The sequence below is a fragment of the Hemicordylus capensis genome, chromosome 3 (assembly GCF_027244095.1).
Source record: "Hemicordylus capensis ecotype Gifberg chromosome 3, rHemCap1.1.pri, whole genome shotgun sequence".
NCBI classification, from domain to species: Eukaryota; Metazoa; Chordata; class Lepidosauria; order Squamata; family Cordylidae; genus Hemicordylus; species Hemicordylus capensis.
In genome coordinates, this window is record NC_069659.1 from 327,174,609 (window position 1) to 327,318,787 (window position 144,179).

Here is a 144,179-nt window from a genome sequence, read left to right on the forward strand (position 1 = left end):
TTGTTGTCAATGTCTGTTGAAGTCTTTTTGTGCATATGTTCACAGTCGTAGCCTGCATTCATGCCATTAGTGTGTCCTGTTTGCTTCCTAAAAGCCTTTTGCATGCTTCTACTAACATTCCCTATGTGCCTTGTGGTGATAATCCATTGGTTGGAATGCATGTGACAAATGGTGTCTATGTAAACGGAAGCCTTGGTAACTGAGAAGTCATAATAGACACTGGTGCCAAGTCAACAGTCTGTCATACAAGCCTGCTTGTTGTGCTCTCCCATCAGACTACATCCTCCTCCACAGCAAGTGAAATATTATTCCTAAATTGCAAATAATAAATCACACAAGGAACTTTGAATCATAGATGCTTTCAACAGCTTAGGAAACACTGACTTAGGCATAACTGGTTGAGACCTAAAAGAAGCTGCTTTTAAGAACATTTAACTAACTGAAACTAGTGTTTTGGAAGAGAAGACTTAACATTGTTTTTATCTCAAAAATAATGCATACAAGTTATATACAAGAAATGAGGCTGTATCAATTTATTGTAACTTTCTCAAAGCTATGTGAGAGGGCAAATTTGTTTGTTCTTTAATATGTCTACATAAACTGGTGTTTGCCTATTTGACTGCTTTATTTAGATTTGTGATTTCAACCTATAGTTGTTACTGTGCAGTAGGGCATAAAAACTTGCCAGTAGCAGGGAAATCTATCCTAACAATCCCTAAATGAAATCATTCTATAATTTGGTTGAGTTCACTTGAGGTTAATAGGAGAAGCCTTTCCAATCCCTCTATAGGCCTCTCCAGCCTATCACATTCTCCTCTCCAGCATACTGAGAACCAAATTAGACATGATGCTTAGCAGCCCTGTGGGGCTGGTTTGAAGAGCAAGGAAGTGGCAGTCTAGGAGAGGGTGTTCAGCCCTTTCCTCCCGTGTCCTTTCTCCACCCTAACCTTCCACTCAAAGCTGCTTTTAGCTGGGAGACTAGGGAGGATATGGATCTTGCACAGCATGTCTCCTTTCGTCTCTTGTTCAGCGCAATGAAAGCAAAAAGATCATAGATAACAAACATGTCAACACCCTAGGTCAACATAGATCAACCCCCTGTATATATCAGGCCTTTTTGATGCTGTACCTTGTAATCATATTTTTACCTTGGTGCTCATGCTTGCTTCTACTGCTTTTTTGAAAATGGACTATTTAAGCTGCTTTCCCGCCCCTTCAATCTTTGGGTGTACCTTGCAAAACTGGAAACACTCATCTATGTGCATGTGAATGAACTGTGATAAGTTTTAGTTGAACGTATATAGTTTCTATCTGATTGATGTCTTCTCCTCTCTTGCAGAACATGGACTTTAGGGATCCTTTCTCTGCAATGGATAGAATGATGTCAAACATGAGGAACAGTATGGTGGATCTGCAAAGAAACTTTGTAAGTCAGCATTTGTGCTCCTGTTAAACTCAAGCTACGCTTGAATTCTTCACTGAAGTAAAAGGGGACAGAAAGGATAGAAGGATAGGAAATATGAAGAATTAACTAACATAACTTGGTTCAGAAATCTTCTATCCACACATTTTGGACATTGAATATATTCTAGCATGAACCTTCTGTGGATACTGCATTTTTTGCAGTATTTTTAATACATTGCAGTCATCTCCACATTGTGTGTGTGTGTGATATTTTTGCCAAATAAACTTTTAAAGAATGATTGATTTCCAGCATAGTTCCTGCTTTAACAAATTAAGGATGTGGCTTCATATTTTTTCTTCTCCCCCATCCCTTTTATTTGGTTGTACCTAACCTGCTTCATAGACAGTACGCAGACCCCTGTTAGCCATGCAAATAATTCTACAAATGTTAATCAACTCTAGCTTGCCTGACTAAATATTCCTGTATTGCAAGAAAGAGGGTATCAGTTTCTGTAAAGCTTTCCTTCCTGGTCGTCCTAAGGTTTGTTGTTACTTCCTTCAGTTGGCCAAGCAAATGGCCAAAAGTAAACCACAAACTGGAACCTCAATCAAAAACTATGATCAAAAGCAAATATATGAAAATAATTCTGTATCAAAGTTACAAATGACTATAAATACCTTTCAGCTTTTATTGAATTGTGGCTGGAATTTGGAGATAAGTTTGGAGGTATGTTTCTAAAGATTTAATCTGTTTTACTTTTAGATTCAATTGTATCCTTAACCTGAGGAATCCAGCTGCACATCCATGTGGGCCACTTTTCACTTGAGCAATCCTATACATATATGTGTTTTTTCCTTGGAGTATTTGTATTTACATCAACATTTTCACAAGTTTGATAAAGTATCAAAATGAGTTATCTAGAAAACTCATATGTTTTATTTGTATACATTGATTATTGTTTGTAGTTATAGTCGTTTGTAGCTTTAATACAGATATATTTTCATATATTTGCTTTTGCTCATGGTTTTTTATTGAGGTTCAAGTTTGCTCTTTATCTTTGGGTATTTTGTGGTGGTTCCTCTTTTGTGGTTGGTAAATTTCTGTTTAGAAGTTTGCCCTGTCCTGCAACTAATACCATCCTAAACTTGTCTTTTTAATTGAAGAGAACTGCAGTGCTTGATCATCTAAAGTACTTTGCAGGTTTGGAGTTTGAGAAAGCTTTGAAGCACTGAGAAAGAGTAGAGAGAGTTGCATTCTCATGAGATTTTTATCTTGTCTTGTCTCAGTGAGCTATGCGCACCATTCAGTCTAGACTTCCACTGTATATTCTTGTCTTGAATTTTGCCCTGCTTTTAATAATTGCTTATGTTTATGTTTAAACTTAGGATAAAATGGCACTTGATCCAAATGCACACTCATTCAGTTCTTCCTCAGTGATGACCTATTCGAAGAAGGGTGATGAACCTCCAAAGGTTTTCCAGGCTTCCGCTCAGACACGCATGGCACCAGGAGGGGTATGCTTGTTTTTGCGGGGGTTGAGGGTTTTGTGTTGGTTTTGTAATGTAGAAAACATAGGCACTTCAGACTCTGATTTACAATCCTTGTTTGCAGAACCAAGTGCAAACCAGTTTGCCAATTCAGATATAATGGTAAACTCTGGTTTGATACAAGCCAGAAAGTAAACACCTTAGTGGGGTGTATGAGAGGAGGTAACAGGAGGACGCAAAGGATTTGTTCTGTAGTATCTAACTGTGATTTGGTAAATCAAATTATTTTAAGCTGACAAGTTATTAACATCTGAATGCAATAGTATTCATAATTCTACCCTAAAATTCTACAAAGAACTGGTAGTAATACAAAACTGTTGTCTTGAATCATCTGTTCAGAACAAGTTCTTGACTTTTAAGAGCTTACATAATACTTAAGATGCCCTTTCATTGGCTTCTTCACAGCTGTTGCATCTAATTTTGCAAAGAAATTTGAATTTGAATTTGAACCCTGAAGCCAGGTTCATGAAAGACTATATGCAAGCAGGAGAAGGCTGTTGAAAATAACCCACCCCAGATCACTTCAGAGCTCAAGCCAGCACTTGCTTATCAAAAAGTTTCTAATAATATGCCTATGAGCATGACGATAAGTGGTAGCCAAGATTTTCAAGTTGGTTAGCATGACATACTAATAGTTGGTGTCCCTTTCATGTAGCTAATACCAGTGCCACACTTATCTCTGTAGATGAGAGGTGCATTCACGAGCTATATTTAGATTATCCTTTGGGTTTTTGGAAATCATTCTAACACATTATTATAAAGCTTTGAGGTGGTAAAATAAATTCTTATCTCCTTTGAATACAAATATACATATATGTTGTGGCCTCCGTTCAAAGAATTGCTAATGCATGCAGGGGAAAGAGTTGTGCACCCCACTAGATTTTTGCCTGCTGTGTTTTTGCTGCAGCAGTTCTTGCTACGGAAGAATCAAACCGCTTCTCAAAGAGTCAAGCAACTGTTCAGGAACTGCCACAATGGAAAGTAGGGATGTGCACGGAACCGGCAGGGGATGGTTCGAAGGTGGCGGGGGGGAGATACCCTTAAGGACAGCGGAGGGTGCCCTAACCTCTCTCGTCAAATTCCCTCTCTGGCACTCAATTTTAAAAGTCCCCATTGGGGCGGCAGCGTACCTCCCTGCTGCCCCGGTGTCCTCTGAAGTTAATGGAAGTACCTGGTGTGCGTGCACAACATGCATGTGCACCAGGTACTTCTGTTAATTCAAGCTGAGGAGGACACTGGGGCAGCAGGGAGGTACGCTGCCGCCCCAATGGGGACTCTTAAAATTGAGTGCCAGTGGAGGAAATGCGACGGGAGGGATAAGGGCACCCTCCCTCGCCCTTAAAAGTATCCCCCCGCCTTCAAATCAGCTGAACTGCTGGCCAATTGAACTGGTTCAGAGGCCCATAAAGGGCCTCCCAACCATTTCTGTGCACATCTCTAACGGAAAGAAGTGGTGCACCAGCTGCGTGTGGTTCTTGGCGGGATACAATAAACTTATATGCTGTTCCTATAACCTTGCGAAACGTTGATTCAACAGGATGACTAGAAATAGCACTGAAAGAGAGTAACGTCTATTCTTTATGCAGATTAAAGAAACCAGAAAAGCACTTAAAGATACCGAAAGTGGGTTGGAGAAAATGGCTATTGGTCATCACATTCAGGATCGTGCTCATGTCATTCGAAAGGCAAAAAATAACAAGACTGGTGACGAAGAACTGAATCAAGAATTTGTCAATTTAGATGAAGGTAAGAAACAGTGGCCAACATATGTGTGTATTTGCTTAATCAGTGAACAAGACATGCAACACTTGACAAATGTTTGTATCTGTACCATAAAAAAGTATGATTGTGTATCCATGGTTGCTACATCCCAATAGAAAATACTTCTTGTGATCATAGCAACAAGACACACAAACTTTTTAACATTTTAACTTGTTGCACAGCTGAAGCTCATACATTTGATGAAGAATGGCAGAAGGAGATTCTCAGGTTCAAACCCTCTGGAGTGAGAAACAACATAGATGCTCCACGACACAGAAGCATCCATCATGTAAGCAAGGAAGATGCACCAAGGAGGTATAAACCATGTTCATAATTGGTCTGTTGCTTTCCTGTCTTTTTCCTGATGAAAAATGTCAATTCTCAAATGCAGTTGTAGGTTTTTAGCGTGCTTGAGTGTACTCATGAACAATTACATTTCATGAAGAAGCAAGCTATCATCCTACTTGTGGTGTTGGCACCCCATCCCCTATCTGTGCATGTCATGAGCACACATATATGTTATGGCTGGAGTGGAGGTTTGTGAAATCCAGTCTTGACTCTGCTCTGTTCATTGTGCAACTTAACGATCTGCATGAGAAGGCCCTGCAGGACCATAGCTGGCCATTCCATACAGACCTTCTCTGCCACCAAAGGGTCTCTTCACTTGACCCATGGATGCAAATTGATTTCTGGTTCACCTGAATTTGAAGCCAGGTTATATCATCTTTTGTGGAAACAAATGATGTGGATTGAGGCTCCTGCTGCTTTGGGGACCTCTACCTATGAGTAGTCAACCCCTTTATTTTTCCAAGCTGCTTGAGAAAAGGCTGCTTTTGCTCTAAAATATATATTATTGTGCAAGATGGTCTTGCATAAAAAGCGTAAACTTCTTTTTTTCTGAAAATTATTTCAGGGAGAAAACGCACCCAAGAACAGCCATTGAGGGACGCAGGAGGCCTACATCTTCTGTGGAGAAGCTCAATATCAAGGGATCACATGTTCCTCTCAAAACCAGCAAAAAATAAATGGCTGTGCTGCTTTCAATATTAATCTGGCTGTGTCTGGGGAGGACGCAGTGATTCTGGATCAATGAATAAGACCAAGCTCTCTGTCTAGCAGTAGTAAATTTTGCCCTTTGACTACTGAATGTTTGTGAAAGCTCCAACTCGTTGGTAACATTTGGTTTTGAGCAGTACAAGAAAAGCATTGATACTGAAAAGCACTTTATAGATTTCTTTTTTTTTTAGTATGGAGTAGAATGTTAAAGTACATAGCTTCTATTCATACCAAATGCTTTAGCAAACATGGAGATGAAACTGTATCATTGCAACTACATGTGCACTTATTCAGACTACAGTTAATAAACTGCTGTTTGTTAGCTCAAGCAATATTGGTGTGGTTTTGGTGAAGAGTCTAGAGCATTGTAAAGAAGTATCTGTAGCTTTAAAGCGATAGTTTACTGAGAAGCATTTGTACCACACTTTTATTATACAGTCAGTATTGATAACTTAGTCTGGCAGGGGAGGCATCAAATTGCATAAATACAAATGAATTTTGTCACCACGTCCTCCATTTTGCATATATTTTAAAACAGCCACCTCTCCTAAATTGTTAATCATTCTCTTTCCTTGGAAGATATCCCCCTCTTTCATCTGTGCCATACAACTTGCTACGATTAAACAGCATGTTGCTACCCACTTTCCAATAGCAATAAACACTATCTTATCATTATCTTAATGTTGTTCTAGCAGATTGGCATAGGGAACCATACCAGTGAGGAACCCAGAAATACAATTTGTAATCTTTGTAAAGGAAAGATTTTCTATTTCCCTTATTTGAAACTGAAAACTCATTCACTAGAACAAACTTCATCCAGATTTCATGTTGCATCTGAAGGCTATTCAGAGTAAGTTGCAAACACAAAAATCTAACATGTCAAGAATCTCGACTGCACGTAAGAGCTCCAAAAGTGAGTTTTAATTGTAATAGGAGTTTTAATTGTAATAGTATAACTCCTTTTTGTTTCTGTGAACCATAATTACTTTAATATTTATTAACGTGTCCCTCTTAGATTTTTCTAAGATCTGTAATAGTCTTCCATGGAATATAAATTTTGGTTTTGCTCTGTTTATAATAAAATAGGCTTCCTTTTGCTACTTAAAGGTTATAGTTCCATATGCTCTAGTGTTAAAATGACTTTAACATGTACACAAAGTTGCAACTTTCATGAATAAAAATAGCAATTATTACTTGGAAAACATGCTTCCTTTATTTAAGAGCGCTGGGTTAAATCAGTGACAGCTACTAGTCATTCAAGTAGGAATTCAGTGAGGAATGTGACCACTGAAGCCTGTTTCTCTTCCTTCAAAAGAAGATGGGAGCAAATATGCACACTGGTGATGGGCTGCTTATGGCATTATTAAAAGGCATCAAGATAGTATTTAGTGCCCCAAACTCTTCCTTTTTCCTTCTCCTTTCTGTTTAATTTGCTTTTGTTTGCTCTTTCATCATTACTTGGTTCTTTCACTGGTTGGTTGTTTCTCATCATATGTGAATTTATAATACTTTGTAATAATGAGAATATTGGTGTCATCATAAGAATCTTAGGAAGGTTGGAGGGCTTTCTGTTACTGCAGATCTAACATTTCTACATGAAAGCCAACAGAAGTTTGGCGTGGTGGAGGGGAACTAAAATGGGAAGGATTTTGCACATGCCTTTCTTAATGAGGTGCAGATTTTCTGCATGTGGGTTCCCTGAAATATTCATGAATACTCCCCATACTTATTCTAGTTCATATTATTCACATTCATTCAAGAGATGGTCCTTGTAAAGCACTTTTTTAGCCTACTTTCCAGTAGCCTTATGAGATAATCCTGCATTCTGTGTATGTGGCTTTGTGTCCATGTGTCCTGTCCCCCCAAAAAACTTCACAACGCCTGGACCACTATGAACCACATCAGGTACAGTTGTAGGGACACATCAGGACACCTCAACAGCATTGTTTGTGATGTCATCCACCCCGATCCAAGATGGCAGATGCACAAACTTTTGAGGTACAAGTGGGCTAACTTGTTAACCGCCGAACTAAATTTGCTACAGCTTTAGGGACACACAGGGATGCCCTAATGGCATGGTGTATGATGATATCCACTCCAAGACAGCGGCCACATGAACATCTGAGGTGCAAGCGGGCTAATTTGTGGACTGTCTAACTGATTTGAACCAAATTAGGTACAGTTGTAGTGAGGGACACCTAAGTGGCATATTTTTTGATGATGTCATCCACCCTGATTCAAGATGGTGGACGCATATACCTTTGAGGCACAAGTGGCTCAACCACTTAACCGATTTGCACCAAATTTGCAACACTTGTAGGGGCACATGGGGAAATCTCAATGCTGTAGTTTGTGATGATGTCAGTAGATCTAGGTGCAATAGATCTAGCTTGACCTCAGTTTGAACCAAATTTAGTCCAGTTGTAGAGACAGTGAAAGGAAAGTAGGCTGATTAGTTCTTACTGAACAATGGCTTCCTTCGGACTCTTACTAGATTTTGAGTATGAGCAGCATTTAACCCTCCTTCCCCCTTTGCACACAACAGTTTAGAAACTTATGCTTCTAGTTTACCATTTGTTGTAATGTGGCAGATTATGGTTTATACTCAAATCAGGATCCTGGCTTCATGACAAATCATGGCTTATTGCATGAGGATGAAATGGCAAACGATGGTTTTCCACGTATGGAAGCTTCCAATCCTCTCCCCGGTACATGAGGGAAAGAGGGAGTATGCCAGCTCAGGACTTACTCCTTTGCTTTCAAACTATGACTGACAAATCACACAGTGAAACAGCAGTTCTGAACCTCCCATACCTCTGAGCATCTAAAGCAAAAAAAGCCAGCAGTCTTGCAGCAAGAGTGCTCTTGTGCAAGTATTTAAATTGGTGCAATTGCTCTGATGCAACTCTACTTACATTGGGAATAATGTAAATGAGGAAATCGATTTGCAGAAGTGTGATCATTCCAGTTCAAGCATTTGCACAAGAGTGCTTTTGTGCAGGTTACTGAAGGTGCTCATGGTGGTGTAGGCAGTTCAGAACCACCTGATTTTCACTATACAACATGTTGGCCCTTAAAATAAAGCAGCTTGTCTAGGGAGCAAGAGGTTGTTAGTTTGAATCCCTGCAGGTGTGCTTCCCAGACTGTGCCTAGTAAATATCTATTTGTAGCCACCTAATGGTGCAGCGGGGAAATGATTTGCTTAGCAAGCATGAGGTTGCTGGTTCGAATCCCCGCTGGTATGTTTCCCAGACTATGGGAAACATCTATATCAGCCAGCAGTGATCTAGGAAGATGCTGATGGCAATGGTAACCCCCTTGTGTATTTTACCAAGGAAAAAACATGGCTCACAATCTTTATTGGCCACTATATCCACTAGCAAGCCCCTCTTCTGAAAGTATTGGGCAGCAGCGATAGAGGAAGGTGCTGGAGTTGGATGCTCACTTCAGTAACAACGGTAAAGGCATCATCTCCTACTGTGTAGGAGGAAGGCAGTGGTAACCCACTCCTGTCTTCTACCAAGAAAACCACATGGCTCTGTGGTCTTCAGGAATCGACACCAACTCGATGACACAATCTTTATTGGCCACTATATCCACTAGCAAGCCCCTTTTTCTGAAAAGAGGCTGAGTTCTAGGAGCAGGGGTGAGTGCAAAGGGAGACACTTGGCTGGGAGTCCAAGGAGATACTTTTTGGCAAGCAAGTCTGATACTGAAAGCACCTGACGCTTTGGGAGCAAGGATCTCTTATATGAACTTGGACCAAAAAAAGGAGACAGGGTCTTGAAAATAAGGGCTTCCTGAGTAATAAGAGAGCCAGCGTGGTGTAGTGGTTAGAGTGCTGGACTAGGACTGGGGAGTCCCGAATTCAAATCCCCATTCAGCCATGATACTTGCTGGGTGACTCTGGGCCAGTCACTTCTCTCTCTCAGCCTGACCTACTTCACAGGGTTGTTGTGAGGAGAAACTTAAGTATGTAGTACTCCATTCTGGGCTCCTTGGAGGAAGAGTGGGATATAAAATGTAAAAATAAAACATAAAATAAATAAAAGCCAGAAGAGTTGTGGGAGCTGAGTGCAATATCGAGTATGGACAAAAAGAGCTGGGGTGGGTTCTGGTGTGCCAGTTCAGTCAGTGGCCGGAAGCTGCTTTCTTTGTAAAAGGGTGGGGTCTGGTTGGTCAATGGACCATACCCAAATTCTCCTTTGTCTTGGAATGCTTACGTGCCACAGGGCTAGTAATCCTTCCTTAAGAATGCAAGAGCACTGGGTGTCTTTTCCAGCTCCTGCCTACATGACCACCTCATGAGCCCATAGTGGAGACCAGCAAGTCACAAGCCCTGGTCCACATCACAGTTTGGCTTGGCTGAAACAGAGACCAAAATCCAAGGCAATTAGCGGGGTTGTGCCACCACCACTTCCCAAAGTAGCAATGCTTTGTCTTATGTAGGCTTATATGGGTGGGTCTGCAGAGAGGCAAATTGTTCATAATTGATGCTTACGAGTGTTACAACACAGCTTTCTTTTTGCGGAGACTGCAGTACATAAACCACCAACTTCAGAGTAGAAACATTAGAGCTGGCTAAAATAGAGGCCTTACGCTCAACTCAAAAAAGCTCGTGAAGACCCTTTAAGGCTAATGGCTGCTGCCAGCAACATGTTTGGATGGCTCAGTGATCTGCCACAAATCCCTTGATTTATTTACTTCTGCTGTCAAGATTGTGGCTGGCATGCAATCAGTGATTAAGCCAAGGACTGCAATAGATACATAGTCTGAAACTGCCACCTGTTCAGTGTGCTTTCCTGTACTTTATGCGGGTCCTTCTAATAGAGTTTTAAGCACGTTTGTTGGACAACTGGTGTTCTGCATATGTAGCCTGCCCTCTGGTTCTAGCCAGGCCACCTGAATGGCAGAGAAATCTGAAGCAGTTCCCCAATTGCTACTTGCTGCTGGTTTTGTGGTAGCAAGCTAAGCAGGGTCTGCCCCAGTTGCATATGAATGGGAGACTAGAAGTGTGAGCACTGTAAGGTATTCCCCTCAGGGGATGGAGCCACTCTGGAAAGAGCATCTAGGTTCCAAGTTCCCTCCCTGGGTTCTCCAAGATAGGGCTGAGAGAGATTCCTGCCTGCAACCTTGGAGAAGCCGCTGCCAGTCTGTGAAGACAATACTGAGCTAGATAGACCAATGGCCTGACTCAGTATATGGCAGCTACCTATGTTCCTAATGGTGCAATTTTAACTTCCATCAGCCTCCCCTGTTGCTGTGGAGTCCAAATGTTAGCACAAACAGTGAGGCATGACTGAGCTGCTCGAGTTTTGGCTAAATGTATGTGCTGGGAAGTCCCCTAGTTCAATTTACTTAGTATAAATGCTTAATTCCAAAGTAGGTTTCCAAACTAGGCACTGCTTCATGAGTCATTCGTCTTATATTATACCTACTTCTAAAAGAGCTAGAAATGTTATAATCCTTATGGATGCATAATCTGAGCATCTGTGGGCAAGCGGGAGATACTGGTAGACTCCCAAGTCATCTACAGATAGTTGCACAAAAAACTGAAGAAAAAGACACCTAAAGGGGCAATCCCACCCACTGCCCTGACTGCCCCAATGTAACTCAATGGAGCAGATTGTTTGTGGACTCAGATGGCAGTTGACAGTCTAGGTGGGCGGAGCTAATGAAACTCTGTGGTGAGGAGTTAGGGAAGGAAGGCTTGAACAAAAAGAGTGGGACATTTCTCAAACTGAAGAATGCTCTCTCAGGTGTAGCATCACTTTACCCTGCCCCTTGAGGAGCCCTGCCCAGCAGGGTTTCCAGCAGGGTTTAATGACACGCTAGTGTGTTCTTTTCCCCTGCTGCTCAGATTTTGCTACTACTTCCGTGTCATTGCTCATGCTCAGTCCCCATTTGTAGCTACTCAGTTGCCCATACCTTGAAGAGACTTTTGCAGCAATGTAATGTTTAATGTTTATGATGCTACACATGACAATCACAACTCCTGCTTCTGATGGGGAAAGGTGCCTAAAACTTACACCATGCTCAGGCACAGGCTCAGGTAATACATGCACACCAGGAATATATTGCAAAATGTTGTTGGAAGTCCGTCCATATTTGTCTTTACAATATATTAAGTTTTCATCTTACAATATTATTTGATTTATTTGTTCTTGAAACACAGTACTGTGTTTCAAGTGTGCATATGTGTTTGCAAAAAACATTTTAAATAATTGAGGAGGTAAACAAATATTTGTTTACAGCAGTGCCTTCAGTCCCGAACTCTAGTTTTCGCCTGGGCAAAAGCTGGAAGTATCTTCACACACACACCCCGCTCCCACCTCCCGCCCCAAGACGTGGAAGATGCTCAAAAGTTTGACCCATGCTGCACATGCTTGCAGCATTCCACATTCTGTACACCCTTTAAATTCTCAATTTAGAAGTGCCAAACAGAGAGTGGAGTGGCTGATGAGTCTCTGGCTGGATACATTTTTTGGCTCAGTGCCAGAGTTGTGTAGTGATATTTTAATCAGACCTCCAAATATATGCAAGAATTAAAACTTGGAGAACACCGACTAAAATATATATCCAAGTTCCAGCTCAAAGGACTAGATGGATTTTCTACATTCCAGAGGTATTTCAAACTTAACAGTAAATTATCCTCTGGAATACATAGCAGGACAGAAGTGCACAACTTGTCTGGGGAGTGTGCAGCCTGCCACTGTAACCTTTCTATATGAACAATGAATTGGGGGGTGGGGGTAGGGGAATCCAGTTTCGTTAAAGAAAAAAGAGGAAGAACAGTATATCAAAATGTCATCAAAATGAATATCAAAATATTAGTTCACTAATTGGGTGCATAAATTTTCCTGCACCAATTCAAATGAAGATATTTTCTTCATACTTTTTCAAAATGGAGTCCTAAAATACATACTTCTAAATACACCCCATTGATTTATGTCATTTATTTATTTATTTATTTATTTTTACATTTATATCCCGCTCTTCCTCCAAGGAGCCCAAAGTGGTGTACTACATAGCCCCCCACCGCCATCCTACACTTCCTCCAGGGTCATCATGACAATCATGTGGGGGGTTGATTAGGCTGAAAGACAGTGACCCACTGATCTGGCCCCAGGACACCCAGTGAGTTTCCTGATCAAGTGGGGATTTGAACCTGCTGGCTCTCCACAGTACTAATCTAACACTCAAAACCACAAGACCACACTGACTCTCATTGCTTTATTCGGAATATGCACACGATGAATATTTATACACCACTTTTCAACAGAAGTTCCCAAAACACAGATATAAATAAATAAATAAAATGGCTCCATGGCTCCCTGTCCTCAAAGGGCTCACAATCTAAAAAGAAACATAAAGTAAACACCGGCAACAGCCACCAGAGGGGATGCTGTGCTGGGGGTGGATAGGATCAGTTGCTCTCCCCCTGATAAATAAAGAGAATCGCCATTTTTAAAAAGTGCCTCTTTGCTCAGTCAGCAGGGGTGAATAGCAAAATAGACACAAATTATTTGGGCAGCTGCATGCCAGCTCACATGCAAATACATTAACAACCACCACCACCACCACCATCATAGGGGCCACAGAAATCACCATCAGCCAATTACAAAAAGCAGCTTTACTGGGAACAGCCTATATTCTGCGACAATCTCTATAACAACAACAACAACAACAACAACACTGACAATAAACATTGACAATAAAATTGACAATAAAATTCAGCCATCCTAGGTCCTTGGGAAGGACTCGATGTCTGGATAAAACAAACCAGTCAATAACACCTGTCTGACTGTGTAAACAAGAAATAATAATAATAAAGTACCCTCATATTCTAAATTCATATTAATTACAGCACTTTCACATCCTAAATAATAATCAATTAATTATGTGAATTAATCTAGTCCATTGGTGGGATTCATCACCATCTTAAATAAACACATATGGAATTATTCTTGCAGCCTTGACACTGGAAACAAGCGCAGGGACCGCCGCAAAGGCAACTTTCTCAACCATCTCTTTGGCGGTGCCGCAGCGCGGCCAGAAAGTATTGCTTCCCTCCGCTCTACGGATGGCGCTGCAGGGAGGTCTGTCTGGTCACCTCTATGATCAACCTCCGCGCCCCGGAAGCGCTCGCCGGCTCGGGCAGGAAGCAGAGTGAGAGGCTGTAGCCGGCGTGACTTTGAGCCCTCAGGAGCGTTGTTGAAGCATCCAGTTGGCAGCAGCATGTTGAGGTGCCAGCGGCTCTTGGGCCTGACGCTGCTCGGGCGGCAGGTATGGGGGCGGCTCGGCTGAGGTGGCTTCCGTGAGAATGGGGGGGACTTCTGCAGTACCTCTGCTCTGGGAGGATGAGGAAGCCCGGGGAGGTGGAGGGATCCCGAAAGCTTCTTGTGCTTGTGATAGTCTGGCAAAGGCTTGTGCTTATCTTTCCTTTCCTTTCTGGCAGAGGCTCCGGATCTTTACAGTTGCTTCACAGGCGATAGAGCAGCCCTAGGTGAAGCTTTTGTTCAGCGTGGAGATGCAGTGATGGGGGAAAGTTTTCGCTATTGGCTTTCTGCCCAGGGAACCATTGCGAAATGCAGAACTTCCGTCGACAGTAATCATGCTTGCAACCCTAATCTATGCACGCACTGAGATGAGAGAGGCTTTGCTGGAAAAGAGAGAGCTGGTGGAATGGGGGCCGAGCATTTATCTCAAAACCCCGCTGTGAATGGGGGACAGTCCCCCTGCATCCAGTAATGCAGGGACCAGTATTCCTTGGGATTCCTAGATGTTGTTGACTACAACTCCCATAATTCCCAAGCAAAAGCCATTGTAGCTGGGGATTCTGGCAGTTGTAGTCATCATCTGGGAACTCCTGTTAGAGGGGACTCTGGCAGGGACACTGCGTAAAGGAAAATGAAAACATGGTGACTGCTGGTGGAGCTGCTGAAGAATTATCTGAGCCGCCGCTGTAAGTGTATACTTGGTGGGAGTACCTCTGAGCACTCTTTAGCAGCTGCCATCTGCCTTTACCTGTATTGCAATGCCCTGCTGTTGCATGCAGTGATGCAGAGGCATTGTATTACAGGTTAAAAGATGTCTGCCATTTCAGCATAGCTGCACTGTCTCCTTCCCATCACTGCGAATGGCATCTACAAAAGCATTTGGCTGAGGCTCCTCCACAAACCTGGTACTGGTGCTGAGCAGTATCTGTTTTGTCATTACTTATACAGGTGGTCCTTATTATCCATGGTCTTGTGGATCCATGGCTGGGTCTTAGAGACCCAGTTTCTTTATTCATGGTTTTAAAAATAAGCACACTTTGCCTATCCATGGTTCCTGGGTGACTGGAAATGACTTTCAATTCCTTTCCACCATCATTCTTCAGCATAGAGCCATTTTGTGGCACTTCTTTAAAAAAAAAAAGTCATCGTCCCCCCAAGAATTTTTCAAAAAATTCACAAAAATGTGGAAGATTTGTGGATTTTGGGGGGTCCTTGCTGGGGAGCTGGAGGCCTGGAGAGCAAGATACTGTCCTTTATTGTCTTTATTTTTGCCTTTTTGGTCCTTTTTGTAGCTTAAGGAACCTAATATCTGGATTCCCATAAGGGTACAGTCTCATTATTTGTGGTTTCCATATTTGTGCCTATAGATGAGAACAGAACCCCCTGTGAATAATGAAGGCCACCTGTACTGGTTGATATAGGCACAAAGAGGAATTATTGTTTATTAGGCATGAACTAACTGTTGCATGTCCAAATGCACATTAAAAATTACCTAGCTCAGAGGTTCTCAGACATGGGTCTCTAGATGCTGTTGGACTACAACTTCCAGTGGCCAAAGGCCATTGTGATTGGGGGTGACAGGAGCTGTAGTCTAGCAACATCTGGGGACTGAAGTTTGAGAACCCCTGCTGAGCTAGATAATAGTAGCCCAGAACTGAAGTTAGCTTGTGACATTTTCACTTAACCTGTCACTCTGAAATAGCTATACTTTAAAATTATTACTAGCAACATATCTATTTCAAAAGTGGTTTTACCACTTCAGAAATTGATCTATAATCATGTGCTGTAGCAGTTCAATTCTCATATAAGAGAGTAGACAGTATTTCAGTTTCTATAGCAAATACCGTTCCAAACTCTAGAGGGGTAGCAGATCTTGATTGTTTAGAAAAAATTATCTTCATTACCAAAGATTTTCTAATTTGAAATCCCAAGCCCTTTGTAGCATCCCACTAATTGTAGTGTCGGAGCATGTGGTGGTTTGGCCTTGGTGTTAGCTGAGTACCATTGTTTGCACATATTTGTTCCCCTGCATATTCTGTGCTACCATACTCACTTGTTGCAATACACAGTACTCTTTGTACAGATGAATGTTTGGGAGTGTGTTGTCACATGCAACGCAAACCAATTTCCTTTAACTTTGAAGTAAGTTTGCACTATGTTTAGGACTGCGGCCTTACATATTCAAAAATGAATGTAAATCTACTAACTTTTCTTTGCCACGGTTCCATTTCTTTCACAGCAGATGATACTCAGCTGAGAAAATTTGCATTGCCTTGTCTTGTACCATGTTTCAATGTAGGCCGGGCTATTGTCTGTTTTATCAGTTGTACAGTACCTTGCTCTTATTGAAGTGAACTCTAGTTCACAAAAGCTTATGCTGCAGTAAATCTATTTCTCTTAAGATTCCAAATTAAAAAATAGCTATAACAGCTACCCATCTAGCTTTTATTAGCTATTTATTAATCACTAGTATATTATTTCTTATTAAAAGAGTGAGTGGTTGTAAAGAAAAATTACTGCCTTCCTTAGCAGCCTCCTCTCCATGCTTTGTGGTGGATGGACTAGTAGATAATTTTCAAATTACCTTTTAACGTGGTGATTCTCTTTATTTAGCAGGGGGAGAGTAACTGGCCCTATCCACCCACAGCACAGTACCTCCAGTGACTGTTGCTGGTGTTTATCTTATGTTTCTTTTTAGATTGTGAGCCCTTTGGGGGACAGGGATCCATCTTCGGAAGGGCCATATAGAAATTTAATTAATTTAAATAAATAAAAATCTTGCATAAGATGAAGAACATTAAATCTCATCGCACACATGAGAAGAACTTTCTTTGGTTCACACCTTCCTTACCTTATTCAGTGTGAAAACCAGTGGGGCTTATCTCTGATCATAAAGTTGTTTGGACACTTGTTTGCCATTTGGACAAAAGCTGAGTTAACAGCAAAATTCAGTACCCAGTACAGGCAAGCAAGTTATTATCTCTATCAACCACTGAGGGTGTGCTAAATTAACAGTGCGAATATTCTTGCTCTGATTTTTTTTTTAAACAGTTAGGGCACTCACAATGTGCCTGACTTGTAAGATTTTCTAAATTTTGGTAGAGGGTGATGGGAGTTGTAGTTCAATAATCACTGAACAGGAGCCAAGATTGACTACCCTTGTTCTAGAGAGAGTTTCCTATACATCCTACCACCATTGAGGATTGGTTGGCGGTGATGTATAGGCTAGTCTTCTCTGTGCACCTCCCCCTGAACTTCTTCTGCTCCCCTCTTTGCCTGCTTGCAAGCACCAGTTGAAGACTTTCCTGTGCATCTGTTGTGTATCTGTTTTATGGCTTGCTAGCTTTCTTTCCTGCTGCTTTTACAACATACTGGTACCACACAACCTTTCATATTAAATATTGTACATTATACAGAAGATTTTTCTTTATTGTATTTCATTCTAGTCTCAGTACTGCATGCACTGCAATATTGTTACTTCCTATTTTTGTATTTCAGCTGCAGCTGAACAATTGCAGGTGGTGTTCTTCAGGAGTCATTCCCAATGAAAAGATCCGCAACATAGGAATTTCTGCACATATTGACTCTGGAAAGACTACGTTAACTGAACGTATTCTTTTCTACACAGGCAGGATAGCACAAATGCATGAGGTATGTGTAAACACAATGGTATCTGAAAGGAGTAAGTCTTGAACATGATCTAATATAATTATTAAAAGTACTTGCAAAGATCTTTTGAAAGAATAAAAGGCCTTAAGAACATAAGAACAGCCCTGCTGGATCAGGCCCAAGGCCCATCTAGTTCAGTATCCTGTTTCACACAGTGGCCCACCAGATGCTGCTGGAAGCCTACAGGCAGGAGTCCTCTTTCCTGCTGTTACTCTCCTGCAACTGGTACTCAGAAGCATCCTGCCCTTGAGGCTGGAGGTGGCCCACAGCCCTCCGACTAGTAGCCGTTGATAGACCTCTCCTCAGTGAAGTTATCCAAACCCCTTTTAAAGCCATCCAGGTTGTTGGCTATCACCACATCTTGTGGCAGAGAATTCCACAAGTTTATTATGCGTTGTGTGCAAAAGTACCTCCATTTGCTGGCCCTAAATTACCTGGCAATCAATTTCATGGGATGACTCCTGGTTCTAGTGTTATGGGAGAGGGAGAAGAATTTCTCTCTATCCACTTTCTCCACACCATGCATGATTGTATAGACCTCTATCATGTCTCCCTGCAGTCGTCTTTTTCTAAACTGAATAGCCCCAGGTGTTGTAGCCTTGCCTCATAAGAAAGGTGCTTTAGGCCCCTGATCATCTTGGTTGCCCTCTTGCCTATTATTCAAGACCTTGCCTCTTCATACAAGAGGCAACTTGTTTGTAGCTCCACATATTTATTTAAAATGCTGGAGAGGATGTGTAAAGTGGGCATCATCATTTTCTTCTCTTGTGTTTGTATAGGGAATTGTGGTGCTGTCTGATAAAGCTGGGAAAGGAATGCACTGGTTATTCTCTGGATATGCTGGGCTAATTTAAAACAGGGCTGCACAACTTCAGCCCTCCTGCAGATGTTGGGCTACAAGTCCCATCATCCCTGACTACTGGCCACTGTGCCTGGAGATAATGGGAGTTGTAGTCCAACATCTGCAGGAGGGCCAAAGTGGTGCAGTCCTGATTTAAACCCATAATGTACCATCAAATTCCATGCATGAAGAATGAGCTGCAAAGACTTTTGTGTTTGTGTAGGAAAAAACAAATTGGCTTCGACCTTCTACTAGTGGAAAGACTCCATGCCACTCATGGGAGGGTTGTTTGACTTAGCAAAAGTTGTAGACAGTGAGCCCTTTTGGGAAAAGGAACTGTCTTAATTAATTTTTTTTAATCTGTGTGAACTGCTTTGAGAACTTTGTTGAAAAGCTGTATATAAATATTCTTAGAAGAGTGTTGCCTGAGAAAAGTGACCACAAATCCAGAGTTATTTTGTTTGTGCAAGCTGGTGTGCAAGTTCTTTCAAAGACATTTTAATGGCCCACTAGAGTTGAGCTGCTACCTGCTATATCTTCCTTATTCAACGTATTTCTTGTATTGTAACTCTGAAAGTGTGAGAAGTCTTTTGCTAGCGTTTGCACCGCAGTCAAGGGACAGCACAAAGTCACTTTCTCCTTCTGCTCAAGCCATTCTGTTGGAGTCATGAGTACATCTCCTTTTTTATTATTGTATTTTTTGCAATTATATCCCATTCTTTTTTCAAGGAGCCCAGAGCAGTGTTTATGTTTTTTTGTCTTTACAATAACCCTGAGAGGTAGGTTAGGCTGAGAGATGAGTGACTGTCCCAGAGTCACTCAGCTGAATGGGAATTTGAACTTGGGTCTCCCCTGTCCTAGTCCAGCATCTTCGTTATATTTATTTCTCTAAGACGTACCCGTGGCTAATCTCATGTGTGGCAGCTCTCACAAGAGTTCGGAGAGCTGCCAGATAGCCACGGGATGGGCTAGAGGAAAAAATATGGCGGCAGTAATGACGGCCGGCCGAAGAAGACAGTGGCAGGCGACTAGCAGGTGGGCCTGGCAGGCGGGCGGCTGGAGGAAGCAGGCCGGCTGCTGGTATCAAGTACGGCGGTGGGCCGGAGGGGGCGGGTGGGTTGGCTGGCCACCAGGAGGAAGCGCAGCGGTGGGCCAGAGGAAGCAGCAGGCCTCCCCTCCACCGGGAGGAACTGCAGCGGCAGGCCGGGGGGAGTGGACAGCTGGCGAGAAAAGGCGGGTGCCGGGCTGGAGGAGGTGGCGGGCTGAGGCGAATGGTGGGAGGGTGGGCAGCCAGCTGGAAATAAGCCCCGGTGGGCAGGTGTGAGAGGTAATGGCTGAGGCAAACTAGAGGCGCAGATGCTCTGTGCCTGGCCCAGCTAGTTCTAACTACTATACCAGCATTTGGGGGATGAGAGCATGTCCAGCCCATCTTGAAGCTACTGCTTGTTTCTTTCAATTCAAGGTACTGACTATCACCTAGAAAGCCTTCTGTGGCCTTGGTCCTGCTTCTCTAAGGAACAGCTCTTACTTACTGTTCAGCAGCCCACTGCGCTGCAATTCCTTTTGTTTAAGACTGTCACAATGGGCGCACCCATGTCCCCAGGTCACTTTCTGACTATAAACCCCTTCTGCTTGTGAGGTACAGGTACGGATTGGGATCCGCGTGAGTGTTGTGTAGTTTTTTGCTGTTGGCATCGTCCCATATGCATCTTTCTGATTCTTGAGGATTTACAGACCAGAGTTCAAATTCACTAAGTATCTAAGCTCAGACTTTAGATTTTGAGCTGACACTTCTGGAGGGGGTATAGATAAGACATTTTAGAGAATGAACTAGCCTTGTGCTAGAATGCATAGGTGTGCATGGAGAAATGCATTGTAGTGAAGAAATTCGAATATGCTTTCTTTTCACACTTAGGTAAAAGGGAAAGATGGAGTTGGTGCAGTCATGGATTCAATGGAATTGGAACGACAGAGGGGTATCACTATTCAATCTGCAGCAACTTATACCATGTGGAAAGACACAAACATTAACATCATTGATACACCAGGTAGTGTGAGCTCCTAGCCATTTATATCTGATGTGAGCAAGATACCCCACATTAAGAGTGCCAGAGTGAGGGCTGCTTTATAAACTACTTCCTTAGCATGTTTTCATCTGTTCAGCAACTGGTGTCTTTGAGTCTCTATTGACAGACTCATTGTGTGAAGTTCTGCAAAGTGAGTAGGTGAAGTAAAACTCAGACTAGCCATATTGTAATTAACTTGAGGTCCCGGCATTGAGACAACTATTCACATATAATAGCAAAGTTGTGATAGGCATTGCCCATGGCCCTCATGCCACAGAGCTTACAGTTAGAAGCATGTTTTTAGATGGTTCAGATGCACATGCTAATACATGAGCATTAAATATTTTGTGGAACAATTTAAGCCATTGCATTAGTATCCTGCCATTCCCCAGGGAGCTCAGGGAAGCCATACATGAAGCCATTTTATCCTCAAAAACAGTCCTGTGAGGCATGTTTGAGAGAGAACGATCTCTCAAATGTCACCCAGTGGGCTTTATATTGGGAATTTTGGACTTATGTTTCCACATTCAAGCTCTGTCTTGACTGACCACAGTGACTCTCACAGTGTTGCTCACAGAACCTTACTTTCTTGGTGGATTTGAAAAGCCTGCATTCACATGTTTTGCCAGATATACAGCTTGCTTACATTGGCTGTTTCTCTCACCGTTCAGGTCAGACTGGCAAGTCAGACCTGCTTTGGTTGCTATGATTGCCTGAAATTAGGGATGAGCCCAAAGCGTTTCTACGCATTGGCCCCCTGGCACCGAAATGCTTTGGTGCGGGGCAAGGGACTCGCTTAAGAGGCGGCGGGCAGGTCCTACCTGCCCCTCCTCCAAGCCCCCGCCGCCCTCACCGCAGCGCAGTTCAACCAGCAATACCTCCGTGCAATCAGCAGCTTGTGCTGTTTTCCCTTTAAGATGCAGTGCCACGGCGACGGGATGCTTCCCCAGCATCCCTTGTGCAGTGTTGGCATGTAAATGGTGCTGGTGCCGGCATGATTTGCAGGACCAGCATACTGTTGCTGGCCCTGCAAATGGCACCGACGCCATTTACATGCCGATGCCGCACGAAGGATGCCAGGGAAGCATCCCGTCGCCGCAGCGTGACGTTTTAAAGGGGAAAGCAGCACAAGCTGCCGCTTGCACAGAGGTATTTCCAGTTGAACAGCACCACAGTGGGGTGGCAGGGGCTTGGAGGACCGGCAGGTAGGACCAGCCCGCCGCCTCTAAAGGGAACCCCTCGCCACCCTTGGGATGGCACCGAAGCGTTTTGGTGCACATCGCTACCTGAAATGTTTTTTTCTGGGTCTCTTGCACTGAGAATGTATTAAGCTGCCTTTTACTGAATCGGACCATATTGAATATACTGATTGGCAGTGGCTCTCCAGGTTTTTGGAAGAGATTTTTTCCTTCTCCACCTGCTGGTCTTATGGTAGCAAGCATGAATTGTTGTCCTTGCTAAGGACGACGTCCACTCAGGTTTGCCTTTGATACATGTGAGCACTGTAAGATATTCCCCTTAGGGGATTGGGTCGCTCTGGGAAGAGCTCCTGCAGGCTTGCATGCAGAAGGTTCTAAGTTCCCTCCCTGGCATCTCCAGATAGGGCTGGGAGAAACTCCTGCCTGCAACCTTGGAGAGGCAACTGCCAGTCTGGATAGACAATACTGAACTAGATGGACCAATGGTCTGACTCTGTATGAGGCAGCTTCCCATGTTCCTATGCCAGGGAGTGACGCTGGGATCTTCTGCGTGCTGGGCATGTGCCCTTCTGCTGAGCTCAACCCCTCCCAAACTGGTGCAGTACAAGGGAGTTATCTCAAAGATAAATTAAAAGCCATTTCTCATGTAGCATGTTTTAAAGACAGTTTTCAGTGAATTTGTTTATTGACCTGAAACTTCATGAAATGTTGGTTTTGGCCTGAATTTATTCATCAGCATTTCTGAAACCTTTTATATAGAGAGCACCAGGAAAGAGAACCCAAGTCTAACTTAGAATTCCTGCTGCTGTTGAAGTTTTTAAGCATTCCTTGAAAATTTTGCTTCACTTTCAGGACATGTTGATTTCACTATAGAAGTAGAAAGGGCATTGAGAGTTCTTGATGGAGCCATTCTGGTTCTGTGTGCCGTCGGAGGTGTTCAGTGCCAGACAATGACTGTCAATAGGCAGATGAAGCGGTACAATGTCCCGTTCTTGACATTCATCAACAAACTGGATCGTATGGGCTCAAATCCAAACAGAGCCGTGCAACAACTCCGGTATGAACTTCTTAATTAGTAATTCCCTCAAGATTCCAGAGAAATGTGGGCAAAGGGGTGGTAGGTTGGGAGGATAACATATTCAGCAGTGAGTGAAAGGAGTTGATAGATCCCTAGGAGCAGGATATAAATCAAATAAATTCTATTTGGGTTATAGCACAAAACTTGAGCCCCCGCCCCCTTTATTGATAAAACAAAGATGAATACAAAAATCTCAGTATTTCATATCCTCTCAGAAATGCCTTCTAAGACTCTTAAATTCTGTGAAGTGCCTGACTTCTCCTGCAAGACTTGCATAACACCGATAGGGTAGGAATTAGATTCATCTTGGTCATTAGCTCTAGACTCTAGAGGGTAGGAGTCCCTAGTAAGAAGGTCTTATCTGGATCTCTGCCTTTCTTTCTTTTTGATCTAGAACTTAGCAAGACCTCCCCTTTGGATCTCAGGCTGGCTTATACAGGAAGAAGTGGTCCCTCAGGTTTGGAAATGCTGTCTCTGCTTGTGATTATCTAAGAGAACCTTATTCTTTTTTCACTCTGCAGATCCAAGTTAAATCACAATGCTGCCTTTATTCAGATTCCTATGGGCCTGGAGGGAAATTTCAAAGGGATAATTGATCTAATTGAAGAAAAAGCAATATACTTTGAAGGTGACTTTGGGTAAGGGTGCTAAGCAATTTCAGATATGAAGATCTCTCTGGTGCATGCTATTGGAACAAACTTCCTAAAAGCTTAATTCAGTCTTTTTTGTACCTTGGCAAGAACTAATTAGGGTTCCTGCATGATTATTATTCCTAACGTCTTAACCATCGCACCCTTCCTCCTAGCCCCTAGGTGTGAATTACCCCTGCTGGCCTTAATTATTATTAAGGATTACATTGACATCAGCCTTAATTTTGACTGATACAAACAAGGTTTTTATCGTAACCAGGGTTTGAGGCTGTTTGGCAGGCCCTACTTAAGCGGGAGCTCTGGTGATTATAAACCATGGCTAAGGCTGGTGTCGATGTAATATCTGTCTGTCTAATTCTCTAAGGCGTACCCGTGGCTAATCTTGTGCATGGCAGCTCTCATGAGAGTTTGTGAGCAGAAGCACCTGATTTGGCAGTGGGGATTCCATATGCAGATACGGAGGAGGAGCCTGTGATAGCAGAAGCATCATGGAGATTGGGCAGTGGGGATTTCATATTCAGATAGAGAGGAGGAGCCTGTGGTGATTGGGCAGTGGAGATTCCATATGCGTGAGGAGGAGCCTGTGATCGTTAAGGTCAGTTGGAATGCAACCGTTATTAGTTGGAAGATGTTCTTGATTGTAGAGGAGAGAGAAATCTCTCTATAGAAAAAGATAGTGGTCGGGTCTGCGAAGAGCGGGTCATGAGGGAGGAAAGAGCCCCTTCAGGAGAAGGAGGCTGCTGCTGTGTGAATTAGATGAGGAAACAAGATGGAAAGATCTGTTAACTCAGGAAGGGAGAGAGAGAAACAAAGAAAAAAAGAAGAGAGGGGAAGAAAGATGGAGGGAAAGAATGAGTGGAGGAGAGAGAAAGGAGGGAGGGGAAGAGAGAAAAAAGGAAGGGCGAGGGACGGGCCCAAGTCTGTCAGCGGCCTGAGGGGAATGAGTGGCCATAGTGGCAGTGAGGAAGGGCCTGGTCAACTACTGCTGCTGCGCCTGTGGGGAGGGTGAGGGTGGATAGGTTCCTGGGGATAGGGAGCCAATAGGTGCCAGCAATGCTGCAGCCACGACCAAAAGGGGTGAGGGGGGTGGAGAGATCTCTGAGGTGAGGGGGGCTGTGGCAGGGGGTGAGGGAAGCAATCAAGTACTAGCACGCAGATGCTCTGCGCGGATTAAGCTAGTAACCTTTAATTTGGTGGTGGAGGATTTCATGTGAAATATAAGAAACTGGGGGAGACACCATTTAATTCCATTAAGGGGCTGGGATATTACACTAGCCTTTCTGCACTACACTATAAGACTGGATTATTTTGCTAGGAAAACAATTCAATTGGATGCTCAGTTAGGGAAGTCTAGTTCTTACTGAATGGTGTTGTTGATTGGAGAAGTGACAGACTGACGGAAGCAGAGGTGAAAGGGGATTACTTTGCTCCCTAGTCTCTGGGGCTACAGATGCAGAATTGTGTGGATTTGCTTTCGGCTCTTGTGGTCTTACTCTTGATGTGGGAATTTTGTAAAAGTGGAGGAAGGTGACAGTTGAATGGTACACAGGTGAATCAGTTTGCTTTGATTTTATTGTGGAAAAAGCTTAAATCAATCAACGTCTTGTCCTGTACAAGAATGTACAAATGTACAAAATTTGTATAATATAGTTAACGCTGGACTGTGTTCTGTACCTGTGATTTGTGAAAATAACCAGAGATCTTGTGTCTTTTCAGGACACAGAGCAAGAGATCTAGTTTTGGTTTTAAGAGGCTAAAGAGTTAATTGTCCAGTTCACATTTGGGTGTTTATAAGCCAGAGAGCCTCATTATTATGGAGGAATGACACATGTGAATTGTAGTTCCAAACTGATCATATTTATGCCCAGAACTGGCACAAAATTGATGCTCAACAGGTGCTACAACTTTCTTCTCACCAGCATGTGGCAAAGGAGTGTGGCTTCATAGTTTTTTTTCCTTCTGCTTAGATAGAAGATGAGCCAGTATTTGAGATAACTCTCAAGAGGACAGTGCTTTTTATAGGGATCAGTCCATCCAAAAGAGCTCGTTATACACAGCTAGGCATACAACTTATGATTGACCGAAAACTTTTCATGTTCATCATGATGGATTATAACTTGAAAGGCTTCTATCTCTGAGAAACAATCAGAGCTGTCTTCCTATGCAGCGAAATTGGCTGTATTGGGACACATTTTGCTGAAGCCCATAGACTTGACTTATATCATCTTGGTATTTTATATAACCATATATATTAATTCTGGCCCACACTTCAGTTCTAATGATGTCTTTAGTTTAGAATGCATCCCTTGTAACTGTTAATGTGAAACAGAAAGTTGAAGAGCCCCAGTTTCAATCAAATGTGCATTCTAGCTGATGTAACTTCTTCACTCAATCCACAGATGGTAAAATAACAATTAAAATTAGTCATTTGTGAGAACAACCTAGTGTTTGCGGCTGGGTTTATGGTGAGGAGCACAGGATTATGTTGGGTTTCTAAACATTTCCACTCACATGGGTGAATACTAACTAGCTTTTTTCTTTCTTTTTGGTTCTGTAGACAAACGGTTAAATATGATGAAATTCCTCCTGAGTTTAGAGCAGAATCTACAGACCGCCGTCAAGAACTAATTGAATCTGTTGCGAATGCTGATGAACAGCTTGGGGAGCTCTTTCTTGAAGAGAAGATGCCGACAGTGGCTGACTTGAAGGTAAAACAATTTAGCAGAACTTGGTTCTCCAATGATCTTTTAATATGTTTGGGGAGACAGTTTCCACCACACTTTGTGTTAGGCTGTGTTTCCATAGGCAAAACCAAAGGCAGTTTTGTAGGAGTCACTGAAGAATTAGAACTTTAAATCAATACTGATTGTGTACCCTGCTAACTCCCCTGCTAACCTGGCAAAGAGGCACCTTTTTAACATGGCAATTCTCTCTATTTAGCAGGGGGGGGAAATAACTGGCCCTATCCACCCCCAGCACAATACCTCCAGTGACTGTTGCTGGTGTCTGTCTTATGTTTCTTTTTAGATTGTGAGCCCTTTAGGGACAGGGATCCATCTTATTTATTTATCATTTCTCTGTGTAAACCGCTTTGGAAGCTTTTGTTGAAAAGTGGTATATAAATATTGTTGTTGTTGCCACCCTGTGGTCACACAACTCTTGTTTTGTTAAAAAACACTTGATATTTTTATCTTTCCTTGGACTATTCAAAGTGCTTTACATATGCACTCTCAGTAATCTTTAAAACAGCCCAGTAGTTCAGTACAGGAGACCCTCGTTGTTCGCGGATTGCTGTATCTGCAAATGGGTCTTGGAGACCTAGTTTTTTAGCTGAGGGCATGAAATGTAGGCAATTTTCACCTATCTGTGGCTCCTGGGTTCATCAGAATGACTTCTGATGCCATTTCCAGCTGCCATTTTGAAGTGCTAAGCCATTTTGTGGCACTTTTTTGTTAACCACCACCTGAAAAATTGGGGGATTTGGAGGGCATTTCTGGAGACCTGGAAAACAAGGTACTATGCTTTTCCTACCCTTATATCTGCCACCTCCCTGCTTTTTTGAGCTCAAGGAACCTAACCCCCCACTCCCCATAGGGTTGAGGTATCTTTATTTGTGGTTTTGTTATCTGCGGAAATTGGTGGGAATGGAACTCCCACTAATAATGAGGGCCACCTGTATTATCTCCATTTTGCAGGAGGGTGGGGCTGAGATTGAGAGAGGAAATGGCTTTCCTAATACCAAATAGTGTATGACTCAGTGGAGACTTTCAGATCCATGATTTGCGTCTTAGCCATTTCTCAGAGGGTCACACACATTTTGGCTGGCCATGTTAGCCAATCGGATATTTGTGGTCAACAGGACCCCTTGGAGAACAGGCAGGGTCTGGTCTTTGACCTTGTACTGTGCAAGGTCAGGGACAATCCTCTGCTGCTTCTCTCCCCACCCTTCAAGTTTGGAGTGGGAGGTGAGGATTTGTTCTTACAAGCAGCTCTTTAGCCCCAGCCTTTCTCGCTGGTTGGGAATGGGGTGTGCTGGTCTTTAGAGGGCCTGGGAAATGTAGTGCACTTGCAGGGATAATCTCTGCCCCAGCTTCAAGCTGGAGAAGAGGGCTGAGGCTTGTCATTCCAGTGCTGGGCCTTCTAGGCACTGTGAACACCTTGCAACACCAGCACTAAAATGACCAGCCTCAGCCACCTTCTCCAGGTGGAGCTAGGCAGGGATCATCCTTGTCGTTGCACTTTGCTTCCAAGTGCTCTAAGCACCTCAAGCATAACACAACTGCAGAGACAATCCCCACCCCTTCTCCAGCTCCCAAGGTTGGGCGAAAGACTGGGACTCATCTCATCATCCTTACTAGAGGGGGAAGGAACTCTTGCCATGGCAAGTTGTATTGTAGACCCCTGCCTCTGTGTTATACGACCTTCCTTTTTGGCAGTGATCTGCTTGCAAGGCTCTCATTGCCAACTATTGCCAGCATTCGGCTGTACCACAGAGAGGCTTTTCTGCGATGGTGAGGAGCTGCTTTCAGAACTTGCTTTGCATGTACACTCCTTGGCTTCTAGCAGGCCTGGGAAAGACCTTTGCCTAAGACTCTGGAGAGCTGCTGCTCATCACAGTGGTGGACCAAATGGGAAGCCATTCCAGTGGGAGTAGACATACTGGGCATTGTTGTCCAATGGTCAGATTCCATATAGAACATCTTCATATGCTTCGGTGGAGCACAGCATTTTTTTCTGTGTTGGAGAGGAGAACTCTAGGGAGGTGTGCAGAGGGTCCTTGTGTATCATTTTTATGAACAAACCTTTGAGAAGTGGGCATTAAAAAAAAAGTTATAAGCAGCCTTTGAAATTGTGTGCAGTTATCCAAATCTCAGTTATGGTGTTACACCCAGTCCTAAAGGCGTGTGGCTGACATCTACACTAATGTTGCATTGGCAGAATGAGAGAAGTTGTGTGTACTTAAGAAATTTGTGAAACTGCACAATGTAGCACAATCGCTAGTGGAAGACTTTCTTGGAGTAGTGTTCAAGGCGCTATGTGTAGACTACTCCTCTTGTATTCTACCAAAGAAAACCACAGGGCTCTGTGGGCGCCAGGAGTTGAATTCGACTTGATGGCACACTTTACTTTTACCTAGAGCAGTGTGCATAGTTGTAATGGAATTCAAGCAGACCAGTATTGCTACACTGTCTATCCATTATGATCCCATTCTGCTATCAGACTCTTAGTGTATATTGCTGCACCAATGTAGTTGACTCCTCATGGCCAAAATGCCGTAAGGATGGCAAGGAGTCATTGGCACCCTGTTTCCTCCCATATGAGCCCCTAGCTTTACAAAGGGAGGCCTCCAGGTGTTGGACCTTATTCTTTTAAGATGCTTCACTTTTGGGTTCAAATCTCAGATCAGACATGTTCTCATCAGCTTGGATTGAGCAAATTATCATTGCTTTAGCCTCAACTGTAAAATAGGCTTGCAGTACCTGCCCTACAACACAACTTTGCCATTGCACTGTAGTAATAATAATAATAGATTCATGAGGAGGAAAACTTCAATAAGGCCATAACAGCTTTGCTAAATTATTTAAATAAAAGAATGACATATGTGCAAGCTCTCATTCAGAGATAGATTTGTGTGTTGGGCATCACATTTCGTTGCCTTTAGAAGCAGAACTCGCTTTGCAGTACAAGTTGGACTGGATATCTTTGCAATATCTTTGTCATGACAGTTTACTGCTATCCAGGGAAGCAGCAGGCTTTCAATAGCAGGCATTAATAGCCTGGTAGGGGGAGAGCTGGCTGAAGGAGACCAGCTGTTAAGTGTGATAGACAAAGTTGTGACAGATCTTAGTATTATATATTTCTGATAGAGATAAATGTGAGATCAAAAACTGCACATCTTCATTGTTTCTAGGTGATGTAGAAACATTGTGCAATTGTTGGTTGGTTAGTTTGTTTTGACACAAGGCTTTTCTTGCAGGTAGAATTCTTGATATATTTTCACCCCCCACCCCTCTAAATTCAGGTGCAGTTGGTGAAAGCAGACACTCATTCACCGCAGCTGAACTCAAGGGCTGAATTGGGCTTGAGGACTTGATGAGCATGGAAAATACAGCTTTGACTCTGGAAATAAATCTCCTGTTAGCCTCTGATGACTTTGCAGTCTGGAGAATTCTGCACAGTTGCTGTTATGCAATAGTTTTCCGCTTTATTCCACCGCTTACACAACGCTTAAGAGAAGAAACTGCTAACTGATCTGTTGCTCCCAAGGGTCAGAAAGCACCAGCAGCTCTGCTGGGAATATTTATTTCGAGCCTCCATCCTGATTGCTAGCATTTCTTATTCATTATCCAAGCAGTTCAGGGAATATACAATTTGGATAACTGGGGATTTGCATACCTGCCAGTGGTGGAAAATCCACCACAGCAAAGCGATCCACAGCCTGTTGTGCATTTTAACGTAGAATGACACACTACTGAGTTCAATAGGATTTGCTTTCAAGTGAATACTCATAGGATAGCAGCCTTGGATTATTCCCCACCCCCCACCCCAGCTTCCTTTTTTTAAAGCTGTACTTCTCTCCCACCTAGTCAAAAATTCCCATCTTCTGATTTGTGTTTACAACAAATCCAATAAAAATATAACGGTTATCTAGAGCTCATTCCTAGATCCCAAGAGTGTCATTCTCAAGACAATTCCTGTTGCCATGTTTTGAAGCTGGTGAAATAAGATGTCTGCCATTTTTGTTGTGCTCCGTTTGCAAGTTCTGTTTCGGTTCTGTTGCAAAATTTACTGCTGGTCTTATATTATGCAGAAGAAAGCAATTAAGAAATGAACACATTGTTAGTACTTCAGAAGAAATGGATCAGAACAATGGAAACTAAGAGGGCAGATAAGATTCAAAAGCCAGTAAGAAAGCTACTCAGTGCTAATACTGGTAGAGCTGGTAATGTTAGGATTCTGTCAGTATATTAACTGAGTGCAGATGCCCACGTTTGCTGCAAAATGGTTGGTTGCAGACAGGCATCCCTGTCCATGCATTTGTGATGGAAGGGAATCCTCTGAGGAGGAAGCAGCCGTAGGCTTCCTGGTGGCCTGCCCAACTCATTATAGGTCTTTGTGTTGGTGGAAAGAGGCTATGGAAAGCTAAAGAGATTCAACTGTGAATCTTTGGACAGATAGAAATGAAATTTCTGGAAAATGTCAGCCTTGGCTCCTGTAGAGGTGAGGATGAAAATTTAGTTTGCAATCGGCTTTTGATCAGGCCCTTGGGCACATGCATCTAGGTGGTAATTGGTTGCAAAAATATGTTTGGTAACTGGTTGTGAAAGCAAAGAGGCACCTGATAATCTCCATATTTGCAGGAAGAGAGCAACTGGCCCTATTAAATGCCCATCACACCATCCCTTCAGTGGCTGTTGCTGGTTTCTACCTTGAGTTTCTTTTTAGACTGTGAGCCCTTTAGGGACAGGGAACGATCTTCTTATTCTTTTTCGATGTAAACTGCTTTTAGAACTTTTCTAATGAAAATTGATATCTCAATTGTCGTATTAGTTTGGAGTGGATTTGTCTCCTCCTCCTGCCTCCAAAAGCTAATCATTATGCGATCTCTGGGGCAAGGCCAAAAGGCAGGTCTGTGTGTGCTAATTTGTCACCAGTGATGGATTTCAGTCCTGCGGCAGGCAGCCAATTTCTAGTTAAAATTTATTTCTATGGAAAATATCATAGATTTTGCTTGTAAACATCATGGTTTTAGTGGCCAGTGTTCATTAAGCACCCATTAAATGCCTTGTTTGTGACACCAAAACACTATTGCCGTGGTGAAAGTGTGACTGATGGGCCACAGCCGCCCAAGGTGGGGAACAAAAGCAGTCTGCAGAAATAAGAGAAAGCAATTGCTGAATGGAACACAGGTTTTTGCAGCAAAACATAAAAATATGCATCTGTCCTACCTGCAACATACTGTGCCATATATGCATAGGAAGAAGAGAATGCAGGTTTAGAGGGGTTACTTTGGCCAAATCTGTCCTGGGCTACTCCTGTCACATTCACCACACCCACTCTCAGCAGCAACTTTTGACAACCTTGTTTTAGTGCCAATAATGTGATGGAGCTTTAACTGTAGTTGCCACGGTGCAACCTTGGCAATAGTTTGCACACCCACAAACCCAAGTTGCTTCTTGCTGCAGGTCAGTATTCATGAGCAGTGAGGTTCTTTTTCTTTTTACAGTTTCTACTGCCTCTAGTTAAACAGTCCTTGATGTCTTTGAGTTGCATGTTGCTTTGTTGCACGTCCATGTATTTGCACTGATTAGATGTGAAGATTAAAATAGGTTATTTTCTGTATGAATTTAAAGAAAAAACATTTCAGACAGACTCTTTTGTTCACTTGAAAAGATGAGCAAGTGTCTTAGTTGAAAAATGTTAGACTGTTTTTTCTTCTGTGGAAAAAGAAGCAAGAACATCTTTGTGTAATGTATTTATGAATTATGGACAACATTCAAACTTAGTAATGACTAATGTAGATCTCATTAATTTCAATGGGATGTAGTCATGTCTAATTTATCTGGATGTTGCCTACTGTCTCATACTACATGTGTCATGGTTTGGTCTACGCTATACTCTATACTCAGACTAGCAGGATACTCTGTGGTGGAGCAGGTGAGAGGATATGGGTGAGGAGGTGGTGTGGCTGGACCCTACAATAACATAATCTCCCTTACCAGGCTCCCTGTTGGGGAATTGGCTCATATCGAGTGTGCCTAAGCCTATGGACCATGGATAGATTGAACCACTGTTGGTGTACAGATCACCCATTTGTTCAATAGTGTCCCTAGCCGAGCTGATGACCCTGGCTGCAGGTTTAGTGGTGGAGGACTTCACTGCTCACTATGGGATTGGGTTGTCAGGAGTGGCTCAGGAGTTCATAGTGACCATGACAACAATGGGCCTATCCCAAGTGGTTTCTGATCCGATGCATGTTGCTGGTCACACGCTCAATTTGGTATTTTACTCTGATCAAGGTGGTGGTCCATGAGTGGGGACTCCTATTTCCCCATTATCATGGATGGACCACCATCTGTTTAAGGTAGGACTTGCAACCACAACCTACCTCTGCAGGGACGAAGGACCCATTAACTTGGTCCGCTCAAATGTTATTGGATCCAGTAGGATTCCAAGAATCTTTGGAATGGTTTTGGGTTGGCTCTGCTGATGATTTTGTTAATGCTCTAGTACAAACATGGAATAACATAAGACCAACCCTGCTGGATCAGGCCCAAAGCCTATCTAGTCCAGCAACCTATTCCACACAGTGGTCCACCAGATACCTCTGAGAAGCCCACTGGCAAAAAGTGAGGGCATGCCTTCTTTCTTGCTGTTACTCCCCTGAAAATGGTATTTAGAGGCATATTGCATCTGAGGCTTGAGATGGCCTATAGCCACCAACTAGTAGCCTATAGCCACCTGTCCTCCATGAATTTGTCCAAGCCACTTTTAAAGCCATCCAGGCTAGTGGCCATCATTACATCTTGGGGTAGGGAATTCCATAGATGGATTATGCACTGTGTGAAAAAATACTTCCTTTTGTCGGTCCTAAATTTCCTGGCCTGGCCCTCAGTTTCATGGGATGATGCCTGGTTCTAGTGTAGTGAGAGAGGGAGAGAAATTTCTCTGTCCACCCCTCTCCACTCCATGCATAATTTTATATACTTCGATCATGTCTCCTTGTGGTCGCCTCTTTTCCAAACTTATGTAGCCTTGCCTCATAAGGAAGGTGCTCCAATCTCTTGATCCTTTTGGATCTCTTGGCGGCTTTGGATTACCATCAACCATGGTATCCTTCTGAGTCACCTGAAGGAGGTGGGATTAGGTAGCACTGTTTTACAGTGGTTCTGTCACTACCTTTCGGGTAGATTTCAGATGGTGTCACTTGGAGACTGTTGCTCTACAAAGTGAGAGTTACTGTGTGAAGTTCCACAAGGCTCCATACTGTCTCCAGTGCTCTTCAACATCTACATCAGGGTTTCTTAACCTTGGGTCCCCAGATGTTGTTGGACTACAACTTGCATTATCCTCAGCCACAAAGGCCATGTCTGGGGATGATGGGAATTGTAGTCCAACAACATCTGGGTGCCCAAGGTTAAACCTTGATCTACATGAAACCGCTGGGAGAGATCATCAGGATATTTGGTGTAGGGTGTTACCAGTAGGCTGATGACACCTCCATCTGTTTCTCCCTAAATTTTATCAGGAAATGGCATCACTTTGGTTTAGATCTGCATGTTCTTGATGGGGTTACACTCCCACTGAAAGATCAGGTACATATCTTGGGAGAGATCCTGGATCCAAAACTCTCTCTGGTTTCTCAGGCTGAGGTAGTGGCCAGGATTGCTTTTTATCTGCTTTGGCTGGTACATCAGCTACGCCCATTTCTGGAGGTAAATGACCTTAAAACAGTAGTACATATGCTTGTGACCTCCAGGTTTGCCTTCTGTAATGCACACTATGCCTTTGTACATAGTCTGGAAACTACAATGGGTACAAAATACGCATCCAGGCTGATCTCTGGGACAACCCGAAGGGACCATATAACACAGATTTTTAATGAATTGCACTGGCTGCCAATATGCCTCTGAGTGAAATAAAAAGTGCTGGTTATTGCCTATAAAGCCCTGAACAGCTTAGGTCCAGGGTACTTAAGAGAGCATCTCCTTTGTCATGAATCCTGATGCTTATTAAGATCATCTGGGGAGGTCCAGTTATGTCTGCTGTCAGCTTGTCTAGTGGAGACTCAGGGCCAGGCCTTCTTGGTGGCTGCCCCAGGGCTTTGGAATGCACTCCCTGTCAAAATAAGAGCTTCTCCATCTCTGATTGCTTTTTAAAAGACCCTCAAGACACACCTGTTTTCTCAGGATTTTAATTAAAACTTTAAAACTGTTTAATTGTTTTACTCTGTGGAAGTGTTTTATGTGAAAGTGTTCTGTTTTATAGTATATTTTAACTTGGATTGTTTACACCGTGTACGCGTGTGTGCGTATTTATATATCAGGCAGTATATAAATATAAGAAATAAATGTGCGAAAGTATAGGAAGCATGGCATTGTGCATGTTTGTGTTTAAAGTGTGTTTAATAAGTTGCCTTCAACCATAACCACTTTCTGTTTCTCCCTAGCTTGCTATCAGACGGGCAACACTGAGTAAATCTTTCACCCCTGTGTTGGTAGGAAGTGCTCTGAAGAACAAAGGTGTGCAACCTCTGCTGGATGCTGTTCTAGAATACCTGCCAAATCCTTCAGAAGTCCAAAACTATGCTCTTCTCAACCAAGAGTGAGTACTCTGAGTGAAAGGGGAGGGAGGGAGGATGAATCTCATGTATACAGACATTTTTTCCCTAAATGGAAAAAATATGGTCCACTTGTTGTCCTGTACTACTCTTCCTTGGAGTTGCAAGGCCAGAACATTATTTCTTCAAGACCTGGGCTGCTTTCCAAAATGCTTGGGTGCAGACCTTCTTGAACTCAAAGGGACTTACTTCCGCATAACATAAGAATCCCATTTGCTGTGCAGTCCAGTTGTATTATCATCATGTAAAGCAGGCAGTTTTTAAATAAGCAAAAGTGGCAAATGGAACCTGATTTTAACCATAGTGCATAAAGAAGTTCTTGCAATTTTCATGAACAAAAGCTATCATTCATCTTCAGTACTTTTTTCCAATGAACTGTAGGAGCGTATAATAAATGAGCCTCAGGGTGTTCAAAATTAAATATTATGGAAGATCCTTGTTTAAGATATGTTGTTGACATTACTTTCAGCAGAATGCTGTCAGTTTCAATTATTTGTGGATCTTGTTAATTTCACCTGGAAAGGCCAGTCCAGGCCTGCTCAATTTAGGCCCTCCAGCTGTTTTTGGACTATAACTCCCATAATTCCCAACCACAGTGGCCAATAGCCAGCGATTATGAGAGTTGTAGGCCAACATCTGCAGGAGGGCCAAAGTTGAACAGCCTTGGACAGTACTGAGCTAGATGGACTAATGCTCTGACTCAGTGTATAGTAGCTTCCTATGTCCCTATCTGTGGATAGAAACTGGAGAGAGAGTCCACTCTTCATCTGACATGGTGCGGTTGTGAGAGAGAACCTGGTGCATCCGTGACAAATTCCAGAGGTGAAGTTATATGGGTTAAAGCTTATACCGTCATAAAAACGTTGTGTTCTTTTAAAGTTGCTAATTGGAATCAGTGTGGTTCTCACTACAATACATTTTTATTATGATATAAGCTTTCATAACGTCCACCTAAAGTGGTACAGTGGGGAAATGCTTGACTAACAAGCAGAAGGCTGCCGGTTCGAATCCCTGCTGGTACTATATCGGGCAGCAGCGATATAGGAAGATGCTGAAAGGCATCATCCCACACTGCGCAGGAGGAGGCAATGGTAAACACCTGCTGTATTCTACCAAAGAAAACCACAGGGCTCTGTGGGCATCAGGAGTCGAAATCGACTTGACGGCACACTTTACCTTTAAGCTTTCATAGCAAAGAGCCCATTTTGTCAGATGGGAAATAGTTGCCTAAGCTGGTAGCTACATCAGTGTTGTGGCCTGTCGATGGCAGACAATTCAGCACTGGCTGTTTGCTTGACGGCATCCCCAACAATTACTTGGACAGCAAACATTTCCTTTGGGGTTAAAGCTTCAGTTAGTTAATTGTAACAGTTCTTTGCTGGACGCTAGAGCTTATTGTTTCCCATAAAGATTTATTGGGCCAGTGAGAAAGGTCATATTAAATCTACTTCCAGCATGATTTTTCAGAAAATGAAAGTTTGGCTGGAGATGAATTCTGGCAGCAAATCATCTGTCTTCCATATTCTACTGCTTAAAAAAATGTTGGTTCTCCTTAAAAAGTGTGTCTGCAGGATCCAGTACTATGGGATGTATAGGGCCTGACTAAGGATTCTGCATCTCCCATAGGCCTCCAGCACCTGTTGAGGGTGCTCAGTAGTTGCTTGCAGAACAGAACCCCACAGCAAGAATAGATTGCTGAACACTGTTTAAAATATTGTAAATTAAACTTTTTCTTGTGTTCAAGAAATTCTACAGAAAAAACCAAGATACTGCTAGATTCTGTCAGAGATGATTCCCTGCCTTTTCTGAGTCTGGCATTTAAACTTGAGGTAGGTTGGTGGTGGTTTTCTTTCTGAGGAGGGTTTCTAATTTAATTAAGAACAAATAAGGCATAGTCTACATAGCAATTTGGAATTGTTTGGATGGGGCCACTAATGGTCATTCTGGGAACATTTTTCTGCTGATTATCTCTTTGCATCACTCTTGCAAACCTCCTAGCTTTTTTTATCTCCCTTGAATCATGGCCTGCTTTTTCTGTCACTTGCAGGCCGGACGTTTTGGACAGCTTACCTACATGCGTGTTTATCAGGGAATGTTAAAGAAAGGAGAATACATTTACAACACAAGGACTGGGAAAAAGGTCCGAGTGCAGAGACTTGTCCGCATGCACTCGGACATGATGGAGGTGAGTGTGGTGAAAAGAGCTAGAACACTCTCCACTCAGTCTGTGAAGCATTTTTACTGTAGGTGAATTCCCTCCAAGTCAAAAGATAAGGAGTGGGTAGGGGAGAGGGAACTAGGGCAGACTATACAATCTATATCTACAAGAAAGCTCTCATTCAAATGACATCTTGTGAGTATAATTGAGCTTCTTGAAGCACAATGGGATTTATTTTCAAGATAAACATTTCATTTTCTAGTGAGATCTCTTCTGATTTCAGCTTATATCCTGCACTCACTTATATGCTAGGGATAAAGCAAATGTAGCCTGAGGGCCTAACCTAGCCCTCAGGAGTCCCCATATAGCCCCTGATTCTGAGGTCACCTCCCTTTTAGCTGCTTTCTCTCATGTGACTCACGGCACAGTCAAAGAGCCCTTTACACCACCCCCACAGTGAGCAATAGCAGAAGCTCTGTCAGTGGTTCACTCCTTATGAAACACAGGTAAACAGAATTCAGAAGGAGATTGCGATTCACACAGGGTGGGGACTTGTAGCCCTTTGCCTCAGAGTGACTGGCTGAACTGCTTTGCCAGCAATAATTGCCAGATTATTGTTCATATGGTAGAGGCTGGTGTTAAAGAGTGCTTTGCATTGTTGATGGCCCTTCAGTCCTTGCTCCATTCAAAATAAGGCCTTTTAAAAGATGTTATTAAAGAAATTACTTCTAACCAATGCTACAAGCTCAGAGAGGCTTCCAATACTTTAATATCCCCCCTTGGTTTATCCTTTCCTGCCCCAACCCTCCACTTCTTAATTTAAACTCTTCTTGTTCAGTAGAAACTCGCCCCCTGTCTCCCTACTAGCCCATATTGTCGACTTGCTTAGAGAAATGATTAAGGCACACAAGATGCTACTAATGTCCAGCTCTGCGATTCTTGATTTCCTTCTACACAGTTACCTTTTGAACACCATGGCCTGAAAAGAAATGTCAGCTCTCCTTCAGTCGGTAGTAGCCAATGACGCTCAAATCGAATTGCAAAAATTGATTTGTGCACACCCCTAGGTAGTACCGTATCCCAATTTTTTAGTAGGATTTCAAGAGTTACATTCACTTCAGGAGTGAGGGATGCTACAAGTTCTTTTCTTGAAAGTTAAGTCTCTCCTTGTTCCCAGCAGGAAGCTGCCCACCTATTTGGAAGCCACCCATCTCTTGTTGGGCTGTGAATTATCTAACTGGCTGCTACCAGCTGACCAGCATGGTAGTGAACATGAGCCTCTAACTCTGAAGGGTAGCTCTGGCTGGTCAGTTGGTATCTCTTTTAGGCTAGTGTACCCTGCCTTTTTCTGTAGCAAACTCAAAACTTAAACAAGTTAATGGGAGGGCTGTCATGAAAGGCCCGTAGTTCTACTTGGTTTCACTGATGGCTGAATTTGAGAAATCCTGGACCAGCTTTTGTTTATGCAACCATTTTGGAAGCTCTAAAAATGGTTTACATTTGTCACTTCTATAGTACATACTTTTACCTTTCGAGGAGTGAGGCAAGGCTGTATACTTGCCCCAGCTCTTTTCAATTATTATATTAACCCCATTGTGGATATTATTACTAATCCATCTTTCCATCCACCTAAATTGGCCAATAGACAGGTTAATATTTTGCTTTATGCAGATGATGCAGTAATTTTATCTCGGACTCCTGTCGGCCTCCGTAGAGCGCTTTGCTCTCTGGCTAATTTTTGCCATGAATACGCTCTGGAAATCAATTATAGCAAGACCAAAATTATGGCCTTTGCTAAACATCCAAAGACCTTGAAATGGTCTTTGGCTGGACATAAACTAGAACAGGTTAAGATCTTTAAATATCTAGGGGTTGTTTTCCAGGCCTCTACGAAACGCCAAGCACATCTGCAATACGTTACCCAAAATGCACGTAAATCGGCATTGGCCATTCAATCATATTTCCACCAAGATGGGGCTCAATTTGTACCAGCTGCCCTTAAGTTATTTACAGCTAAAGCCTGCTCTCAGTTGCTTTATGGGTCACAGTTGGGCCCGTATACTAACTGCACTCCACTAGAGATAGTTCAGACAAAATTTCTGAGATCTATTCTACAGATCCCTAGATGTGTTCCCAATGTAATATTGAGGATGGAAACTGGCATGCCTAAGATGGAAGCCCGGATGTGGTTTTCCATTCTCAGCTTCTGGTTGAGATTGTCTTTCTTTTCTACAGGCCTTGCTCACTTAATTTTTATTGATAAATTTAATTCTAGCTGGAAGCAGTCAATATCTCGCCAAATAAGTTTATATGGCTTTAGCCTGGATGGTCTATTAGAAATGGGTTTTTGTCACGCGAGACTGATATTAAAGCAGCGGATCTATGATATGGAAATGCAGACTGATCGATCTTTAATCTCTAAAGAAGTTTTCCTAGGTTTACAAATGTATAATACTAAACCTGCGAATTACCTGGGTAAGATTACTATCACTAAATATCGCAGGATGTTTACATTGGCCAGATTTAATGTGCTACCTTCAGCTGAATTAGAAGGTAAATTTAGAGGGATCCCAAAAGAACAGAGACTATGTCCTTGTGGCTCTGGAGAACAGGAGTCTATCTTTCATATCTTACTCCGCTGTCTTTTTATAGGGACTTACGAACTTGTTATATTTCCTCCTTACTGACTGATTTCCCAGGGCATACAGATGCATTTTACGTCAACTATCTGCTCTCAGATCAGAAGGAGGAAGTAACATTTAAAGTTGCTAAGTTCTGTGAGGCAGCTAAGAAGGCTAGACAACAGATGGTAAATCAGATTATGCTAATGGGAAATTGCTGATTAGGATGAGTCCATGTTCCTGATTATATTATGTATATATTATTACTATATTACGTGTATTATTATGTATGTAAATTTTGGTCTATGACCGTAAATAAACATGACTGACTGACTGACTAGTACATACTTTAAAACACGTTATAGGAAGCTGCCTAATACCAAGTCAGGCCATTGGTCCATTTAGCTCAGTACTGTCTACACAGACTGGTAGTGACTTCTCGGAGGTTTCAGGCAGGAGTCTTTCTCAGCTCCTCTCTTGGAGATACCAGGGAGGGAACTTGGGGCCTTCTAGGGTCCATTCCCTAAGGGAAATATCTTGCAGTGCTTGCACACATACTCTCATTCAGATGCAAACCAGGGCAGACCCTGCCTAGCAAAGGGGACAGTTCATGCTTGCGACCACAAGACCAGCCCTCCTCTGTAAAATTAGCACCCCTTGCCTTGCAGCTGCATTAGGAAAGCTGTCATATACTGAGTACCACTGGTCAATCTAGCTCACTCTTTTCTGTACAGACTGGCAGCGGCTTCTCCAAGGTTACATACAAGCAGGAGTCTCTCTTGGCCTTATCTGGAAATATCAGAGAGGGAGCTTGGAGCCTTCTGCATGTAGATGTTCTTCCCAGAGTGGCCCCATCCCCTATATTGGGATGAACGCCTTTTGTCTGGCAGTAAAGAACAGATTCTATAAGCAGCAGGCCTTATCACTGTTTTGAATGATAACCCCTGTATGGTGTGTGTATCCATCCATCCATCCATCCATATTCTTTAAGGCGTACCCATCGCTAATCCCATGTGTGGCAGCTCTCACGAGAGTTTGTGAGCAGCTGCAGCAACCAGCAAGGGTGGGGGAGAGAGGACCAGCCGGCTGGCAAGTTTTCAGAGTTGTTTTAAATGGGGAAGAGAGGCATCATCGATAAAATCAGAGGGAATCTATGAACTATTGGCCAAGAGCTAAGTAAACACAGAACTCAGAGTGCAAATACCACCCTCTTCAATGGTGAAATTCAAAGGGTCCTCTCTTCTTTATCAGTAGCCAGAGCTTATGCTATTAAAGGCTTTAAAAACAATAACAAACAAAAACAAAACAACCCAAGCAAGGCCAACTCTCATTTCTAAAGTCAGTCTACTCATTACAGCAGACAATTGAGAGACACTGGGGGCAGCATGATAAATGCCTGAATCAAAAGGGGAAGAGAGGAATGGATGGACAGTGGGGGGAGGAGAGAGGGAGGAATGGGTGGACAGTGCGAGGGCATGAAGGCAAGGAAGAATGAAGTCTCTGGAGGAGAGGCCAAGAGAGGGGGCCTTCTGTCACCCCGCCAAAGGCTGAGTGCACTTGCACTATCACACAGGTGCTCTGAGCGGATTCAGCCTGTATACTATATAATCTCACTGTAGAATCCAAGTGGGTTGCAATTTAAGCCACATTAGATATTTCTTGCCAATTTCTTCTAAAGTTACTCCCACTCTTGCCTAATAACTTACCTAAAATATTGTTTGTTTTTCATTAGGATGTGGAAGAAGTTTATTCAGGAGATATATGTGCATTGTTTGGCATTGACTGTGCTAGTGGCGATACCTTCACAGATAGATCTAGTACTGACCTTTCTATGGTAAGTTATTCCTTAGTTGAATCCAGATTCCCCCACCTCCCCCAGCCTCAATCTAAATTTTGGCTTTACGTGTACAAAAGAAACATGACTTCTCTGATGCCTGGAGCCGAGGATATCTCTCATTGGGTTATCCTTTCCACGTTCTCCCAGGCAGGACTAATGAAATTTAGTTAGCAGCCTTAAGAACCCGGGACGGATAACCCCGCCCAGTTCTTTTAGTCCGGCTGTGCTCCAAGGCAGTGATCGTTCATATTGCTCTTTATCCACTAAATCTTTTTAAAACCTTTATCCTTCTGAAACTTGAACTGCTTTTACAGATATTACAAACTTGTAAAAACCTAAATCACAAAAGCATATAAGCCTGTACTAACAAAGGTTCGCAATTCAGTTTGCATGAAAAGAACACGATCATAAATATACAATGCAATGAACATCATATCTTTTTTTAAAGGTACAATCACCTTAAGTGGCACAGTGGGGAAATGACTTGACTAACAAGCAGAAGGTTCGAATCCCTGCTGGTATGTTTCCCAGACTATGGGAAACACCTATATTGGGCATCAGTGATATAGGAAGATGCTGAAAGGCATCATCTCCTACTGTTTGGGAGGAGGCAATGGTAAATCCCTCCTGTATTCTACTAAAGAAAACCCCAGGGCAATGTGGGCACCAGGAGTCGAAATCGACTTGACAGCACACTTTACTTTTACAAGGGTTTAAGTATGCATAACACATTTTTCAGAATTCTAACATTCTCCAAAGAGAGCCTATTTCAAAATATAATTCACCTCCAGGCTTCTACCAAGGTGTCAGGGAATGGAAAGTGTAACTGGAAGCAGGCCTTGAGGCTTGAAATCCAGCACTCCACCTGTCCTTGCTATGCAGCAAACTAAATAATCAAACCAAGGAGATGGCACATTTATCTGAACACAGGATTTTACTGGGGCTCTGCACTTTCCCCTTTAGTGAAGGAAACTAGAAAGACATTGCATAAGCCTGCATGTTGTTCCTCAACTCTCCCCAGACCGCAGTAGAATGCTGGGAGCAAAGTGTCACCTGAACATAAAGGTAAATTGTGCCGTCAAGTCAATTTCAACTCCTGGCGCCCAGAGAGCCCTGTGGTTTTCTTGGATAGAATATGGCAGGGTGGGTTACCATTGCCTCCTCCCGTGCAGTATGAGATTATGCCTTTCAGCATCTTCCTATATCGTTGCTGCCTGATATAGTACCAGCAGGGATTTGAACCGGCAACCTTTTGCTTGTTAGTCAAGCATTTCCCCGCTGCGCCACTTAAGGTTACGCCCACCTGAACATACTCTAAGTAAAATAAGTTCATCCCTACTTAACAGCAGTGGGAATATTTTGTCTGCAGTTTGTTTTAATATAGACAGGGAAGTACATGATGGCCACCACATAAAGCAAGCTTATAACTGAATGTAAACTCCTCCAGATGCCATAAATAATCCCAGTTCCCAGCCAAATGTAGTTGTGTGATAAAAGTGGATTTGTGTGCTTATTTTTAGGTATATGCCTAAAAACACAATGTGTAAAACACATACATATATCATCCAGTCTCTTTGAAGGGATATTTTGCAGGGAAACAAATAATTACTGCTATATTCAGATTGTGAGCCCTTTGGGAACAGGGGTCCATCTTATTTATTTATTATTTTTCTGTGTAAACCGCCCTGAGCCATTTTTGGAAGGGCGGTATAGAAAGTGAATTAATAATAATAAACAGACAAACATCTGCCACACAATACACCAGATATAACTGTAGTCGAGAAGAAAGAAAAACAAGTTAAAATAATCGACATAGCAATACCAGGGGATAGCAGAATAGAAGAAAAAGAAATAGAAAAAATCACCAAATACAAAGATCTACAAATTGAAATTGAAAGGCTGTGGCAGAAGAACACCAAAATAATCCCAGTGGTAATTGGAGCCCTAAGTGCAATTCAAAACAACTTGAAGAGCACCTCAATACCATAGGGGCCACAGAAATCACCATCAGCCAATTACAAAAAGCAACTTTACTGGGAACAGCCTATATTCTGCAACGATATCTATAATAACAGAAACAACATTGATAATAAAATTCAGCCATCCCAGGTCCTTGGGAAGGACTCGATGTCTGGATAAAACAAACCAGTCAATAACACCTGTCTGACTGTGTTGTCAACAACAACTAACATTTCCTGGTTTGGTGGGCTTGTTCAAACCATAGTTTGCTGGCTTGGACATAACTGCAAACTAGAGTTTGGTTAAAGTGTCTAGTTCTCTGTTGGGGCAAATACATAAGGGGGAGGTGGGAGCACATGGGCACGGTGCTTGTTCCCAATCCTCTAAGCCACGGAGGATAAAACATGTTATTTCTGAATGTAGCCTATGTGTTCATCAAGGAAATCTGAAGAAAATCCACAAGCAATGGAACTTGTGTAGCATTGGAACATGCATTGCCCGAGTATAAATGGTCAGGTTTCTGTGAAGTTCACTTCAATAGCTTTATACTGACAAATTGTTCTTTGGTCCTGTATCTCATCTTAATTTTTTTCTAGGAATCTATTCATGTCCCTGATGCTGTCATTTCAGTAGCAATGAAACCATCCAACAAGGTAAGAGTCTTGAGTTCCAAAAAATGGTTAATGATTTCTATAGTTTGGAAGAAAAGCTGAGGTCTGATTTGCACTTTAGGGTGGATAATGTAAGGGTTAGGCTACATTTCTCTGAGGGAGCAGAGGAGGCTCGCTGCTTAGTAATGATGAGGTAATATTGATGAGTGACGAAGGGAAGGTGGGACTGCTATTTTGCCCCCATCATATCTCAAAAGCCAACCTCACAAAAGCCCTGTGAATGGTGAAGGGTCAGTACTGCAGTTCAAAACTAATAAAGAATCTGTCTACCTTAGAGTAGTTCAAGTCTTCAGGGCTGGATAATTGCATCCTCGGGTACTAAAAGTACTTAGAGATGTACTCTCAGAACCTCTGTGTATCATCTTTGAGAGATCCTGAAAAACAGGTAAGGTGCCACAAAACAGGAGATGAGCTAATGTCCTGATCTTCGTAAAGGAGTACGTGACAAACTACTAGAACAGCATATAAAGCAGTTAGATTGTACGTGTGTTGATAACAATGCAATGATTGGTAGAAGACAACATGGATTTGTCAAGGATGAATCGTGCCAGACTAATCATCTCTCTCTCTTTTAAATTGGGTTATTAGCTTAGTCAGTTGTGGGAATGCTATGGACCTAATTTATCTTGATTTCAGCAAAGCATCTGACAAATTTCCCTATGATATCTTTGTTGTTAAATTGGCCAATGATAACAGCGTCAGGTGGATTCACAATTGGTTGGAAAACCATACTGAGTGTTCATCAGTGGCTCTAGAGGAAGCTTTTGAGTGAGGTCCTGGGCCTGGAATGCTTCAGAAACTTTATTAGTGATTTAGCTGAAGGTGTAAGCTACCTAGTGGCGCAGCGGGGAAATAACTTGATTAGAAAGCCAGAGGTTGCCGGTTCTAATCCCTGCTGGTATGTTTCCCAAACTATGGGAAACATCTATATTGGGCAGCAGTGATATAGGAAGATGCTGAAAGGCATCATCTCATACTCCATGGGAGGAGGCTATGGTAAACCCCTCCTGTATTCTACCGAAGACATCCACAGGACTCTGTGGTCACCAGGAGTTGACACCGACTCGACGGGTGGAGGGACTCTTCACCAAATTTGCAGAAGACACAGTTTTCTATAGCAACAAAATAAATATCAACTGAGACCAATGCCAAGTTCTACATTTTGTGCCCCGCTTCCCAATTCAAATGCAAAGGTATAGGATGGGGGGTACTTGGCTTGGCAGTAATACACGTGAAAAGGGTCTCAGAATTGCAGCTGATCACAAGCTGAACTTGAGTCAGCAGTGTCATGCAGCTGTGAAAAAAGGTGAATGTGATTTTAGGCTGAATCAGTAAAATTTTAGTTTCCAAGTCTACGAAGACATCGATTCTGCACTAGTCAGACTTCATCTGCTGTATTTTGTCTAGTACTTTAAGAAGTATCTAGGCAAATTGAAATGAGTTTAGAGGAAGGCAACAAAGATGGTCAGGTGTCTAGAAAGCAAGCTCTGTGAGGAAAGGCTGAAGGATTTGCACATCTTTCATTTGGAGAAGACTGAGGGGGACTTGAAGGACTGGCACAGTAGCGGGGGACTAGATTTAAGGAGAAGTTATAGGAGGTTAGAGTTTAATTGGACATTAGGAGGAACGCCTTAACACAGTAAGAGTGATTTAACTGTGGAACTCATTACCTGGAAGTAGGGGCTCTCCCTTGCTGGATGTCCTCATGCAGAGGCTGAGCAGGTATTCATTGTCAATGCTGTAGCTTTGGATTTTCTGCATCAAGTAGTGGGTTGGACTAGATGACCTGCAAGATGTTCTCCAATTCTATAATTTACTGCTTACGTCACATTATCTGGTGTGAAGGGTCCCATTCTGCTACAGAGTTTCAATGAACTCGATGCCTTAGCCAAGGTTGTATGGGTATGTACAGTCTTCTACAGCTCTGGGTGAGAGGCTCTCAGTTTGTAATGCTCTGAAGGTAGATATTTCATGAATAGCTGTACCCAACAGTTGATGGAGACTGCCCAGCTCCATGTTATTAAACTTTGCTGGAAGCTCAATTGTTTGGGCTGTCGTCTAGTCAGTGTATGATTAGGAAGACCTTACTTTACCCTTGTGGATATTTTCTCCCTCTAGAATGAACTTGATAAGTTTTCAAAAGCCATTAACCGTTTCACAAGAGAAGATCCCACCTTCAAAGTTCATTTTGACAACGAGAGCAAAGAGACCATTGTGTCAGGAATGGGAGAACTACATCTGGAAATCTATGCTCAGGTGATTGTTAAAGGCTTCCTTGGTGAAGGCAGCTTGCCTGTTCGGCAAAAGCATTCTTCTAATTCAGTGTTATGTAGTCTAGCTGTGCTCACTGAAACTTGCTTCCATCTGCTGAGAATGATGTAAATTATACAGTGCAGGCTTGAATCTTGCAATTGGATTCATGCTGGCAATTTCTTGTCACTGTAACACAAATACTTGTAGAGGCACAGGATTCTTCCTTCACAATTGCAGAATTTGGACTGTAGTTTTTACAGCATCACTCAAAATATATCTGCTTATGAAGGCAAGAGTGCAGGGTTTTGGGTTGTATCTGGTACAGATATAAGAAGATCTATTTAAAGAGAGAACATCGACTGGAAAATCAGATTTTGGTTTGCAGATTCCCCCCCCCCCCCATGACTGTAAAAAAGCCCTCAAGATTAATTTGGTGAGTTTCTCGACTAGGTTTTATATATTTGGCAATATATTCTGATCTGTACACTTTTTTCTGCTCTTTTTATCTAGCGAATGGAAAGAGAATATGGTTGTTCTTGTGTTATGGGAAAACCTAAAGTAGCCTTTAGAGAGAGCATTACGGCTACTGTACCGTAAGTATTCATTCTAGTAATCACGAAGTCAGGAGATGCTTGTTCTGGTCCTTTAGACATGGAATGGGAGAGTTTCAAGGCTAGAGTAGTACCTGATTGTGTAGCTCTTATTCTAGCAGTATATAGATGTTTATCATCATCTAATAGTACTGTTGAAGGTGTGCCACTAATCCTGTTCTGCATGTTTTGGCTGGCGGCTGTTCCATGTTACTTTTCCACCATGCTATGGATGCCAGAACACTTGTATATGCCAAGGATTAATCTCCTTGGCATATGCAAAAAGACTAAATATTTAGGAAAATCAAGGTGTTAAAATAGTTGAGGAACTATGTATCATTTCTGAGCATTGGACAAGAATCATGTTCAGTTACTGTATAGTAAGCCCTTGTCCTTCCTCCTTTTCTCTCCCTATTCATACATTGTTAAAAAAATGTAGTAAAAGCAACAAAAGGGGGAAATTATTTACACATACCTTACTCACTCACTCTGCTTTCAATAAGTACAACTGTCCAAGTGCAGTGAACTACTATAAGATGTCTTAAACAAGTATGAAACTTTGAAGAGCTGGATTAAAAAGAGGAGATTTTATTTTTCTTCCTTCCTTCCTTTCATGTAACCACACAAACATCTGGGAAGTGAAGGGCCAAAGTTTAAACAATCTCTGGTTGCTTAAACAACAATGTGCCATTTCCTTAAAAAAATAATGATTAAATTCTCTTTTGAATTGCTTTTGTTTCCATAAACAATTTGATTGGTTCAGAACTGACTCATTACTTGTTTCTGTTTAATCTTGAAATTGCTATGGAGATGCCTTGTCTGGTTTGAACTTTCAGATCCTTAAGGGCTTGATCAAAAGTACAGAGGAGAAATAATTTCTCTTAAATAAGACAGCATGCCATAGGAAATGTGAACAGTAAATGTTATGCTTTTAGAGGAAAACTGAGAATATCTGGTGGTGAGGTCCCGTATTTGTCACTTGCTGGCACTGCTGTGTTTAATTCTGTGGGGTTTCCCCATCCTGCACCAATAATTAACCAGAATGTATGCCATTGCCAACAAGAACAATTTTGAAAAATAATGGACACTACTAGATGCAATTTTTAAAAAGGAACTGTGGACTAATGGTATGTTTGCTCGACAGTATGCTGCTTTAGGGGTGTGTGTGTGTGTGTGTGCGCCCGTTGAGTTTCTCTTTGCACTCCAGTATGCTAGAGTTTGACTATAAAATCTCTCCATAGGAACAACTTGTGCAAATGTATTCATTGATAACTTACCACTTGCTTAAAACTCTGAACTTGTACCATTTTGTACCAGCTGTCTCCTGTTGAATTCTGCCAGATTACATAACCACAGGCATCCCAGGCTAAGTCCCAAATGGGCTCCATTTCTTCAGATACATTCCCATGGCTGTCTGGCAACAGAAAGGAAGAAGGGTTGAACAAAGGGGAGTCCTGGACTATAGAACTATTTAAATTCTATAGTCCTGCTTTCTGTCCTGCTTTCTGTTAAGTAGATGCACTGTGATCTCTATCATGATTCCCCAGTACAGTCCATACACTTTCATTCTCTGCCACAATTCCCCCCCCCCCACCGCACTCCTGCCTCCAAACTCTATGCTCAAAATAAGCTGTGCAACTCAACAAATAGGGCTGTTGACGCCTATTGGCTAAGAGACTGAGCTATGAATTGGGAAACAGCTTCTTAAAATCTCTCCTCTGCCATGAATTCACTAGGGAGCCTCAGGCAAGTCACCTGCTCTCTCAGTAACGCCCCCTCCATTTTCAATATAGAGTTAAGAATATAGCATCGTTGGGATTAAATAAATAAGCTACATGAACACTCAAACATAGCATAGATGCCACTTGTTACAAATGTATGCCAATGTCCAAATGCTGTTAACTGGTTTCCTAACATATTTTGACCATAAGGACTATAAACTTGCTCTGTTAGGAAAATGAAAGCAGAAGTTCTTCAGATTCTACACTGGATGCCAGATTTTCACATGTAGCAGAACTGAATAACACTAACTAAATATAATATAAAGCTATGACACAGCTCGTGTAGTTCACAACTTACCCAGTGCACATAACCTATTCTGTATGAGGAGTTTGCCAGATCATCTGCTCAAGCCACCCAGTGACACACTTAACATATTTGGGAAGGTGTTTTTTTTGTAACTTATCTGTAGATCTGATACAGTGACCAACAATTGTGTCACCAATATAATAGCTGCATATTATACATTTAAGACAGAGGCAGTCCCCATATAAGCCACATTAAATTTTCTTTCCAGCTCTTCACTTCTGCCCTAGGCTCAGTGCTCCAGGTAGATCTGCATACCTTGCAGAGCCAAAGGGTACGTGAGGTCCAGGAGGCTTATGGATTGCGCAGTACAAAGTTGGCCTTGGAAGATCAGACTAAATGACACCTGGACTCATCTTCAGCCTAAGCTTAGGTGACTTGAGCTTGCCTCTTTCCTGGTGATAAAGACAATTACCAACTAGTGGTCTGGTAATGACCACTGTTTTAAAACTCTAGTAAGCATAATTGAATTCGCACTAGAGCCCCATTCATAAATTGAAAATTTATACTGCAGAAATCTTGTTTTTAATCTGGAATATTTTGAGCCTCCAGTGGTTCTGAGAGGTTCTTGATTCTATTATAACATTTGTTATCCTCCTACTCTGTATATAAGAACAGCCCTGCTGGATCAGTCCCATGGCCCATCTAGTCCAGTATCCTGTTTCACACAGTGGCCTACCAGATGCCGCAGGCAGGAGGGCCTACCAGTGGCCTACCAGATGCCACAGGCAGGAGTTGAGGGCATGCCTGCAACTAGTACTCGGAGGCATCCTGCCTTTGAGGCTGCAGGTGGCCTATAGCCCTCCGACTAGTAACCGTTGATAGACCTCTCCTCAGTGAAGTTATCCAAACCCTTCTTAAAGCCATCCAGGCTGTCACCACATTTTGTGGCAGAGAATTCCACAAGTTTGTTATGCGTTGTGTGCAAAAGTACTTCTGTTTGTTGGTCCTAGATTTCCTGGCAATCAATTTCATGGGATGACCCCTGGTTCTAGTGTTATGGGAGAGGGAGAAGAATTTCTCTCTATCCACTTTCTCCACACCATGCATGATTGTATAGACCAGGGATTCTCAACGTGTGGGTCCCCAGATGTAATTGGACTTCAACTCCCATAATTCCCAACCAAAAGGCCACTGGGGCTGGGGATTATGGGAATTGAAGTCCAATATCATCTGGGGACCCACATGTTGAGAAACCCTGGTATAGACCTCTATCATGTCTCCCCGCAGTCGTCTTTTTTCTAAACTAAAAAGCCCCAGGTGTTGTAGTCTTGCCTCGTAAGAAAGGTGCTCTAGGCCCCTGATCATCTTGGTTGCCCTCTTCTGCACCTTTTCCAGTTCTACAATGTCCTTTTTTAGACGTGGTGACCAGAATTGTACGCAGTACTCCAGGTGGGGCCGCACCATAGTTTTGTATAAGGGCATTCTAATATTAGCTGTTTTATTTTCAGTCTTCCTAATGATCCCTTCCTAATGATCCCTAGCATGGAATTGTCCTTTTTCACAGTTGCCGCACATTGAGTTGACACTTTCAACGAGCTTTCTTCCACAACGCCAAGATCCCTTTCCTGGTCAGTCACCAATTGTATCTTTGCCAAATTCTCCTTCCACTGTATAATGCACTTCTGGAGCAACATGTTGGTCACCACAATGATAAAGAATCTCAGCTGTGCAGTCCACAGGACTGTCCTGTTGCAAAAAAAAATCCCACATATTTAAAATCTGTAACTAGTAGAAGCAAGATACTAGAATTTTTTTTTAAATGAGGAGCAAATTTTGCTTTGATTTTTGTTTGCTCTGAACCTGGTAATTGAATAATATCAGTCACTGCTCTTGGACCCTTGGAATATCATGTGTTTTCAAATCCCTGTTTAAAACCCTTATGCTTTGTATAATTAGACAACTCTCTCTTCAAGGAAAACATTGCATGTATTCACCACCACCCCCGCTTCCCCCAATTAGGGATGAGTCCAGACCTTTCCGGAGGCCATTCTAAAGGCCTCTGGACCGGTCCGGACATGGGCTTACTTACTCCTCCTGCTGCTTTTCCCCTCCATTGCCCGTAGTTCTTTTAATAATTGCTGCTGCAGCCTGCCACTGCCGTTGGATACGCTCCCAAAGACTTCATTAAGCCTGTAGCGCATGTGCACATCACGCGCACTTCACGTCTCCGCAACGTGTGCGCGCGCTACAGGCTTATTGAAGCCTTTGGGAGCGTAGCCAACGGCAGCGGCAGGTTGCAGCAGCAAAATGTAAGAAGGGGCGGCAGGGAGGTATCCTGCCACCCCAATTATTAAAAGAACTACTGGCGCCGGAGGGGGAAAGCGGCGGGAGGGGTAAGTAAGCCCTCCCCCCGCTCTTAAAGGAACCCCCCACCCCAGTGCCTGACCGCAGTTCCGCGGTTCCGTGCACACCCCTACCCCCAATTGCTCTTTCAATGGATGCAGATTGTACAGCATATGATGATGTAGTTGGCCAATACAACAGACTGCTTGTATGGAGGAGTCCTGTGAGAGATGTTTTGAGGTACAGTGTTATCCTCCCACCAATGGCATGCACACCAAGGTCATTTCTGTGGAAAAGGCTGGAGTATTTCATGATGCCATAGCCTCCCTTCACAAGAACTGCTTATGTGTGAAGAGAGTAATACCTCTAGCTTATATGTAAAAACAAAACAAAAAACCACATTATGTCAAAAATATGTTGAATTGGTTGTATGAGCAGGGTAACTATCAATTTTGCAGGCACGGTAATGTGTCTTGCATATTTAAAGAAATAAGTTTAATGTACTCTGAATCTGAAATATTACACTGACAGCAAGAGGTGTTTTTGAAAATAAGGGACATGCATGTATATCGTAAACATATAGGAAGTAAATAATTATGCCATTTTGACTTAATATGGAAAACTTGTGAACTGGAAAAGCATTGCCTTTCAGTTGACGATTATGAAAGTTCTATCTGTGATGTCTTATTCGTGCATGCTGCTACTTGCTGAGTGGTCAAATGACGAATAAGCATGTGTGAACCAGTCCAAAGTCCCACTAATTGTCATCACAGCTTAACTTCCATATAAGTATCCAAAAGTTCTGTCTCTCCACTTCTCGTCGCCAACTCCTCCTCCCACTGCCCCACACCCCTGTATGCTGACACCACTGCTTCCTTGGAGCAGATCTTTGTTTTGGAGTGGTTTTATACCTAAAAAGACTTTAATTGAGAGACTTGTGCAATGTAACTTGTTTACCTTGGGGAGAAAAAGTGCTATTGACATAAAACAGAGACACAGAACTTACTTTCTAAAGGATTTCTTCCATTGTAAAATTCAGGCGATATTTATGACCAACACCTGGTATATCCTGAAGTGAAAGGATACGTTATTTATCTTGAATCCTGAAGATCTCTATCTATCTATCAAATTTGTACACCGCCTCAAACTTTCGTCTTTGGGCAGTTAACAATAGCATAAGACAAGTTAAAAACATATACAAAAACTTAAAACAATTTAACAATTTAAAAATAAACCAGAGACTTACCAGACACATTCTTCCTAAGAATGTGGTGCTGGTATTCTCTGTCGATACAGTATTGGTCTTGAAACATAACTCTTTTAGGGCACAGAGAAGGCAACAGAAAAATCAGCATCTGTGAGCTAGTCAAAGTCAAGCATAATTAAAGTCCTCTTTATTTCAGCAGGAGAGCTGGGCAGGTGCTTAATAATCTCCTTGAAATCAATGGGATTTTAAATTCTTAACCTTCAGCCAGACACATGCAATATTTGCAAGCAGTGACCAGCTGCTTCAGGTACCCCATTATTTATATAATTTGCAGATGTAATTATATAATTGAGGCAATTGTAGTTTATTTTCCTAGAGTTTAGAACTGACTAGTCATGGGGTGGGGGAAGGCACAGCTTGCTTAGAAGGGAATGAGAAGACTGCTGTACTGAACAGAAATGTTGAAGCCTGTCTTTTAGACACTCTCTGTGTTGGCTGGAATTTTTTTCTGGCATGGGGGTGGGCAAGAGAAACCAGATTTGTGCTGTTTTAAACAGATTAACTTAAACAGAGCAAAAGGAAAACTGCAACAATTGATCTTTTAGTGTTTTTCCAAGTTTGCTTAAAAAAAAAAAGACTTATTCCTGCAGTTTCAGGTATTTTTGTTTCCATATGTAATGACAAAAAGCCATAGAGCAGCAACGGTTAGTATTGGTTTAGTTTCCCAGTAACTGTGTTGGCTGAGGTCCAGGGCACTGTCTGTGCACCCAGGATTATCGCTGCTCTTCTGGTTGCCAGGCTGAGCTACGGACATGGATGCGCACGCTAGTTCTTGAGTATTTAGTCTAGACATTTTTAGGAAGAAGCTTATGTGGGGGCTGTGATGCCCTTGCAAAGGGAGTGAGAAGCAGAGGAGCCGGCCCCTGCTAAAGGTGCAGTGTTGGTTGTCTCCTTCCCTGTCCGCCAAGCTCGGCTACTTTGCTTTGCACTTTTAAGGTGGCGTCCACTCTGCACAGCCTTGCCTTCCTCTCCCCACCCCCAGCACCGCAGGTGGTGCTCTCACCTCTTGGCTGGCTTGGCTCACCACCCACACCATGAAGATTTTACTGGGGCTGCCATAATGTAGTTCACCACCACACCAGCGGCTCTGGTCGCCAGGTAATGGGACGTGGAGATCTCCATGGTGTCAGCTCTTGGGCACGCTGAGGCTTGCTTGGGGAGGCCACCTCAGTGGTGATTGCTCCTCCCTAGCGGAGTAATTGGCCTGGCTGGGCAGGGTAGCAGCCGTGCCTGATAGGGTTGCTTGTGCCACTGGTGGGAGAAAAGCAGGAAGCAGCTGCAACAGGAGAGCTAGCAGAGCGGAGGCTGCTGAGGCACACAGGTGCCACAACATCAGCCTGAGGAGCTGCATCTGGGCTACAGGGTGGGGATCCCTGCTTGTGGCACAGGTATGGCTCATGTGAAAGTTGGATGAAGAAACCAGCGTTGTGAGGGGGACAGGACATGGCCCATTAAGTCAAAACTACCAAAACACAGGTGCGCACGCACGCACACAGACACACACACACACTACATTGTGTATACATGGCGGTCCTGCACATGTTTACTTGGGAGTTCATGAGAGCTTTCAAGTATGTCCATAGGATTGCAGCCAAAATGGTTTGGCACTCCAAAGAGCAATAAACCAGTATGTTTACTTGGAAGTAACCCATTTAAATCGGTGGCCATTGTGCTTAAGACCTGGACATGTGTATTTCCCAGGAAGCAAGTCCTATTCAGTTAAGGGAGCCAGCGTGGTGTAGTGGTTAGAGTGGTTAGACTAGGACCGTGGAGACTTGAGTTCAAATCCCCATTCAGCCATGATACTTGCTGGGTGACTCTGGGGCAGTCACTTCTCTCTCAGCCTGACCTACCTCACAGGGCTGTTGTGAGGAGAAACTTAAGTATATAGTACACCGCTCTGGGCTCCTTGGAGGAAGAGCAGGATATAAATGTAAATAAATAAGCAAACAGAATTTTCTTCTAAGTAAATGTGTTGAGGATTTGAACAGCTAGGGAGGGTTTTTGGCAAGGGCTATTGTGAATAGCACCCTGCTTAATGAGTTGCCTGAATTCTGCCATTGTCATGTTCTGAGGTGAGAAGGATCGATTGTGTTCTCTGCAGCTGTATTGCAGAGTTTATCATAAGGGGACTCTATTTAATAATTGAGAGTTATTAATCACAAGGGCAAAGAATGGGGGCAACCTCAACCCCCTTCTTGTCTTTCTAAATAATTTCACTTTCAGAGTTTCTCTCTAGCTCTTGTATGGCTGTGGCCTTTTTCTTTTTATAAAACTGATATCTTTATTAATACAACTTAAAGTGAACAATGACTTTTACTGAAGACTAATTGGTATTAAGCCTAAATTTAGGTGTCGCTCAAAGCTAATATGTTTTCCAGCCTAGTTACACACCTTCCTGAACACATGTGCATACAATAGAAGTTCTTATGTTATATTTAGATTTCCACAATTGACTGTAGTATCATTAAAAAAGAAAAGAACCCTCCGACTTTATACTTTTTGTTTTTGCACCTCCATAACAAATTATTTTCCCGCATAAGGAAAATGTTCATTATTGGGGTAGGAATGGGGCTACAGGCCCCTCGCCATTGCTATCCACTTTGAGGGCGTTGTTCAGTGTGGCTAATTCATGTGTAATATTCCATTATTCAAAGAGAACTAGTACAAAAAGCAGCAGGAAGAAATAGAAGATAAACTTTCTACACAGCTTCTCTCTTTAGACAGATCTTATCTCTGTTGCCCCAGCAACACTTTGACTTCTCATGTGTGACATTAGCCCAGTTTTGACATTATACTGTCCAAGCATACAGCTGTCTGTACAGTACACATGTCTTTGTGTGAGTGACTGTACAGGTATTCATTTTAAAACTGAACCTGGGTACAGGCCTATTCATATTCATGGTACAGATTGGAAGTGTACTACCGTGTGTGCATTGAACCTGATGTTTGAATAACTATGTGTGTACAGATTGTACATGCATTGACCATCATGTGTGAATAGGGCTACTGTTCTCTTGGACTGCCTGATGCTTTTTGTTGGATACCCCAGGATTTTCTCTGCTGGCCTTGAATGAAGGCAGGGAATGGGGGAAATGGCATCTCATTCTTCAGGGTTTTCTGTTTTTCTGTTCTCTTAAAACAGTCAATCATACATACATATAAAGATAAACATTATCTTTAAACAATAAAGATAATTTTATTATCTTTAACATTAAACATTAACAATTATATATAGTTACATTAAAAATCTATTCTTTTAAATTTCGCATACTGGTGGTGACATAACAAAATATAACTACTACATATGGTACTGATACATTCTTATCTGCTAATAGGTATGTTACAACAAAGTTGTCTGTCTGTATTGGACAGTTTATTTCTCTACTAGTGCTGGAAAGATTTGCCAGTTCAATCTCCTTAATTAAAAAAAACAAACCCTAAAAAGAGAGCAAAACATTTTTCCTGCATGAGGCCAGAGTTTGAAAGAGCATGGACTTTGTCTTTGCTTCTGCTCTTTTTATGGGAGGCAGTGCACTGCTACCAAGTGGTGGTGTCAAAAATAACCAGGAAATCTAGCCTGCTGACAAAGAAACAATCAGGTTTGTTCTTTTATATCTGCAGCAGTCATTTGAATTGATAGAATATCCTGGGCTAGCCTTCATGCTCAATAGAACTGAAAAGGCCTATTAACATGTGATGCCCAACATAAATGCAATCTCTGTATAGTGTGTGCGCAGATCTGTACCAACAGTTATTCACACATGTTCAACACATGTGCAATAGAACACTTCCTATCTGTACTCTGCATTTGAGGAGGCCTTCACTTCTAAAATGAGCCCATGTACAGTCATTTACACAAAAGCACCTTTATGTGTACAGACACCTGAATGCATGGTACAGCATAATATCTGAATTTGACTTTTGAAACGGAGCATTTAATGGGTTGAGGGAGTTACTTATATGGATGCAGCTGCGTGAAGTGAATCAGAAAGATAATGGGAAAACTTCAGTGTGAACCACTGTACATGGACTGCACCCTGCAGCTTTTTTCCATAATTGGAAGCCAGAAAAAGTGGCTTCCACTTTTCCACTTCCACAAAAGTGCTGCTGTGGTAATGGGATTAGCTGTTTGCAGTCTCCTTGTGGAGCCTGGTTCAGGTTGGCATTCCTCTGCATGTTCCCTTACCAGAGTACTTATCGGGGGCATGGGGCAGGCAAGCCCAGACCATCAACATAAACAAACTTCATACATATTTGAGAACTGCAGTGTTGGCCTCTGTTCTACCTATATGTGCTCCGCAAAGTGATTTTAGAATACGTTCCATACTGAATAATTTTTATATCTTTTCCAGCTTTGATTTTACTCATAAAAAGCAGTCGGGTGGAGCTGGCCAGTATGGTAAAGTGATAGGATATCTAGAGCCTCTGGACTCTGAGAACTACACCAAAGTGGAATTTGAAGACAAAACGGTCGGAACAAATATCCCAAGGCAGTTTGTGCCAGCTATTGAAAAGGTGATTTATATTTTTCTTGGATTCTGCATTATATCAAAATGGATTAAGGCAGTACAGTTGTATACAGATTTTAGCCCATACTTGGAGATGATCATTTTCTCAAAGAACAACGTCGATTATGACACCAAGTTAAAATCTAGGCAGAGAAGTAATGGAAATAAATGGGTCAACATTGAACAAAAATGCTTCACAACTACTCCCCCAACCATACTGAGAAATATAGCAACTGTGAAAACCTTTTTTAAATGTTTCCACAGCTGAAGATTTCCAGTACCTACTTTGGTCCTTCATTGGAGCCTGAAGTAGAGCTCCTTCATTCATGCCTTCTCTGTTCTTCTATGTATTGCTGGAAAACATAGTCATGATGTCTTCAGGGTCTCTAAGTTTCTTTCCAAAGATAATTTTCTAAAGAATATGTTCCATATACTTGAAGTAGACAGAGTTGGACTCCTGCTAGCTTTTATAGTCAGGATGATGAATCCCTGTTCTTCTGTGTGTTGACTTGTTCTCATGGAAGTGCCCTCATGTGGTGAAAGTAAGGTATAATGATTGCTTCAGTTTTTTAGTATTAAAGGTGAAGTGTGCCGTCAAGTCGGTGTCAACTCTTGGCGACCACAGAGCCCTGTGGTTGTCTTAGACAGTGCTTTTCCCAATGGTACCTCTCTTTCAACATGTATCTGTTCATTGGTAAGAACAGTTAAATCTTGTTTTAGGTAAGATTATTGGTTCTTAACCTTTTGGATAGGATTTCTCTGTTTAAAAAGAAAGATGATTATGTTTGTTTGCATCTGTAACATTGGTTTGTTTATTTATTTATACATTTATTTATTCGATTTCTATACCACCCTTCCAAAAATGGCTCAGAGAAATAATAAACAAATAAGATGTCTCACTGTCTCCAAAGGGCTCACATTCTAAAAAGAAACATAAGATAGCATAGATAGTTTAGCATTACATATGCACAGATGCTAACTATGGTTTCTTTGAAGGGTTTGAAGTGGATTTACAACCATGGTTATGAGATGACATGGTTAGCATTAACATACTTATTTATTTTATTTTATTTTTATTTATCTAACATATTTATAGACTGCTCCAAACCCATGTTTCTGGGCGGTTCACAACAAAACAGCACAAACCAAAAATTAAAACATTAAAATTTAGAATTTAACACAATGCCAAAAACTGTAAGTCTAATTAAAAGCCTGGGTGAATAAATGTGTCTTAACTGCCTTTTAAAAAGTTGTTGGAGATGGGGAGGCTCTTATTTCAGCAGGGAGCGCATTTCAAAGCCTCGGCGCAGCAACAGAGAAGGCCCGTCCCTGAGTAGTTCACCAGAGGAGTGGGTGGCAACTGCAGAGAACCTCTCCAGATGATCTCAATAGGTAGTGGGGCTCATGGCAAATTAGATGTTCTCTTAAATACCCAGGGCTGAAGCTGTTTAGGGCTTTCTAGGTGATTACCAGCACCTTGTATTTTGTAGTTAGTGTTGGGTGCAAGTCTAATGCTAAACCATGGTCCGTTCTGGCAAGAGAAATAGTGAGAAGAGAATTTTCAGAGAGGGAATATACATGTGTGCCTTCAGGGCTGGAACAACTATTCTGTCTACACTGGACCTGTGTTGAGCTGTGGCCTCAGTATGCAACTCTTTTCCCCTTCAAGAAGCATTCAGGCCAAGCTAATTAGTTTGCTGTAATCTAGGCAATTCATTGCAAAACTCTCAAGTTGTGCCTGCGTATTGAAGAACTCTATTGTTGGTTTTTGTATCAGTAGCACCTTAGGATACTTCACATGCAGTATCACAGCTGAGATCCAAAGAGCAGTGTGGAGTCGCCTGTGAGCAATTGTGGTTGTGGGCTTTGCTGATTTGTTCTTCCTGCTGCAGCCTTCTGTCCCATCTCTCCTTATTCCTAGCATTGGTAAGCTCTATTCATTGAGGTGTAAGGGGTAGCCATCAGAAGAGAGAATCGATAGTTCTTCTTGCTCAGAAGACCACATGCAACCCTTGGGTTTCCAGCTGTGTATGCTGCATGTATAGGTGTTTTAAGCTGCTGCTGGCCTAATATAGAGTCCGCAGATGGACATGCAGAAGAACTACGGAGATTTGCAACCAACTGCCAAGTTGCAGCAAAGTAACTAGCTTGGCTTGAATGCTTCGTGAAGGGAATGAGGAACTACTAATAGTTGTTGTCGTTGCCGTAACTTACCGCTGAGGCTACAATCCAGCACAGGTCCAGTAACAGACATAACACTGGCTCCCTCTTGGATTCTAGCCTGTATGTTTTAAATTAAAATGATTTGATATAAAGGAGCCATCTAAGCTTTTGACTGAAATGAGAAATAATGCTAAGACGACAATCCAGAAATCTCCTACAAAGGAGTATGTTCCTGAAATCCCATGGAATCTCATGATCACCTGTTACCTTGGTTTTAGCTTTTTGTTTTTAAATACCAAGAGAACAAAAGGCTACAATACTTGCAGTTTGACAGCGATTATCAAAAGAGCAGACTCTTCTCTGCTTTGCCTATGGTATTGTTTTAAGCCTGCTTTCCAAAGTGAAGAATGCTTAGGAGATTACTGTCTATGCCCTTCTGTTGAGAGGGAAGGATTTGAGGGAGGACTAGGCCTCAGAGCAACTTCTGGGAGGATGGGCCCTTCCTAACAAGGAAAAAAACCCAGGGAAAATCAAAACAGAAGGACCAATCCAGAGGACTGGGCCTATATTCACAGCCACCAGCAGGAGAAGAGAAAGCTTCTTTAGTCCGTTCTGTCCCAAGAGTGCCCTGAGGAAGCAGCTGGTTGAGAAGCCGTTGGGGAAATGGGAGACCAAGATCCCTGCTTGTGAGTAATAAGATAGGGAACAGTTGAGTTCTATGTGTGAGGGAAGTTATTTTTCTTTATTGTATTGCTTGAATCTGAGTTGCTCGGTTAATGAAAACTCTCTCCCTCTTACAATCTGCTTTATGAAAAGACTGTTCTTTTTGCATACCCTTTTCCTTTATTATTTATTTATTTATTTATTATTAAAACTTTTATACTGCCTTTCCAAAAGGCTCAGGGTGGTTTATATTAAAACACCATTAAAATCAGTTAATAATGAAAACAAAAATTATAAAAGCATAAAACAATGATTAACAATTTAAAACATCATAAAACAACAATTAAATAGTCAGAACAATTTAAAAACAAGTTTTAAAAAGCTGAGAAAGCCTGGTTGAAGAGATGTGTGTTCAGAAGTTTTTTAAAAATTGCCAGAGATGGGGAAGCTCGTATCCCAGCAGAGAGTGCATTCCACAATCTCGGGGCAGCAGCCGAGAAGGCCCGTCTCTGTGTAGCCACCAAACGAGTTGGCGGCAACTGGAGACGGACCTCCTCAAGTGACCTCAATGGGCGGTGGGGCTCATAGCAAAGAAGACGCTCTCTTAATAAGAAATCCTTGTTGCTGTAGTGTGCTTCTTTGGCAGGAGCTATGACATCAACCTTTGCATTTGCAGTCCAATACAAACCAATTTACAGCACATGGGAAGGGTTCTCAGGAGACTCCAATGGCTCCCCCCACCCCGCAATCTGCCATGTTGTTTCAGATTGGTAGCCACTCAAAATATGAACAGTATCAGTTTGTAATTTATGTACTGACAGGTTTCAAATTGTCAGACCAAATTGACAGCACATGGGAAGACGTCTTGGCTAAAAGTAACCATGTTAAAAGAAGCAGAAAATTGGCTCCATTAGTTCTACTTAAAAGAACTACTTCTTTAAACATCTCTCCTCCAGAATGTTCCTGCTTTTGACTATTAAAGTTGCTAACAGAGAACATGTTTCTTTGGAAATCCAATGACTATTTCTTTCAAGCCAGAGTATCCAGGAGTTAAGTGCCAATTTTTTAACTAAGTCACAGCAATTTTTGAAAGCTGTATTTGTTTTGGAGATAGTTGTAGATTACATTTCCCCCTAACATTAGGCATTTGCTTTATAGTAGCATAACACCTGTTTCTCTCTCAAAGATTTCTTTTTTTATCAAATCAGATATGACTTTTATTCCAGTTTTACTTTGGCTACAAATAACTCTTTTGCTTTGTTTATTTAAAGTTCTTTACTAGTTTTTCTACTATACTAAAGTTCTATATAGAACAACTTAAGAAAAATCATACAGATTTGCAAAACTTGCTTTATAGAAGGCCTTTAATCTGTTTGGCAGTATACGTTTTTGTTGCTTATGCTTCCAGTTGTAATTTTTTAAAAAAAATTATTTAGATGCTGTGGTTGTTAGTTGCTTTGGATAATCCTGTATGGGGATAGGAGAATGGGACAGAAAATGTATAACAAAAGACTTTTCTGCACATGTCCAGTATAATTCTGTATGATGAAGAGATCTGAAAATGAGCTGGTAACACTACAACCGTTCCTTATAGGGATTCCGTGATGCATGTGAGAAAGGCCCCTTGACGGCTCACAAGATTTCAGGAATACGGTTTGTCTTAGAAGATGGTGCCCATCACATGGTAGACTCTAATGAGATCGCCTTCCTAAGAGCTGCTGAAGGAGCTTTAAAACAAGGTATCACTTCAGAGAGAGGTTACTTTCCAACCTCATCCTCACCACACTTTTTGTCATTTTTTCACTTAAATTTATTCCACCGTAAAAAGCCTCATTTTCTGCAGGTTCCTAGATAACCCATCACCCTCAGTCCCTGATCACCCATCATGTTCAGTCTCTCTCTCTTTGCATCAATTTCAGACTCCTGGTCTTTACCCTTCAAAACTGCCCGCCTCTTTTCTCCCTATCTACATCTGCAATGATTCACTCCTCTCATTCTCTCTGCATGCTCATTGACCATCTACGCCCACACCTGCCTTCGTGTTCGCCCACACCTGCCTTCGTGTTCGCCCACACCTGCCTTCGTGTTCGCTCCCATGCTGCTTTTTGTTCCTGGAACAGCTTTCCCTTTTAAACTCCCTTCTCGTTGCTGTGTCTGTCAAGCACGACTGCCATTGCCTCCCCTTTTATGCCCTGCCATAGTTAACCCTTTGCAGCTGCTGTTTGCTGCTGCTTCTCTTTCACCCTCTTCAGTATACTTCTGTGATAACCTTTTGGGTGGGAAGCACTTCACTTCTGTGTCCTGGACAATATCTTACTTATGAACACTTTGCTTTTAATACATGGAGGTGTGGTATTTATGTGTACCACTGTAAAATGTTTTTTCTTAAGTATATAGGAATTTTTTTGCTGGATCATTTAGCACTTTGTTTCCAGTTGTGGCTAGCCAGATGCCCCTGATGGAGCTAGCTGTTTTCTGTTGTTTGTTCCCTGCATCTGTTGCTCAGAGATATACTTCCTCTGAATATGGAGGTTCCATATACATATATATATATATATATATATATATATATATATATATATATATATCCTCCCTGCCGCCCCTGCCCTCATCTTTGGCCGGAAAAAGGGGAAGTTGTCTCCACACATGCGCCCGTTCCGCAAATGTCACACATTGCGTGTGACTTGTGTGCTGTATGCGCCTCAGTGGGCACATGCATGGAGACAACTTCCCCTTTTTCTGGCCAACAATAGGGGCAGGGGTGGCAGGGAGGAGCACTGCCGCCCCAAAAACTTTGCGAAAAAATGAGTGTCTGGGGGGGAAAAGCGGCGGGAGGTGTAAGTACTACCCCCCTGCCCTTTAAAGCTAGACACTCCCAGTGCTGGACCACACCTCCATGGTTGTGTGTGTGTGTGTGTGTGTGTGTGTGTGTGTGTGTGTGTGTGTGTGTGTGTGAATAATAGGCCTATCCCCCATGAATTTATGTGACCTTTACACTAGAACCCAAATCCTTAATCATAATTTGATGATTGGTCAATTGCTGTCAGATTTACCACCTGAAACGTTTAAGATGGGTGTCACACCTACTTGCAACAGAAAAAGATTAATTAGTAGTGTGATTTCCCATTTGAAAGGGGTGTGTGTGTGTGTGTGTGTGTGTGTGTGTGTGTGTGTGTGTGTGAATGATGAGATCATATGTATATTTCTACTTGTGAGATAGGATTTTTTTAAAAGAATGATATCAAAGAGTGGTTAAATAGATAATACCTAAGTTAATGTTGCATGTGGCCATTTTGAAGTGACTGCTACTTCTGTGTAGAAATCTTACTAATTTCTTACGTTTTGTGAGCCCAGGGTGTTTGGATCTGCATATGTACTGAACTTCTCATTCTAATATTATTAGTATGATGTGATGTGCCATAGCAGTTCTACCATTTTTATATGTTTTTTATTTTTAATTTAACAATAACAGTAAATAAGAATGTATTATGACAGCCATGTTCCAACTTGCATCTTTCCACCCCAGCTTTGGCAAATGCCTCACTGTGTATCCTGGAGCCCATTATGTCTGTGGAAATTGTAGCACCCAATGAATTCCAAGGAGTGGTAATTGCAGGAGTCAGTCGACGTCATGGCATTATCACAGGACAAGATGGAGCTGAAGGCTATTTCACTCTCTCTGCTGATGTATGTGCTGCTGAGCATATCTTTACATACTTATTTACAAAATTTATACTCTGTCTTTTGATTGAATGGTCCTCAGAATGGCTTGCAATAACCATTATGCATACCTCTCAAATATCCAACCAATTCAAAGGTTCTTTTACATTCCATAGAACTTAATATAATCATGATTTTAAAGCACTGTTTTCATAATTGTATTTTTAAAAGTACTTAAAGAGCCTTCTTGGTCATGAACCCTGTCTCCTATTAAGATCATCTGGAGAGGTCTGGTTATGGTTGCCACTGGCTTGTTTGGTGGCGACTCAGGATCGTGCCTTCTCTCTGACTGACCCGGGGTTTTGAAATATGCTGCCTGTTAAAATAAGAGCATCTCCTTCTCTTTCTGCTTTTAGGAAGACCCTCTGCACAGCTATTTTCTCAGGCTTTTAACTAAATTAATTTTAAACTGTTTAATTTTGTTTATCCCATGAGATTGTTTTAACTTATTATTTTGTGAAACTGTTTTTATTCTGTTTTATATTTGTTGTGTGTTAAATTGTGTACACTGCCTTAAGATACTCACCAGGCAGTATATAAATATGATATATAAATATGATAAATAAAGTAGATAACCCCCTGTCTTTGCAAACAGCTTTTTGGATGGATCCAAGCTGTGATCTATAAATGGATTTAAACTGGTTCAATGTACTCTGTGTGCTTTCATTCGAATATTGTCACTCAGCTGGGTTGTGTATCAGAATGCAAGTACAAACCCACTTCTCTTTACTTGCTAACTTTTTGGACAATACTCAGAGCAGAGCTGATAACGTTGTGACAGACTCTTCCGGATTCTGCCTCAAGAATTTAGGCTTGTTAATAGAATTTAATTAGCATAAATTCTTCTTAATGAAAAATCTGGAGGAGTCCAGCACAGAATGTTCTTACTACTATTTATTTTTATTTATATACTGCTTTTCAACAACAACAAAACTTCTCAAAGCAGTTTACATAGAAAAAGAGTAAGAAGTTAGTTTACCTGTAGCAGTGTGCACAAAACTGATTTGCCTGGTTCGGTTGGAATCCAGACTGGTCTCGGACCAGACCTGGCATATTTGGTTTTGGACATCCCCAACTTACCCACCCGTTTGGTTTGGGGGGTTCGTGTAAAATGTGTGTGTGTGTGTGTGTGTGTGTGTGTGTGTGTGTGTGTGGAGATGAGGCCTGGAATGGGTCGAAGACCACTCAAACTGGGCTATTTGTGAATAAATGGAGGCTGGCCATGGGGTGGGGGGGAGAACCTCTGGAGACACCACACACACACCTGGCCTTGGAGAAGCCCCTGGAGTGGGAGGCAGTTAGTTTTATAACTTATATTTTAAGAAAAAAAATTAATTTTTTACATGAACCCCTGAATTGGGGGGGTGTTTGGTCCAAAATTGGGCCAAACAGGCCGGTTTGGTGGTTTGATGTTGAACCACCCTGAACCATAGAATGGGTTCAAATTTGAACCCGTTTGCACATCCCTAGTTACCTGTTAAAGAAATCACAGTCTTAAACCCATAAAGGGGTGCAGTGCTGGAGCTGAATAGTGCTACTTGCTCTCCCACTGCTTAATATAAGGAGAATCACCACTCTGAAGGGTGCTTTTTTGCCTATGTTTGCAGGGATATGTATACAAATTAAGTCAGTTTATGTACATTTATAAAAAAAGAATTCATTGTCTTTAAAGGTTTTGTTGGTATTGAGGCATCAGCTGTACTTGGACATGAAGAAAATTAAATTTAAGTATAGTCAATGTAGATTTTCCAAAATGCTGAAATATTTCCTTCCCAGAAAAACCTCTCAAATATGCTATCAATTTGTCACCAGGTGCCGTTGAATGATATGTTTGGGTACGCTACGGAACTGAGATCTTCCACAGAGGTAAGTGGGCAGATAATTTTTGAGCAACTTAAGGCAATTTTGTATTCCCTCTTACCAAAAGAAGCATGTGCATCTGTGTACCATTACTTGTATCACAACATCATCTCTACTGTAATGCGCTAAGGGTTTTTGTGATAGTGGGGTTATATCCTCTGCCAGGTTCCTTAGTGTGCCAGAGCAGTAAGGCAGGCAGAAATATTTCTGGTTGATGTGGACTGATCCTAGAGAGTGGCAGGGTAGGCAGAAGGGTGTAGGAAACCAGAGTACATATCTAAAAAGTGGATGGAAGGGACCTATCCAGGCAGCAGACTTTTGGAAACAAAGAATGTCCAGCCAATGAGGTTTGTGTGGAGAGGTAGAGGAGATTACAAGAGAAGGAGAGAGAGGGTGGAGGTGTATATATGCAGCTGCAGGTGGTGCATTTGTATGTAAAAGAAAGGTAGGGGTGTGTGTATGTGTAGATAATATAGAGATATAGGCCAGGAGTTGCAGAGGCATATTGGGCTGAAGTTCACACACTGATACGAAATTAACAACTCTTTGGTCACAACCTTCTGTGCTCCTGCCTGACGAGGAAAATTGAGAGAAAAGATCTTTAAAAAAAAAAAAAAGACTCCAAAGGAAATCATTAGGCATTTATGAATAGCACAGGAAACTGATAATTTAACAAGGTAGGCACTCGGAAAGATCAAGCACTTCATTGATGTGCTATATTTATGGCAGTAAAATGGCTTGCTGTTTGCAAGCATGTGTCCTATACCATCAAGTCCAGACTTTCGGTATAGAAAAGTAGCGGAGAAACCTGCCCAAGTTTGTTCGAGCCTCAGCCCTAACCCTAGCTCATGCTTTTCCAATGGGAGAGTTTCCTCCCATTTTTCAGAGATTTGATGAATTTTTCTGGGGTTTCCCTTCTTATTCAGTAGTCTGGGCGAGGTCTGGAACCTACCTGCTCAAGTAGCATTCAGTTATCTAAAAGTCCATCAGGGCGGCAGCTTACCTCTCTGCCACCCCGGTTTGTTACAGTGTCCGGATGTACCCGGGTTAGCGGGTGCTCCTGCCCACGCATATCACATGAGCGTGCCTGCTACTTCTGGGTGCATCCAAACAATGTAGCAAATGGGGCAGCAGGGAGGTACGCTGCTGCCCCGATGGACTTTTAGATAACCGGACGCCGGGGTGTGTATGTAAGTGCACCCCCCGGCCATCGACCCCATCGAACCCAGTGCACACCCCTAATTTGTTCACCCAGGCTTTTAATTAGGTACTGTTTTAATAGTTTGATGGGACTTGTGTTTTGGGTGGTATACAGATATGTTCAATAAATAAATAAAATATGGGCGGATGTAGTCTGACAGGTTCCCCAGCCCCAAGCCATGTAGAGCTTTAAAGGTCAAGACCAGCACCTTGAATCTAGCCCGGAAGCAGACCGGTAACCAATGAAGCTGCCGCAGGATGGGTGACACTTGTGAAGCGACTTGTTCCCACGAGCACCCTTGCAGGAGCATTCTGGGCCAGCTGAAGCTTCCAAACCATCAGTTCAGGAGAGTTTATTAGTAAAGTTGCATTTGTGACTTGCGTGGGCAATAGAACTAGTTGTGGTTTGTTGCTTTATAGATGGCAGGCTCCAGTTCTAGTTTTCTCTCTTGGCTGCAGTGTGCTCGCAGCTTCTGCCTCATCCTCCATCTTTCCTGTAAATCACCTGTCGTCTAACTTTAGGTCTGGCAGCTAAGATTTAGAGTGCTGTAAAGGTAAAGTGTGCAGTCAAGTCAATTTCGACTCCTGGCGCCCACAGAAAGCCCTGTGGTTTCCTTTGGTAGAATACACGAGGGCTTTATCATTGCCTCCTCCTGCGCGCAGTATGAGCTGATGCCTTTCAGTATCTCCCTATATCGCTGCTGCCCAATATAGTACCAGCAGAGATTCGAACCGGCAACCTTCTGCTTGTTAGTCAAGCATTTCCCCGCTGCGCCACTGTGCTAACGTGGAAATAAGTTGATTTAGCAGGACTTGCTTCAGGTAAAGATGTTTACAGTTAAGGTGTCTGGTGACAATAAATGAAGGACAGCAAAAGTAATGTGAGTTATGGTCATGTGACCGTGCCATTTCATTGTGTGTGTTGGTATCATGAGCACACCGGTTCAGATATATCACATGTAGCCAAGATTAAATCTTGGCTGTGCACAACATCTCAGAGACTCAGGAACGTGTGCTTCCCCCATCCCTTCATACATGAGCCTCAGAAGAATTCGACTTCCAGCTGAAGTTAGAAACAAGCCAGAATCACTTGTAACATCTAAACCTACTGATCCTGGCTTATTCTATTCAGGGTTGCAAAATAAACCACAATCTGGGTTCAGATCAAACTTCCACATTTTAAACTGTTCTGTAGTATTTCAAATACGTAATCTAATAGCTGATCATTCTTTACATTGTTTGTAATTTGGCGATTCTCCCTCCCTAGGGAAAAGGTGAATACACGATGGAATACAGCAGATACCAGCCCTGTTTACCCAGTACACAGGAAGAACTAATTAACAGATATCTAGAAGCAATAGGAGAACTACCTGGCAAAAAGGGCAAAGCCAAGAGCTGAATCACCGCTGTGTGAGCTGTTTTATGCATCTGGTGACAAACTTCTACTGCTGTAAAGCTCTGTCGATTTTAATGACTGAAGAAAATTCAGAGCAGGTGATTGAATTTCACCCTGGATCAATAATTTGACTTTATGAAGTCACTAAGAGACTGTTACTGAAATAGTTGCATAGAAATATCATTAATTTATCACTCGCTTAATTTAATAAAATGTCTTTGGCTTTGTTTCAAACAGTTTATAACAAAATTATGTTGTCTGTACAGTTTCCTTTTTGAGAAAATATCTGTTGATTCATCTAGGCAATCCATTAAGGAGAAAAATGTACATCATTTTTTCAACCTATTATTTCAACAGTTTTGTGTGGTAGGGTTGGCTAAGAGACATCCAAAGATTACCCAGTGAACTTCATAACAGATTAGGGATTTGAATCTGAGCCACTTTAGTCCAAGTTCAGTACACTGTCTCTCGTGTGGTACTGAAAATACGGACTGATGATGAGGCAAATGTGGAAGCTGCAAGTTTCTTATGTTCTGGGTACAATCTAGCCAAAAGCATCATTCATTTAAGTTCCATGATGTGAAAAGGAGAATGTGACAGACGTGTATAATTTGTCCTTTGAAACGAATGAGATTTAAGATAAGTCGATATGTCAGCAATGCAATGCGCATATTAACTTCAAACTCTCAACAAAAAACTTTTTTATTGTGCACACAAAGAGACTAAAAGTTGGTAAACATAAAAACATGAGACGTTTCAGTGTGACATACCATCCTCAGTTAAGTAAAACAAATGAGCACAGATGAAAACTTCAGTTCTAGGGATGAGTCCGAATCGTTTCGGTGCCTCCCTGCAGCCGAAACGTTTCAGCGAGGGGTGCCTTTAAAAGGAGGCAGGCAGGTCTTACCTGCCCCTCCCTCAATCCTCCGCCACCCCACCATGGCGCTCTTCTAAGCAAACCTACTCCATGAAAATGGCAGCCTGTGCTGCTGGCTCCTTTAAAGCGCTGCGCTGCAGCAACAGGATGCTTGTGTGGCATCGGCACACAAATGGCGGTGCATGTTCCGACGCCATTTGTGGGGCCAACTAACAGCTGTCATTGGTGCTGTGCAAACCACATTCTCCTTAATTTCCTGTCTTTCCAAGATTCTCTGGGTTTGCCATGTAAATTTATCAGTAATAGTATTTTAAATACCAGCAAACCCTTAATGAATCTAGCTCTTTTCCATCTCCTTAAAACAGGCAAACCTAGAGAATCTGAGAAAGACAGGGAGTTAAGGTGAATGTGGATTGCACAGCACCAGTGACAATTGCTCGTTAACTCTAGTTTGTATGAGAGGAGATGTTATGTACAAGATTGTGAAATTTGTGAACAGGGGAAAGGAAACTAGAAAGAAAGGTACAATATATAAAATTCAATGCTTAGGTTGCACTTCATTCTATATAGGGAATCGGGCAGGTCATTGAAAGATAGATATAAAGAACGTCTAGCAGTTATGAGGCATTGTGCAAAAAGAACGAAAACCTGGTCATTGCATATGAGGATTAAGCATGAAGGCCAAATGGTGCCCACTAAAATATCTATTTTAGGGATTGAAAGGAACCTACAAAGAAGGAAAATCAAGGAAGCATTATTTATAGAGAAACTGAGACCTGACATTAATGCTCAGGAGGCACTGGCTTATGCTATGAAGTTTATTAGCCTCTGAGAAGAATCAGCTGTTTCTTTCTCTCTCGCCCCCCCACCTCCCCCCCCCCACATACACACACGCCCCGCTCATCTCTCCACCAGTCAGGGAACTGTATGTTATCACGTCTAAGGAATTTAACAGCTGGGGAACCGAGCTTTTCATCTGTGCTCATTTGTTTTACTTAACGGAGGACAGTGTGTCACACCGAAACACTTTGTGTTTACTAATTTTTAGTTTTTCTTTGTACAATAAAAAGCTCTTTTTGTTGAGAGCTTTAAGATAAGCTTAGCTGGATTGAACCCTTTTTTCTCTGATTAGTTTGTACTGATGGAGAATGATGAGAGATTTGAGCATGTAGACCAACCTAAACTACTATTACTACTACTGTTACGGGCACTGGCCATTTTTCACCCCTACACCGTACCCCTACACATGGAGGACCTGTTTTTCGAGGTCCAGGAAAGATGCATGGACGCACTGGCAAAAAGAAGGCAGAAATATCATGTAAACCAGGAACTCCTTTGCCTGTTTCAGTTTGCTAAACACATTTGATTGCATTCCTCAGAAGCACATTTACAAATTTGATCCCCCAGGATCATTCAGTCCCTAGGCAAATAAAAGGTCACCCTTCAATCCACCTGGGCGATTGTCCCGGCAGGAAAAGCCTATCATCTTTCTGGCACCAAGATTGGCACATTAAAATATTCCTAACCCGAACCTTCTCTCTTTGTCCCGACCCCTAGAGGGCCCGGGACCCCTGGAATGTAACAGCCAAATGGTTCCAACCCTATTTAAGGAGGCTGCATTGGACACCTCTCTCTTTCTTTCTGGTCCCAACCCCAGGTTCAGGACTCCACACCAGCCCATCTCTTCAGCAGGTATGTCGGGAGATGTCTTGTCCTGCCCTACTCATGTCTCCAGGTTTTTATTTTTTATTTTCCTCTCCCTAGACCCCCTTGCATATCCCGTGAATGAGTGGCTATGTATGGTTGTATGGAATTATACTGCTAGGAATAAGTCAAGTTGAGTTAGGATTTTCCCCTTTGGGTTTTGGTGTTAGAAGCATTTTGGTCTATTTTTTGTACTAACAGGTGGGGGAAGGTGGACCCAGCCCCAGCGGCAAACGCATGCTTAGTCTCAGCCAAACCTCATGAGCTGAACTGTCCATCCAGAGCAGCATTTCAAACAGCACAGGATTCTTCCTGCGTGACAATGACAGCTCATCCTGCTTTGGAGTGGACCACTCTCTCATGAGAGTGCCTGGCCATAGAGACATGCATGCAGGCTGGAGGGCTTTTACAGCCCAGCCAAGTTGAGAGATTCCATCCCAAGCCCTGGGGAAGGGTCCCTCAGCAACATCTCTCTTGGTCCCAGCAAATGCCATAAACAGAGAATGTAAGCACCTCTTCTAAGAGTCTGGTCAAATCTCTATGCCTGGTCTCACTGTTAATGGTCACCTGGCTAGCTAGGGACCACTCTAAGCTATTGGTTTCCTGTCCCAGAGTTCCCTGTGGTGGCTGATTTGCATTTGCAGCATCATCAGGCCCACCTGGGCCTGATCAGCTCCCAGACATAGGATTCATCCCTGGTCTTTCCTACTGCTAGCCATGAAGCTGCTTGGACACCCAAAGTGGACCAGACACCTTGGAAGTCCGGAGGGGTTGAGAGGAAAAGAGGAAGGTATGGATCATGAGTTCTGTTGTTAAACGAGGTACTGAGAGCTCCACATTAGCAGGTCTGACACCTGGTGTCTTCCCCCAGGAGTCTTCAACACATTCTCAGGTCTGGTCCCCTCACCTCTATGTACATCCACACTAGACAATCTAAACTCCATTAAAGGTAAAGTTGTGGCGTTGAGTCAGTGTCAACTCCTGGCAACCACAGAGCCATGTGGTTTTCTTTGGTAGAATACAGGAGGGGTTTGCCATTGCCGCCTCCTGTGCATTATGAGATGATGCCTTTCAGCATCTTCCTATAGTGCTTCTGCCCGATATAGGTGTTTCCCGTAGTCTGGGAAACATACCAGTGGGCATTCAAACAAACAACCTCTTGCTCCCCAGGCAAGTTACTGCCCTGCTGTGCAGAGAGTCCCATGATTAGTCATAGATATGAATTTATTTTGGTTTATTAGTGGTTAACGTTTTTATTAAGGAAAAGTGTTAAACTTTAGAAACTCTGTGTCTTGACATGCAGGCTGATTCACGTGTACACCTGTCACGTGGAAATGCCCACTTACCCCTTGTTTTCAATTCCCCTTAATAACATTTGGCTGTTGGACTTTTGCTGTGTTCGTAATTGTCTCAGACATCTCTGCTAGCTTCTGATCCCAGAGTAGGGGGAACCCCTCGTAGCACTACCACTACAAAAGTTTCCAAAGCCCTTTACACAGAAAATAATAAATAGGATGGTTCCCTGTACCCAAAGGACTCACAGTCTAAAAAGAAACATAAGACAGAAACCAACAACAGCCACTTGTCACCTGATCCTAGGGAGGCAGTGGATGTCCTGAACTGGGGGCTGGAGGCCGTGATGGGGTGGATGCGGGCCAATAGACTGAGAGTGAATCCGGACAAGACAGAGGTAATGTTGGTCAGTAGGAGAGCCAATCGGGATGAGATTCTATCAGTTCTGGATGGGGTTGCATTCCCCTTTAAGGAGCAAGTACACAGCTTGGGGATATTGCTGGACCCAGCTCTGCTTTTGGAAGCTCAAGTGGAGGTGGTGGCCAGGGGTTCCTTTGCATGGCTCCAGCTAGTGCGTCAGCTGCGTCCCTTTCTCGAGAAGCCAGATCCGGCCACAGTTACACATGCCTTAGTCACATCACAGCTGGATTATTGTAACATGCTCTACATGGGGCTGCCCTTGAAGAATATTTGTTCATGCAGCCTCAGGGTAGCACAGAGATATTTACATATGCCTTATTTCCAACATTTGTGCCCCTGTAGCTTGGGAATAGTTGAATCAGTTCTGCACGTTTTGCTCTATTGTTCTATAAGGACACCTACTCTTCAGTTATATTTCCAGTTTTGGCAGATTATCCAGGCAAGGCAGATGATTTATAGATATATCTCCTCCCTTCTGGTGCCAACACTGAAATTACATTTAAAGTTGCAAAATTAATCAATTAATTAAGTCAATTAATTGTGTATATATAGAGTATACAGGCTGTTTATCTGGTGGTGCTGGGGTATTGTATTATATTTCTTGGTTGTATACTGCACTTTATTGGTATTAATATACTTGTAACTTTTTGTTGGCTGCCCTTGGACCATAAAAATAAAGACTGGGTAGCACAGAGCTCCTGGGGGAAGAGGTGGTCATCAAAATTCACTCCCCCTTGTGAGCACCAGTGCTATGCTAGTTGGGAACTCAGCAATAGTACCAGCACTTTATTGATCTGGATGTTGGCCATTGCAGAATGTCTGCTAAAAATGCTGGGTGGTGTCCAAAGCTTTGATGAAGTGGTGCTCCATCATCAAAAGGATCTTGCACTGATAGAAGAATCTGTTCAGCTCATGGAAGGATCCCTTATTCAAGTGCAATTCTCCTGTTGACGGAAGGAGTTTTAAGTGCACTTCTCCAAGAGTTAAACACTGAACATAACAGGTAATAGCTGGAATGGACCAGTACTCTCCTCCTTAAAGGAACAGAAAATATTCTATGGCAAGCTGGTCATTGTTTTGTCAGTTTTCATGTTTCCATCAGAAAATAGTCCAGAATATGTAAAATCAGGCAGCATACACTAAATTGAACAGTAGTCATTTTATTAGAGATAAGTTAAAAGTTAGCATCAAATGTTTTCTTCCAAACTTTAAATATTTATCAAATATCTCTTAAAATGGCAGCTTTAAAAACATCAGAAAATTTGTATATATTAAATTTGCTTCATATTGTTACCCCTAGTGCCAGAAACTTGGTGACAAATCAGAAGTTTACACATATTTAAAAAAAACACAACACTCTGCAAAAGTGCTTTTTGGAAGATAAAAGAAAAGAGCATTTTTAAGAAATTACCCAGAAAAGAGAGTATTGATGGTGGGTCAGCAGTGACTAATGCAAAGTTTTCAAAGATGCTGCAATCATTTATGTATAAGAATAATCACAGTACTGATTTTGGATATTAATGAAAGGTGCTCCAAACCCTTGTAAAATGTTTACACCTTTCATAACACAAACATCCTACCTACTTAAAAGTTACTTTCAGGTTCAATAAGAAACCCATTAGCAGATCCCGGTTCCATGCCAGAGCCATCTGCAGATCCTGAAGGCTCCTCTGAAGAACAGTCGTATTTCACTTTCACAGGATATTTCGGCATCCAGACAAGATGAGTGTGGCAGGAAATGGTAGGCTGGAGAAGTATGTCAAAACAATAATTAGGATGTATATAGTCTTCTGAGTCTTAAAATGTTTTACATTGAAGGATGACCTACCCACACATATCTGCTCGCCCGCCCACCCACCCACAGCGATCAAGGTCTGAGAACCTTCTCTGCTTTCGTCCAGCACTGGGGGTTTGCCTGGTGGGAATATGTGATGTAGTCCTATCTACTGGGGCACCCAATAGAGTTCCCTGCCCTAAGAGGCTCACTGGCTTCACCAAGCATTTAATGGCAGGTGGTGGTTGTCTCTCTCTGGGTTTTTTTGGTGGGGGGTCTCTTGCTGTTCTGGGTTTAATTTGGTTGATTTTGGTTTTAGTGGTTGGTCTGATGCAATTCATATCTTCTATCTACTATATATTTAATTCTCTAAGGCATACCCCTGGCTAATCCCATGCTTGGCAGCTCTCATGACAGTTTGCAAGCAGAAGCACCTGACTGGGCAGTGGAGATTCCATATGCAGATAGGGAGGAGCCTGTGAGAGCAGAAGCACCATGGTGATTGGGCAGTGAGGATTTCATATGCAGATAGGGAGGAGGAGCCTGTGGCACTTTGGTGATTGGGCAGTGGGGATTTCATATGCAGATAGGGTTAGGGTGATGGTTAAGGTCAGTTGGAATGCAACTGTTACTGGTCGGAAGATGTTCTTGATTGCAGAGGAGAGGATTAGATTAGCTAGATTAGATAGTAGGCAGGGGTCTGCGAAGAGAAGGGTTGTGAGAGAGGAAAGAGCCCCTTCAGGAGAAGGAGGCTGCTGTTGTATGAATTAGATAAGGAAACAAGATCTGTTAACTGAGGGAGAGAGAGAGAGAGAAAACATGAAAGGAGGGGAAAGAAAAGAGTGGGGAAGGGCGAGTGGAAGAGAGAGAGAAAGAGAGAAAAAGAGGGTGGGGGGCAGGGCTGAGCCTGTCAGAAGCCTGAGGGGAATGAGTGGCCATTGCGGCACCAGCAGCAAGGGAGGGTCTAGTCAACCACTGCTGCTGTTTGGGGCTACCGAGGCCATTGTCAGAGGGAGGGAGGCAGGCAAGGCCCGGGCCCGGGCCTGTCAGCGGCCTCAGGGGAACAAGCGGCCATGGTGGTGGCCTGGTCAAGGAAGGGCCCAGTCAACTGCTGCTGCTCCTGCGGGGAGGTGGGGAGGTCTCTAGGGATAGGAGGCTGCAGCTCGGCCAAGAGGCGCCAGCAACTCTGCAGCCATGACCAAGAGAGGTGAGGGAGATGGAAGCAACAGGATGGAGGAGGAGGAGCAGGAGTGCCGCTCAGGTGAGGGTGGGGAGATGAGGGGAGCAATCAATTACTAGCACACAGATGCTTTGCACAGGCTAAGCTAGTTCTAATTATTTTAAGTGCTTGTTAGCTGCAGGGAGTGGACCCTTTTGAGAGCCAAAGGCCTGTGTATAAATCACTTAATAAATAAATTACTGTAAGATGGGTCACTGGATGACACACTGTGCAAGGAGGTTATATGCACATTACAACGTAATGTTTCTGCTGTTGCACGAAATGCAATAATTGTGCAAACACAGTTGTGCAGTTGACAGCTATTGGAAATAAGAGAACTGGTGTGGTGTAGTGGTTAGAGTGTTGGACTAGGACTGGTGAGATCCAAGTTTAAATCCCCATTCTGCCATGAAACTCAGTGGGTGAATCTGGGCCAGTCACGTATCTCTCAGTCTAATCTATCTTAAAGGGTTGTGGTGATGATAAACATAACCATGTGTACAGCTCTGGGCTCTCTGGAGAGAGGGAAGAATGGGGGTACTGCTAATAACTTTTAAATATCAGTGACCTCTCAGCAGCTTTTGATACCATTGAGTGTGGTATCCTTCTGGGACTATCCTGGAGGACATGTAGTCCCAGAAGGTGGTGCCAGGACTGCTTGATTTGTCAGCTTTTGGCCTATGTGGTCCCTCAGGGCTATGAACACAAGAAGCTTCCTTATACTAAATCAGACCACTGGTCCATCTAGCTCAGTATTATTCACATGGACTAGAGACAGCTTCTCCAGGGTTCCAGGCTGGAGTCCTTTCCCAGCCCTACCTGGAGATGCCAGAAATTGAACCTGGGACCTTCTGCATGCGAAACAGATGCTCTACTGCTGAGCTACAGCCCCATCCCCAAACACGTGCCCTCTCTGAAGCTCTATCTCGTTTCTGAATGCTTTTCAACATCTACTTGAATTAACTGGGAGAGGTCATCTGGGAGGCTGAGCTACAGTGTTGTCAGTAGGTCAATAGCACCCAAATTTAAGAAGGCAGTGGAATTCCTGAGTTGGTGTCTGAGCTCAGTGATGGACTGGATGTGACTGAAGTTTAATTCGGGCAAGGCAGGGGTATTCCTGGTCAGCAGGAAAGCTGACAAAGATTTGGGTGCACAGCCTGTCTGGAGGGAGTGCCCCTGAATCCAGCTTGGCTGCTGATTAGCCAGCCAGGTAGTAGCTATGGCAAGTAGTGATTTCACTAAGCTCTGGCTGGTGCACCTTTTCCTAGGGAAAGCGCATGACCATGTCACATCTACATTGGATTATTATAACACACTCAATGTAGGGCTACTCAGTGTAGGCTCAGTTCATGGCGTAGATCAAGAGTTCCCAACCTGTGGTTACGCCAGATGTTACTGAACTACAACTTCCATCTTCCCTAGCCACAATGAATTGTAGCTGGGGATGATGATGGGAGTTGCAGATCTGCAGCATCTGGAGTACCACAGGTTGGAAGCCCTTGGTGTAGATGGTTACCTTTTTAAAGCCCTTTACTGTTGGAGATCAAGGTACTCAACACAATAGTGAGGTTGATCACCTGGCCAGAGGAGTGGGTGGGTGGAAAGGCTTGTTTAACGTACATGTTACATGTTAACTTACATGCTTGTTTAACTTTATACCACATGGGCACTGGACCTTGCTGGGAGCGTGGACTGCGCTTCCAGATGATCCATGCTGTGTGCTGCAGTGCAGAGCTCTGGAGGCTGGAATGATGCATCCCAGCTTCTGGAGGTCCCACAATGCAATGCGCAACATGTGTGATGCATTGGGGGATCTCCGGAAGCTGGGATGCATAGTTCCGGCCTCACGCAACATGCCCCAAGGAGAGGGGTGCTCTAGGTGCCCACCTCTGTGTCCGCTGGGGCTAAACATAGCCCCAGCAAACACATAAGCAGAACGCCCAGGATAAGGGAAGGTTTGCTCCCTTAACCTTGGCTAAACGCTGGGCTAGGTGGCACTGGCTTGCCGGGACTGGGCCCAATCCCAGTGGTTCTCACACAGAGCCTAGCCCAGGCTGGGCATCCCTAGCCTCGGTTAGGCTGCATGTGAGAACAGCCTCTGTCTCCCCACTGAAATCCCCTCACCTACTTCATGTGTTTCCTACCCTTGGAAGTCCATTTGGAGGGGGGGCATGAGTGGGCCTTCCTGGTTGCAGCCCCCCATGAAACTCCCTGCCCCTTGGGATCCATCTCCCCCCGCCATACACACACAATTGTGTTTTGGTCATTTGGTTAACATGTTTATTTTGATAGGTATTTAAATTGGTTTAATATCCACTTGCTGGTTTTATCCTATTCTTAATTCTTTTAATTTTGTTGTTTATCCAGTGTTTTATATTGATGTATGGTATGGTTTTTTAATTTATTATTTTACTATTGTATTTTTGTATTGTTGTGAGTCGCCTGAGGGCCAAAAGGCAGGAGAAAAATCCCAATAAGATTATTGCTAATAAGAATCACTTATCTTGTGAGAGAAGCCATTTTAAGTACTGTGGTTTTCTTACCTCTAAGGCCTCATTGTGTAGCACAACCGTGTAGTCAAATTCAAGTGAATCATCTTCCCTTTTCTGGATAGGAGAAAAAGAGTTAGAATGAAGAGAACCGATCAAGATTAAAATTGCATCTTGAAATAACAGCATGTTTGCATTTAGGACTTGTAACTGATGTTGTGATTTTAAAATTAGGCCAAACACATAGTATGGCGATGTACGACAGAGCAAGGATGCACTGCTGCAGTGAGAGAGCAGCCTAGCAGAACTTCCCAAAAGTAACTGCACCAGTGCAGCAGGGAAGTGGCAATTTTTGATGGCCTCCCCTTTCCCAGGAAGCTCTCTGAGCCACTTGAAAATATGTCCCTAAGCGTGGTGCAACACTTAAGGACATATTTTTGGGTGGCACAGAGGGCTTCCTGGAGAAGGGGAGGGCATCAAAAATGGTCACTTCCCACTGCATCAGTGCAATCTGGTGGAGAGTTCTATTAGGCCATTCTCTTGTTGCAGTGATGCATCCTTCCTCTATCAGCCAATAACATTATTTGATCAGGTGAGACTGTTTTTCCCTCTTGGGTATTCCACATTAGTACAATGAAACTAGTCTTTTCATTCCAAGTAGAATCATGAAGTATCACTTATTGTCCTTGTTCTCTTTCTTTTTACTCTTGCGCCATCACAAACAGGGCTTCCCTTGGGGGGGGGGCACTGCCTCTTTCTCATCCCAAGGTGCAGAAAAACAAATTATAGGGAAGAGCACTGAACTTTCCTCCTAGGTTTTGGTCAACAGCTATTTTTGTTTTGACATCACATGGCCCTGGGTTTGTTGGTATGGGTGTCCTGTGAGCAATCCCATGTCTCTTGAGTAATACAAAAGAGATGTGTGGTGTTTTGGTATAAGGTGGAAGTTATAACTATTCCTTGATCATGAGAGACCTTCTGAAGGCATGAGAAAATCCATGCAATTGAGCCTGCAGTAAATGAGGAATACAGCAAAGAATGCCCATATCTTACCTAGTTTATTACATTTACACCCTGCCTCTCTTCCACTATATGAAAACTCAAAGCAGCATACATGGGACTCCTAGGCAGTCTCCCATCCTGCCACCAGGTAGACCCAAAGATGCTTAGTTTTCAGCAAGGTTGCTGCATGATGAGCTTTGAAACTGAGACCTCTCTTGCTACTTATCAAGCTAGGCATCGTGGTTCTTAAATTAAATAACCCAACAGTTTCTCCTGGCATATGAATGAGTTTCACAGCTTATTCCAGCCCTTTTGATGGCAGGAAGAAGCTGATTGGTCAACATATGAGGGCCCATCTCTTGGTCAAAATATAAAAGGTGGCTTAAAAAAAATAAGAGGGCTGAAGGATGTATTTACTTGGCAGTCCCAAAGCGCTAGCATTACAATTTTTAAAAGTTCACCACAAAATGGAAAACCAGAGAGAACAACATGAACACAGACTGGAGGTTACCTTTCTCCTTCATAGCAGTTCATTAGCTTCCAGGTACTCCAGTTCATACCTTAGTGCACAACTAGAAGTACAGGCAAGCAGTCAGAGAGAATACATAGCGGCTCCTAGGGCCCAGGATTCATCACATCTGTGATATTAATATCAGTGTTCCCTCTAATGCATGCACACCTGTGTGCACACACAGTTTGATGTCTACTTAGTTGATTTTAGATCCCACTCAGGTGGAATCAGGAAGGCCCCATTCTCAATGCACACATAATGCTTTGATATCGCCACCCAGAACAAAATTCTTTCAGCGCACAAATTAAAAAAACAAGTTCTAGTGAGAACTAATCAGCCTACTTTCCTTTCACTGTCTCTAGATCTGGACCAAATCTAGTACAAACTGAGGTCAACAAGTTGGATCTCTTGCACCTCAAATGTTCATCTTGGATTGAGCTGAACCATCATTACAAACTCTACAATTGAGGTGTCCCTGTGTGTCACTCACTAAGCTGTTCCAAATTTGGTTCAAATTGGTTAGACAGTCCTCACGTTAGTGCACTTGTGCCTCAAAGGTTTATGCTTCTGCCATCTTGAATCAGAGTGGATAACATAATCACAAAATACACCACTGATGTGTCCCTGTGTGTCACACACTACAACCGTACGTAATTTGGTTCAAATCAGTTAGACAGTCCACAAGTTAGCCCACTTGTGCCTCAAACATCCACCATCTTGGATTAGGGTAGATGACGACATCACAAATTATGCCATTGAGATGCCCCTGTGTTTCCCTACATCTGCAGCAAATTTGATTCAAAATGGTTAAGCGGTTCACAAGTTAGCCCACTTGCGCCTCAAAAGTTTACACATCTGCCATCTTGAATCAGCATGGATGACATTATCACAAGCTATGCCACTGAGATGTCTCTGTGTGTGTGTCACTCACTGCAGCTGTATCCAATTTGGTTCAAATAGATTAGGCAGTCCACAAATTAGCCTGCTTGCACCTCAGATGTTCATGTGGCCGCCATCTTGAATTGGAGTGGATGATGACATCACACACCATGCCATTTGGGTATCCATCCCTATGTGTCTCTACAGCTGTAGCAAATGTGGTTTGGATTGGTTAGGTGGTTCACAAGTTAGCCCACTTGCACCTCTAAAGTGTATGCATCCGCCATCTTGGATCGGGGTGGATAACATCATCACAAACTATGTAGGTGTCCCTACAACTGTGCCTGATTTGGTTCATATTGGTCCAGGTGTTGTGAAGCTGATAGTGGGACACACACACGCGCGCGCACATACACACACACACACACACACACACACACACACAGAGCCAGGTGATCTCATAAGCCTACTGGAAAGTAGGCTAACAAATTAGAGGGAACATTGATATAAGAGAGAATTAAAGTAGGTTGTGCAAGCGGCTTGCACATACTAAGTGGGTACATGCATCCAAGGCCAGATAACTTCTGTGCAAGAAAAGTCTCCAGTCAGCATCAGCTGTGTGGGAGAGAGCATGCTTTTCAAGAATTCAGACAGCTGAATGCACTAATGCAGGCCACTTCCGCTTCACCTACCCAGTGCTTTATATTCTCGACTGCCAGCATCGAGTAACTTGAATCCTCAGTTGACTTTTCCCATGCAATGTAACTGCTGCCAAGATTAGCCAAAGACAACAGATCATATTGGGAATATTTGCTATTACCTGCAGAGGACAAAAACAAATTAGAAAATGGTGATGCTGAGATTCCTTAACAGCAAGCAGATACTGGCACTAGGAGAGAGCGCCAAATGCTTCACATATGCAGCAAGGCTTTTCAAATGGGAATGTTTACCGTTAGGATGCAGGTGGATGTAACACTTTAAAGTGATAGAGGTGATTTGATAATGCAATGACAGATTGTAAGCAAATGTACATTTTTCTGTTCTCTAATGTGGTCTGGAAAAATGGGTTCTATGGGTTTTTGGCATAGCTCAGCTTCAATAGAGAAAGGCTGGCTGTACCTATTGGCTAGCACCTATGCCATCTCGCTCCCCCCCAACACTTCTCTCCCCCACCCACCCTCTCCAGGAGCAGATACACAATTGTTCTTGAGATGTCCATTATTTGGACGGGATCTGGGACTGGATTGTTATGGTTCCAAAGATTGATGAAAGTTATACTCTGGAAAGGATATATCAGATATATTGTTAGCAGCGGATATACCTATAATTCTGAAGTACAGTCTGTAATCTTCCCATGTTTGTTGATTTAGGTCTTTGACATTTGAGCACTCAATTTCGACAAGTGGCTTAGGTTTTGTCTTTCGGTAGAATACAGATGCACTGCACATCCCCGGCTTTTGCTTTAAAAACAAAATGAAAAATATTATTTTTTCCTTCTAAACTAAAACATCTTTATTTCCCTCCGACAGCACAATCCAATAGCACATCCTTTACAAACAAAAGAGAAGTTCCAGTTTATGTTTTGGTACATTTTGCCTGGTGGGGTCAGGGTGGTTCCTGCCATCATTTTATTTCTATTTTTAACTTGCTCTGCCCTAACACCTTTAAAAGCAGCCCTGACACACAGGCGGTTAGGCAGGTGGAGCTCTTCCAGGAATGGAGATAAGTGGCTAGCTCCATGCCCTGTTCCATTTCTGTGTACAGTATCTGCGTACTGGACAAAGAGGCACCTTTTAATAGTGGAAGTTCTCTCATATATAGCAAGGGGAGAACTGTCCCTATCCATCCCCAGCACACCATCCCCCCACTGTCTGTTGCTGGTGTCTACCTTGTGTTTCGCTTTAGATCGTGAGCCCTTTTGAGACAGGAAGCCATATTTATCACTACTACATAAACCACTTCCAGAAACTTGTTGAAAAGTGGTAAATTAATACTTGTAGTAATCAGACTGAGGTTAATGGTATAGGCACAGAGAACAAGAAAAAAAAAAGGCAACTTGAGTTCAGGCATCCCATCCTCTGCTTTCAAGAATGGCTGACATGAGAAAAATTACTCAAAGTAGTCCCACTGGGTAAAGGACAAGTTAGGTATTGCTGGACTTATCCCTTTAATTTCAGCGGGACTATTTTTGTGTAGCCACCCAATGGTGCAGCAAGCCAGAGGCTGCCTGTTTGAATCCCTGCTGGTATGTTTCTCTTACTATTGGAAACACCTATATCGGGCAGCAGCGATATAGGAAGGTGCTGAAAGGCATCATCTCATACTGTGCAGGAGGCGGCAATGGTAAACCCCTCCTGTATTCTACTAAAGACAACCACAGGGCTCTGTGGGCTCCAGGAGTCGACACTGACTCAATGGCACGATTTACCAATTTTACTTTTGTGTAATTTTTCTCATGTCAGCCACTCTCTCTTAGATAGAAAACAGAATTAAATTACAGTACTCCTTTTCAAGTATGCACGATAATTCAAGGCTGCCTTGACTCAGCACTTTTTTTTCCTGACAGAGGCCACTGTGGGACAAGGAACCTTTTTTTTTTTTCATTGCTATGTTGTGAGCTTTTTTTGGTTTAAAAGTGATATATAGAAATAATTTCTTTTATTTATTTCTTTTTACATTTTATATCTCGCTCTTCCTCCAAGGAGCCCAGAGCGGTGTACTACATACTTAAGTTTCTCGTCACAACAGTTCTGTGAAGTAGGTTAGGCTGAGAGAGAAGTGACTGACCCAGAGCCACGCAGCTAGTATCATGGCTGAATGGGGATTTGAACTCGGGTCTCCCTGGTCCTAGTCCAGCACTCTAGCCACTACACCACGCTGACATCCAGACAAAATTACTCATGAGTAGTCTCTCCGCAGAAATCCCTAGTAAAAGGTGAAAGATTTATATGATCTCAAGAGAAACCAGAGTATATGAGTAGTCTCACTGAAATGGGACAAGTTTAGTCATGTCTGTACACAGACCTGTATATATGTTGAACACAGCATGTGAACAGGGCTATTGTGGCAGTGAATTCATTTGCTGTTACAAACTTACCAAGGTGTGAAGGTCTCTCGTAACCAACTCTCCTAAGTCTCTCGTAGCAAACTGCAGGAAGTACTTGCGTCCAACTCCTGGGATAACCTAGAAGAGAAAAAAGCAACACACTCAGATTATAATAGCAGCATGTATATAGCATTCTACTGAGTGTTAAATGTACATCACAGCTACTCTCTCAGTAATCTTCACAGAAGCTCTGCTGCAAGACAAACCACTGTATTACAGAGGGGGAGAGGCAGTGTGGCTTCTTTAAGACTAGCTAAAAGGCTTGTGGTGAAAGAGAGATTTGAGCCAGTGACTTCCAAGGAAAGCTGGTCTTGAGGTAGCAAGTATGAATTGTCCCCTTTGCTAAGCATGTCCATCCCTGGTTTACATTTGAATGGGAGACTACATGTGTGCACACTGTAAGATATTCCCCTCAGGGGATGGGGTTACAAATCCCCTCCCTGGCATCTCCGACAGGGCTCCTGCTTGCAACCTTGGAGAAGCCTCTGCCAGTCTGGGTAGACAATACTGAGCTAGACAGACCAATGGTCTGACTTGGTATAAGACAGCTTCCTATGCTCTAAGGTCCCACCTCCCATCCTTAGTAATTAACTCACACCAGGGAAAAGACAAAAGTGAAAACCTTTCAGTAGCTAAAATAAAGTTTGGCCTGGCCTTCCAGGGTTTTAAAAATTGTTTTAATAATGGTTTTATGTTTTTACAGTTTTTGATTTTTAATAGTTAATTGATTTTAGTTTTGTTTTAATATAAACCGCCTTGAGCCATTTTTGGAAGGGTGGTATAGAAATCAATAAAATAAAATAAAACAATAAATAGAGGCAGAATGGTGTCAGGATTCTTTTGACTCTTTTTTTTAAAAATTCAGCTCCTGAGGTTGCAGTTTGAAGGGACAGAGTAGTTCATGTAAGTGGCCTGAGGGCTTAGAAGCATAAAGTGAGAATTTTGAAGAATTCTGTTGGAAATGGTGCACAAGTTTTCAAACCACAGGAAGAGAAGAGTTCTGTAGTATTCACCAGCTTGAACAGGCTCAGCAACAAATGTGGGGCAGATTTACAGATACCATGTTCTTAAAAAGTACAAACATAACATGATTTATTGTGTTCATGACTGTTCACATATGGATACTTAGGACTTTACCAAACAACCCTAATAGACATTTACTTTCTGTTCACTATTCTGTCCAGTAATTGCCAGCTCCTGTTTCTTTGAGGTCCTGAGCACTTAGTCTTCAAATAAGTGATCCTGCTTAATGTCCTTACAGGTGCATGTAAAGAGTCAAACATAAATCCTTAATTTCATGATTGTTTTTCAGAGTACAAATACCTTCTGCAGTACAAGATGCACATAAGCTGAACAATCAGGGATTTTGAATTATGTTCCTGGTAATTTAAAGGCTTTATTTAGTTCCAGATATGTGTTAACTGTTAAAGTGATCCATTAATAGATGTTCAGGAACTATACAAATTAGAAACTTGGGAACTGAAGTCAATTTTTTCAAAACAAGCCCTTCTCCTTGTTTTAAGTTAAAGTGTGCTGTCAAATTGGTGTCGACTCCTGGTGACCACAGAGACCTGTGATTTTTCTTTGGCAGAATACACCTTAAGTGGCTCAGCAGGGAAATGCTTGACTAACAAGCAGAAGGTTGCCAGTTTGAATCCCCGCTGGTACTATATCAGGCAGCAGCGATATAGGAAGATCAGGCGTGGAGCCTGACCGCCAGTGGCCTGTGTGCGGCAGCGGCAGCAGCCCCGCTCGCCCCACCCCCCACGCCTGACATCAGATGCGGGGGGCATGGTCTGGCTCCCAAATGGGGCCCCCGTGGCTATGTTTGGGAGTTGGGAGTCAGGCCGGTGCTGCATTCGCAGCACTGGCCATTTCACTCCCGAAGGGGCAGCGCGGCTCCTTTGGGAGCTAGCCTGGGGCTGCACTGTGTTTGTAGCGCTCCTGGCCACGCTGCACAGTGCCGGCCATTTATCCCTGGCCCCTTCAGGAGTTAGGCTGGGTCTGGGGCTGCGTTCGCAGCACAGCCAGGAGCGGCCTTCCCTGCCTTAGGCAGCGCCTGCACGAGAGCTAAACCAGCACCCCCGTGCCTGACATCAGACGTGTGTGTGTGTGTGTGTGTGTGTGTGTGTGTGTGTGTGTGTGTGTGTCGGGGCTGCGATGCATGGCCCCTGATTGGGCACAGCCCGGGTTCTTTGAACCCGTTCGCCCAATGGTGGCTCTGCCCCTGAGGAAGATGCTGAAAGGCATCATCCCATACTGCACAGGAGGAGGCAATGGTAAACCCCTCCTGTATTCTACCAAAGAAAACCACAGGGCTCTGGAGTCAAAATCGACTTGATGGCACACTTTACCTTTAGAATACAGGAGGGGTTTACCATTGCCATCTCCCACACAGTATGAGATGATGCCTTTCAGCTTCTTTGCTAATCATCTGGTGAAATTATCAGTAATAAACATTACCACCCGCTAATGTCTGCTAATTGAGCTGCTGTTAAAGATACAGCTACAGGGGCCAGTTGAAGAGTTGGCAGACCTATAGCTTGCACATGTCCTTGGGCCCTCTGTCCAGAATGTCCACCTGGAGCTTTCTGGAAGTTGCTTACCGTATTTTACGGACTATAAGACGCTACGGACTATAAGACGCACCTTAATTTTAATCCAGTTTTTCAGAGTTTTAACATATTAAACTGTTAAAACATATAAGACGCACCTGAATTTTGGCGGATATTTTTCGAGGAAAAAAGTGAGTCTTATAGTCCATAAAATACGGTAATCCGTATTAAGTGGAAAATGGAATCTAGGAAGGTCCTAAGTATTCGGTGTGTGAAGTTTCTTTTCAACCTGTTCTACTTAATTCTCCAAGATTAATACTAGCTACTATCAGCCAGCCTTGGAGCAGTAGAATGTAGAAAAAGGAGTAGCCGTAGAAAATTTTGAGTAAGGTTGTCGTGTTGTGTGTTGTTGTGCCATCGGGTCGGTTTCAACTCCTGGCGACCAGAGAACCATGTGGTTGTCCTTGGCAGAATACAGGAGGGGTTTACCATTGCCATCTCCCGCACAATATGAGACGATGCCTTTCAGCATCTTCCTATATCACTGCTGCCCGATATAGGTGTTTCCCATAGTCTGGGAAAATTCGAACCAGCAACCTCTTGCTCCCTAGGCAAGTTACTTCCCCACTGCACCATTAGGTGGATGTTAGAGATTTTTAAAAAGGAATCTTCTCTCTATGCTGTGAAAAGTTTCACCTGCTGATTTATGCAGATCCACTTGCTATTAAAAGGCCCAATAGCAGACCACATAGGCTGTTTTCTGTTCAGTTGGCAATCCTAGTTACCTAGCTTCATGGATTGGCTTGCATGGCATAAAGAAGAGTAAAACCTATACTTTAATGCTCGATCATTTTGGAACAGGCCAGTGAGTACTGCAGCTACAGTTTCTGCCTACCTAAAAAAGGAAGCAATCTGATGGATAAGAAAGGGGTGGAGGAAATTCCAGAAGTGTTTGTAAGAGCAAAATTTGACAATGCAATGTTTGTTTTATAGGCTCCACACTAGCAAAGAAATTTTCAAATAAGAGGACTCATCTTACCTCTTCCACCAGGTTAATCTTTTTTTCCACAGCAAAAATACTGCTCAGATATCTCTCTTCAGACATGCTCCTGATTATCACAGCTGGCTAATGAACATTACTGAGGTTTTATTAAGTATGGTTTATTTATATATCTGTTAGTATTTATATACCAAGTGCCACTCCTCTGCCAAGATTCCCACAGATGTACCACGTCCTGATAGTAATGGAAATACTTTTAACATACTGTGGGAAACAGGATGCTGGACTGGATAAGCCTTGGCCTTATCCAGCAAGACTCTTCTCATATTCTTAATGCAAACAAAAACTATGCTAGTTTCTGTGAAGATGCAACACAACCAGCTGTGCTGCAGTGTCGCTTTTTATAAGCCAAGATGCTGCCATTCTTATTTTAAAAAGCCACCCCAATAACAATTTTAGTGGTTCATAAGAAAAAAACTTCACTACTTGGCTGGTCAACATCACTAGATCAGAGCCACAATACAGAGTTGAGCATGCTTAAATTTAATTAAAATCAATGATCTGTGTTGGACTGTGGCCAATGGGTAAAACATTAGGTGCCAGAAGTGAGATTAAAGTGGGGAAAGTTGTAAAATAGGTCAAACTCAATCCTGTCTTGCTTTCTGCACCAAGCAAGAATCTAGAACATCCAACTTCTCATATCACTGTGGTATGCTCTGCTTCAGAGCACTTAAGGAATGGAAGCTCTGTCCAGGAACCATACAAGAGCACAAACAATTCCACCAGCACAAAAGTGGGTCACTGATTAGAATAACACACATCCTAATAATTCATCATTCCCCTTATATTAAGTCACAGAAGGACCTTTAATGAGGAGTCTCTAAAACATCAGAAAAGGAGTATTTATCCATATTAGCCCAGTGTGAAAGTAAGAGGAGAAGAAAATGGAATCATAAAAATCTTCCTGGATCAGACCAAGGAGCCTGTTTCTCACAATGGCCACTAAGAGGCCTGGGAAGCCCACAGGCAGGAGATGAAGGCAATCACTCTCTTCTGCCATTGCTCCCTAGCAACCCTTATTTCAAAGGTGTTCTGTCTTTGAGCCTAGAACAGGCCCTGAAAGGTGTTCTTCAGATCTACAAGCCAATCATGTCGTAATGGCCATGCATGTAGAGAACCAGCATGGTGTAGTGGTTAGAGTGTTGGATTCGGACTGGGAAGACCCAAGTTCAAATCCCCATTCAGCCATGAAATTTTCTCATGTATCTCTTAGCCTAACCTACTTCACAGGTTTCGGCTAAACCAGGCTTGCTCAACTTCGGCCCTCCTGCAGATGTTGGACTACAACTTTCATAATCCTTGGCTATTGGCCACTGTGGCTGGGGATTGTGGGAGTTGTAGTCCAAAAAACAGATGGGGGGGGGCCAAAGCTGAGCAGGCCTGGGCTAAACCACATATACCACTCTGGAATCCTAGGAGGAAGAGCGGGATATAAATGTAAATAAATAAAATGTTGGAGTCAGACAACGGACACTTGACAAAGTTGCCAAGCTTAGTGACAGATACTGTTGAGGGTAAATGGGCTTCTCTTTATCCCCTTTACAACATACTTAGAACAGAAACAAGATTTTCAGGGCCATTTAATTTTTTTAAAGTTTTTGTTAAATAACACTACTTCTGAATATTCTAGTTCAGGGGTTCCCCAAATGTGGTCCTCTAGATGTTGCTGAATTACAACTCCCATCATCCCCAGCCATAATAAACTGTAGCTAGGAATGATGGAAGTTGTAGTTCAGCAATATCTGGAGGAGCACAGATTAGGGACATCTGTCCTAATCTATTCACTACAGTTAAATTTCTAAGAGCCATGGCTCCCTGACGCCTGTGGGATCTGACTTGTCAAGGGTTGGCCTAGAGGTTGTGTATAGCCGTGATGACTAGCAGTCATGGATGATTTTGTCCTCCACGTGCGTGTCTAATCTCCTCCTAAAGCTATCCAAACTAGTGGCCATCCCTTGACACAGTGAATTCCATAAGCTAATTATATGACGTACAAAGTTTTGTTTTGTCCTAAATCTCCTTTGCTTCAGTTTCATTGGAGGACCCTGGAGTCTTGTGTTCTGAGAGAAGGAAACTGTTTATCCATCCACTTTCTTCACACCAGTTTTATATGATGCCTCAATCATGCACTACTGCTACAAATATTTATATCCCATTTTTCAACAGAAGTTCTCAAAGCAGTTTACATAGAAAAACATATAAGCCACAAATAATATGTCTCACAATCTAAAAATAAACATAAGGTGGATGCCAGCAACAGCCATGGGAAAGATGCTATGCTGTGGCTGGACAGGGCCAGTTGCTTTCCCCCTATTTAATTTAAGAGATCCACCACTGCCTTTTTTTGTAACTAAAAAGCCCCGAATGTTGTAGCCTTTCCTCATATGGAAGGGGCTCCAGTCCCTGTTCTTTTGATTGCCCTCTTTCCCAGCTCTACAACATCTTTTCTGAGATGCTGAGACCACAACTGAACACAACATTCCAACAGAGGACCACATCATAGATTTAGAGAAGGGCATTTTATTATTAGCAGTTTTATTTTTAATCCCTAATCCTCTTGAACCCTAACCATGCCTAGCATGGGATTTGCCTCCCCCCACCCCGCATAACTACCACAGACTGGACCAACATTTGCACTGAGTTTTACCTACTCTGTCTAAAGGTGAGTCTCCAAGGGTCTTTCCGAGACCTGCTATCTGGAATCCTGTTTTAGTTGGAGATGCCAGAAACTAAACCTGCTTGCAAAGCATGTGGTCTGCTACAGAGCTCAGACCCCTCTCTAAGCATTCAGCCTAACTGAGGATGAGCTATTCCAGAGATTCCCAACTTTGGGTCCTCAGTTATTGGATTACTACCCCCATCATATCCAGCCACAACAGCTGAAGGCCATTGTGGCTGAGGATGATGGGAGTTGTAGCCCAAGAACATCTAGGGACCCAAGGCGGGAACCTCTGGTCTGTTCTGACTGGCAGTTCTCTAGGAGTCTTTTCATACAACACTATCCGAGATCCTGTTAACTGGAGAGGCCAGGGACTGAACCTAGGACCATTTGCATGCAAATCATATGTTCTATGACTGAGTTATGGCCAGTGGCATCAAATAATAGGTCTGTGGACCAAAAGGTAGGTTTTTTGCTCTCATAAACCAGCATGGTATTGTGATAGGATTTGGGGAGATTTGGGTTCAAATCCCCACTTAGTCATGAAGGCCACTGGGAGCCTTTGGATCCTAACAATCTCTCTAGCCTGGGCCTGCTCCACTTTGCCCTGCCCCCAGCTGATTTTGGACTACAACTCCCATAATCCCCAGCAACAGTGTCCAATAGCCAGGGATTATGAGAGTTGTAGGCCAACATCTGCAGGTGGGTCGAAGTTGAGCAGGCCTGTTCTAGCCTAACCTATTTCACAGGGTTGTAGTAGTAGTAGTGAGAATACTAATGGAGGAAAAAACCAACGCATGCACACTGTCCTGTGCTACAAACTACAACATACAGATAAACTGTTCCATGCCAGGCACAAGGATGTCCATCCATCAGGTGTAGGGTTGCCAACTGTCCCTCATTACGCGGGAAGTCCCTCATTTCAGGGATGAAATGTTGGTCCCTATAGGGACAGCATTTGTCCCTCATTTTGGTGGCAGGGTGAGCAGCTTATTTTGAGAAGTTTTGGGTTGAAAAGTGGTGTAACTTGAATATGTTCTAAATAACAACAATGCTGGCATTATTCAATAGCATATAATTCAATTACATATACGTCAATGACATTCAGGCTCTTGATTACCCCTGCATACACCTCCCAGGCCCCCCAGCCAGCCCACCCCCAACTTGTGTCCCTCATTCTGGCAATCAAATGTTGGCAACCCTAATCAGGTGTGTGCAATGGGCTTGCAACCACAGCTCAGAATGGTACTACTGACAAGCACAATAGCTGCACTTGCATGAGAAAAAACTGCTCAGTGGGCATGATGATAGAAAGGGTTACTCCACAATGGACAGGGGAGTATCTAGGGTGGAGCAGGCAGGGCACGTGCCCTGGGCACCACTTGAAGGGGGGCACCATTTTCTAATTTATTTTTTTTTAATGGCCACCGAAAACAAAATGGCCACAGCGCATGCTCAAATGGCCTCTGTGAGGCCCTAGGCCAGGCCAGGCCTCACAGAGGCCATTTGAGCATGCGCTGTGGCCATTTTATTTTTAGTGGCCATATATATATATATATATATATATATATATATATATATATATATATATATATATAAAAATGGCCATGACACATGCTCAAATGGTCCCTGTTAAGCCCTAGAGGCCAGTGCGGGGAGGGGGAACCTTTGCTGACCCCCCAGCCTTTAGGAAGCCCCCCAAAGAGGCTACAGGTTAAAAAAATAATATAATATAAGTCACTGTACACATATTTAGTTTGGAACTATGTACAGAGAATCAGGGCTTGTGAATACTGAGCTGAAGCTTATGAGCTAGGATTGTATTCATTTGCTCTTACTTTGTTTCTTGTGATAAGTGAGTTAAATGTGATATCTTAATAATATGGCTATTAATGGTGAGTTTGTCTTTGAATCAGTGTGAAATCCTTAATATCAAGGCCCACTGGGAGTTTCTTGCTCTCTTTCTCTCATTTTAACTGTCTTTCTGAAATACTAGAATATATTCCAAGCAGTGACACAGTTAACTCTGCATATCCTTTAATTATTTTCAGAGTATCTGGGAAAAGTCAAATTCTCCATTTATTTTTAAAACTTATGTAATAGTGATGCTACAATGCATAGTAGAGAATTAGACAGGCACTTCTGTTTAGTTTTCCAAGTACACCTCCACATAGTATTTGGGTATTTCATGAGCCCCAGCGTACTGAAATTTGTAGTTTTCCAGCATTTTTTGGTCTGGCTACGTCCACTGCTAAATAGTTTTTGAAATATTAAAAGATTAACGAGCTTGACTTGTATTTTTCAGCTGATATTATGGTAAAGTTATCTGAAAGATGGGTGTCAGATGTTTGGACAGGGGGCGCAATTTCAGTGCTTGCCCTAGGCTCTATTTTCCCTAGATACGCCTCTGACAATGGATGTTCTTGCTGCTGGAATATTATCTTGATCTGCTGCAACTCTCTGTGCATTCCAACCCCTCACCCCCTTCTTTATTTAAATTGAGGATTTTCTGGAAAAGCCTTGAGTGTGGCCCATGGCCGAATGGTGAATTTTCTTAGGTTCCAGGCTAGGATTTGCAGTTCCTGACTAAAAAAATTCAGTGCCTGCAACAAGGAGACACTTGGTAGATGTGGCTTTGCCAAGTCCATTTACTACGCTTTCCCATGCCAAATGGATATAAAAGGCACAAGAACCCCTGTAGTTGGCAACTATTTATATACCAAACTGGCATCAAAGAGGCAGCCTGAATAGGCTCTTTGAACACATAAAATTGTGCTTTCCTTTCTTCTGTCTCCCCCCGCCCCCAAGCAGTGTGTTTTGCCTTAAAAGAACAGCTTCAGATCAAGCTGCATCCAAAACATACTTTTGATGAGGTCCAAAGGCTGGAAATGTTCACACTCTCCTCTCCTAGCCAGTCAGCTGGTCTATTTTGTAAAACATTACAAAGATCACTTAGTCTTCGTCTACCCTGAAAACACCTCCATAATACAAAAGAGGGGAAAGGAAACATTGCCCCAGGCTCCTGGCTGCCTGCTTAAGGATATTTCTTTATATTTTCAGCACGAGCAAGTGAGAGAAGACGGAACACTCCAGTGGAGGCTAGAGCCTGCAACAGATCTTAGGAAAGTAACAGCTTCCATTTTAACCTGCTTGGGCTGGGTATACAGAGTAATTTTTGAAGTGTTCATGAGCGAGGCTGAAAAGGGAGGGAGAAGGAATTGTTAGAAGTGACCCAAGTTCATTCGCGGCTCAAAAAAGATTACACAGAGTCTCATCAGCACTTGGCTGTGCCAGGGAACTGAACAACTAGACGGGGTTTTTTTCATTAGCATGTCTGGAGAGCACAGCAGATCCTTGCTTTGCATTTTTATTCAAGGCAGCAACAGTTATCACCATTGTCGATGCAGCCTTGCCTTGCTCTCCCAGAAAAACTGCGGATACTGAAGGTTTCTGTAAATATATGCATGGCTTCCCCTATGTATTCCTATTATCTCTGTAGTTCTGGCAAAGACAGGAGAACTAGGTATTCATATGTTCAGAGATCTGGAGCGGCAAAACCCCAAATTATTAGTGAGCTTAGCAGCAATGGTGTAGGCTGCAGGGACACAGTCAATGATACTGTTGCTGCCACCACATGGCCCCCTAGCCCTGCATCTGAAGTCAGATGCAGCAAGCAGTTAGCCACGCCCCCTGTGCCTGATGTCAGACATGGGGGCGGGACTTAGCTTCCAAACAGGGCCATGTGGCCCCGTTTAGAAGTTAAACCGGCCAGCACTGCTTTTTCAGTGCGGCCGGAGCAACTCTCCCTGTGTTTTGAAGGCAGGGTGAGCCGCTCCAGCCATGCTGTGTTTGCAGCGCTGGCCAACCTAACTCCCAAACAGGGCAGCGGTGAGCTCTCCATGCCTTTAAAAGGCAGGGAGAGTCACTCCGGCCATGCTGAGAAGCTGGCCGATTTAGCTCAAAAACGGGGCAACATGGCCCAGCTTGGGATCTAAATCACGCTCCCGTGTCTGACGTCAGATGCGGGGGTCGTGTCTGGGGTGCCAGGCATGGCCCCTGAGGGGCAGCAGCCCAGGTTCTTTGAACCCGTCCGCTCAATGGTGGCTCCACCACTGAGTCCTAGTACTTGTTCCCCTCCAGGGTCTCAGCAGGGATGCAAAGCCCTTGGCTTCCTACATGGTAATAATGTGGTGCTCTTGCTATTACAACTGTTTATTACCATGCTTCCAGTCTTGGGAAGCTGCCTTATACTGAGTCAGACCCTTGGTCCAGCTAGCTCAGTATTGGCTACACTGTCTGGCAGCAGCTCTCCATGGTTTCAGGCAGGAGTCTTTCCCAGCTCTCCCTGGACATGCTGCCAGGAATTGAACCTGGGGTCATCAGCATGCACTTCCTGTGGTGGACTAGTGTCAGGACATCCTAAAGTGAATGACAGGGAATGCCCACTGAAATGCACTGGTTCCTTCCAAATAGCCATGGAGCATACTGAATTTCTATTTGGCCATTTGGAAGGAACTAGTGCATTTCAGTGGGCATCAGTGTTGCCTCTGACAGCGATTCCCAGATGTTGTTGACTACTACTCCCAGAATCCCCAGCTGCAATGGCTTTTGCTTGGGGATTCTGGGAGTTGTAGTCAACAACATCTGGGAATCCCTGTTAGAGGGAACACTGGTGGGCATTCCCTGTCATTCATTCTAGTACAATCCCTAGAGTCTACATGGTCCTTGACTTCTTATAACACAACCTCAAATTTATTGCATCTTTCTGAGGGGTGTGGCCATTGGGGTGGGATGTGGCCATGGGCGCTTCATGGAGAGCACCTGCACTTCTGCATTTGTGACTACATCACTGCTTAGTAGGAAAGTACTGGCAAAGTGGCTGCTCTCACGTGGTGCTTTCTGAAACTGTTGTTTACTGCATGAACACAGGTGCAAAACAGCAGTATTTTGGTGAACCCGCAACATTTGCAGAGCAGTGTGTGAAGAATGAAACAACCACATTAAAGTGTGAGAAGAAGAATTAAATGACCACATTTCCTATTAGCAGGTGGGAAAGGTTAGAACAGCATACTGGTATGGTACAAATTAGCATCTCAAAGCACGTTGACAGCAGGCATAGGCAAATCCTGTGCCAGTACAATTGTCTGTGGGGTAGAGCTCTTATGCCCAGTCTCTTGCCACCTGACACACCTCCTCCAATTTTATTAAGATCTGGTAGTGCTCTTTTGCTTTGCTTTCTAAAGAAATGTTCTTCCTCTCAATGGTAAATCAGAGGCACCCTGTGAACTTAAGACCTGCACTAGTGCTGTTCGCATGAACCAACCGTTCAACAATTAATGATTTCTTCACTTTAACCTTAATTCTTAAGGTTAAGGTTTTTATCACGTCCTTCATGCCCCAGTTGTTGTTTAGTTTGCATAATGAGGAAGACAGTTCTTTATATACTACTGCATGGAGAACTAGCCAAACTATAGGCATTATTGTACTACATTCATGGCTTGAAGCAGGCTAGTTCTCCCTCAGTAGAGAGGAGGGACCATGCTGGTAACTGAATGCTGGTTGAAACTACATGATCACGCTAAAATGTCATGGAAACCAGGACTAACATCACTTCTGCTATGGAATTACCGGTCGTAGTGCATGTAACATATCTGTAGAATCTATGGTCAAATTGTATCTTAAGAACCCCCATACTGGCTTAAAAGCAGCATATGTGACCTTCCTCTCATGATAAATTAGAGTTGTGCTGTCGAGTCGGTGTCGACTCCTGGCGACCACAGAACCCTGTGATTGTCTTTGGTAGAATACAGGAGTGGTTTACCATTACCTCCTCCCACGCAGTCTGAGTTGATGCCTTACAGCACCTTCCTATATCGCTGCTGCCCCATATAGGTGTTTCCCATAGTCTGGGAAACATACCAGCAGGGATTCGAACCAGCAACCTCTTGCTCCCTAGGCAAGTTACTTCCCCACTGTGCCATTAGGTGGCTCTCCTCTCATGGTAGGGTGCATATATAGACCCAGCATGGTGTAGTGGTTAGAGTGCTGGACTAGGACCGGGGAGACCTGGGTTCAAATCCCCATTCAGCCATGATACTTGCTGGGTGACTCTGGGCCAGTCACTTCTCCCTCAGCCTAACCTACTTCACAGGACTGTTGTGAGGAGAAACCTAAGTATGTAGTACACTGCTCTGGGCTCTTTGGAGGAAGAGTAGAATATAAAATAATAAAATAATAAAATAATAAAATAATAAAATAATAATAATAATAATAATAATAATAATGCCTCATCATGTAGCTTTGCCATTGAAAAATGATTGCTGTGTGCCACCATCAAGCTTCTGTGTTTGCAAAACAAGCTTAATAAAAGAAAGGAGGCCCTGTGTTTCTTGACAGAAAAACTCAGTTATTTGGATTAAGCAAGTTAAGGCTTTTGTTGTTGTTAAGTCTCTTCATCATGCTTTAGCACTGGCACGAGTGCTCCCATTAAGGTTTCCAGATAAAATTATAGCTGCTTCAAATCAAATAAAGGAATCCAAATATCCAACTGCTTTGTGGGACATCTGGACACCATGCCCTATTGGGAGTATTCTGCACTCTTGCCCTTGGCAGTTTAGCCCCACCACCTCCTCTGATGGATGTCTTCCCAAATGTTTCACAAGTGTCTCCTTGACGATGTCCTTTCGAAGCAATATCAAGTCTAGCAGCTCAATTAGTGAGTCCACAGAACACAGGTGCTAGCAGGAGGACGGAGATCAACAGTAAACTCATGAATCTAAACACTCAGATCTGGCCATCGTATTTTAGGTGGCACTATTTGCTTGTCATATAAAGTCTTATACTTCCTAATTACCCCACCTCTCTGCTTTGCAGGGGATGTTACTCTAAAGCATTCTATTATCAGAATTGATGGGATGATCTCTTTTTTTTTAATTCTGTCCATGTACTATCCAATATCTCAGAATTATAACTGGGACACTATTACAACCAGATTCAGTAATGACTTGGGTGGCTTTAAAAGGAGCTTAGAAAAAATTAATGGAGGACAGGTCTATCAATGGCTACTAGTCTGGTGGCTATAAGAGACCTCCAGCCTCAGAGACAAGATGCCTCTAAATACCAGTTGCAGGGGAACAACAACAGGAGAGAGGGCATGCACATACCCCTTGCCTATGGGCTTCTCAGAGGCACCTGGTGGGCCACTGTGTGAAACAGGATGCTAGACTGGATGGACCCTGGGCCTGATCCAGCAGGGCTGTTCTTATGTAATAAGAATAATGGCTGACAAACAAAGCAAGAGAAGCACCGGTGCAGAGACAGAACAGCCTAACAGAACTTTCCAACTAAACAGCAGGGAAGGAGCAATTTTTGCTTCATTCCCCAGGAAGCTCCCTATGCCACCCCAAAATATGTCTCTGATGGTTGCACAGCCCTTGAGGACATGTTTTGGGGTGGCTCAGAGGGCTTCCTGGTGAAGGGAAGGGTATCAAAAATTGTCCTGTCCCTGCTGCACCGGTGCAGTTAGTTGGAAAGTTCTGTTAGATCTCTCTCCCTCTCTACTGGTGCCTCCCTTGCTTTATATAACAACCAATATCAGGAACAAATGGTTCATGTCAGTGCTCAGTAATTCAAGAAGAAATAACTGGTTTACCTTTAATGGCAGCAACATTTACAATAGCTAAAACACTGAAAAGAAGGAGACATGGAAATAACTACAGTTTATCTAAAACATATGCATATGTTTTATGTGACTGTTGACTGGTGTCTATGATGTTTCTTTTTAGACTGTGAGCCCTTTGGGGGCAGGGGTCCATCTTATTTATTTGTTATTTCTCTGTGTAAACCACCCTGAGCTATTTTTGGAAGGGCGGTATAGAAATCGAATTAATAATAATAATTAATGATGATGATGATGTTCAAGACTTGAAAAGATTTAATTCAATATTCCTCTGAAAGTTATTCTAATATTTATAAAATACACTGAGTCACAGATATTGGAAAACTGGAAAAATGCATTATTATTTTTATTTTATTTAATATTTATTTAATACATTTATATACTGCCCCAAACCAAAGTCTCGGGGCGGTTCAGAGGTTTTAATTAGATACTGTTTTAATTGTGTTTTAATAGTTTTAACTTTTAAATTTTAATTGTTGAAATGTTTAAAAAAAATTATTGGTTGTTTTTATTCTCTTGTAAACCTCCCAGAGAATCTGCGTTTGGGGCAGTATTAAAATATGTTAAAATAATAAAATCTGTATGTGTTTATACCAAAAGGTTTTGGCCATTTTTAACTACCAAAAAGACAAACTGACAATCCACATATGAGCAGCATGCTGTTGTACACAGAAAGTAGCGTTGCCAACTTTTTCCTGGTAAGGTTCCTGTGCCTTTGCTGACCACTTGTCCTGATCGACCAACTGCAGTCAGAAAGAAATCTACCTGGTGAAACTTTTCCAGCATGAAGATGAGAGGACATAAAAAGCTTGATCAGCTACATTTCTTCATAGCACAGCTATGGGGTGGGGGAAAAGAAGAAGAGAAAGAAGATGTGGGCTACCGGCTGTTAACAGAGAAAATAAGGACCACAGGTAGTTTGGAAGCTTCTAGGCAGAGTCGGTGGTGTTTTTGTTTGTTTTGATTCTTATACAGCGCCCGCCTAGCAATTTTAGACACAACACAATGTTCCTGGTTAGGAGCCACTACACTTCCCATCTATGGCAACAGCTGTGCTCAATGTTGTTTTTCAGAACACTGTTGCGAAGAGGGCTGTCTGAGCATATGCAGAGAGCGCTTTTCCGCCGCAGAGAGCCACCAGGACACACGCTTGAGCCGGCGTGCCCTTCCTTACCTTGAGCGACGCCCTCTTGACGGGCCCGGAGAGTACCCGGAGACTGCTGGGCGACCCCCTCTGGAAGTTGAAATACCAGACCGCCACCTGGGCGGCTCGCACGACCCGCGGGCTGGAGGCGTCCAGCACGCCCCCGAAGCGCTGGTGCAGCCGCGGCGCATCCTTCCAGATCACTTGGTACTGAGGGTCATCGCCGGCGCGGGCCAGGGGAGGCGAAAGCACCAGGAGGACCGCGGCGAGGAGGAGGCGCAGCATTCCGCGGAGCAGGAGAGACACAGAGAGCGCGCACGTCGGAGGAGCTGTACTGCAGCCGCCCGCCCAAAGAAGTAAGTACAAATAGTCCCGGCTGCCCTCCAGCCAGACGCCTGACCCTCCCTCCCTTCCTCCGTCGGGGCTTGGCTGCAGCCTCAGCAAGGAGGCGCCCTTCTCAGCAGCGCCCACTCCCTCGCTTCCTTCCGCTTTTCCCGCTTCTCTCTCGCTGCGTGAAGTTCAGTGACCCGGTGAAGCTGCAGGGGGGCAGCCGCGCGCCAAGTTTGCCAGCGAGGACGAGGAGACAGCCCGAGGCGGCCGGTTGCTGGAGGAGAGCCCTCGCTCGCGCGGTCCTCCCGCCCTGTCAGCCCCCCACCCCACCCCCAGGTTTCCAGCCCTGCCTCGACTGCAGTGATGTAGCTGTGCAAATTCAGAAGTGCAGGCGCTCTCCATGACAGCCCCCAGGGCCATGCCCGCCACCTCCCCAACGGCCAGAGGAGGGGAGACCTACCGGTGCTCCGTCCCTATGCGCCCCCTCCTCCGCCACACCCCTGCTGCCTGGACAGGCATTCTGTTGTAGTGCTACTGGTGTCTGAACACATGCCGTGCCTTTGAGTGCGTGACGGGCCTGGAGTCCAGTCGCTGTCCTGGCGACCACAGAGCCCTGTGGTTGCCTTTGGTAGAATCCAGGAGGGGTTGACCATTGCCTCCTCCCCTGCAGTACGAGATGATGCCTTTCAGCATCTTCCTATATCGCTGCTGCCTGATACAGGTGTTTCCCATGGTCTGGGAAACATACCAGCAGGGATTCGAACCGGCAACCTCTGGCTTGCTAGGCAAGTCATTTCCCCGCTGGGCTATTAGGTGGCTTATGTGAGTAACGGTACATGCATTCATTTGAAAGGTGAACCATGGAAATGGTGCCCTCAAATGCAGGGGTGAAGTGTACTACTGTGCATGCATTGAACATATACACATGTGTATACACTGAAGTGTAGCTATAGTTGAGCAGATGGGTTCAAAGAACCCAGCCCCCCGCTCCCATCTCCTGAGGGCCCCTCAGCTCCATCCCTCCCTATTTTCTTCATTATCTCCCTCAGTCCGAAGGGCCACTAGAGAGAGGGGCGAACATGGGCCCTAGCGAACATCTCCCCTAGCTATGCCCCTGTACATTGCTCCATGCATTGAACACAATATGCAAATAGGGCTTTTTGAACCTTATTCTTTGTTATATTAGCCCTCAACAGATGTTTTAAAGTGGTGTGTTTGTGTGTGCGTGCTGTATTTGCATACAGCATCCTGAGAGCATGCCCACAAGCCCCGTCCCAGTACTAACCTCAGAGGCCTAATCCCTTCACTGTCCACACAGTTACAGTGCTTGTCTGAAGAGACAGATGCTGTAACTGTGGAGATATTAATTCTGTGATCAGAAGATTGGGGCTTCTCAGCACATCAGTGTGGAGTGAGGCTTCAGGTGCTTGCAGCATCCCCTCTTTTTTAACCCTCATCTGAGTCATGGGGTAGATTCCACTCCTGGGTAAATCTGCTGGTCAATGACCGATTAAACTTCTCTCTCTCTCTCTCTCCTGGGTAAATGTAGCATAAACATGCTAACCACTGCACTCTCAGCTATGCCCTTCCAGAACATTGTTATTTTTTATGTATGTATGTATGTATTAATTTATCAGATTTGTACACTGCCCCAAACTTTAGTCTCTGGACAGTTAACAATAACATAAAAACAAGTTGTTATTATTATTATTATTTTTACGTTTATATCCCTCTCTTCCTTCAAGGAGCCCAAGGAGCCCAGTACTACATACTTGAGTTTCTCTTCACAACAACCCTGTGAAGTAGATTAGGCTGAGAGAGAAGTGACTGGCCCAGAGTCACGCAGCTAGTATCATGGCTGAATGGGGATTTGAACTCAGGTCTCCCTAGTCCAGCACTCTAACCACTACACCATGCTGGCAAGTTAAAAACATACACAAAACCTTTTTTTTAAAGTAGATAATTTAAAATCAAACACGCATTAAGACTTAAAAATTTAAAAAGCTGAAAAGGCTTGGGTGAAGAGGTGGGTTTTCAAATGCTTTTTAAAAGTTGTCAGAAATGGAGAGAATCGTATCTCAGTAGGGAGCATATTCCACAATCTTGGGGCAGCAACCAAGAAGGCCCGTCCCCGTGTGGTCACCAGCCAAGGTGGTGGCACCTGGAGACAGACCTCTCCAGACGACCTCAGTGGGCGGTGGGGCTCATAATGAAGGAGACGTTCTCTTAAATACCCAGGGCAAAGCCATTTAGGGTTTTATAGGTTATGGAGCCTTAAGGGACACCATACATAAGCTCAGATTTCAAAGAGCAACAGTCTTCAATCTACACCATCTGGAATCTGTCTGAGAGGTAAGAGCGGAACCACTGTAAGACAGTGCCTCCCACCCCTAACACTCTCAGACATTCCAGAAGGATACTATGGTCAATAGTATCGAAAGCCGACAAGAGATCCAAAAGGACCAACAGAGTCACACTTCCTCTGTCAATTTCCAACTGGAGATCATCCATCAGGCCGACCAAGGCAGTCTCCACCCCATAGCCCACCCAAAAGCCAGTTTGAAATGGGTCTAGAGATAATCTGTTTCCTCTAAGACCGTCTTGAGCTGAGAGGTTACTGCCCTCTCAATTACCTTGCCCAACCATGGGAGGTTGGAGACAGGCCTATAGTTGCTCAACTCTGAGGGATCTAATGCAGGCTTCTTTCGAATAGGTCTAATAATTGCCTCGGAGACATCCTGCCCTCCCTCAGAGAAGCCTTTATGATTTCTACCAGGCCTCTTACAACAGCCTCCCTGCTAAACAGAACAAGCCATGTTGGGCACAGGTCAAGAGATCAAATGGTAGGCCTCATCGCTCCAAGCAGCTTGTCCACATCCTCAGGAGTCACAAGCTAAAACCGATCCAGTCGAGCACATAAGAGGAGTTACTGGACACCTCCAATTCAGACATCACAGTAATTGTGGAGTCTCCATCTAAGTCGGCCCGAATACAAGAGATTTTATCTGGAAAAAACTCATTAAACACATCAGAGCGGGTAACTGATGGCTCTAAATTCTGATTCAAGGACTTGAATTCAAGGAATATTTTCACTTGTTACACAAATATTAAAAATGGATATTATTTTTGTGCCCTTGCTGTACAAATAATACCCATAAACAATATCAAAGAATATGGCTATACCAGTTATGATATTTTTGTTATTAATAACAACATGACACAGGGTTGAAAACCACCTGAAAATGCATTGATTCCTCTAGTGGGGTAGTTTCTATCCCAGCCACATGTTAAGCCAATAGGGAGGAAAACCACCCTATAATGCATGGACATTTTCCACTGGGGTAGGTTCTATTCCAGCCCAGCGTTAAGTCATTTGGGATGCAAAACACCCTTTCTGCTGACAGGAGATGTTTGTTTACTTTGTAAAGCAAGCTGGATGATCACCAGAAAGACAAGTAGGCCTGCATGCTGTGCACCAACTTGTGCAGCCGTGGAATAACACTTGAGGAATTTGGTGGGGGATAACTTTCTTACCAGTATAGATTAGGGATGTGTGAACCGGCTCGAGGTCGAGCTAGTTCGCCATCGAACCAGGTCTGTTAAGATGGCTCGCCCTCAAGCCAAACAGTGCCCAGTTCAGTTTGACTTCGAGCCAAACACCCCGGGCTGGTTTGGGGTTTATAAATGGGGGTTTATAAATAGAACCCCCAAACCAGCTTGAATTCAAGCCAAACCGGGGGGTGTTTGAGGGTGTGCCAAACTGAACATGTCCGGTTCGAGTCTGGACATGAACTGAACCTGTCCAACCAGTTTTGTGCACACCCCTAATATAGATTTGGCAGAGGATCTTCTGAGCAAGAACTTGACCTGTGTGGGCACTATGGCACACAACAAGCCAGGCGCACCCCAGAAATGCAACCACATTCACAAAGGGAACCACTGTCATTTGTGTTTGGCTTTGATGGGCAGAAGACATTGATACATACTCAAGAATGCCTTGGCTGTACTTTAATCAAGCATGCACCATGATATGGCGGTGGAACGGGAGCAGAAGAAGCTACACTGTATTTTGCATTATGTGACAATGCATTATGTGAGAATATGCAGCTGCTAACGAAAGACCAACAGGTGACCACTGGCACTATTTTGCAACATGATGGGTGTTGCTGCCACCTCCAGCTTCATGGTCTGGTTGTTGGACCATCTGGACAGGGGACAACGGTCTGCAAGGATGAGACAGCACTTCTTCCTTTCCAGTCTTGGGCAACAACTGATGTTTGCCAACATCAGATGAAGACTTTTGGGTATCCAGCAGATGAACCAGCAGATAAAAACAGTATGGATCACGCTGGGCTATCATCCTGTAAGTGCTGCAGAATATGGCACAGCATCTGAAACTGGATTTTGTTCCCATTGCCCAAAGAAAGCTGACAGAAAAACTAACAGAGGATGTTATTATAATGGGAGGCTGGCCTGCAGAAAGCACTTGACCAGCTACTAGACCTGTGATGATTGCCTTTGGGTCAGTCACACTGTTCCTTTCAGAGAACTGAGATGCTGAGATTTGGATTCTCAGTAGTGTTGGGTCTGAAATACTCATTTTTCTTAGCTAGCAACTAAAGTTTTAAGTGAGTTGTATAATCACATGGAGTACAATGCTTAGAGTTGAGGTGTGTGTGTTTGTGTTGGGGGGGGGGGTCACCGCTGCATCCCCTTGAAGCGAAAACTACTTTGTATATTTGTAGGTATATTTGGACAAATATACTTTGCATATTTGTACAAAGCAGTTTGTAGGTGCTTTAGTCTAGAAAAGTTGAGAGAATCTCATTTAACCAATGGGAGTATTCATGAGTATAATTTAATGACTTGGGATGAGGGTTAATGCCTGAAGTGTATGTTTATTTGGTTTTAGTCTTTAACAAAAACTCTATTTGCCTTGAAAACCCCACACTTTGCCTTGATCAGAAATACATCAGGCAGAAATTCATCAGGGGCATCTATAGGAAGTGATCAGCGCCTGCTAAATGTCTGCCAGCCCAAAGTCCAACTGCAAGACCAAGGCAAAGTGTGGGTGCATGGATCCTCATTTCCAAAGCCATCATCATATACCAGATTGTACAATGTCTGCCTTTACAGCTTATATGGTGTGGGCACCTTAACTTGCGATTTCCATTCTTTTTAGAGCATGAGTGAAACTGAAAAGCGGCTTAACTCTCATTTTAAATGGGAGGTTTTTGGATTACTGAATTTGCTCTCCTCCCAGGGGCAGCTCAAGGCATTGTGGAGCCTGAGATGAGCTACCAAAGGCTGCCTTGCCCCACGGTCCTGGTGCAGCCCAGCCCCCTTTCAAGTTTTGAAAGTGGTACAAGAGGTGGAAATGAGGGAAGCTTCTAGGCATCTCTCCTCACACGCTTGTGAGCTTTGCCAGTGTGAGGAGAACCACTTCTTGCAAAGCTTGTAAGGATCAGATTTTTATTATTATTATTATTTATTTTTACATTTATATCCCACTCTTCCTCCAAGGAGCCCAGAGCGATGTACTACATACTTGAGTTTCTCTTTCACAACAACCCTGTGAAGTAGGTTAGGCTGAGAGAGAAGTGACTGGCCCAGAGTCACCCAGCTAGTTTCATGGCTGAATGGGGATTTGAACTCGGGTCTCCCCTAACCACTCTAACCACTACACCACACTGGCTCCAAAACAGCTGCTGTGATGGTGGTGGAGGATATCTTGCCACCTGCTGGCACCCCAGTCATTTGCTGCCTGAGGTGATTGCCTCACCTCACCTCATGAAAGGACCACCCTGTCTCATCCCCATAGTCCACTGGGGATGTGTTTTACCTTTATATTTATAAAGTAAGCATGCCTATGCCAGTCTCTTGATGGTTATAGTCTCAAATCCACTGCCTATCTTCAGTCTGGGCAATCTACTGATGAGCAAGATGACTCTGAGGTTCTCCTTAACAACAACAACAACAACAACAACAACAACAACAACAACAACAACTGTGTTCGATCAGACTGAAAAGCCATCTATCAGAGTGCTGAACCAAGCTTGAACCTAAACCCAAAAACTGGTTCAGAGGGATTTCCCCTGCCTCCCAGTGAACTGAAACTGGAACTAAATCTAAAATCGCTTGGTTGCTATGAACCTTAAACCAGAACCCCAAATGTGGTAACCAGTTCAGAATAGATGTTTCAGTACTCAGGCACCCAATTTTCACTTACGTGATTATTTCCCCACCTGTTTTTAACATGTATTTATTTTGTTTGTAAAAATTTTATAGAAGCTCAAAAATAAACAATGTAAATAATAATAATAATAAAGATTTTTATTCAAGTTAAATAATTATTGTTGAATTCATTTTATAACGTGACATTGCAAGCCAACGAGTTTGAACTGGTTTAGGTATATTTCAAAACAACAGATCCTGATAATATAACCAAAAAGAACAACAAAATCCCCACTAAATATGTCAATATAAATTGTATTTAAAGTAGATCAATAATTTCCTGTTTCCTGTTGGAAACCTTCAAGGAGACAGAATGGACACATGACAGGAAACAACCAATGGAATCCCTCTGAGAAATAGTCACTGTCCAACAGAAAAACAATAGCGAGACACCACTGCTGATACTTATCAAAGATTTGTTGAACTTATTGGACACTTGAAAAAGACACATTGAAACAGCGTATAATACCGGAAAGCTGTTGTGGTTTCATAGTTTTTGATATTATTGTTCTATTGTTTGTATATATGTATTATAAATGTTTGGTCATTACATCTTATTTATATATAGTCAGATCACCATATATAAATTATTGATCTGCTTTCAATATAATTGATATTCACATAGTTAGTGGGGGTTTTGGGGGTTGTTTTTGGTTATATTATCAGGATCTGTTGTTTTGTTTTTAAGTACTACATTTCAGTTTCTCCACGTTGTTTTGTTGTTAAGTCTATTTCATGTAGAAGTTTTACCAAACTGCTTTTTAGTCTGAACTAGAATGAACTGGAAAGTCAAAAAGGATTGGTGAACGTAAACCAGAAAAGAATCCACCTTTTTAATGGTTAAACTCCTTGCACTCTAGTCCAGCATCTTGTTTCCCACAGTGGCCAGCTAGCTGCCTCTGGGAAGCCTACAATCCGAACATGAAACCCTGCTGTTGCCTCCAGTAGCTGGTGTTCAAAAATAGATTGCCAGACATGGAAGTATTGTTTAGCTATCAGGGTAATAACAACTGACTGCTGGCCATCCTCTTGGGCCTGGGTGTCTGACACCAACTGTTCAGAGACAGTCAGAAATAGTCAGGAAGCACATGTACATATGTGGTATGCATTGACTGATGTGGGTGGACAAAGAAATAATAATAATAATAATAATAATTTCTTTGTCCACCCACATCAGTTGTTGTTCTTGTTGTTCTTGTTGTTCTTGTTCTTGTTGTTGTTGTTTGCATTTACAGTGGGTATAGGAAAGAATCACCCCCTTTGATAGACCTTAAATTCTGGTTCCCTTACATCCTGAAATGAAAACACAAAGAAAATTCCCTTCACCAGCTGTACTTATCCAATGCAACCTATAACATCCAACTGAAAAACACCACAATTACAGTCCAGAAAAAGTGTCAGAAATAAAAAACAAGAATTACTGAGATTGAAAAAGGATCACCCCCCAATGTCAATATTTTGTTGAACCACCTTTTGCTTTAATAACAGCCTTGAGTCTGTTGGGATACTTCTCTATCAACCTTGCACATCTAGACGGAGCAATATTTGCCCACTCCTCCATACAGAACTGTTCAAGTTCGGTCACATTGGATGGTAGGTGTTGGTGGACTGCTATCTTCAAATCTCTCCACAGATTTTCTATGGGATTTAGGTCTGGGCTCTGACTGGGCCACATGAGGACGTTCACTTTTTTCTCCTTCAGCCACTGTGTAGTCAATTTTGCTGTGTGCTTCGGATCGTTGTCATGTTGAAAGGTGAATCTTCTGCCCATCCTCAACTGTCTGGCAGAGGGTAGCAGGTTTTCTTCCAGAATCTGACGGTATTTTGCCCCATCCATTTTTCCTTCTACCCTAACGAGAGCCCCAGTCCCTGAGGCAGAGAAACACCCCCACAACAGGATGCTGCCACCTCCATGCTTCACTGTAGGTATGGTGTGTTGTGGATGGTGAGCTGCGTTGGATTTACGCCAGGTGTACTGTTTGGTGTTGAGGCCAAATAGTTCAATCTTGGTCTCATCTGACCATAAGACCTTTTTCCATTTGGCATCAGAATCTTCAAGGTGCCTTCTGGCAAAGCTCAAACAAGCTTTAATGTGGTCTTTCTTGAGAAGTGGCTTTCTCCTTGCGACCCTCCCGAACAAGCCACATCTGTGGAGCACTCGTGAAATTGTTGTCACATGCACAGAACAACCACTCTTTGCCATGAAGTCCTTTAACTCCTTCAGAGTGGCCATTGGCCTCTTGGTAACCTCTCTTACCAGTTTCCTCCTTGCTCTTCCATCCAGTTTGGAGGGCCGACTGGATCCAGGGAGGATAGCAGTCCACCAACACCTACCATCCAATGTGACCGAACTTGAACAGTTCTGTATGGAGGAGTGGGCAAATATTGCTCCGTCTAGATGTGCAAGGTTGATAGAGAAGTATCCCAACAGACTCAAGGCTGTTATTAAAGCAAAAGGTGGTTCAACAAAATATTGACATTAGGGGGGTGATCCTTTTTCAATCTCAGTAATTCTTGTTTTTTATTTCTGACACTTTTTCTGGACTGTAATTGTGATGTTTTTCAATTGGATGTTATAGGTTGCATTGGATAAGTACAGCTGGTGAAGGGAATTTTCTTTGTGTTTTCATTTCAGGATGTAAGGGAACCAGAATTTAAGGTCTATCAAAGGGGGTGATTCTTTCCTATACCCACTGTATATCCCGCTCTTCCTCCAAGGAGCCCAGAGCAGTGTACTACATACTTAGGTTTCTCCTCACAACAACCCTATGAAGTAGGTTAGGCTGAGAGAGAAGTGACTGGCCCAGAGTCACCCAGCAAATATCATGGCTGAATGAGGATTTGAACTCGGGTCCCCGGTCCTAGTCCAGACTCTAGTCACTACACCACACTGGCAAATGAATGTGCTTCCTGAGAAATCCGCTCAATTGGCAGTTTGGTAGTGGCCCTTCACTGTTCTGGAAATACCCATGAGATAACAATAAGAAAATATTTATTTATGAATTGCAGAGTTCCATGGATTCTCCAAGCAGGAGGTATTCCATACTAAACCCAGGAGATTGAATCTTAAAATATGAAATATCCATGTGTCTCACAAGTTTTGAAAACAATGTTCTTTTCCTTGCAAGAGCAAACTTGGGAAAATCTTGCAGCGCACCTTGATTAAAATGTGGTAGAATTGGTTATAGCTGATAACCAATGGACTATCTATTGACCATTCCTGCCTTAAGGATTAAAATGCGTTTGAAATGGAGGAAAGATGAATTTACTGTAATTTTTAAACATTATATTGGGACATTAATTTACATAGCATTTTATGATGTATCTTTTCATATTTGCTGTTGCTTAGCTATTTGTTCAGCAATTAGTTTAATATAGCTGGATTGTATCTGAAAAATCTTGTTTGTTTCTCTACCTCTTCCCCCAATAAAACAGTGTTTGTAACAGTGTTTGCTCATAATTGTTAACATGTGTCTTTTTCATGTTGTGGAATTAATTTGGACAAAATTCAACATTCCTGTTCTGAATCCAGCATTTCGCAACTGGATTTTCTAAAACAAGTTGTTTTTGAAGCTTTCCCTTAACTCTGCACGTGTTAAAGAATATAATAAAGGGGGGGGGGATATTATTCATAACTTTTTTCTAATCCCATAGTTTTCCTTTCCATTCATGTCAATCAACACAGGACCAAGCCTTTTCCCCAACCTAGTAAAACAAAATAGACCAATACATGACTATTAACTATGATAGCAAATAGAACTTGCATTATTAGAAGCAGTCTACTACTGAATATAAGCCGCTGGGATAGCTGATAAGCCAGCAAAGCGGGGCTATTGCTTTCATACCCTACTTGTAAGTTTCCCAGAGGCATTTGGTCGGCTATTTTTAAAAAAAAATTATTATTATTATTTTGGAAACAGAGTAGAATCCAAAGAGCTGTGAGGGGAAGGAAAACCATAGCTCACCACTAAGGTGGCAGGGGCCTTAAACTGGCATCTTACTCTCTGTGCCAAAGTGGCAGTTCACAGGTGGAGGAACACAATGGCCTGATCCTTGCTTCTCCACAGTGCCATCATGCTAATGGTGGGAAGGTGTATTGCAGTTTGTTAAACAAGCTGGGTCAGGTGTCTAGAGAGCCAATAGGAGCCCTGCTGTTATAGTACTGTTCTCAAGTCTGCCCAACTTGTCAACTAGAGTTGCTGCTGCACAATTTCCTGAAGCTTTGCCTTGCCTCACCTTGCTTGTACTGCTGCCTTTCACAGCCTGCTTGCCTGCATGTCTGAACACTTGCATGAAGCATATCTTGTTAGCTGCCTATGGCCCTTCCAACCTGCAATTGCCAGCTTTGGGACTTGACGTACTGCATTATCTGCTCTTAATCCCTTTACTGTTTCTAGAACTTGGCCTGTAAATGTCCTGATCCATGCTATTTGCCTCTGATCCCTCAGACTCACAACCAATCCATCTGCAGATCAAAAATCTGACTACATGGTGCTGGATCTGACCCTGCTGGGATCCTGGCATGCTATGCCACAAATGCTTGATCAAAAATAGGCACTTTATCTAGCAGTTCTTATGCTTCTGCTTACACAAGTGGAAGTATTTATTTTGCATATAGTTTCACTCTTCTTGCGCAACGCTGTAGTGTGAGATGTAAAACAACCCCTTCATGAAGAAAAGATGCCTTCTGCATTTGGAAAGGCACATCTGAATCCAGTCCAGAAGGCTGAAGTAAGTGATGGACCTTTCATCTGATCTGAGCACGGCTCTTCGCATGGTCTTAACTACAAGGCCATCATGGAGATGCTGAAGCTCTTGCATTCCCTGAAGAACTGGTTTCTAGTTTTCTGGCAAATGGTTGTTCTTCACAAAATGAACAAGCTGGCCAGCAGGTGGCACTGAAAAAGCCATTCCAGGGCCCCACTCTGTGTCTGTACACAGCATGAATTTGTGCTGTGAAGGATGATGGAAACCTGTGCAATTGTATGGAAGGTGGGTAAACTCACACTTGAAACATCATGAGAACAGTGGTATTTTTTGCTGCCTGGAAGGACCCTTAGATAGCTCTGTGATAAAGGAAATTATGGGAGAGGAAAAGAAGAGTTAGTTCTCACAACCATTTTTTACGGAGGTGGTGTTATTAGGAGCCAATGTTTCCATTCATTTTAGTAGTTTTTTGGTGTGTTGTGGATCCAGTATTGGAGTTTTGTAGCCAATATTGTGAATATGACAAATCCCAATCAGATGGATTGATGGTATCCACATTCTTCTTGTTCATCCAGGTGCTTTTCCCCTGGCTGAGCTTAGTCTAGTACTGGAGCCCAGTTGGGAGAAAAGCGCTTGAAGGGACAGTCTGCAGGGACAAGAGCAATGGGAAGAGGCGGGTTCAGTATCTTCTGCTCACATGCCCCCCTTGTCCCTTTAAATTTCACGCCACCCCCCACTGCCTCGTCATGTGTAGGTGAGACTTGAGCGGGGGTGGGAGAGGGGCTAGGTTTTTAAGGCCTTGTAACGTTCCATATGCTGTACGTGTTGATTGTCTACAGTCAGTCCATCAAATGGATATGGAAGCATCCATTGCCTTCAAATTGCAGGAAGGCCAAAGGAGGCTTGGCCCTATCTTTGTGATGGCCCCCTTAGCCACTGTTTTGAGAAGATTATGGGGCTGTGTGATTGGCTAAAACTTGAAAGAATCAAGGTGCTGGGTTTGTGGATTTCATTAAGGGCACTCCCACCTTCCCTCCATAATTCAAGCACTGACCATTCAGTTGATTTACATTAATAATAAGACTGGCAGGCAGTTCTTATGAAATGTAACCGAAATGACTTTAGAATTCCAGTCCAAGGACTTCCAGGACCTCCTCAGTATTCATCTGCTGAGGCAAAGGCTGCACTGCCCTTCCATGACATCAGAGCTGCTAGGCTTATGGCAGCCAGAGGGGCCATGATTCTCCTGATTACACAGACTCCCTGTGATATCAGAGCAGATCAGCAACTTATTGGTAAATGACACTGGTAGTTCATGAACTGAGACTGTCCAAGTTGCAACATATGGCACAACATTTTCTCAATCAGTTCTGAACAAGATGACTAACCGAGTTTCCCATCTCAAAAAAGCTAGAAACAGACCCTCAACTACTGTGTTATAGGAATGAAATTCTCTGGTGGTGGGAAGAAGCCAGATATACAAACAAAAATGGCAGAAATAGAGTATTCAGGGACGTGTATCACACATTGTGGCAGCTGCATTGCAGACTTCCTTGGGTTGAAATGAATGCAAGCTGGAACTGTGGATGAAAACGTCCTAGTATTTTCTTTGCAAGGAATTCTTGTGAGTGTGCTCTGTTAAATACAAACATTGCTGACTGCCATTAAAAATCTTACTGTGTTTACCTGAATCCAAGACTAATCCCCCCCCCCCACCAGCCCAAGTTTTTTGATATTAGAAATCAGGAGATCATCTTCCATTTAGAGCCGTTTTCTGTTCAGGTTATGGTATCTCACAGGGACCTGTCTTCTCACTTTATATAAAACACCCAGATGACTAAGATGCAAAAATATTATGGGACTTCTGACTACAAAGACAAAAATCTGCCACACAATACACCAGATATAACTAGTCGAGAAGAAAGAAAAACAAGTTAAAATAATCGACATAGCAATACCAGGTGATAGCAGAATAAAAGAAATAGAAAAAAATCACAAAATACAAAGATCTACACATTGAAATTGAAAGGCTGTGACAGAAAAAGACCAAAATAATTCCAGTGGTAATTGGTGCCCTAGGTGCAATTCCAAAACAACTTGAAGAGCACCTCAACACCACAGGGGCCACAGAAATCACCACCAGCCAATTACAAAAAGCAACTTTACTGGGAACAGCCTATATTCTGCGACGATATCTATAGCAACAGCAACAACATTGACAATAAAATTCAGCCATCTCAGGTCCTTGGGAAGGACTCGATGTCTGGATAAAACAAACCAGTCTATAACACCTGTCTGACTGTGTAAATAAATAAATAAATAAATAAATAAATAAATAAATAAATAATGTTGTTGTTATTATTATTAATAATAACAAATTCTTAAGTTTAGTTCCTCTAGGCTGATTATCGTTAAAGCACATGACCTCTCCTTTTTGTGGTATGTGTGTGGCTTGTACTGATTTCTGATATGTTCCTGGCTGGCACTGCAAAGTCTTCCTCCTCCTACTTGGGGCTATTTGAAGAGGGAAATCACTCAGTTGGGAAATCACACATATGCTTGGCTTGCTCTCTGCTGGAGGCCAGGGCAGTTATCCCTTGAGGCCAAGTGAGGCAATAGTCTCATGCAACCAATGCACCATGAATGTGGATCCTCTACCTCCCACTGTGGGTGTCACTTCACTTGTTACTGGTGGTGTTACTGCCACCACCTCTGCCTCCTCCCCACTGTCACCACCGCTTTTCTGGGCTCTTTTTCCTCTCCTCCCCTTCACTGGCCCCACTCCCTGTGCTGAAGTCCAGTGTTGACACTGCCCCTCTTTCCCCTCACCAGCCTCGCCTTCTGAGGGGTGCTTTGCCAGCTTCATTCACCTGTCTCTTCTCCTTGCCACCACACTGCTGCTCCAGACCAGCAGTGTAGTGATCTCTCACTCTCTCCTGGGTGCTTTCCAGATTAGACCCTGCAACAGGCTCACGTCCCATCTCCGAAGTGTGCTTCCACACTTCTTGCATTGTGACACTGCAGTCCCTCCGCGGACAGCAGGGTGCCGTCCACATTGCCAATGCCTTGTCTCGAATTTAATTGCTGTGATGTAGAGCTAGGATGTTGTATATTCGGCGTAATAAAGCTGCTATTTTTTCAGGTTGTTAGTTGCTGCGAGACTGTTCTCCTTGCTATGTGACTTGCCTGAACGGAAGCATTTTGCTGCTGTTGAGCAGCTTGTCTGGAAAGCACCCTGCTGTCCTCCAGTACTAGTACTAGGAAGAGACAAGGTGTAGTGACAAGAAGAGACAGATGGGTGGACTAATGAAGCTGGATGCTGCCTGCAATACCAAACAGTGGTGCAGGCTGGAGGGCAGAGCACACCCCAGAAAGTAAGGCTGGTGAGGGGGAAGGGAAGTAGCATGAGCACTAGGCTCAAGCCCAGGAGGTGGAGAGGCACATTGCACTGCATTCACCTCAAGCAGCAAAAGGCACTGGGCTGGTGCTGATGGGAGACCTGCTCGCTGCTAATAGTAGCTATTCGTACTAATAATAGTTACTTATAATAATATTAGTACTAATATAGTAATATTCGTTACTATTACTATAATTTTGTGCCTACTATCACAAAGTAGACCAGGTCCTGAATTTGTTCTAAGAGATGGAAAACTGTCATTTTGGGGACTTTTGTAGTGATACAAGAGGCTTGATTTATAAGGCGATTTTATAAGAAAATTTCAGTTTCTGTCTGTTGTGAAACTATCTTAACCATTTTGATACCCACGTAAAAGTGAGCATGCGTATGGAAAGACAGGCAGGCAGACATGTAGTGGTTGGAAGTCAGACTAGAACCTGGGAACCCTCTTGTTCTAATCCCTGCTCAGCATGAAGCTCACTGGGTGATCATGGGCCAGTCACCCTCTCTCAGCTCAACCTCCCTCACAGGGTTGTTGTGAAAGTAAGGGAGAGAATAATTAAAGACATAGCTATGAGTTTTGGGGATAAAACTTTACGTGTATATCCCACTCTTCCTCCAAAGAATTCGTGGCAGCACATGTGGTTTTTCACCTCCACCCCACCCACCGCCGCATTTATATTGTATTGTGCAATATACCGCTGTCATAAGCTATTCACAAGCTGGTGTGGCAAGAGCTGTAGTAGCCATTGCACAAAATGGTTTTGTTGTAAGCATGTGGTTAGGAAATCAGACTCACTCATTGTCAACAGAAACTCTTCTCCAGACTCAGCAATATTGTTCAGGATGTTGCCCAGAGCTTCCAGGGCAACATTCCTGGCAGCTTCACCTGCTGGTCACTGCCTTGCACACAAACTCATGCCCACCTGGTGTGAGTAAGGACTTTGGTTTTGTCCATTAGACGTGCTGGCTTGGGAGCGAGCTCCATTGAACTCAATAAGATTTAAACATGCACAGGGTTGTGCTGTTAGTCTAAATGCAGTTGCCTCTAAATAGCCATAATCAGATCTAAGAGAATCACGTATTCTGCTTCTCTTTAACCTCTTTGGTTTCTGGGAAATAGAGAACAGAACATTCATTCAAGCTGATAAGAAAGGGAACTTGTAAGCAGCAGCTGCCACTGTGGTGACAAAATAGGCAGTGACATAAAATTAAAGTTTTGCTGTTGACTGTGTGCTGTTGAAGCCAATTCAAGAAGATGACATTTTCTTGCTTGAAAATGCAAATTTACCCTTCCAGCCAGCGCATCCAGTGTGATGTGAGTCCATGTGCAGTGCATGTACAGTGGCTGTGGATGTGTTAACTAACCTTTTAGTTAGTGCCTGTGACATTACTAGTGGTGGGGAATCCACTCTTTCCTCTACTTGTTTAGGCCAGGGCTACACAACTTCAGCTCTCTGTTGCTGGACTGCAAATCCTATCATCCCCAGCCACAGTGGCCAATAGGAATGATGGGAGTTGTAGTCCAGCATCTGCAGGAGGGCAAAAGTTCTGCAGCCCTGGCTTAGGCTATGCTGATAAACATTTTTTTTTAAAAAAAGTTTACTCTCCCTCTTCCCCCCCCCTTTTTTTTTTGGACAAATGCTCCCTGTTACACTATTCAAGTGAGGGAGGGAAAAAGTAATTCTGTTCCCTCCCCTGCAGTAATCCCCTCTCATTTTTAACCTACTTTCCAAAGGGAAGAATGCTTATGAGATCAACATATCTGTGTGCATGTCCATGTGTCCCTGTCTAATACCGTTTAACAAATTAAATTAACATCAAGGAGGAGGAGGTACTAGAGGCCCCCAGCATGAGTTTTTTTTTTTTTTTTGGCCAGTCCACCATGTTGGTTCAAGAAGATGGCCAAAGCATAGGCAACACTCCTCTGTAACTCATGCGCCAACAAGCAGATAGAAACCAATTGACAGCATATGGGAAAGGGTCCTAGGTAAGAGTCACGATGTTAAAAGAAGCGGGAAATAGGCCCCATTCATTTTCCTTTGAACTATTTGTTTTTCCTTTAGAGTTAGGCTGTATACTTTTCCTGTCCAGTACTGGGCACATATAGCTGCTGTAGAGGGGAGCTCTGGAGTTTGAGAAACATGCATTTCTAAAGAATGTCATATTTCACAATCAACTGAAATAGGAAAATCTTTGTGGAGGAACTGCCACATTTTGTAATTCTCCTTGGTCTTGTCTCTTCTGCATCATGTATAGCAAAATATATTTATTGTGTCAGAGAACCAGCCTGATGTGTGGGTGACCTAAAATGTGGACAGGGTTTAGTGTAGTTTGTGATATGCTGGGGAAATTTGAAGAAGCACATCCCACTCCCCTATATGAATAGGATTGGGAGCAGGGCAAGTTTGCAGCTTATATGTAAGAGATTCTGATATCTCTAAATCAAGATCCAGCGTGGTGTAGTGGTTAGAGTGCTGGACTAGGACTAGGGAGACCTGAGTTCAAATCCCCATTCAGCCATGATACTTGCTGGGTGACTCTGGGCCAGTCACTTCTCTCTCAGTCTAACCTACTTCACAGGGTTGTTGTGAGGAGAAACCTAAGTATGTAGTACAGCACTCTGGGCTCCTTGGAGGAAGAGCGGGATATAAAAGGTCAAAATAAAAATAAATAAATAAATCATACAGTTCAAAGAATGGAAATTGTCTCCTTGTTTACAGCTCAAATCGAAACTTGGCAGAAGAATATCTTCTCTTCTTCTTTATGTATAATCCTACAAAGTCTAAGACCAGCTTTGGTTAGAACCCTGAATAACTATATACCATATCAGTTCTGAATAATTGAATGAATCATGGAAACCTATTATGGCTTCTGTGTTGAAATGCATGTGAGTGCAAACCGGGAAATAACTGGGCGCTCTTTTGTATAAATCTTTAAAGGAAAAGCTTTGATGAACACACATAGGCCCCTTCATAAGTGACGCTATGCACTTGGGAGCCAGTGACATTAGAGTTGGATACAGGAAATCCAAGTTTAATGACTTGCTCAATCATGAAGCTACTGGAGCATTTCCAGACAGCAGGCTTTACTGCAAGTTTGAATTTGCCCCCAAAACCCAACACATGGATTTTCTTTTTACTCCAGACATAAACTAGGCTATGCTCTAACAGGCAATGAAAAACCCAAATCATGTGTGAAGTGCTCCCTGATAGTTTGCAGGGACTTTGGGGTAAATCTGGCCGATATGTGAATGCACACCCTCCATTCCGGAGGAGATGCAAGCTAAAAGCCCCATTTGGAAATGCTTCTGGGTGGCTTTGGGTACATCACTGTATCTTAGTTTAATTTATCTCACAGTAGTATTGTTGTTGGGCTAACCTCACGTCATTGCCATGATATAGTCTTTTGTGAAAGGCGGTATATAAATCTAAATCTAAATAAAGAAAAAAGTAAAATTTCACTCTGAGCCTCTTGAAGGAAGGGTGGGATACAATTCTATGAGATAAATGCCTACATTACATTACATTCAACATTATTTGTTGAATGTATATACTACCTTTCCCCCACAAATTGGAATTCAAGACAGTGTGCACAGTAAAAATAGGCAATTAAAAATTACAATTTATGATAAAATACAGTTATTGAACCAATCATTTAAAACCAATAATGCATAATAACAACAGTAAATACACACAGCAGAAAAAAAGTCCAAGATTAGAAATATTTCAAGTTAAAAATGCTGGATAGAACAGCAGAGTCTTAACTTGTCTTTGAAAAGACAACAGAGTGGGGCCTTGCAAATCTCAAGGGGCAGATAATTCCCAAATATAGGTGCCACTATTGAGAAGGCCCTGTGATGAGTGGGGTCATACCAAGTTGTGCCTTAGAGAGGGTTGCAACCACAGATCTCCCCTCCAGAAGATCTCAAATTGGAATTCAAGACAGTGTGTACGGTAAAAATAGGCAATTACAAATTACAATTTATGATAAAATATAACTATTGAACCAATCATTTAAAACCAATAATACATAACCACAACAGTAAATATACACAGCAGAACAAAAGTCCAAGATGGTGGGTCATACCAAGTTGTGCCTTAGAGAGGGATGCAACCACAGATCCCCCCTCCAGAAGATCTCAATGACCAGGCAAGCTCATAGGAGGAGAAGTAATCCCTCAGGTACTTTAGTCTCCGGCTGGTTAGATCTTATTCCTTTCTCTTTTTTCTTTGAAGGAATACACAGAAGGCTGTTCATCAAGACAAGTTTTAATGACAGCATTCCCAGAACTGTGCTTTTGCACAACCTCATCATACATCACTGAACTGTACGTGTCCTCCCTTCCATGCGGGTTGCCTCACCCACCTTGCTCACACTGTTAGTTCAATATTTGGGACTAAACCATATAACACATTGGCGTGCTCCAGTTTTTTAAAATTAATTTTTATTTATACATTATCTTGGGCATTTATATCCCACTTTTCATATGTATTTTAAGGTGGCTAAAAACATCAACTTACAAGAGAACCAATAAAATCCTATAAAAGGTAAGAGAAGCAGCAGAGAGAAAAAAAGACATCACAATGAGCCAGTGAGTTTTTTTAAAAAAGTGAAAATGGTCATCCAATTAAAAGGGGGAAGAGGCCAGTATTCTCTCCTACCATGGAAGTGGCCCTGTAAAAGGCAACCATACTGAGGGACGTGACATATAAAACACTCTATTAAAAGGCAATATTTTCTTTGTCCCCTCCTACTACTAGAACTTTCTAAATGCAACATACAAGTTTCCAAAGAAGAAAGAGGCATCCCAGGTGTTTCATGTGTGCCTAATGTGTGAGAGGAATATATCTGAATCCCACATTTTACATGCCAAACAGTTAGTAGGTGTGTAGCGCAATCGTCTGCATGTTTACTCAGAAGTCCATCCTGCTGTGTTCAGTTGGGTTTGCTCTCTAGAATGTGTGCTCAGGATAGCAGCCTTAAGCATTTAACATGTAAGATGCCTGGCATTCAGACAACAGACAAATCAAAGTAAAATGCCCTCTCTGGCAACCATCAGCCTGTTGCTAAGGCCCAGGCCTTGTTTTTGCCAAACTTTAAGAACAGTCATGGAGTTTGCATCCTTTCCCCTATTGCTGCATCAATGGGTATGTCACAGCAAAACTTGCCGATGATGGTGGCTTCCACATTTCTTTTGCAAACGCTAGCTCCAGCAAAGACTCACTGATCACCACCACAGCCAATATGAATGAGTTGTCACCAGGTTCTTCTTTCAGTCTTTAGAAGCTATTCTTTGATACCTGGCAGACAGCCCTTCCAAACATTGGTTTGTCTTATCACCAACACAACACAGCTCATTCATTAGCAAAATTCCTTTCAGCCCTGAGGACAATGGGTCCTGACAAATTGCTGCTGCCATGTCTGTAAATAAAACTGAAATGTCAAGGGCTTGGGCTTGCTGCTGTCCAGAGCCTTCAAGGGAAAGGCAACACCAGCAGGGACCAAATTAATATTTTATAGTGCAGAGATGCAAATTTGATGTTGGAAGCTGGCAGACCCTTGTTTCCCATGCTGATGCTAATACATTAACAATGAACGTCTGTATCTTAATGTGGGCTCTGAGATTTTGATCGGAGAGTTTGCCAATCCATCTTTATCTACAGTGTGAGGCATTTAAGTCCTGTCTAGAGATGTTTTGCAAAGTTTCATAATAGCTACTTCCATTCCTTTTCAGACTGTTTGAGCTTACAAGCGACTTCCGTGGGAATGAGCTTCAGTTGTACAAAGTTTTTTTAAAAATGTTTTTAATACCAGTATGAAGATTACTATAGCAGTTAAAGTATACCCATTTATATCTGATAACACATTTTGAGACCTGGCAGGAAACGTCTGTCACAGAATTGCCCCCTTCTTTTAGCTATCATCTATCTTAGGGGTTCCCAACTTTGAGTCCCCAGATGTTGTTGGACTACAACTCCCATCATCCCCAGTTACAACAGCCTTTATCATCTAGGAATCCAAGGTTGGGAACTCCTGATCTATTTTATTTGCATCTGAACCTTCCTCAAACAGCTCAGAGTGGCATAATACAGAGGCTAGCTCTTGTATTCTCACAACAGCCTTGCAAGGTAGGTCAGGCTGGCAGACTGTGGCTGGTCCAAGGTTCTCCTGATATTGTAGATGTGGCCAGTGATGGTGGGGAGGTGGCTGATTGGGCTGTATATACCTTGGGAGTGGGGTGGGGGGGGAAGAGAAATGAATAAAAGGGGAAAGTTGGAGAAGAGAGAGGGAAGCAGACTGCTGTGTGAGCTGAGAGGCTGGAAGGTTATGTAGGATCAGGCTGAAGCTGCTGGGGGAATTAGCAGTGAGGAAGCTGGGCCATTTGGAACCTGCTAAGCCTTAGATTAAAAGGCTAGCAAGCTTGTTTGTTTCATAGTTTTAAATTGTATTCCTGCCTAACTGGAATTTCCCCTGTTTCTTCCTATACGTACGTCTGGTGACGACTCGGAACCGGACCTTTTCTGTAGCTGCTCCTGGTCTATGGAATGCACTCCCAGCAGACATTCGCAGTTTAGGTTCGCTGTTGGCCTTTAAGAGAGCCCTAAAAACGTATTTGTTTGGCCTGGTCTTCCAAGGCTTGTAAAGTTTTGTGTTTTTAAAAAAGTATTTTAATTGGTTTTAGATGGTTTGAATTGTTTTTGAATTGTTTTTATATATATATATTTTTAGCACTGTGTTTTGAATTGTGTGTTTTTATATCTTTTTAAAAGTTGTTGCACACTGCCTAGAGCCTCTGGATGGGACGGTTTATACATGTAATAAACAAACAAACAAATAAATAAATACTGTGTTTTGGCTTTTTTGAAGATTTTATTTTAGTAATTTTTGTTTTTCATTATCTTACTAGTGTCTCATACCTGCCGACATGTCCCTATTTTCCCATTCAGGTGAATGGGAAAATAGGGAAATGTTAGCTGGCATGGTGTCTCTGTTTTTTTGTTCCCACCTCGCACCTACAGTGAGGGAAATAAGTATTTGATCCCCTGCTGATTTTGTCCGTTTGCCCTCTGACACAGAAATGACCAGGCTATAATTGGAATGGTAGGTTTATTGTAGCTGTGAGAGACAGAACAACAACAAACAAACCCTCAAAAGCCCAGTGCCCAAAAGTCAGCGATGGATTTGCATTGTAGTGAGGGAAATAAGGATTCAATCCCCTATCAACCAGCAAGATTTCAGGCTCCCAGGTGTCTTTTCACTTTATGCAGGTAACAAGCTGAGATGAGGAACACCCTTTGTAAGGGAGTGCTCCTAATCCCAGCTTGTTACAGTACCTGTATAAAAGACACCTGTCCATAGAAGCAAGCAATCACTCAGCTTCCAAACTCACCACCATGCCCAAGACCAAAGAGCTGTCGAAGGATGTCAGGGACAAGGTTGTAGATCTGCACAAGGCTGGACTGGGCTACAAGACTATCGCCAAGCGGCTTGGTGAGAAGGTGACTACAGTTGGCACGATAACTCGCAAATGGAAGAAACACAAAATAACTGTCAATCTCCCTTGGTCTGGGGCTCCATGCAAGATCTCACCTCGTGGAGTTGCAATGATCATGAGAACGGTGACAAAGCAGCCCAGAACTACACGGGGGGAACTTGTCAATGATCTCAGGGCAGCTGGAACCATAGTCACCAAGAAAACAATTGGTAACACACTATGCCGTGAAGGACTGAAATCTTGCAGTGCCCGCAAGGTCCCCCTGCTCAAGGCAGCACATGTACAGGCCCGTCTGCAGTTTGCCAATGCACATCTGAATGATCCAGAGGAGAACTGGGCGAAAGTGTTGTGGTCAGATGAGACCAAAATCGAGCTCTTTGGCATCAACTCAACTCGCCGAGTGTGGAGGAGGAGGAATGCTGCCTATGAGCCCAAGAACACCATCCCCACCGTCAAACATGGAGGTGGACACATTATGCTTTGGGGGTGTTTTTCTGCTAAGGGGACAGGACACCTTCACTGCATCGAAGGGACGATGGCGGGACCATGTACCGTCAGATCTTGGGTGAGCACCTCCTTCCCTCAGCCAGGGCATTGAGAATGGGTCGAGGATGGGTATTCCAGCATGACAATGACCCAAAACACCAGAGGCGTAACTAGGGAAAACGGCACCCGGGGCAAGCATTGAAATGGCGCCCCCCCCGTGCCCCCAGCATACTACATTATACTTAGGTTTTTCCTCACAAGCGCCCGCCGCCGCCAAGCCAGGCCACTGACTGGCCGCCAGGCGCCAGCAAAGCAATGGGGGGGGCGCGGGCGGCGCGGAAGGGACCGCTCGTGGGGGAGGGGGTGCCAACATGCTCCCTTGACTGCTGCAGCGCTGCTGCACTGAGCAGGAAACATTTGTATTAACAAAAAAATTTAAAAAATTAAAAAAAAATTTTTTTGTCATGGCGGCGCCCCCCATGTGACCAAAAAAGATGGCGCCCGGGGCACATGCCCCCCCTGCCCCCCCTATAGTTACGCCTCTGCAAAACACACAGCCAAGGCAACAAAGGAGTGGCTCAAGAAGAAGCACATGAAGGTCCTGGAGTGGCCCAGCCAGTCTCCAGACCTTAATCCCATAGAAAATCTGTGGAGGGAGCTGAAGGTTCGGGTTGCCAAACATCAGCCTCGAAACCTTTCTGACTTGGAGAGGATCTGCAAAGAGGAGTGGGACAACATCCCTCCTGGGTTGTGTGAAAACCTGGTGGCCAACTACAAGAAACGTCTGACCTCTGTGATTGCCAACAAGGGTTTTGCCACCAAGTACTAAGACATCTTTTGTGAAGGGATCGAATACTTATTTCCCTCACTACAATGCAAATCCATCGCTGACTTTTGGGCACTGGGCTTTTGAGGGTTTGTTTGTTGTTATTCTGTCTCTCACAGCTACAATACACCTACCATTCCAATTATAGCCTGGTCATTTCTGTGTCAGAGGGCAAATGGACAAAATCAGCAGGGGATCAAATACTTATTTCCCTCACTGTAATTGCCCTATTGGTTTACCACACTACTGAGTTTATTTTTATTTTTGAGATACAGAGGTTTCAGTGGCTGGAAGTGGAACTAGTAAAAAAACAAACTAAAAATCCTAAACTGGAGGCAGCAGATGTTTAGACTGAGGGCCAGCTGATGCCAAGCCCTTGTAGACAGCTATTCTGTAAGACAATCACAGTTTTCCAAAGGCAACAACATACTCTTGAAGCCCCTACCCCCACCATTTGTTCTTGCCAGACAGCTGCAGAAACATAGACTTCGACCTCCTTTGGTGGCTATCAGCCAAAATATTTCCTATTCCAAACAGATGGAGTAAGATCAGTAGCTAGCAGCCACCAGTCATCAAAGGACATCGAGCTATTCAGAGGCCTAGATGTAGTGGGCTCTCTTCACCTTGACACATCACCGTGACATTCCTATTATTGGAGGCAGCCCAGCACATTTCATGGCTGTGGCAGAAAATTCAAATGGCACGCTTCTGAAGGTAAAAATATCACAAACAATTTTCTGTCCTTCACTAATACCTTTGAATGTTCCACCTTTGGTAGGGTGCCTCTCACTTTCCAAAAGGACAGTGCTGCCAAATATAATATCCTTCTTCACAAAACCTGAGAACATGAAGCACTTGCTGTTTTCTCTATTGTGGTGATATACTAGATGATAAAGCTCAAAATCTGCCTGCATTGTGGAAGATTCAGATGCAAAATGCATGTTGACTTGGGTTGCAAGTGAACACGGTCATTTTAAGTTGCTTGTGGCTTCAGAAGGAAAGCCATAGGCCAACTCATTTCACCCTGAAAAAAAGCAAACTATGCACTTGGGAAGAAAAAAATTTTGTGTTTCCTTTTCTTCAGATCTGGAATAGAGATGACAAAGCCACCACATCCAAGGGCTAAATGGAAGCAGGTAGCAAAAGCTAGCTCAGGTGAACTTCTAGCTGTGTAAACCATGGTGATATGACCACGAGAAGCCACTAGTATGTTCAGCAACTAAGCCCAGATGCTACCGCAAAGGGCTCAATAAACAAGGTTTGCAGTGGAATGCATGCTTAAAGTCATATTTATGAGCATGCATGTGTTGGCACCTTAGCACCTGAAACTGCACGGAGAGCTTCTCTCCCCCACCTGCCTCCCCACACCCCCTGGTGACATGTGGAGTGCACTGTTCTTCCCCCCCTCTTGCCCTGTACCCAGGTGTCTAAGAAGAGGAGCTGTGGCTAATACACCATCCCACACCACTGGTGCACCGTTGGGTAAGGAGGGCACCAGCTGGAGGGATGGGTGAAGAGAAGGAGATGGGAGAGTGGCAGGCGGGAAAGATCAGAAGTGGAAAGGCATTCAGGTGGAATTACATCCACAGTGGTGGAGGCCTGCGGTGTCCACTGCTTCCCTGCACCTGTCACCTGAAGCCACCTTACCTTGATTAATGCTTATGACACTGTTTGAAGGGATGGCCTCATTAGCCATTCACCTGTAAGACCCTCCCTTCATTTCACATGCAAGAATTATAGAATGGCCCGTCTTCTGTAATAACAAACTGAGGCCTCTTAAAACGGAGGAACACTGATTCTAGCCCATCTGTCCCCCCGCCCTCGACTTCTGTTTCTTGAAGGGTGTTTCCTGAAAACAATGACTAATATTATTCTAATGGAATTGTGAAATAATGCTCCTTCTACTACAGTTTTTCTTGGAGGAATTATACTTCTGAGACAGACCACAAGTTCATTGGGAAATAGAGAAGATTTGTGGCTTAATAGAGTTTATGGTTTGCCAAATAACAAATTAGAATGGCTTTTACTCTCTCTCTCTTTTTAAAATGTGCATTACAGCACTTTTTGGGCTTTGGGGGTGCATTAGTGGCTGTCTTAAAACATTACCATTTCAAGTCTGGGCTGCTTCATACAAAGTGATTTTCCTAATGGCTAATAGAGACCCAGAGCTGTGTGTGGGCTGAAGACTGGAAGTTCAGATGTGGCTCTCACTGGGGAATCTGCTGTAGGGTAGTGAAGTTCCAGTGCTCTTTCTCTCCAAAGAAGGAGTGCTATACCTAGAACTTCTCACCACTCAGGGGAGCAAAGAGCATAATAAATACTCAAAAAATAACCTCATGTTTGGTTACAGAAAAATCACATATTTTAGCCAGTCTGCTGTGTGTAATAACTGTAGTCCGTGGCCGACATCCTGACAAACACTGCGAGCATGTTGCATTAATGCAAGACTGTTGCGCTAATCTGGAGTTTGGATTCCAGATCAGTGTTGCACTAGCACAAATGTGTTTGCATTGCACAACCAGATGTGTAACCTGTGGCTTGCCAGGTGTCTTGCAGCAAACCTTTGCAGAAGAGTACAATATTGAGCATCCCTGTGACTTTGCACAGCTATTAAATGTTCTTGCACTAGCGCAATTGTTCGTTACCACATTAACCACAATGTTGGCCACTGTATCCTCGCTATGAAACACAAATGTCAACCTTTTTCTGTAGCACATAGGAGATAGTTATCCCATAGTGGGGGTGGGTGGGGGAATAGCGAGGGAAACTGTCTCTTGCTCCTTTTCTCACTCTGAGCTCATCAATTACCCCCTTAAATCTACAAACAAATCAGTGGCTGAAGCAAGTTGATCAGCCGTTGCTCTAGAACAATTGATCATGGGAATACAGCCTCACAGCTCAGTTCTGTAAATCTCCTTTAGCAAACAGTAGCTTCTGCTGCCATATCGAAAGTAACTTTCTGATTTTTGGCAAGAGAACAGACTCGTCTGGCGTTAGCACTTGCCAGGGAAACTCCCACCTTCCCCCTAGATTCAAACAAAGGCATGTCCAGCCAGGGCTCTTTTCACTTTCCTGAGTTTCTTAACAGCTTCTTGGCAACTAGGATAGTTCACAGTAAAATTATCCATCCCATCACCCACTCCCTGGCCCTGCCAGTAAGCCGAGTATACCAAATGGATGCTGAAATGTTTACTTAAAAAAAAAAAAAAAAAAAGAGCTAGATTTAACCAGTGGTGTAACGACGTTGGTGGCAGCCGGTGGCTATATCTTTTGGTGGCAAGCACCCCCACCCACCCCCACCACTGCTACTCATCTGCCACCACTCATCTCTGTGGCTCCCACTGGCCTGCTCACCCACAACCACTGTTGCGGCTTGCCTCCCTTTGGTGGCCACAATGTGGTCTATGACATCACTGCCCCTGTTTGAGCCCACCCCAGCAATAACCGGCACTGTTGGCTGCCTGCCTTGTCTGCATTATTAGATGCATCATTAGATTGCATTGCAGCCAACAAAGGGAGGCAAGCTGGTGGTGACAGAAGTGGCGGGCGAGCAGCCCAGTGGGGCTGCGGAAGGTGGGAGGTTGTGGAAGTGAGTGTCAGGCCCCTGGGTGTGCACCAGGGGGTGTGCAGTGACTCCCTGCTGGCCCCACATGACAGCCCAAGTGCTCTGCACATGTCTGTTGAATCTCCTTAACTTGCGTTAAGCCTTTCAAAGTGCACTGAGCTGAAGCAAGGAAGAGGCATCAGAGAAGCAGCATCAAAGGGGGGAAGATGCCTTGGAATCACCAGCTGAATTCCTGCCTGATCTTGCAAGTGCAGGTCCAGGACTGGTTGAGCACATGCTTTACTTTCAGAAGGGTCCAGATAATAGATATCAGATGGCAGGGCTAGGAAAGCCCTTTGCCTGAGCTGTTGCCAGTCAGAGTAGACCATATGGGGGCTAGATGGGCCGCTGATCTCTTTCAGCAGAAGGCACTGAATGTGGCTCATACTCAGGAGTTGGGATCCTCACTCCTTTGCCACAATTGGCCCCACTCCCAGTATGGGGTTCCATAAGGAACCTCTGATGAAATATGACATGGAGCTGTTTTTCCACACTGCATGCTAAGTTTTGAATTTGTGCTGACATTTACTGTTATGTATGAATCAGCTCTTAGTGGACATTAAGTCAAAGGTTTAAAGAGTTCTTGGAGTCCAGTCACCACAATGGTAAGACATGAGCTGATTCAACTTCCACAGATAAGCATCAGAAAAGGCAGCCAAAAGGGACATTCCTGGAAGGAAGTAACAGGAGAACACATAACAAACAAGTCTCTACTTCTCGCTGTCAGGGTTAATTGTGGTTAGTGCTTATCCAAGTGGGCTTATCCACTGTGGCCAGGTCGAAACATGTTGACCGCTTCTAAACCAAGGTGTATTCCAGGAATATTTTCACTCCTTGTGAAATGCACACACCCCACTTAGGGATGAAGAGGAAATTTATGCCTTTTGTGAAAACAGCTGGGCCAACACTCTCTTGCTCCTCCACTCTATGTGTGCATAGTTGACTAGTTCAGGCAGAATATGGACATGGATATCCACCCATATTCTGCCCCAATTAGTTAGAGCAGGCCTGCTCAACTTAGGCCCCCCAGCTGTTTTTGGACTACAACTCCCATAATCCCGTCACAGTGGACAATAGCCAGGAATTATGGGAGTTGTAGGCCAACATCTGCAGGAGGGCCGAAGTTGAGCAGCCCTGAGTTAGAGCATAAAAACTGCCCTGCTGGATCAGGCCCAAGGCCTATCCAGTCCATCATCCTGATTCACACAGTGGCCCACCAGACGCCTCTGAGAAACCCACAGGCAAGAGTTCAGGGCATGCCTTCTCTCTTGCTGTTGCTCTCCTGCAATTGGTATTTAGAGGCATCTTGCCTCTGAGGCTGGAGGTGGCCTATAGCCACCAGACTAGTAGCCACTGATAGACCTGTCCTCCATGAATTTGTCTAGGCCCCTTTTAAAGCCACCCAAGCTAGTAAACATCACCACATCCCATGGCAGAGAATTCCATATAAGAACATACATAGTTATTTAGTTCGTTCGTTTATTCATTCGATTTCTATACCGCCCTTCCAAAAATGGCTCAGGGCAGTTTACACAGAGAAATAATAAATAAACTAGCTGACCCGGCACAGAGCATCTGTGCAGTTGTGCACTGAGCCTGTGGCATCCCCCCCGCAGTGCGCTCGCTCTCCCCCCCACAGCGCTCTCCCCCACTCTCCCCCCGCAGTGCTCCCCATTAGGCGGGCCAGGGCCAGGCCATCCCGCTGCTGCCTCCCACCTCCTCCTCCCAGCTGGTAGGGCTTTGCCCGCCGTCTGCCCACCTCCCCGCCACCGCCATTATTTCTCCTCACCACTGCCTCCTCTTGCTGGCTGGTGGGGCTTTGCCTGCCGTCCACCCACCTCTTCATGCTGGAGGGGCTTTGCCCACTGGCCCTCCACCTCTGCATCCTGACCGCCACCATTATTTCTCTCAGGTTCAGTGATGGAACTCTTGCACCCTCTAGAGCAGTGATTCTCAAACTTGGGTCCTCAGGTGTTATTGGACTTCAACTCCCATAATCCCCAACCAAAGGCCACTGAGGCTGGGGATTATGGGAGTTGAAGTCCAATAACACCTGAGGGCCCAAGTTTGAGAATCACTGCTCTAGAGCATTTGCGCGTTAGTACTTGATTGCTCCCCTTACCTCAGAGATCTCCCCACCCTCACCTGAGCTACACTTCTGCGCCTCCTCCATCCCGTTGCTTCCATCCCCCTCACCCTTCTTGGTCGTGGCTGCAGCATTGCTGTCGCCTATTGGCCAAGCTGCAGCCCTCTATCCCCAGAGACCTCCCCACCCTCATCTGAACCCTGCTCCTGCTCCTCCCTCCAGGAGAAGCAGCAGTGGTTGACCGGGCCAGTCCCTTGCCTGCCTGCCTCCCTCCAACAATGGCCTCGGTAGCCTGAAACAGCAGCAGTGGTTGACTGGGCCCTTCCTTGCTGCTAGTGCTGTCATGGCCACTCATTCCCCTCAGGCTGCTGTCAGGCTCAGGGCCGTCCCTTGCCCTTCCTTCTGTCTCTCTTCTCCCTCCCTTCTTTCTCTCTCTCTCTCTCTCCTCCACTCGCTCTTCCCCACTCTTTCTTCCCCGTCCCTTCATGTTTTTTTCTCTCCCTCCCTCCCTGAGTCAACATATTTTGTTCCTCTTGTTTCCTCATCTAATTCACACAACGACAGCCTCCTTCTCCTGAAGGGGCTCCTTCATCCCTCACAACCCGTCTTTCTGCAGACCCCTGCCTGCTATCTATCTATCTATCTATCTATCTATCTATCTATCTATCTATCTATCTATCTATTCCTCTCCTCTACAATCAAGAACATCTTCCGACCAGTAACAGTTGCATTCCAACTGACCTTAACCATCACAGGCTCCTCCTCCTTATCTGCATAGGGAATCCCCACTGCCCAATCACCACAGTGCTACAGGCTCCTTCTCCCTATCTGCATATGGAATCCCCACTGCCCAATCACCATGGTGCTTCTGCTCTCACAGGCTCCTTCTCCATATCTGCATATGGAATCCCCACTGCACAATCAGGTGCTTCTGCTTGCAAACTCTGTCAGCCAATCACTTCCTTTCTACCACGTCACCACGCACGGCCCGTCTTGGAGAATTAATATAAATAAATAAGATAGATCACTGTCCCCAAAGGGCTCATGATCTAAAAAGAAACAGGCCCAAGGCCTAGATAGACACCAGATAGACACCAGCAACAGTCACTGGAAGTACTGTGCTGGGGATGGATAGGGCCAGTTACTCTCCCCCTGCTAAATAAAGAGAATCACCACGTTAAAAGGTGCCTCTTTGTCAAGTTAGCAGAGGTTACAAGTTATATGTAACTATGTGCCAATTGAGCTGGCTCAGGATAAAGTCTTACAGGGTAGTGCTGGCAAGCAATAAAACCAGCATAACAGCACAGAGAGCAAGGTAGTGTTGGCATGGTTTTCTGGGAAATGGGGACAGGCAGAGGTGCACCTAGGTAATTTTGGAGCCTGGACCTAAAGGCCTTTGGAGACACTCCTCCCCTGCAAATTAAGTATCGTCATGCTCCACCAGGTGGCCACACCACCCAGGACAGACTAAAGGATTTGGGATAAAGGATAAAGGATAAAGAGGATTTGGGAGCCCCCCCCCCAGGGCTGTGGAGGCCCTGATCATTGGCCCAAAGGTCCAGGGGTAAGAGCACCTCTGGCTTCCTATTTCTGTTCCCTCCCAAAATGAGGGCAATGAGAGGGCTTCATATATCTTCAGTGGTGACACCATTTAGCAAAATTGGTTGGCTACTGTGATATCATTTTCTTTACCTGAACCTGATTGAATGGGATCATGCAGAAATAAGCCCTTTCAAGTAGGAAAATGCTATTAAAGCAGCAGCTGATAGAGGAACCAATGGTTGTAAGCTTAGCTAGTGCCAAAATATGCACTATATATTTTCAAATGTGAAAGAGAGAGAGAGGTAAGATTTTGGGTTTGTTTGGTTCTTTTATTTTTTTTTAAACGCATGACCCTACTCTCCCTTAATGGAAATTTTCATATCAAAACCAGAACCTCACGCATGTTTAGCATTGTACTGTTGTTGACCTCATTGTGGGTAGAACAATCAAAACCATCTGTTGCTTTCAGGAAATGCATCATTTTTTCCTTCAAAGGAAGCAGAAATGAAAATGTACCATCATCTTCTCTATTTAAATTCCTATTTAACTGAAGCCTTAGTAGCTTCACTAGCTACTACTGGACCCCATGTGGCCTGGGACAAAAGTGCATCTCCCTTTCAGTCTTGCCACTGTTGCCAGGAAAATCTCCAATAGATGAGGTAGGAGACTGTTGTTCTTCAAGCAGAAAAGGAATTTCCCACCACAAGGAACATTCCTTCATCCCTGGGTCACTTATCGCAATAAGCAGCCCCAATGCCACCAGCAGATTCTCATTTGCAGCAGTCACCAGCAGCTTTCTCAGACAGCAGGGTTTACTGCAAGTTCGAAGTTGCCCCCCAAATCGATGCAAAATGTAGATTTTTTTACCTTGGGTATAAATCAGGCTACACTGTAATGTGCAATGAAAAACCCGAATTGTGTGTGAAGTGCATCTCAATAGCTCGCAGAGACTTGGGGGTAAATTTGGCCGATATGTGAACATAGTATACCTCCATTCTGGAAGAAACGCGAACTAACAGCCGGGTGTGAAAAACTTCCTGTAGCTTAGATACAATCAGCTCTGTTACTTACTTCCTAATTTCTTACCACCTAGCCTCGTCTTGGTTAACCTGACTTGCAAAACCAAGCCAAACAAATCTCACACAGCTGGGTGAGTGGGCTGCCATGCCTTGTGTTTGTTGGGGGTAATTACTTATATAGCTGAGTGTTTCAGGAGCTAGGTTAACTCACTCCCATTACAGCTGAAGTTAAGAGGGTTTCAGGGGCAACAGCTTGTAAACGATGAGCATCAGTGGTGGAGCCTGACCGCCAGTGGCCTGTGTGCAGCCGTGGTGGCACCCCCTTCATCTGACGTCAGACACGGGGGGCGTGGCCTGGCTCCCAAACGGAGCCCTGCAGCTCCATTTGGGAGCAAGTTAGGCCAGCGCAGAGCTGGCCATTTAACTCCCGAAGGGGCAGCATAGCTCTCTTCGGGAGCTAGACTCAGGCTGGAGGAAAGAACTGCTCTGTCCTGCAGGGAAGAGCCACTCCTGGCCGCACCGCGAAAGCAGCAGCCCTTTAACTCCCTAACGGGGGCTGCGTGGCCCCTGCTCAGGAGCTAAACCAGCACCCCCACATCTGACTTCAGACGCGGGGGGCATTTTGGGGCCGCAAAGCATGGCCCCTGATTGGGCGTGGCCCGGGTTCTTTGAACCCGTTGGCCCAATGATGGTTCCGCCCCTGATAAGCATGGAGATTCATGTAAGGTGAAACTAATCTTCTTCATTCAAAAGTGCATGTGATAGAAAAAGACCTATAACTTAAGTTCTGGCTACATGGTGCTGAGAGAGCGAGCTAGAAGCATTCTGGGAAGAAGAAGAAGAGGAAGAAGAAAGAAGTCACTCCCAGGAAGTTCCTGAGTACACTCTATCAATTGAGGGGTCATAGAAGCAGAGATAAACAGATAGAGAAGGAGAAGGAGACCCTGACTGATTATCTCTACTCTCAATGCCCCTACTGGTCATTAGGGTTACTGGTGCAAAAGGTTGATGCCATCTGGAGCTGTAGAAACAGGCTTCTGTGTACCTATCAATTGATGGATTGAGAGAACCATGAGCATAAATGTGATGCATGTTCCAATGCACACGGGAATGTGCATCTGAGTGTGGATACTGTCTCTATTACATTGCTTTCAATAAGATAAACATCCTAATGCACATTTAAACGTGCATCTCCATTCCCATTCTTGTACAGCCTGTCACATATAAATATCTTTCTGAATGTGCAACTAGTGCGACCACAACAAAATTATGGGTATGATTCAGAGTCCATAACCTACTCTCTATTCCTGCAGACAATTGGAGGCCAGGAGAGAAAGATAAGTCAAAATCGATTTGCACTGATGCTCTCCCTTTACCACATCAACATTAAGATATTGACTGACATCCCAACTAAGTTGCTTGACAGAAGTCCTACTGAAATTAATTAGTCCTTTAGCATAACTCCCAAGTAGTACTATTGAGTGATGTAGTCTGGATCTTAGTCTTTTTCTTAATTTATCCAAATATTGCCCATTGTGGGGAACAGACACTCTGTACAGCTGTTGCAAACAGGAACCGACATGTTTTACTACTTAGTAGAAGTTTGGTACAGAGCCATTTCCATATTTTTGAAACAGTATGTTCCTCCACTTTTGACAAATTTTCAGTTGCGATTATCATAGACGGATGTGTATGTTTCATTTTTCTACAGAAGCAAACTCTGAATACAGAGTTTGAAATGCTCTTGCGAAACATTTGTCCAACTTTCATCACTGCTAAAAGGAGTCTGCTGGAGCTTTTTTACACAGGGCTTTTAGTCTGCATCTCCTCCAGTATGAAGGGTGAGCATTCACATATTGGCCAGATTTACCTCGAAGTCCCTGCGAGCTATCGGGGAGCACTTTGTATTCAATTTGGGTTTTTCACTGTGTGTTACAGTGCAGCCCGATTTATATCTGGGGTAAAAAAATTCCACTTTTTGCATCAGGGTTTTTTGGGGTTTTTTTTTTTAGCAACTTTGAACTTGCATTAAACCTGTGGTATAGCCTGATGTCTGAAAATGCTCCTAGGATTTTTACGCACAGCAGGCTTTACCACGAGTTTACTGCGAACTCGAAGTTGTCCCAAAAAACTGACACCAATAGTGGATTTTTTAAACTCTGGATATAAATTGGGCTACATTCTAACGTGCAGTGAAAAACCCAAATTGTGCGTGAACTGCTCCCTGATAACTCACAGGGCCTTTGGGGTAAATCTGGCCAATATGTGAACACACCCCCTCCATTCCAGAGGAGATGTAAGTTAAAGGGCTGTAAAAGCCCCGTGTGAAAAACCTCAGGGTGGCATTAAATCAAGGAAAAGAAAGTTGGTCTTGTGGTAGCAAGCATGACTTAGCTAAGCAGGGTCTGCCCTGGTTACATATGAATGGGAGACTTGATGTGTGATCACTGTAAGATGTTCCCCTCAGGGTCTGGAGCTGCTCTGCAAAGAGCAGAAGGTTCCAAGTTCCCTCCCTGGCTTCTCCAAGATAGGGCTGGGAGAGATTCCTGCCTGCAACTTTGGAGAAGCCGTTGCCAGCCTGTGAAGACAATAATGAGCTGGATAGACAGATGGTCTTACTCAGTATCTGGCAGCTTCCTATGTTCCTAAGGTTTCAGAGTAAAATACTGAAGTGGAGACATTCATACATTTTAGTATAGATCAGTAACAGGGGGAGAGATGCTGGTGCCATTTCTCTGGGCAAGAGTAACGTTTGGAGACAAAATTATGGTCTCTTGCTTAGGGGGCCATCAAAACCTTGCTTAGATAGCTTTTAGAAAAGGATTAGATAAATCCACAGAGGATCTATCCACTAATGACTATTAGCCATGATAGTTGAATGGAACCTCTAAGTCCAGAGGCAATATGCCTCTAAACACTAGAGATGCTTACAACAATTCTTCTCATCCAAATTTCTTCCTAGATGTTGAGATTCCAAATTACCTAGACTTGTTGTGAAGAGACACCAATAGGTAACCAATCCATTATTATTCAGTTTTTAAGTGGCTTACATGATACGCAGCCCTCCTTCTAACAATGGAGGGCTGAGTATCATGTAAGTCAGCGTCTGGATTTTTACACCATTGCATGTGTGAAGTCTGCTGCATCTTTTAGTTCCCTCTGTTCATGCACATCTCCCCCCACCCCAGTTATCTATGTCCACAAGCCCATAAAAATACAGTGCACATTGTTGGAAGTTAAGGGACTTTGCGCTGTCTCTTTGCCTCAGACAGTGGAGGACAGACTAGTAAGTCAGAGGGCTAGAGCAGGGGTGGGGAACCTTGGCACTCCAGCTGTTGTTGAACTACAACTCCCATCATCCCCAGCCACAATAATTGTGGCTGGGGATGATGGGAGTTGTAGTTCAACAACAGCTGGAGTGCCAAGGTTCCCCACCCCTGGGCTAGAGGGTCAAGACATTTGTCATCACTTCTCCACTGCTCTGATGCTATCCCTTTGAAATGTAGATTGCTACTCTTAGGGGATTCAAATTCCTTCCTTCTCTCTCTCTCCCTACCTGGCCTCCTACCTTGCGACATGGCAAGCCTCTTTCCCTGCACCATATGTGCAGAGAGGATGCAGAATCCATCTGCATCCAGCTAGATAAATAGATTAGAGATCCTAACTCCTCACTTTCCTATCTAGAATGGAGTTCCTTAATAAATGCCTTTTATATTGATTTGAAACTATGAATTGGCTCCAAGTTACTTTACTCTCAGCAAACACACATGCCTAACTAAACTACCGCTGTGTTGTGCCTCTGTGCACTCTGCTATAATGAGAAAGGGATTCTCTCACCACAGAAAATTTCCAACAGGTTATGGGGGCCCAGTATTTTGAGCTGCATGTGCTGCAACTAGAGAGTTAGGTTTGTTCCAGGAGATCCATTGAGATCTAGCGTGGACACTTTGAATTGCTAATCTACAGCAACTGCCTTCTGGAGCCAGTGAGGATGGCTACATACCTAGAAGGAAAACTCAGGCTGACTATCCTGAATGCAGACAACTATTTGGAATGGAAAACCAGATTAAGGATTGCACTGAAAGCCGAAGGACTCCAAAACGTTACTGAACAGGACCCCCCTGCAGATGGAACCACAAATGCTGAGAAAACTTTCAAAGAAAAATGGTTGTGCCAAGATGCGAAAGCTGGAGCTTTGATCGCAGCTTCTGTGAGTAGAAATCTCCTTTATGCTATATGTAATCTTGGAACCTCAAAGGAAATGCTAAGCAAGCTAGATTCCTTGCATATGAAAAAAGGGTGGGCATACACCTTTAATTTAAGAAAGAAAATGCAAGATCTCCAGTATAAAGATGGGGACTGTTTTTCTACTTTTGTGGGATTTTTGGAAGATTTCTTTTTCCAATTTAAAGAAGCAGGGGAACAATTTTCAGAGTCAGAAGCTGGAAGCTCTTAAGCATGCCCCCCCACCCCAGCTATAGCAGTTTAATCGGCCAATTGGAAACCCACACCAATCTAAGCTTTGAAAAGGCTGTGGAAACACTGTCTTCAGAGGCAAGCAGGAGAAAAATTTTGAATTCACTCTGTGAGAGTGAACTGGCAAGTAACTTTGCTCTTAAAGCAACAGTTGATCATTCCAGCCAAAACCCAAGGTGGGGAGGGAACGCTGCAAGAGGAAACCGCATGGGGCCCCCACATTTACATACAAAGAGATCTGGCTTTGCCGCCAAAGAAACTCAGCCCAGAGAGAGAGGTCACATGACCGCCAGCAGAGAGACTGCTGAAATGAGGCCAATCGGGACTAATGCCTTTAGATGTTTTCTATGTAACGAATTTGGCCACAAGGTGGCGAACTGTCCCAAGAATCAGACAAGAAAGACCGATTTTACTAAGGATTTCAATCAGGGAGAATGGGAATCATGATTTCAAGCATACAGGAAGATATTTAAACAGGAATTATAATGTTAATCTAATGCAAAGCGATGAAAAGTTCATTTATTTAGATTCTGGTTCGTCTGTGCATATCTCAAATGATCTAGCTTTCTATACTGAACTGTTTGATATTCCTGAAGAGACTGTTTATTTGGGCAATAATACTACAGTTAAAGCCAAGAAGAAAGGCGGAGGAATTTTGTATTGCAAATTGCTGGATGGATCTGTTAAACCATTTTTTCTTAAAGATGTTTTGTATATCCCTGACTTCTCAAGCTCCTTGATTTCTATATCCAAGCTAGAGGAACAAGGCTGTGAACTGTATATTAAAAATGGACAATGTGTTGTTACCCAGAATGGAAAAATTTGCCTTGTAGGCTCTGAATTCAAAGGTCTTTATTGTGTGGAATCTATAGACAGAGAAAGACCAAGACCTGAGGCATACCAGCCTAATGAAGTGAACCTTGCTAAGTCATGCCTGCATGAAAACTGCTTGCAACTGTGGCATAGACGGCTAGGACACAGGAGTCATGAGTCAATCCAGAACATGAAGTAAAAGGGATTAGCTAATGGCATTGATTTTGTACCATGTGACATTGTAACTAACTGTGTTTGTTGTCTCGAGTTCAAAGCAGTAAACAAGCCATTCCCAAAGCAGAGTGAAAGGAAGACTGGAAGACCCCTGGAGTTGATCCACAGTGATATATCTGGACCACTACCAGCAACCATAGGTAATCAAAAATATTTTCTAACAATAACAGACTATTTCTCACGATACACGTGTGTTTTTCTACTAAAGGAGAAGTCACAAATGCTCGAGAAATTAAAAGGATATGTAGCAATGGCAAGCAACAAATTTGGCTGGAAGCCAAAGATCCTACGCACAGACAATGGAGGAGAATATATGTCCAGCGCCACACAGCAGTTCCTGAGAGAACATGGAATCGTGCATCAAACCACGGCAGCTTCCAACGCATCACAGAATGAATTGTCAAAGAACAAAAGTCTACTGGACATGGTAAGATGCATGCTTGCTGACGCACACCTCCCACAGAAATTCTGGGGAGAAGGCATCATGACTGCTACATACATACAAAACAGAATGCACACAAAGCCTATAGGAACAACACCATATGAACTTTGGCATGGTCATAAGCCATCTATGACGCACCTGCGTGTCTTTGGAAGCACGGCTTACTCATACATCCCAAAGGAAAAAAGGACTAAATTAGGGGCTAGGAGCCCATAAAAATACAGTGCACATTGATAAAACCACAGTAAACAAAGGAATTTTCATATGGTGGTGTAAATGATTGCATCAAGATTTATTTTTCTGCCATGCTTTATCAATGTGCACAAGTCATATCAGTAACCTGGATGGAGAAAAGAAAAAAAGAATGAATAGAAAGCTGTGGCATGTGCTCACAATACACCCACCCTGAAATTATCCAAATTAAATCAGAAGGCAGGCAAAGCAGAATGTGTGGCAGTGCCAGTCTATGAAACAGAATGGGAGATAGACTCTCATCCCTACAGGTACCAAATGCTGGGGATGGTACAGCTCACAGTTGTTGTTTTCATGCCCTGTTAGTAAGCTTCTCAGAAGCATCAGACTAACTTGTTGCAAACAGAATGCCAAACAAAATGGCCCCCATGATTCATCCAGCAGACCTTTCCTCATGTTTTAACATGCAACTGACCCTGGAGGAGAGACAGACGACATGGCTGGGGAAGAGAGGAGAATAGTTTGGGAATCACCCTCTCACTTTGCTCCACTCTGTAGTCAAATAATTCACCAGTGGCTCTTCCTGTTCTCTCTGGCTACTAGAGACCTAGGCAAGTGGAGCTGTATCAGCATGGGGAATGGGACAACTCTCCATGGCCAACTCGCCGCCGATCAATTGGACACGGCATGAGGGGTGAAGACACCCTGCTGAGTTTACTTACTTTTCTCCAGCCACCTCACTCTATCTCTTGTCATCCTCCACAAAGCACTGCTCTGCTCACAAGTTACATTATGGGATTCTCGGAGGCCGGTCTTTGTATCCCCAACCTCCAGATTGCTGCACTGCTTGCTGCTGCAGCAATCATGTGGGTGCATGGCAAGGAGTGAAAGGAGGTAATGTGGGAAAAGGTAGGTACACTCCTGTCCCCCCCCCCAGACCCTTCCCAGCTCTACACAACACATAACGGTTATGTGACTGACCTTCTTATGTTGGAGATCCATAATTAGGGTATCCTGTGGTTTGTTTTTTATTTTACTTCAAACCAGCCATGTGCGGCTGCTCCTTTGATTTGATCACACCGTTCTCCAGTGCTGCTTCCTCAGCGTAATCCTTACCTGAAGCTGCTCTTTACCCTACAGAGGAAACATATACTGTAGGTACTTGGTCTATTTTCCACCCAGACAGTTTGGAAACTAAAAGTAGATGTCTCCAGTCTTGGACGGAGGCCTTCATCAACTCTGCATTTCCCCATTGTGGACTTCCTTCTTCATTTGATGGCTTCAGCTGCTACAGACTTGCTGCTGCTGAAGGATGAAAGAAGACCTGGAACAAGCCTGTTTTTTGTTTTGTTTTTTTGCTTCCTTTCCTCAGCCGTGGCAAAAGCCTGCCCTCAGACAGAGCCCTGGTAGCTAGGAAGGCAGGCTGACCAATGTGTTTTTAAATTTGTTATCCATCCTTCAAAATGCTTAATGCATTTAACAAATGTCCTATTCACATGTTATGACCAACAGACGGATAATCTGTGTACAGTATATGCACACACAGATCTGTTTGCATGTACAGTTATTCACACATTGTGTTCCATGCACATATATTAGTACACATACTTTCTGTATCCTGCATTTGAAGGGGCCTGTACTCAAATTCACTTTTTAATAATTATTAATAATGAAAACTTTATTTGTTAGCTGTCCCATAACAAATTGTTCTCTAGGCAGCTCACAATACAACATTAAAAACTTCCAATAAAAACACATAAAACGCAACAAATCACAACACAACACAAAATACAGTACAAAACATTTTAAAAACTTAAAAGAAAAAAATCAATTTTAAAAAGCCTGATCTTCACCTGGTGTCTAAAAGAACAAAGTGATGGTGCCAGGTGAGCTTCACTGGGAAGGCTATTCCATAAGCAGGCTGCCACCACCTAAAAGGCCCTTTCCCTAATAGCCTTACCTCATTTGGCAGGGGCACCCAGAGGAGGGCCTCTGAAGAAGATCTTAAGGTCCAAGTTGGGACATATGGGGCAAGGCGCTCTCTCGGGTAACCAAGCCATTTAGGGCTTTAATGGTTAAAACCAGCACTTTGTATTGAGCCTGGAAATGGACTGGGAGCCAGTGCTGCTGATGAAGCACTGGCGTAATATGCTCAAAAGGCCCAGCCCCAGTTAATAATCTTGCAGCCCTATTTTGAATCAATTTCAGTTTCTGGACCATTGTCAAAGGCAGCCCAACATATAACACAATGCAATAGTCTAAGCGGGAGGTTACCAGAGCATGAGTAACTGTAGCCGAGCTAGCTCTATCCAGGTAAGGCTGCAGTTGGTGTATCAGCCGAAGCTGATAAAAGGTGCTCCAAGCCACAGAGGCCATCTGAGCCTCTAGTGACAGTGCTGGATCGATAAGCACCCCCAAGCTGCAAACCTGGTCCTTCTAGGGGAGTGCAACCCTACCTAGAACAGGCTGAACATCATTCACTCGGGCAGAGGAAAAAGCAACCAACAGTACTTCTGTCTTGTCTGGACTGAGTCTCAGCTTGTTCACCCTCATCTAATCCATTACTGTATTGAGGATTCAGGACAGTCACCGTTACACCTGCGTCTGATGAAAAAGAGAGATACAACTGAGTGCCATCTGCATACTGATGACATCTCAAGTCAAATCTCCAGATGACCTCTACCAGCAGTTTAATGTAGATGTTAAACAGCATAAGATTGGAACCCTGTGGGACCCCAAAGCACAACTGCCAAGGGGCTGAGCAGTAACTCCCCCAGCACCATCTTTTGGAAACAGGCCTTGAGGTGGGAGCAGAACCACCTCCAAGCAGTGCCTCTCACACCCAACTCGGCCAGCCTGTCCAAGAGGTTACCATGGTCAATGGTATTGAAAGCCACTGAGAGATCCAAGAGAATTAACAGGGTTGTATTTCTCTGTTTCTCTCCCTCCACAGGTCATCCCCCAGGGTTTCTGTTCCAAAGCCAGGCCTGAAGCCTGAGTGAAGTGGATCTAGATAATCCATTTCCTCTTGGAGTGTCTGGAGCTGGTCAGCCACTACATGCTCAAGCACCTTGCCCAGGAAGGGAATATTAGCTACAGGCCTATAGTTGTTAACATCCTCTGGGTCCAGATTAGGTTTCTTTAGGAGTAGTCGAATAAAAGCTTCTTTCAATTAAACTGGGACCACTCCCTCTCTCAATGTGGCATTTAGAACCTTCTGGACCCAGCTAAAAATTCCCTCCCTAATAGATTTAATAAGCCATGAAGGGCAAGGGTCAAACATGCACATGGTTGGCCAAACTCAACTGAACACCTTATCCACATCCTCGGGCACCAATAATTGAAACTCTTCCACCAAAACTGGACCAGGTGATACTCTAGACCAGTGTTTCTCAATGTGTGGGTCCCCAGATGTTATTGGACTTCAACTCCCATAATCCCGAGCCCCAGTGGCCTTTGTTGGGAATTATGGGAGTTGAAGTGCAATTACATCTGGGGACCCACACGTTGAGAATCCCTGCTCTAGACACTTCTCCCAATGACACTGAATCAGCTGTAGAGTCCAACTCATGAAAAATGCAAGCAACTTTACCCCTTTTTAAATGAAGGCATATACAGTCATTCACACAAAAACATGTATATGTGTATGAACATCTGTATGTACATCAACATGATAGGTCTATTCACACAACTATTTCGGGGTGGATAAGAGGGTCAAGAAGCTCCTACCCCAGTTGCAGAAGATGAGCAGAACTTCAGTATGAGTCAGCAAACTCAGGAGACAAACACAATTAAGCCAGGCCCGATGTCCATTACTTAAATTGGAAGCTGGAAATGTGGAAAGTCATCCAAAGGCCTGGCAGGCCTTCTAGCATGCTTTGCACTGCCAGTAAACTGGAAAGCCTCATTACATCAGCAGCTGCCCTCTGACTGGCCACAAAGGAGCAGGCAGCAGACACAGCCTTGCTGAAGAAGCTGCAGTTACAAATCATAGAGTGTGTTTTGCAGAGTGGCACATTCATGGTTGACAGCCCCTGTAGCCACAGCCCTCTATTTTTTCCAGGCCTGCTGGTCCCAGCAGCTGCATAGAAAAGGTAAGTGCATCCACACAACCAGAAAAAGCAAGATAGGAGAGTGCTCTTCTCCTCCAACCTTGTTTAAGAGCAAGGTACAAAAGCTGGGTTACCTGTTTTGTGCAACCTGGGTTGGACAATTTCCGTGAGTTCACACAGTCATGCAGACCAGGGTACAAGGCCTCTGCCCTGTTGTTGGCAGTTGTCTGAACAGGCCTGTTGTCTGAATAGGGCTAAAGAATTTGTTTTCCATACTTCCAAATGCTCAGAGTAAACCACAAAGATAAAACTACAATGAAACAGCAAATATTCAAAACCCACATTTAAAATATAGCAGTGAACATTAAAATGAGAGCCAAGTTCAATGGCAGCAACTTCCTGAGGAGCAGCCATATTTGTTGTTTTTGCTTCAACAGACTAAGAGTTGTGGTACCTTAAAGATGAACACATTTACTGTAGCAGAAGTGTTTGTGGACTAGAAAGATACATGCACATCTGATGAAGTGGGCTCTAGTTAATATGCTTTGCACTGTTTCCAAAAGACTAAAGATGATGAACGCATTCCAAAACCTTGAAGCAGTCATGAAAAAGCCCCATCTTATACTTATGATCAGTTCTTTCTTCCCAAAGGGATAGGAATTTCAGCAAGGTCCTTCCAGTGGGCTATAACTAGAAAGAAGGAGAGGAGTTGCAAAGAAATGGAAAATAACTTTATCCTCTGAAAATGCCTTTATTCCTCGAGGACCCATCAGCCCAAGTAGAGAACCCCCAGCACCACCAATGCTTTTAAAACCAGGCAAGGCCCCGTTAAAAAAACAGAGCATTACCCAGAGAAAGGGTGGTGCCGCTCCACTCAACCGAGGCAGCAGCTGTAAACACTGGGAATCAACTTGAAGCATCTGCTGGAGCATCTATCTCACACTGTTGTGCCCAGCTCTCTTGAGCATCTGCCTGGATCTATCTGAAGTCATGATTTGGGGATAGAAGGCACTGTCTAACAGTGGTACTGCTCCTATGTCCTGGGCAGATTTCAGATTGTGGCGGTTGGTGACAATTGCTCTTCTAAACAGGAGCTACTATATGGAGGCCCTCAGGGCTACATTCTGTCATAAAACTGCTGGATGAGGTCATCAGAGGATTTGGTGCTGGGTGTTATCACAATGCTGACGACACCCAAATCTATTTATCCTTGACATCAGTATTGGGAAATGGTGTTAGTCCCTTAAATGCTTGCCTACAGACAGTAATGGGCTGGATGAAGGATAATAAACTGAAGCTGAATCCAAGCAAGATTGAGGAGTTCATAGTTGGGGGTTGTAATCTGCAAGATGGGACAGAACGTCCTGTTCTGGATGAGGTTACACTCCCCCAGAAGAACAGGTCCATAGCTTGGGAGTGCTCTTGGACCCGGGTCTCACCCTCAGGTTGAGGCTGTGGCCAGGAGTGCTTTTTACCAGCTGCGATTGATTTGACAACTATGCCTGTTCCTTGAGGAGAATGACCTGAAAACAGTGGTACACCAGCTGGTAACCTCCAGGTTGGACTATTGCAATACTTTCTATGTAGGGCTGCCTTTGCACATAGTTTGGAAACTTCAGTTGCAGCAGCTAGATTGGTCTCTGGGGTATCCCAAGACCACATTATGGCTGTGCTTTAAAAGCTGCACTGGCTGCTGATATGTTTCCAGGCAAAGTACAAAGTGCTGGTTATTACCTTTAAAGCCCTGAATGGCTTAGGTCTGGGTTACCTGAGAGAGCACCTTTATCTACAAGATCCCCACAACTCATTAAGATAATTGGGGTGTGTGTGTGTGTGTGTGTGTGTCTGTCTTTGGGTTTATCTGGTGGTGATGTGGGACTGGGCCTTATCAGTTGTTTCCCTTAGGTTGTGGAACATGTTCCCCATGGATGTGAGATTATCTTCCATGGAAGCGTTAAAGACCCATCTTTTTAGCTTGGCTTTTAATAATATCTAGTTTTAATTTTAATTTTAGCTGCTTTTAAATGGTTTTTTTAATGTTAATTGTAATGTTTAATTAATTTTAATGTAAACTGACCTGAGCCACTTTAGGAAGGGTGGTATAAAAATTGAATAAATGGATGGATAAATGAATGAAGACCTCCTTTCCCCTTAGAACTCTCTAAGATTTGTGGATCTTCCAGATCCCTGCCTTAGTGGAGGCCTCAGCTTGGTTTGGAACAGGACAAATATCCATCAGATAATAGCTCTTCCTCAAAGACCATAATGGCATTTTCAAGAACTCATTTTTTCCTTGTTGTGTATCCTTCTGGTGGAGAATCAGCGGTAATACAGTTAATTAATAATAATAATAATAATAATAATAATAATAATTATTATTATTATTATTATTATTATTATTATTATTATTATTTCAATTTCTATAACGCCCTTCCAAAAATGGCTCAGGGCAGTTTACACAGAGAAATAATAAATACATAAGATGGCTCCCTGTCCCCAAAGGGCTCACAATCTAAAAAGAAACACAAGATAGACACCAGCAATAGTCACTGGAGGTACTGTGCTGGGGGTGGATAGGGCCAGTTACTCTCCCCCTGCTAAATAAAGAGAATCACGACGTTAAAAGGTGCCTCTTTGCCAAGTTAGCAGGTTAGTTTAAGGTTTCATTCCACTTTTACTGTTGTTAGTGGACAGCTAGACAATGACAGCCATAGTCAAGAAGCATCATCAATCTGCTGGTACATATTGCAGCAATTTGATCATGTGCAGTTTGAACTGATGGTTTTATGTGAAGATACTAAGAAAAATGTTTTCTAGAAGCTTGACCAGGCCAACATGACTCCCAGTCTCATGTGATTGGACTTCCATGATGTAATAATTCCATACTGCCAAGGAGCCCATTTCTTTAAAGAGCAGTTTGCTTATTAATTTGGCCTGCTTTTATTCACTTTATTCATAGCTCTTGGCTATAAATAAAAGCTGGCCATATAAACATGTTGCCTCTAATGTAATGACTAATATTTATGAAGTTATCGGGGTTTCTAAATGGTGGGTGATGAACTCAGAGATACAAAATTGCAAAGCAATGTAATCTCGGTGGAATGAAAATTTTAAATCAGCTGCCAAGCCAGATGCCCTTAAGGGGAATAAAATATTCTGTGATTTTGTTGCTGTGTTAGCATATTTTTCATTTTCTTCCTGCGCAGAAAATAAATATGAAAGTCTGTTTCACAACTGAGCAAAGGAAGTACTTGGCTTTAACTTGGTTTGTGGATGGGTTGAGAATTATATACTATCTCTGCTTCCCTTCGTGATTGCTCAACTATCATAGCTTGCTTAACTTTATAAGTAATTTCTTCTGCAAATGTTTTATCCCTCCTGTGTAATAGCTGCTGGTTTTTTCCATTGTATTAGCCAGTTAAGAAAAACAGTTGCTTCTCTTCCAAATGACTACACCATTTGTCTTACAATAGTAAGGCGGCAACCCTATGCATACTTACCCTCACTGAACACAATGGCACCTACCTCTGTAAACATTCATAGCATTGTGCTCAAGTGTAATTTCACTGAGATACAGATTAGCACATTCACAGCAGCTGACATCTAGATTAATGTGGGACTAGTGCAATGAAGAAAAATGCTCATGCATGAGAAGGCCAGATGTGCAGGGGCAGGGCAAGGTAAGCAGGGTGACCACCCAGGGCCCCGCTTTCTGGAGGGGCCCTGTGCACTTGTTGCC

General features: G+C 43.4%; 3 protein-coding genes across 10 annotated transcripts in view; 2 read left to right on the forward strand and 1 right to left on the reverse strand.

The window, feature by feature from the left end:
• Positions 1 to 6,971, forward strand: part of MLF1 (myeloid leukemia factor 1) — a 23,933-nt gene extending 16,962 nt beyond the window's left edge. For all 7 annotated transcript variants that reach the window (XM_053308067.1, XM_053308068.1, XM_053308073.1 and 4 more), the window contains 5 exons: positions 1,340 to 1,426; positions 2,791 to 2,919; positions 4,539 to 4,698; positions 4,896 to 5,028; positions 5,627 to 6,971. In XM_053308067.1, coding sequence (XP_053164042.1) covers positions 1,340 to 1,426; positions 2,791 to 2,919; positions 4,539 to 4,698; positions 4,896 to 5,028; positions 5,627 to 5,738 — 621 coding nt within the window. In that variant the 3' untranslated portion in view covers positions 5,739 to 6,971. The remainder of the gene's footprint in view (positions 1 to 1,339; positions 1,427 to 2,790; positions 2,920 to 4,538; positions 4,699 to 4,895; positions 5,029 to 5,626) is intronic.
• Positions 6,972 to 13,881: 6,910 nt separating this feature from the next.
• On the forward strand, positions 13,882 to 73,195 carry GFM1 (G elongation factor mitochondrial 1). 2 transcript variants are annotated; one of them, XM_053310567.1, is made up of 18 exons: positions 13,882 to 14,055; positions 17,547 to 17,699; positions 20,474 to 20,606; positions 22,676 to 22,880; positions 23,423 to 23,539; positions 26,109 to 26,259; positions 34,722 to 34,876; positions 36,637 to 36,721; positions 36,940 to 37,077; positions 41,404 to 41,505; positions 44,064 to 44,120; positions 46,257 to 46,394; positions 46,902 to 46,984; positions 56,975 to 57,137; positions 61,551 to 61,695; positions 63,483 to 63,643; positions 65,489 to 65,542; positions 68,004 to 73,195. In XM_053310567.1, exons 1-18 carry the CDS (start codon positions 14,008 to 14,010, stop codon positions 68,133 to 68,135), a joined length of 2,220 nt encoding a protein of 739 aa, XP_053166542.1. In that variant the 5' UTR covers positions 13,882 to 14,007; the 3' UTR covers positions 68,136 to 73,195. The 2 variants fall into 2 exon arrangements, with proteins under 2 accessions (XP_053166542.1, XP_053166543.1); XM_053310568.1 differs by having other exon boundaries at positions 13,902 to 14,015.
• Positions 73,196 to 73,570: 375 nt separating this feature from the next.
• RARRES1 (retinoic acid receptor responder 1) lies at positions 73,571 to 98,924 on the reverse strand. Its single transcript, XM_053312938.1, has 6 exons — positions 98,533 to 98,924; positions 83,398 to 83,484; positions 81,622 to 81,760; positions 80,993 to 81,120; positions 77,963 to 78,025; positions 73,571 to 74,172 (listed from the first exon to the last, which is right to left on the reverse strand). The coding sequence occupies exons 1-6, from the start codon at positions 98,785 to 98,787 to the stop codon at positions 74,011 to 74,013; spliced, it is 834 nt and encodes a 277-aa protein (XP_053168913.1). The 5' UTR covers positions 98,788 to 98,924; the 3' UTR covers positions 73,571 to 74,010.
• Positions 98,925 to 144,179: the final 45,255 nt, after the last annotated feature.

Coding starts and splice junctions, on each gene's coding strand:
- GFM1 (XM_053310567.1), top strand. CDS start 14,008: ATGTTGAGGTGCCAGCGGCTCTTGGGCCTGACGCTGCTCGGGCGGCAG. Junction 22,881..23,422: donor AGAGCCGTGCAACAACTCCG/GTATGAACTTCT, acceptor TTCACTCTGCAG/ATCCAAGTTAAATCACAATG. Junction 46,985..56,974: donor AGCATTACGGCTACTGTACC/GTAAGTATTCAT, acceptor TATCTTTTCCAG/CTTTGATTTTACTCATAAAA.
- RARRES1 (XM_053312938.1), bottom strand. CDS start 98,787: ATGCTGCGCCTCCTCCTCGCCGCGGTCCTCCTGGTGCTTTCGCCTCCC. Junction 83,485..98,532: donor TCAAGAGGGCGTCGCTCAAG/GTAAGGAAGGGC, acceptor TTTCTCTTCTAG/GTTATCCCAGGAGTTGGACG. Junction 81,121..81,621: donor ACTGTACTTCAGAATTATAG/GTATATCCGCTG, acceptor TGTCCTCTGCAG/GTAATAGCAAATATTCCCAA.